The sequence below is a fragment of the Canis aureus genome, chromosome 32 (assembly GCF_053574225.1).
Source record: "Canis aureus isolate CA01 chromosome 32, VMU_Caureus_v.1.0, whole genome shotgun sequence".
Lineage (NCBI taxonomy): Eukaryota > Metazoa > Chordata > Mammalia > Carnivora > Canidae > Canis > Canis aureus.
The window spans coordinates 42,170,718-42,309,468 of record NC_135642.1 but is presented as its reverse complement, the minus strand read 5'-3'; the positions used below and the strand labels follow the sequence as shown (position 1 = coordinate 42,309,468).

The 138,751-nt window shown below is 56.6% G+C and overlaps 2 protein-coding genes and 2 long non-coding RNA genes across 9 annotated transcripts in view; 3 read left to right on the top strand and 1 right to left on the bottom strand.

Moving 5' to 3' along the window:
- LOC144303562 (uncharacterized) overlaps positions 1-2,806 on the top strand; it is a 3,354-nt gene extending 548 nt beyond the window's left edge. The window contains exons 2-3 of the long non-coding RNA XR_013370589.1: positions 1,911-2,024; positions 2,197-2,806. This is a non-coding gene — a long non-coding RNA (uncharacterized LOC144303562). The remainder of the gene's footprint in view (positions 1-1,910; positions 2,025-2,196) is intronic.
- A 17,872-nt stretch (positions 2,807-20,678) lies between these two features.
- Positions 20,679-32,455, top strand: CYP11A1 (cytochrome P450 family 11 subfamily A member 1). Its single transcript, XM_077881909.1, has 9 exons — positions 20,679-21,025; positions 24,607-24,762; positions 26,123-26,322; positions 27,106-27,309; positions 27,938-28,095; positions 30,590-30,756; positions 30,956-31,034; positions 31,443-31,640; positions 32,072-32,455. Exons 1-9 carry the CDS (start codon positions 20,757-20,759, stop codon positions 32,201-32,203), a joined length of 1,563 nt encoding a protein of 520 aa, XP_077738035.1. The 5' UTR covers positions 20,679-20,756; the 3' UTR covers positions 32,204-32,455.
- Positions 32,456-34,023: 1,568 nt separating this feature from the next.
- On the bottom strand, positions 34,024-122,350 carry CCDC33 (coiled-coil domain containing 33). 6 transcript variants are annotated; one of them, XM_077881866.1, is made up of 20 exons: positions 121,911-122,350; positions 116,889-117,052; positions 103,147-103,280; positions 98,573-98,682; positions 96,422-96,538; positions 93,188-93,279; positions 92,041-92,161; positions 86,092-86,221; positions 85,380-85,513; positions 84,383-84,454; positions 72,518-72,712; positions 38,586-38,754; positions 38,248-38,336; positions 37,934-38,065; positions 37,748-37,838; positions 36,681-36,847; positions 36,216-36,317; positions 35,561-35,647; positions 35,109-35,222; positions 34,024-34,233 (listed from the first exon to the last, which is right to left on the bottom strand). In XM_077881866.1, exons 1-20 carry the CDS (start codon positions 121,929-121,931, stop codon positions 34,126-34,128), a joined length of 2,349 nt encoding a protein of 782 aa, XP_077737992.1. In that variant the 5' UTR covers positions 121,932-122,350; the 3' UTR covers positions 34,024-34,125. The 6 variants fall into 6 exon arrangements, 5 of the variants coding, with proteins under 5 accessions (XP_077737992.1, XP_077737994.1, XP_077737993.1 ...); XM_077881868.1 differs by having other exon boundaries at positions 121,985-122,350; XM_077881867.1 differs by lacking the exon at positions 37,748-37,838 and having other exon boundaries at positions 37,885-38,065.
- LOC144303565 (uncharacterized) lies at positions 48,266-60,091 on the top strand. The gene is made up of 2 exons (XR_013370594.1): positions 48,266-49,110; positions 49,795-60,091. It is a non-coding gene; the product is annotated as an uncharacterized LOC144303565 (long non-coding RNA).
- Positions 122,351-138,751: the final 16,401 nt, after the last annotated feature.

Here is a 138,751-nt window from a genome sequence, read left to right as displayed (position 1 = left end):
CTTCAAAGAGGGCACCTGAAGTGCTCCTCCCTTAGAACTTTGGGTAAGAATGGGCCTTTTCAGGTTCTTTCTTAAAAGGGGCATCCCCGCCCCTCTGTGGGCAGTTGACCCTTTAGAATTCCAGAAGGTCAGGGATGAGAAAGATGACAGGGCTGAGCACTTCCTGCCAATCGCCTCATTTCACCCTACACAGGGCAGCCCCACCTCCCCCTCATCGTACAGGAGGGGGCACCGATGAACTTGTCGGTTTAGCCCAGGGCTTTCCTGCAGCTCTTCTACAATGTTCCTCTTTTCTTTTCTTTGGATGGAGAGAGAGAGAATCTTAAGCAGGCTCCTCACCCAGTGCGTAGCCCCACTCAATCTCATGACCCTGAGATCATGACCTTAGCCAAAATCAAGGGTCGGAGGCCTAACCAACCCAGCCAGCCAGGCGCCCCTCTTCTACAGTGTTTCTGAACCCCCAGGGCACATTTGGCAATGTTTGGAGACATTACTTTTCTCTTACAACAGGGAGGGGGCGCTACTGGCATCTAGTGGGTAGAGGCCACGGATGTTGTTAAACATCCTACAATGCCCAGGACAGGCCCCCACAAGAAAGAATGATCCAGGCTAAAACATCAACACTGCCAAGTCTGAGAAGGCCTGATCTAGACAGATGTACTCAGACAAACCCACGCAATGTCGGTCCCCAGCTAAAAACTCCTGGTCTCCAACCTCTCAGTTTATGGAAGAGGAAAGAACAGAAGGCAGGGTGGATAAATGGCTTGTTTCGGGGCACCCAGCAAGATGCCCTTGCAACCTGTGCCGTGAGTGCTGGGCCCGCACACAGCAGGAGCTCTGCAGAGAAGAAAACCAAGAGAGGACTGGGTTCCGGTCTTCAACTCCCCTCAAGGTTGTCCTGGGGGATCCCTGGGTGGCGCAGCGGTTTGGCGCCTGCCTTTGGCCCAGGGCGTGATCCTGGAGACCCGGGATCGAATCCCACATCGGGCTCCCGGTGCATGGAGCCTGCTTCTCCCTCTGCCTGTGTCTCTGCCCCTCTCTCTCTCTCTCTCTGTGACTATCATAAATAAATAAAAATTAAAAAAAAAAAAAAAAAAAAGGTTGTCCTGGACAGGATCCTCATCAATGTCCTCTTGATCTTTGTTGGACCCCAGCCTCTCCGATAGCCCCTTCTTGACTGCAGTGAGGAGGCCTGAGCCAGGCCATGATGGGGGTAGGCGGGGTGGGGGCTGCCTATGGGACAGGGGAACGGAGGGTTGGAGCCAGCTTCACACGTCTAAGCGTGAGAGGCCACGGCGGTTGGAAGGGTGCACCATGGTGGGGGCACCGGAGGGCTGGGTCCGGCTGCAGGTGGTGATGGGGTTCACTGGTGCCGTATATCCCTGGTGAAGCATGTGGGGCATCTGGGCGGGGGGGGAAGCTCAGATTTTCTGACCTTACTTGACAGAGGAGTCGAGGTTCTCGATTAGCTAAGAGCCCTTGTCTGGTGCCTGCTTGTGGCACTGGCCTTGGAGAGCCCGTGGGGGTTATGCCGGCAGCGACCTCGGCGGCCTCCTCTGTTCTCCATCCTGCCCCTCTTCACAGGGACAGAACTGCACGGCGTGATGCGTGCGGGCCCTACAGCTCCGCTTCAGGGTTCGCGTCCGGCATGGACTTACTGGCCGTGCGTCCTTTGGCGAGTTACTCAGCCCGTTTCCTCACCTGCGGAACGGAGTGAGCACAACGGCATCCCCGGCATCCCCGGCATCCCCGGCATAGGTTGCTGGGAGCACCAAATGAAGTAGTTTCTTATAAAGCCCTTAGAAGGATGCCTGGCTTGGAGGAACCGGGGCACTGCTGCTGGCATTGTCCTCACAGGCTGCTCAGGCCCTCTGGAGGGGGGTGAACTCACCCAGGGCTCTTCTCTCCAGCATCTGCAGCTCTCTGCTGTCCTCTAGCGGACGCTGACTGCGCCATCCTGAGGGGACCCCTGGCGTGCCCAGAGAGGCCATGTCATCCTTCAGATTCCAAAGGCCATTTGCCACGTAAGGAAACCTCATGGTTGATTCCTGGATAGAGCCAGACACCTAATTTCTTCCCCTTCCTCCCAAACAGAAGTCACTTTTGGGTTGGTGTGTGCATATTGCTTTGTGTGAAGCTAGAAGGCGGCAATTCTTCTTGGTATTGACATTCATTGATCATTTTCCGTTTTTACAGGTGTGATTACCTTGAACCCCAATACATTTCTGCAAACGTCCTTATTCCACGGTCGAAGCCAAACTTTATCACCCGCACCCCCAGCGTGGGGACAAGCTGGCCGTTTCCTCGAACCTGTGTCCTCCTCTCCGGGCCACAGTCTGGTGTGCAAACCGAGGAACAGCAGAGGCCGCGTCTGCTTGGCTCACAGCTCTGTCTCGGGGCCCATTAGGGGCCGGGCGCAGCGCTGAGGCCCAGTGTCTGTGCGGAACGGGGTGCGCACCCCAGGCAACCGTGTGGCCTCGCTGCTCCCTGCGCCTCCTTCCTCCTATTGAGAGCCCCCTGCAGAGGGTCGGGGCATCCACTGGGGCATCACGGGGAGGGGGGGGCGCGGGATCTGCGCTGATGAGCGCCAACGGACTCTGGGAAGAGGCATATTTAAAGGGAAGGATGGGGGATCCCTGGGTGGCGCAGCAGTTTAGCGCCTGCCTTTGGCCCAGGGCGCGATCCTGGAGACCCGGGATCGAGTCCCACGTCGGGCTCCCGGTGCATGGAGCCTGCTTCTCCCTCTGCCTGTGTCTCTGCCTCTCTCTCTCTCTCTCTCTTTCTCTGTGTGACTACCATAAATAAATAAAAATTAAAAAAATAAATAAAGGCAAGGATGAAGATAAAGGGAGGGCAGAGCTGCTGGTGGGAGGGGCGGGGGGTTGGAACAGGTCTGGACACCTACCCGATGTGGCTGGAGGGAGGTCGCTAGACCCCGGGGAGAGGCAGCAGGAGTCCTGGATTCAGGACTTGGTCCCCGCCGCACACCTGTGCCTGGGGACGATGCGGCCCAGGCTCCCCGCCGACGCCGAACAGGCTCCCGGCCCCCCGGCTCCGGCTCCCCGCCCCGCCCGCAAAGACGCGCGCCACCTGCGCCAGGTCCGCGCACCTTCCCCACCGAGTCTCCATCCAGGTTCTGACGGCTCCCGGCCCCGCCCCCGGCCCCGCCCCCGCCCCGCCCCGGCCCCGCCCAGGCCCCGCCCGGCCCCGCCGCCGGCCCCGCCCCCTCCGCCGCCGGCCAATCCGAGAGCCCCAGCAACCCCCACGTCCAATGCGAGTCCCCGGCCGGGCCCCGCCCCCGCCGCCACCTGCCGGCTCCTGCGCTCGGCCTCGGGTGCGGCCTCGGGGGCAGGCGGGTGCCGGCCGGTGCCCGCGCCCCGGGTCGCCCTGTCTGGAGGCGGCACCTTCTTCGCGTGCGCCCTGCCCTCCGTGCGCCCCGAGAGCGGCTGGCTTCACGGCCCGCGGGCTTGGGGGCCCAGTGAATCCACTCGGAGCTGGGCCGGCTGCCCCGTCGCCCTAGGGCCCGACTAAGCCCCTCTCCCCTGAAGTCCTCTGCCTCCCGACCCCACCGTCCTCTTAACCCCGAGCGGCCCGGCCCGGCCCAGTCCAGCCCAGCCCAGCCCAGTCCAACCCAGTCCAGCCCAGTTCAGCCCAGTCCAACTCAGTCCAGCCCCATCCAGCCCAGTACAACCCCATCCAGCCCAGTCCAGCCCAGTTAAGCCCAGCCCAGTCCAGTCCAACCCAGTCCAGTCCAGTCCAGCCCAGCCCAGTCCAGTCTAGTCCAGCCCTGTCCAGCCCCTGTCCAACCCCTGTCCAACCCAGTCCAGCCCAATCCAGCACAGTCCATCCCAGCGCAGTCCACCCCAGCCCAGTCCAACCCAGTCCAACCCAGTCCATCCCAGCCCAGTCCAACCCAGTCCAACCCAGTCTAGCCCAGTCCAGCACAGTCCAACTCAGTCCAGCCCCAGCCAACCCCGGCCAGCCCAGCCCCGGCCAGCCCAGTCCAACTCAGTCCAGCCCAGTCCAGCCCAGTCCAGCCCAGTCCAGTCTAGTCCCGTCCAGCCCAGCCCAGTCTAACACCGTCCAGCCCCGTCCAGCCCAGCCCAGTCCAGCCCAGTCCAGCCCAGTCCAGCCCAGTCCAGCGCCGTTGCCGTGGGCTTTGGCTCCACCTAGTGGCACAGTGTTCAACTTCAGAGGCGCTGACAGGCTGGGGGAAGGCCGGGGCAGGTAAGTGGTGGGGACACCTGGATACACCTGGTGACATTGGAGCGAGCACAGAGTGGCCTTTTTCTGCCTCGGCCCAGCCCCTCCCTCTGATTCCAGGGGAGGCTGAGGCACTGGGAGCTTCTTACCAAGCACACAGCCCCCTTCAGACCCCTCTGCCTCCAGAAGGTTTGGTGACCTAACAGGCAAGGACTCTCGGAGAAGTTGGCGCCCTCGCTCCCACCCCTGGGCTGGCCTTGACACCCAGCGGCTGCTGACCCAGAGCTCCCGCGACCCCGGGAGATGCTTCCCTTCCCTGGAGCGCTGGCACCCTTCCCGCTTCGGTCCCTGCCCGCAGCCAGGCCTCTCCCTTCCTCCTCCCCTCTCTGCCCCGTCTCCCCACCCTCGGTGCGTCTGCCTGGAGGGCTGCCTGTGTCGCTGTGTCAGCCTTTGCCCCCATCCTGGTGCCACGGAGAAGTCTCTCCCGGTCCCGAGCCCCCCGCCCCGCGTCCACCTGTCCACTGAAGTCCGCACACGGGGTGGGAAGCGCTCTGTGGCTGGCTGCGGAAATCAGGGTGAGTGGGCCCTTCTCCCGTGCCAGTGCTCACCGTCCTCAGGAGGGAAGACGTGTCTGTGCCCACCCCTGAGGCCGGCTTGTCTCAGACTCTGTGCCCTCAGCAGCTGCAGCCACTGATTTCTCACCTGACATGGAGACATCGCTTCGGTCCGTGCTCTTACTTGGCTCCGTTGTCTTCTCCATCGGGAGCTGGACTCCAGCTCCGCAGTCCAGCCAAGGTGACGTTTCTCCCTACAGTGTGTGTGTGAAGGTGCACATGCTTTGGGTGGAAGATAGGGAACACCTGCTGGTCCGGGTTACTTCTGTGTTACCCATGAGAGGAACCCATGGCCCGAGCCCCCCAAAGGGGACAGTGTGAGTATTGGACAGCCGAAACAGAATTATTGCTTCTTTTTTTTTTTTATAGAATTATTGCTTCTAAAATCATTACGCTGCAAAATTGAAATCAATAAATTCTTTTTTTTTGAAATCAATAAATTCTTAATCAAATGTCCAACCGTAACATTATATCAACCTCATTAATTGTTAAATTTAGTATTCATAAAATTTTCATTACATTTGAAGGAGTGTGTGGGCTAGGTTTTACAAGAATTCCCAATTGTGATTTAAATCAGTTACTCCCAGCCAAATGGTTTCAAGAGCAAAATTATAAATATCCTTTCAAAAATATTTACAGCAGATTTTTAATATTTTAATATGTTTGCACTGATATGGGGTGAAGCTGTCAAAAATAAAGATGCCAGGGCTTGCAGAGGTCCTAAAAACAGCTCTTTATCTGAGGGCGAGGGAGGAATCAGTGAGGATGAGGGGGTGGGGGGTGGTGATGGGGCACAGGAAAGCCTCAGGGGACAGGGTGGGGACAGTGATGGTGATGGGAAGGAGGAGGGATAGTGTTCTCTTTTACTTCTTCAAGGAGTGCTATTCGACGCCTTGAGTTGGGGTGCAGGAGCTCCTCTGTACGCACAGGGGTTATGGGGTCTTATAGGAGCCGGGAGGCGCCACAGGGTCACTGAGTGAAGATGAGGGTCAGGCTTGCTCTCACCCTCAGGACATTCAAGTGGAGCAAGTACTTATAGGAGGGTTGTGATGGGAGGCATCTGGGGCCAGCCCTCAGACGTGCCTTTTGCAGGGAACCCCAAAGTGGTAACACTCCTTTGCTAAGGGCTCTGGGCCCTTGGCCACCAGGTTCCAGGTCCCATCTTCTCCACTGCCCTATCCTACTTTACCTCCACCCCAAAAGCTCTGTCAACTCAGTCCCATATTTTCCCTCACTTCACTCTCTCTGGCTAGAAGGAATAGCCCAGGGTCCATTAGAAGGTTCCCAGCTGGGATCCCCTTCCTTCCAGGGCACGAACACTCAGTCTATTAACCCTGGTTATATGATGGCCAGCCTGGGTAGGGAGACAGATGTTGTCATTTCTTCCTGGGAAGATGTCACCACTGGCAAATGGCCACATGACCCCTCCCAAGGCAAAGAGAGAGAGAAGAAACAGTGAATAGCAAAAGGAATTTAGTGTTAATTTAATAATAATAAAGAAAAATTATTTATTTATTTATTCATGAAAGACACACAGAGAGAGGCAGAGGGAGAAGCAGGCTCCCTGCGGGGAGCCCGACGTGGGACTCGACCCCTGGACCCTGGTATCACAACCTGAGCTGAAGGGAGGCGCTCAATCACTGAGCCACCCAGGTGCCCAATAATAATAAAATTTTGAGTCAGATTTTGCTACTTCAAATTAGAAGTGCCACAAGCTTGAGGCCTGTCACCAGGGCTGTTTCTCTTTAAACTGCCCTAGGTCCTGCTTACCCTACCCCAGACTCTTGAACTGTTAGACTGTGGGTTGTGTCATGAGAGCATAGAAGAAACTCACCCTGAGAGTGGGGGGCTGGGGGGTGCGGCCTGACTTCATGACAGTCTGACCCAGCCTGTTGGGAAAAGAAAGAGAAAGAAGCAATTTCCTGAGTGGTGTTTGTATCCTAACCTAAGCCACCAGGGGGTGGTAGGACGGCATTAGCTGCGGTGGGGTTGGCAGGCTCACCCACACATTCTCTGAGGGCTTCATTATCTTAATCCTTGCAACAATCCTGAAAAGCTGGTTGTGATTCCCCATTTTAAAGATGAAAAAGTTGGGATCCCTGGATGGCTCAGCGGTTTAGCGCCTGCCTTCAGCCCAGGGCGTGACCCTGGAGACCTGGTATCGAGTCCCACATCGGGGTCCCTGCATGGAGCCTGCTTCTCCCTCTGCCTGTGTCTCTGCCTCTCTCTCTCTGTATCTCTCATGAATAAATAAATAAAATCTTAAAAAAAAAAAAAAAAAAAGATGAAAAAGTTAAGGTTCAAGTAGCTTGCTCAGGGCCACCCAAGCACTCAGTGACTGGCCTAGGACTTGACCCACATCCATCCGATGTAAAACTGTATGAGTTCCTCAGTGAGATCTGTGGGTGTTGGCAGGAGGGGAGGCCCCTCTACCCCTGAGAGGAGGGGCTGCAGGGGCCCTGGAATCTGGGGGCCCAGCTCCTTCTTTGCCCCGTGCAGATGGCTGTGGGAGCGTGCAGCCAATGAGCAAGAAAGGAGAATCAAGAGGCGGGGGAGTTAGAGAGCATGCGAGCCCAGGAACACCATTGGATTGCCTGCTTTTACTGTGACTTTTCAAACCTATGCCAATGCATTTTTATTTACTTATGTATTTGTTTGTGTTTAAGCTGATTGAGCTGGGTTTTTGCCCTTGCTACCACAAGAGTTCTGACTGATACTTTTCTACAACACGAAGCTCTTCTCTCCTGGAAAAGAAGAGGTGATTGGGGGGTAGTCCCAGTTCTTGATGGCAAGTGACAGAAACCCAGCTGGAGTTAGGGGATGCAGTTTAGGGGTTTACCAGAAGGAGGCAGGTGCAGCTGGGCCTCTAGGGGCTCTGGGAACAGGAAGCCTGGACTCTGGGTTTGCTGTTGATCCATCCAAACCTGATCCCAATCAATCTAATCACCATCTTGGTCACAGGCAACATTCTAGGTGGATCTAAGTGTATACTAGCCCTACTCTGAGAACTATGGGGTAGTTACAGGATGCAGAGGCAAGAGGAGGAGGGGGGGGTGTGGGCTTTGTATGCACTGGCCCACCCTCCTAGAGAGCCAGGAAGGACTCAGGCATGCCCGCTCACTAGTCCACCCTCATCTACCAGAGAAATCACTTTCCCATCGTGAAGAGCTTGGTGAGGGTGGACCCAACTGCTATCACTTTTGAGAGGGTGGAAGCTTGAGTGAGCACTAGCAGGAACAGAGAGGGAGGGAGGAAAAAATTATATATATGTTTAAAGATCTATTTACTTATTTTAGAGAGAGAGACAGAGAGCACAAGCAGGAGGGCAGAGGGAGAGAAAATCCTGAGTAGACTCCACGCTGAGTGTGGAACCCGATGTGGGGCTCAATCTCATGACCCTGAGATCGCAACCCCAGCCAAAGCCAAGCATCAGATGCTCAACTGCACCATCCAGGTGCCCCATGTATGCTTATATTATGTAGATAGATGAAGAAACAGCATGTGATTCCATTATTTCCTGCAATAGTCTGGTGAGGCGCGTACTAATTTTTCCATGAGCAGACGATGACCCTCAGCATTTTCCAAGGGCCCCACAGCTGGTAGGGGCCAGATATAAAGCTTGACCACATACATATTTGTCAGATTCTTAAAATTGTTGGCACTTTTCCCACTACATATGGGTGTTTGTCTGAGTTGGAGGTGGAAGGCACAGGAAGGCATATCCAGAACAACCTTTGGTAGTATGGAGGGTGTAGGACCCACTGAAGCCTGAGTGCATGAACCTGGTCTCATTTCTGGGACCCAACTAAGGCATCTCCTGGACTTTGGTTTTATCTCAAAGCATTCGAGCATTCTCTCTGGGAAACAAAATGAGAAAAGGCCAGATGTGTGACTGTCCCAGAATTTCTTCTGAAGTGAGTCTCCACATCAGATTGAGGGCTCTCCTAGGCCCGCTCGCCCCTCTGCTCAGGACAGCCTAGTGAGTGGGTGGGCAGTGTCCTGGATCCCCCCAGGCAGAAGGTACGCTTGCCCTTATAATATACCATGGGTGATTAGATCATGTGACTGTATCATCTTCTTTTCCTTTCTTTTTTTTTTTTTAAGGTTTTATTTATTAATTAGAGAGAGAGAGAGAGTGGGCATGAGAAAGAGAGAGCATAAGCAGAGGGGAGGGGTAGTGGGAGAGGGAGAAACAGACTCCCCGCTGAGCAGGGAGCCCAATGTAGGACTCGATCCCGGGACCCTGAGGTCATGACCTGAGCTGAAGGCAGACACTTAACCAACTGAGCCACCCAAGTGCCCCGTCTTCTTCATTTCTAAGGGGATCAAGAGATATTTGATTCCAAGCAGCAGAAATCCCAACTCAAACTGGCTGAAACTATAAAGAGGATTTATCAGCCTGTGTATTGGAAAGTCTCAAAGTAGGTCTGGTTTCGGGTTCTCTAATCCAGTATCTCTACAGTAGCATCAAGGGCTTGGTTTCTTCACATTTTTCTAAAAACTGGCTCCCTCTCGTAATTGCAAGATGGCTGCCAAAACCCCTTGGGGCTGCAAGCTTCCTCTGTGCAGATTAAAATATGTCCACACACACACAAAAAAATATATAAAAAAAATAAAATATGTCCACAAATTCCTTGACACTTCCTTTAAAAGTCGGAGCCAAATCCCCGACTCCTTGAGTGCTCTTCCAACCCGCAGGAAAAAGCAGAAGTGCTGGCATAGCTTCAGAGACTGGGGCATGAAAGGGAAGGCAGCTGTCTGCTTGCTCTTGCTCAGATCACTTGCTCTGGGGAAAACCAGCCACCATGTTGAGAGGATGGTCAAGCAGCGAGCGCCCTGGAAGAGGCCCCTGCGGTGAAAACCTGAGGCCTCCAACCAACAGCCCTGGGGAATGAGTCCCCTGCAGGTAGCCACTGAAAAGCCTTGAAGTGGGGCCACTTTAATGCCATGAGCTTGGGAGTTGGCCATCAAGCGGGGCCAGGCCTCCCCCGAAGGCAGCCCCTCATGAGAAATTGCCAGCTAGAGCCACTCAGCAAAGCTGCTCCTGGATTCCGGCCCACGGAAACTGAGGTAAGAAACATTTGTGTTTTAAGCCGCTATTTTGGAATAATTCGTTCAGCAGCAATAGACAAGTAGCATATTCAGCATGTTCAGGGAAAATGATGTGTTTCTAGAAGCTCTTCCAGAAAATGAAGAAGCCTCGGTTCCAGGAGCTTCCATCAAACACTTCCTTAGGTCTCATTGGCCCTGGACTAATCACAGGCCTATCCTTCAACCAATGGCTGACCGGGGTGGGATGAGGCTAATAACTATCCCCTCCATAGGCCACTCCCCAGGGGGTCCCAGAGGCCCAGGGGCAGGTGTGGAGGGAGGCCCGACTAGATCTGGGGTGCTTCCCAGAGGAGGACCACAGGTCTACCTTGCCAGGCCAATCAGCTCCTCCCAGGGAGGAAAAAAGTGGGGGTCACTTGAGACAAAGCGCTTGGCTTGCAGTCAGGAATTTATGCATTTTACCTTGGTTCTGTGATTCTGCGCTTTTCTCTGTGGAAGCTCACTGCCCCAGTGCTGCCTGTGAGACGTGGCCTTCCCCGGCTGATGTCATTCCAGGTTCGAGGTCAGCAGTGAGGCAAAACAGCTCCCTCCAAGCTCTTTATCAGAAAGCCTGTGTCTGGAAGGGGCAGCGGTCACACTTCCAGGCAGAGCAATAACCATTCTTGAGAAGTGCAAATATATATATATAGATATATATATTTTTTCTTTCCCCCCTCAACTTAAAAACTGCTGCTTTAAATTGGTTGGAAATGAGGACACCTGGGGGGCTCAGAGAGTTAAGTGTCTGGCTTCAGCCCAGGTCATGATCCCCGGGTCCTGAGATCAAGCCCTGTCCTGGGCTCCCTGCTCAGCGGGGAGTCTGCTGCTCCCTCTCCTCCTTGTTCATGTCCTCTCTTGCTCTCTCTCTCTCTCAAATAAATAAATAAAATCTTTAAAAAATAAAAATAATAATAAATAAATAAATTTGTTGGGAATGGTCCAACACTGTTCTTCAAATATTGGGTTGCGTGGCTGTATAGGGATTGATAGACACAGCAGAAGGGGGCGGGAGGACATCATCTTATGTGTGTGTGTAGGGGTGGGGTGGGGGAGTGGTAACAGTTTTATTGAGATATAATTCACATGCCACACAATTCACCCATTTGAATTGTACAATTCAATATTTTTTGTATATTCACAGACAACAGTCACTATAATCAATTCTAGAATATTTTCACGTTGTCACCCAAAAACAAACTCCATACCTTTTGTTTTTATTTTTATAATTTAAAAAAGATTTATTTATTTTATTTTTTAATTTTTATTTATTTATGATAGTCACACAGAGAGAGAGAGGCAGAGACATAGGCAGAGGGAGAAGCAGGCTCCATGCACCGGGAGCCCGACGTGGGATTCGATCCCGGGTCTCCAGGATCACGCCCTGGGCCAAAGGCAGGTGCTAAACCGCTGCGCCACCCAGGGATCCCAGATTTATTTATTTTAGAAAGAGAGAGCACACAAGAGGGGGAAAGGGCAGAGGAGAGAGAGAGAGAATCTCAAGCAGACTACCCACTGAGCACAGGGCTTGATCCCATGACCCTGAGATCATGACCTGAGCCAAAATCAAGAGTCGGATGCCCAACCGGTTGAGCCAACGAGGTGCCCTAAAACTCCATACCTTTTAGATATCATCCCCTCGGCCCTGAGCATCTGCCACTCCTGTCTCTTATAAGTGTGTTTTAAATATATCATTTGTTTGGGGCACTTGGGTGGCTCAGTGGTTGAGCGTCCGCCTTTGGCTCAGGGTGTGACCCCGGGGTCCTGGGATCAAGTCCCACATCAGATTTCCCGCAGGGAGCCTGCTTCTCCCTCTGCCTGTGTCTGTGCCTCTCTCTCTGTGTCTCTCATGAATAAATAAATAAAATCTTAAAATGTATATATATCCTTCATTTGCCAGCAGATAAAAGTCTGAAAAAAATGGAGAGAAGTCATATTGTCCAATGTGAAGCATATGGTATAGTGTGGATTATTGTCTTGAAATAAATGTTCTCCATGATATGCGTGTGCTTTCTGACATACACACTTTTATCAAGTGGGCTGTGATTTTGTTGAAAGTCTATCATGATCGATCTTTGTTGTCTGGGAAGGTGTTGAGTGTAGGAAGGGGGTGCTGTGGGGGGCTGCTGACCTTGGCTGGGATGGGTCTGGGGACATGGTATAGTGGTGCAGGTTGTGGAGACAGAACAGAGAGCTTGCGTGTGGACGGGGAGAAGTTGACATCCCGGGTTGGGTGGTGACCTGATTTGCCAAGATCTTGGAGTGAATCCAGAGTGGCCTGACCACAGACCTCACTCAAGGGACCCAGGGCTCCTTCTGAGTCAGCCATGTTGAATCTTGGCTCCAGATCAGGGCCAGCTGAGGAGGGATGACGAGAATTGGGGTTCAAGGTGAGATTCCTTTGTTTTAAGTTTCTTCAAGGCCTGGGAGATGAAGGCCTTCTCATTCCTCCCCTTCCTCCTCTGGACTTCCTGTTTATTATCAGCCAGGTGCCTACTCTTCTGGAAGTCTGTATTGATTGCTGGGTTGGCCTCACCCAGGACAGGCTGCGGGGAGGAACCAGCCATGCCTCTCCATGTGGCCACTATAGATTTGGGCCCTGCTGCTCTTTTTTTTTTTTTTTTTTTTAATATATTGATTTTATTTTTATTTTTATTTATTTATGATAGTTACAGAGAGAGAGAGAGAGGCGGAGACACAGGCAGAGGGAGAAGCAGGCTCCATGCACTGGGAGCCCGATGTGGGATTCGATCCCGGGTCTCCAGGATCGCGCCCTGGGCCAAAGGCAGGCGCCAAACCGCTGCGCCACCCAGGGATCCCCCTGCTGCTCTTTGATGGGGGCTCAGGGCCTGGCTTCAGGCCTGCCTCTGTTCCTGCTTTGCTCTAGTGACTCGGGGCAGGAGGCTGCCCCTTTCTGGGTCTCAGTTTTCTCATCTGTTTAATGAGAGACCAAGGAAATAATACCTGTATATCACTTCCCTGTCTCTCAGGCTGCGAGGCCTAGCTCAGTTTAGGGGATTTGGTCATTGGTTTGCAGTCTGCAGAGTGCTCATTACCTGCCCTCCTCTGGTGCCCTGAGGCCTTCTCAGCAGCATGGCAAGGGGACTGAGAGCCCAGCCCTGGGAGAGGGACCCACCTGGGACTTTTTTTTCCTTTCAAGTAGGCTCCATACCCGATGTGGGGCTGGAATTCACAACCTCGAGGTTAAGAGCCCCATGTTCCACCAACTGAGCAGGCCAGGAACCCCAAGGGACCGCCTAGGTTTTATTTATTTATTTTTATTTTTTATTTTTTTAAAGATTTATTTATTTATTTTATGATAGACATAGAGAGAGAGAGAGAGAGAGAGAGAGAGAGAGAGAGAGGCAGAGACACAGGAGGAGGGAGAAGCAGGCTCCATGCCGGGAGTCCGACTCAGGACTCGATCCCGGGACCCCAGGATCACGCCCTGGGCTAAAGGCAGGCGCTAAACCGCTGAGCCACCCAGGGATCCCCCGACCACCTGGGTTTTAATCCCAGCTCTGTCGCTGGTTAGTTTTGTGACTTCAGGTAAATGCCCATCCTGTCTACATCTTGATTTCCTCGTCTCTAAAACAGGGAAACATTAGGACTTATGACAGGGTGACGATTAAGTGCAATAATGCATGTAAAGTGCCCTGCACATAGGAAATGTCCAGTATGTTCTAGGATGTGGATGTGGAAAGTCATGGGGCTTGCCCAGGGGCAGAAGTGGAAAACCAGGATCTTCTCAATGTTCCCAAATCCAGAGGCCTGGGAGGCAGGCGGTTTGGGAGCACACCTCTCCTCTACTATTGGGTGCCGGTCTGGTTTATCCCCTATTGGCAGTGTGTTGGAGGGGGCGGAGGGAGATTCTGGGGCTGCGGGAGGGGAGGATGGCCTGAGAGAGGGATGCGGATGGCCTGTGGACTGAGCCTCAGGCGTTGGACAAGGCTGTATCCGCTCACCAGGAGCCAAGTTTTTCACTCCTGTAGGGGCGTAGTGTGCTGAGGGCAGAGCTCATTTTCCTTCTGTTTTTCTCCTCCTTCATCCGGAGCCCTGCTCATCATGGCCAGGTATACTATGACCCAGAAAGAACTTTCAGTGAGGCTGATTTCCCTCCTGCCCCTACTCCTTCAATCCCTTCCCCCCAGGCTCTTGGCCCGGCCTCCTCTCTGGCCTCTCCTTCTCTCTCCGCTCCTCTCCACCTGCACAGGATCCCCCATGATTTAGCTCGGGAGAAGAGAAATCAAAGCACCCTGATTCGACCTGTCTGCCCCATCCGGGTACTTCCCCCGATCCCTGCACTCCACTGGGGGAGGTCCACACCGATGGTTCATGGAGGGCAAGGTCTGTGCATAGGGTTCGGGGGACAGTGCCCTGTTGGGTGACCCTCCAGGCAGAGGTGGACTCGCAGAGAAGATGCATCAGTGTCTCAGGACCTCCAGCCAGTAGGAGGCCGGGTTCCTTCCAGGCTCCTCCTGTCCCGTGTCTCAATGCTTCTCTGGAACTGCTCCTTCAGCAGCTGCCTTAGAGAGGAGGGCCTGGGCAAGAGACCGGAGGCTGCGGGCAGTGCCCTCGACTAGCCTTGGGGGGCAGTTCACTGCGCAGGTCACAGATGGCATGAATGCTCTCGGGACTGAGAAAGCCCACGCTGGCTCCCCCGCCTCTCCCTCCGTGGGGTTTGAGAAGCTCATCTGCTCTCCTCTTGGGACGTGGCCCTCTCCTGGTCCCCGGCAGCCTTCTGTAAGTGCTCCTTGGTCCTCGGAGGATTCTTGTCTTCTCCCACTCGCACCATGGGGGCCACTGAGCCTCACCCACAAACCCCACTTCATCCTTCTCTGCATGAGGCCAGAAACCTCCTAGCATCCTCAATTTTGTGCTACTTCCCTGGATGGGGCCCTTCCCGAGGCCAGGGCTGCTGTGTCCCTCCCTTCTATGCCATCACCCAGCCCAGTGCCCGGAATAGAGATGTGGAATGCTGCAGGTGTGGGAATAAATTGATCCACCATCCCCCCCACCCCTTGGTTGTTACCCCTCATGGTCTGGCCCTTCCTAACCACCCAAGGTGACCTCTGAACCTTCAAGCTTTTTTTTTTTAATAAAGATTTTATTTATTTATTCATGAGAGACACAGAGAGAGGCAGAGACACAGGCAGAGGGAGAAGCAGGCTCCATGCAGGGAGCCCGATGCGGGACTCGATCCCAGGACCCGAGGTCACGACCTGAGCCCAAGGTAGATGCTCAACCGCTGAGCCACCCAGGTGTCCTTGAACCTTTGAATTTTGAACATAAAAGAATAAGACGGAGATAAGCACAATCACAGAATGTGATGTGGCTTTTCTTTTTTTTTTTTTTTTTTGTGATGTGGCTTTTCCAAGAGATAGTTCAGGAGTATTTAATTAAGAAATGAAAAATGCTTATGACAATTTGGGTGAAAAGACAGTAGTGCACAAAATTCTGTGAACCTGAAGACCATGGCTGTGTGCACAGCCCACCTGAAGGGCTTCTGGGTCAACGCAGTGAGGTTTGCTCTCCGGATTCACTGAACCAGGAAGGCTCTGGCCCTGGGGGACATCAGCCATAGCGAGGCAAGGGAGGGGGTCCCATACTGAAGACGTAGCAGATTGTTCCTCAGGGAGAATGAGCAGCCTAAGTGAAGAGCCTGAGGCCGCTGGCCTTGCAAATCTGTCAGAGTCCTCCCTGCCAATCCTGCTCTGCAGCCACAGCTGGGCAAGTCCCGCCCACATGCTCTACGCTCACCAGCCTCTTGGGTTGTGACTCTCAAATTTGGCAGGATGTCTAGTGCACTGTCCCAAGTCTGCAGACATTGAAGGAAACTTCTAACATGAAAGACAGGTACAAAACCAGACAGAAAAAGAAACTCAGAGGAACAGAGACAACACAGAGAGCAAAGGAAAACAGAAACACCCAAAGAATCCCAACGACTAAACAACTGTATGATTTCGTATCTTTAGAGAGTTTTGAGGAGCCGTTGTGTCTGTATGGTGTCCATATCCAGATACAGGAAGGGACCCCAGGAAATTAAAAAAAAAAAACAAACAGCCAGATAGTGGAAATAAAAACCACAATAGGGATTAGAGGGATTGAAGCAGGGTTTCTGTCTTTAGGTGGGATGAGAAGACAATGAAATACAGGAGAAGATCAGTACCAGATAGATCCAGAAGGATCCCAGATGAAGAACAGGAGTTCCGGATCGAGTCCTGCATTGGGCTCCCCGTGGGGAGCCTGCTTCTCCCTCTGCCTGTGTCTCTGCCTCTCTCTCTCTCTGTGTCTCTCATGAATAAATAGATAAAAACTTAAAAAAAAAAAAAGAAAGAGTGAAAAGAGGAAGTGGAGGGAAATTATGAAATAAACTCTACAAGAAAGTGTCCAGAAATTTGAGGACATGAGTTTCCAGATAAGAAGGGCTTACCAAATACCCAGCCCAAGAACTGATGTGGCAAGCGGCGTTGTGAAATTTGAAGCAGCCCAAAGGCCGAGCAGGTCAAAAGCAAGGAGGCGTTCAGGAATCACAAAGGCTTTGGATTTCCCAATAGCAGTTCTGGAAAGTGGAAGACTATGGAGCTATGTTTTCAAACACTGTTTGTTTTAAAAAATAAAAAATTATTCCCAACCTACGGGCCCCTGAGTAGCTCCATCAGTTAAGCATCCAACTCTTGGTTTCAGCTCAGGTCATGATCTCGGGGTTGTGAGATGGAGCCCTGAGTCGGGCTCTGCGCTCAGTGGGGAGTCTGCTTGAGAGTCTCTCCCCTCCGCCCCTCTGCCGCTCGGTCTCTCTCAAATTAATAAAGTTCTTAAAAAAAATTATTCTCAACCGAGAATTCTATCTCCGGCTGAACTCTCAATCTAGTGTGAGGGCATAATAAAGATACGAGTAGGTAAGTGAGGTCTTAACATTTTACCTTGCATGCACTCTCTTCCTTTTTTTTAGAGGGAGAGCATCCATGGGAGGGGGGCGTGGACGGGCAGAGGGAGAGGTCCCTGGATGGCAGCTGTCGCGGCTCAGAGACAGGCAGCATGGGTGGGGGAAGTGAGTGCAGAGCAGGCCCCAGGAGGGCCGCTTCCAAGAAGAAGCAGAGATGGATGAGACCCGGATGACCTTGATTATTGAGAAGAGAGTTCCCTTCCCCTCTGGGAAGTGGCTTCAAGAGTCGGGAGGCTGGGGCAGAGGATTGCTACTGTTCCTGACACGCTCAGGAGTGATACGATGGTCAGTTGGAGATGTTAGCTTGGCGGGGCTCCGGTCCTCAGTTATTCAGGCACGGAGCTGGGTGTTGCTGTGCAGGCAGTTTGCAGATGTGATTTGAATCCATAACCGGTTGACTTTAAATAAAGAAGATTATCCTCCACCCTCTGGGTGGGTCTGATTCACCCCCTCGAAGGGCTTTAAGAGCAGATCTGAGATTCCCCTGAAGCAGAAGGCCTAGCACCTGTGGGCGCAGCTTCTGCTTGTGCCCGAGCGTCCAGCCTGCCCTTCCGACGGCCGGCCCAGGCCTGTGCCCTTCAGGCTCGCCCAGCCAGCCCCACTTGCATGAGCCTCCGACTCCACTCACGCACCTCCGACTAGTTTTGGATTGGACCCAGCCTCATACGTGTGCTAACTGAATTTTTAAACCACTCTACGGATTATTTGGATAAAACTAGACAGTGAAGTAAAAAATAAATACAATTTCAAGCCCTCGGAAAAAGAAAGAGGAAAGCAGAGAAGAATTGATTCAAAAAGGACTGGAAGGAAATACATGAATGGATTTTGTGTTTATCTCAGGGTGGTGGAGTCACGCGCATTCCAGCTGGTGGTCCCCATAACAAACCTCCCCCCACCCCCGCCGTCCCCCTACTTCCATGGCACACGACTTTGTCATGGGACTTTTTCTCTTTGGTTCCCAGAATGTCCCCTTCACGAGTTCAAGCCTGTGTGGGGCATAAATTAAAAGTTGGATGCAAAAAATAAAAAATTAAAATTAAAGTTGGATGGTTCAAATGGATCCTACTTGGCCCTATTAATTTAGGTGCAGATGATGTTTGACACGTAGAAGTGTGACAGATTTTTAGCAACCCGATTGCTTACTCCTGTATCAGAGTTCCTAGTCATCAAGAACAGAGTCCAGCCAGTATTTCCCAGAGGAGGGTTTATCAAGAGATGCTACGTAGTCCACAAAATCTCCGGGAGGGTGTGGGGAGCCAGCTGCAGAGCCTGAGAGCTGAGTCTTGTCCTCGGCACGCTGGGGACACGGGAGGTCCTGAGTGGGCACCCTCACTCGTGACCACACTATTCTCCAGCTGCAGCTCCTCCGTGCCCTCTTCCTTGAGGCAATAGCCTGTTCTTTGACCTTTTGTAGTAAACATGTTTTTTCTGCTTCCTAAAGTCAATCATTCCTACAGCCAACCTGTTAACTCTCTTAATAAAACCTGGAGGAGACAAAGCCTCGGGTCCTAGTCCGAGCGTGGTTTGAGTCCTAGTCCAAGTCTCGGTCCCCCCGCCCCCCAGGTTAAAATTCAGTGAGACCCCGAGTCTTTCTTCATATCGTCACCTCCGACTATCCTGGATCTGTGGCAGGAGGGTGGATAGTCAGGCTCGGATGCCAAGGTGTCGGGAATGTCGTTTGAATCACATCCCAGGGCTGCCTCGCTGGCCACCCACGGACCCGCACGAGGCACCCACGCTGCAGCCGGCCTGGGCCCGACGGCTCTGCCACCACATGTGCCACAGTGGGTTTCGCGTGGTCTCACCTCTTCATGCCACCACCTTCCCAACCAAAATTTCCTCCAAAATTAGGGGAGCCTAATCCATCTGCCTGCATCCTAGTCACAAGGGACGCTGGAAAAGGGAGTTTGTAGCTGCTGTCTCCTTAGTTGGGGAATTGCTAAAAAACCCAATCTGTGAGCATCTGTGTCTGGGCAGCCCCTCCCTGGATGCCCAGCAGATTTTGATAAAAGCAGGAGCACATCTGTCGGCCCATATACGGTGACAGTCCACTGACTGCCGCCTGGGCCAGCTGGACAGATGTTCAGGTGTGGCAATGCCATCATCCTTACTGAGACCCACGGAGCAAACTGCTGGCCTTCCCTGCCAGGTGGCAGTGACCTGCCCAGCTTCTCGGGCCAAGGCTCCCAGTCCCCTCCCCATTCTCTGTGGGGGCGTCTGGGTGGGCCCTGCTTGGCGCCTAGTGACTATTTGCTCTCCCGTGACTCAGGGGACTTCCCTCTCCTACTTACCTTAGGAGAGGGAGCGGCGCCAAAGCTTGAGCTGGGTTTAACTCCTACTTGGGAAGGCTGCGTCCTCTTTGTCAAAGACTGTTGTTTTTCTTAGGAAAAGGAGTTTCTTAGGAAAAAGACAGATTTTTTTTTTTTTTACATTTTATTTTGGTACCTTATATTCCATAAAATGCAAATATCACTAGTGTACAGTTTGGGTGAATTTTTATAGATATAAACACACAGATCAAGACAGAGAACATTTCTAGCACCCCAGGAAGTTCTCTGATGCCCTCCCCTGGTCATTACCCCACAGGAGAAGCATTTCTTTCTTTCCTTCTTTTTAAAGACATAGAGGAAATTTTGTTTGTTTGTTTGTTTTTTGAGGAAATTTTTTAAAAAAGATTTTATTTATTTGAAAGAGAGAGAGAGAGAGAGCGCGTGAACAGGAGTAGGGGCAGAGGGACAAAAATCCCAAACAGATTCCGCACTGGGCTTAACACGAGGCTCCATCTCAGGACCCTGACTGAGATCATGACCTGAGCTGAAATCAAGAGTCGGACACCTAACCCACTGAGCCACCCAGCGGCCCAAGGGGAGCGCTCCTGTCGCCGCACGTTCACTTCGCTGATTCTTACACGTCACCAGAGCAGGGTCCAAAGCTGCTCCAAACCCCAGGTGTGGGGTTCTTTCACTCATCATGAAAGTCTCAGGAGATTTTGATTTTTCTTTTTGGTCCTTTTTCTTAGTGTTCTACAGTGAGCAACCTTGGCTGTTATTTTTTATAGATAATAGTGTTTTTAAAAATAATGAGGGGATCCCTGGGTGGCCCAGCGGTTTAGCACCTGCCTTCAGCCCAGGACATGATCCTGGAGTCCCGGGATCGAGTCCCACATTGGGCTCCCTGCACGGAGCCTGCTGCTCCCTCTCCCTCCCTCTCTCTCTCTCTCTGTCTCTCGTGAATAAATAAATAAAATCTTAAAAAAAATGATAACAATACTTGTCAATTATGACATTTTCAGAAAATACAAAGTTTTTTATTCCAAGCAGAAAAAGTAGAACTTTAAAAATTGGAGAACTATACAAAAACAGGTTTTAATCATCTCTGTCTCTACTTTGTATCTGTGTATCTATGTATGTACCTGGCTATGAATCTATGTATCAGTCTATCATCTCTCTATTTATCTATCATAAATAAGTGCTGCCCAAAAGCTGCAGGGTGGCTCTCACTTCCAACCTGGGCCCCAGGTTGTCCACACATCCTGAGGGATGTCTGCCAGGGCCTGGGTCCCACTGCAGGGAGGAGCAGGAGGCCCTGGCAGAGGAACGGCACAAAGTTGTGCCATTGCAGGGGCCTGCTGGGGCTGATAGTGAGGGCAGAGACAGGGGAGCCTCCTTGTGCTTCGGGAAGCCTCTCTGTCTGCAGAAATCTCACACTGAGCCTCGGTACCCCAAGTCTGGGAAGGGCTGTGTGTGGGCTGGAGCCAATAGGAGAAGGAGGGAGGTTGTCTGCTTTGTCAGCTCGCTTAGCCTTGAGCTGGTGCTTATAAGCTGGACTGCAGGGGCTCAGGGCCGGAGTCACCCTGGCAGGCCTGCTGCAGTGCGAGTAGGGAAGGTAGCGATCGTGGGGACGGCATGCTGGCCAAGGGGCTTCCTCTTCGCTCAGTCCTGGTCAAAGGCTGCCAGCCCTTCTTGAGCACCGTGTGGGAGGGTCCGGGGCATCCCAGGGTGCCCACCGGGGATGGAGCCAGTATCTCCACTCAGATTCCTCGCCCCTTCAGTGAGATCCCCACCCCAGGAAACAATGGCTGGCTAAACCTGTACAATTTCTGGAGGGAAATGGGCTCACAGAAAATCCACTATCACCAAGTCCAGAATTTCCAGAAGTATGGCCCCATTTACAGGTAAGCCTGGCAGTGTGGGGCTGGTGGGATAGCGGGGTAGAGGGGCCTGAGAAGCCCTTCTGGACTCCCTTTCCCCAAAAGTTCTGTCCTCCATTCTAGGCTCTTGTCTATTTTTTAAATTATTTTTTAAACATGTATAATATTTAAATTATTCTTAAATCATATTTTCTTTTTTTTAAGATTTTATTTATTTATTCATGAGACACACACAGAGAGAATGAGAGAGAGGCAGAGACACAGGCAGAGGGAGAAGCAAGCTCCATGCAGGGAGCCCGATGCAGGACTCGATCCCGGGACTCCAGGATCACTCTTTGGGCTGAAGGCAGGCGCTAAACCTCTGAGCCACCCAGGGATCCCCTATTTTTTTTTTTTTTAGAGGGGAGGAGGGGTAGAGGGAGAGAGAGAGAGAGAATCTTAAGCAGGCTCCACGCCCAGCTTGGAGCCCAATGCGGGGCTCGATCTTGCCACCCTGAGATCATGACCTGAGCTGAAATCAAGAGTGAGACACTTAACCGACTGAGCCCCCCAGGCACCCCTGCTCTTACCTTTTCTGACTTTATTTCTTCCATGCCTGAGGACAGTGGCAGAAGGGACAAGGCTTCCCAGACAGTGGGTTCAGTCCCCAGCCTGAGGCCTCTAGGCTGCTCAGGTCCTACACCCTGTGAAACTTTACGGGGGTGATGGCGGTAAGAGAACAAGCCCTGTTAACTGCCTCCCTCCATCCAATATCCTCCAGATGCCTTGGCAGGTAAGGCTATCATCCCCCCTGTGGGAGGAACCCGAGCTCTGAGGGATGAGCGTCCTTGCCTGGTCACCCAGCTATATCCCTGTCCTGCTGGGATGCTGGCCTCAGCCCTCAGCCTTGGCTAGCTCGGGAGCAGCCCACTTTGTGCCCTCCACTTGGCCTGGCTAGAGCCCCTCTCCAAGCCTCTGCCTTGGTTTCTGCCAGGAGGACAGGCCTTTGGTCTTTCAGCCTCTGAATGTGCTCCTCCTCCCCCCAACCCTGGAGGTGGGTTTGAGGGCTGCCCTTGACCGGAGGCCTCGCTCGCTCTGGCTCGGCAGTTTCTCTGGTGCGTAGCCTTCAAGCCACACCTGGGTTCTGTTCTGACGGGGTTCTGATACTCAAGGGAGATGGGAGGTGGTGGAGGTGCCAGTTGGGGGTGGGGAGGGGACCCCAGGGGCGACAGTGCTTTTTACTTTAAGTGAAAGGGTCAAGGTGGGGAAAGGGCATTGATAGGATATGTTGGCTGGCTCGCTGGTGGGGCTGGGGCCGGAGGGCAGGGGGTTTGGGTAGGGTCCAGCTGCTCATTCGTCAGGGCTCCTGCCTCCCTCTCCCACGAGCCTTTCTGAAGTCCAAAGGGCCTTCTGCGCAGCTGCTTGGAGGCAGGGAGCCCCGCAGGCTGGGTGCCAGCTTTGGGAGAAGGTTACTCCTCTCTTCAGGGAGATTGTTTGTTATTCCTGCTTCCTCCCTTCCTCCTCTTTCCCTGCTTCCTCTCCCTCGGGTAGGAACTCCTTTTATCAAGCCCCTTTCTGTTTTCTGAGCCTCTTGACGCATCCTTAAGCGCGATGTTACTACTCACATTTTACAGTTGGAGAAACTGAGGCCGGGGAGGTGAAGGGTCTTGCCCAGGTCTCACAGCTCATCAGGACAAAGCCAGGGAACCCCAATCGTCCGATTCCTAGTTTGGTATCGTCGTTCCATTCTAACGTATGGCCCAGAAGTGATAAACTTCTGAATACATGTGAATAAACAACTCAGAAAATGCCGACAAGCTCAAATGGAAATTGCGAGCAGATACATCTCAGTGTTGATAATATTTATGTAGCATTATGAATGTGAACATATTACGTATGCTGTTTGGTGGGGTCCCGCAACAACACCTGGATGGCTTCCCTTTTCTCTCTTTAATATGACTGTTTTTTCTTTAATATGATTTTAAAAGGCAGCATGGTAGCCTGTAGTATGGATAAGCCACATTATTGAAGCCAGTTCTTTAGAGTGGACATCCAGCTCTCTCTGGGATTTTTCACTATTAGATGCGATGCCTAGAGGCATCATTGTCCCGCATCAGATCACTGCCTTGGGCTAGATTCCCAGAGTTGGAATTGATAATAATAATAGCAGTTCAAGGATTTTGCTGAGCTGGGGTGGGGGGATGGAGCTAGTGGTGTGAGGACACTTGGTAGCTGGAAAAACACTGAGGGGATTTTCTGGGAGGCCATGGACGAAGCCCAAGGAGACTTGGGAAGGTAGGCTGGGGCTTAATGGGTTCGTGGTTAAAGAGCACTCTCTCCCTCTCCCCTCATCCTCTCCCTTCCTCCCTCCTTCCTCACTTTGAGGAAGGGGAAAGAGAGAGAACTTGGCTTATACCTATATATTTTTGTATTTTGCCCTATAGTGTGTCTTGAATTAACTTTCTTTTTTTTTAAAGATTTTATTTATTTATTCATGAGAGACGCACAGAGAGAGGGAGAGAGAGGCAGAGACAGGCAGAGAGAGAAGCAGGCTCCATGCAGGGAGCCCGATGTGGGACTGATCCTGGGACCCCAGGAACAGGCCCTGGGCTGAAGGCGGCGGCCCTTGAATTAACTTTCTTATGCAAAAGGCAGATGTATATAAGATTTGGACTTTTCTACTACTTCCTGACTGTCATATTTTAATATGAGACCACCCACAAAGTGCTTTGTGACATATATCTATGCTTGAGGCCTGATGTTTAACCGTGGTTTTGTTTGAATATAGACAAAGTGCTTTGTTGACATCCAAGGAGAGGCAGGGTGGTCACTCCCAGAGTTTCTTTTTCTTTTTTTCTCTTTTTTTTTTTAATTTTTATTTATTTATGATAGTCACAGAGAGAGAGAGAGAGAGAGAGAGAGAGGCAGAGACACAGGCAGAGGGAGAAGCAGGCTCCATGCACCGGGAGCCCAATGTGGGATTCAATCCCGGGTCTCCAGGATCGCGCCCTGGGCCAAAGGCAGGCGCCAAACCACTGCGCCACCCAGGGATCCCTACTCCCAGAGTTTCAACCCTAGAGTCTAGAAGAGACTGGCTGGCCAGGTGTATGGACTGCCTACCTAGCAAGCCACACCGAGTCACTCCAATGGTGACATGACCGTGCTGTTCCTGGGCTCTGCAGGGGGTGCGATGGGGGGAGGGTGCTGAGGATGTGGACATGCAGGAGGAAGAGCGTGGGAGCACGGATTCGATGGCCAAGGTAGACCCTGGGTAAGGTGGAGCTAGCCTGGGGGCATGCCATGGTACAGCAGCAGCTACTGTGACATGAGCATAAAGCTGTCACTGTAGAATGCCTTAGCAGGAGTCACATCCATAGGCGTTAGCATCTTGCCCTTCAGCAACCCTGTGAGACAGGGACTGTATTTCCATTTAGTAAAAAAAGGAAACTGGGACTCAGAGTGAGTGAACGCCTTTCCTCAGGCCACACAGCGAGGGGGTTGCGGAAGGGGGATCTGCTCCCAGGACTGTTTGATCTGTGCTCTAGGCTATGAGCCCCATCCTGATTGCCCAGGGTCACCTTGGCTTCCCTGGAATCCACCGTAGCTCCTCTCCTCTGTTCCTCCAGGGAGAAGCTGGGCAGCGTGGAGTCGGTTTATATCATCGACCCGGAAGATGTGGCCCTTCTGTTTAAGTTTGAGGGTCCCACTCCAGAACGATTTTGCATCCCGCCCTGGGTGGCCTATCACCAGTATCACCAGAGACCTGTTGGCGTCCTGTTGAAGTGAGTCCTGGGCCACCTCCCGGGGGCTGGAGGGAGATGAGGGCCGTGCCTGCCCTGCTCTTTCTGGCTGGGGCTGCTGGGCAAATCCCTGGGGTCTTCCTGTCTCCATAAAACAGCTGACCGTGAATTACTCTGTCAGCCTCAGGGAAGCGCTCAGGGCAAAGATCCTACTGAGTAAATAAAGACCTAGGAAAGTTCTCATTGATTGGTTCATGCATTAAGTCCCATCTTATTGAGGACCTACTATGTGCCAGGCTCTGGGGTATAGTGACCAGTAGGGCAGGGCCCTGCCACCGTGCGTCTACAGGAACAGTGAGAAGCACAGACAAGTTCCTGCATTTAAGTGTAACGGATACCATTTTCTACCAAATTGGTCATCACAAGTTTAAAATGGGCAGGTCAAGTGTTGCTGAGGATACAGAGAGATGAGAGCTCTCGTAGCTTGCTAGGGGAGTGAAAGCTGGTGCCACCACTTCAGAAAATGGATGGTCATTCCTTCCTGCAGTTGGACGTTCACATACGTACGAGACAGCAGTTCTGTGTCCAGGGATAGACTCCAAAGAATGGAGTCCCGGGGGGACACGAGCTGGAAGGTTTGCAGCAGGGCTGCTCATGACGGCAAAGCCCGGGAAACCAGCTAAATGCCCGACGGGAGTGAGGCTGAGTGAGCGGTGGCACACACCAGTCACGGTGAACGGACTCAGTGAGCCACAACGATCCAGATGATACTTAGAAATATAAAATCGAGTGGAAAAAGCAAACCATGGCAGCCTTTTTAAGGAGTTGAAAACAAAGATACGGTTTTTATAAGTATGTCTTGGAATAGATACAGATCGGATAAAACTAGATATAAAAGCAAGCCAGGGAGTCCCCTTGGCCAGGGAGGCAGTGGTGGGAGGACTGGGTGGGCACATGGAAGTTACTGTCGAGCTCCCAGTTTCCATGCTGCCTGGTGAGTTTGTGATAACATCCTTACAAACAAGCAAACCCTAAAACCACAAAGAGAGCTTTGCATGGATCTACTTTGGAGTATGGGCCATAAGCGGAGACTTACCACTGACCCAGCTCAGGGCACCTGAGATCCCCCACCAACGTCAGCAGTGGGACATGTTGGGGGTGCGGAGGAGGGGAGACTGGGGGTGTGGAGGAGGGGTGGGGGTTTTGTTCCCTCTCTCACCTTCTTTCTTCCTGTCTCCTCCCCCAGGCCAGGCAGAGGCTGGGAGATGGGAGGCCCAGGGTGCTGGGGGTGGGAGTGAGTACCCGGCTCTGAGCTGTGGCGCAGCCGAGTCAGCCCCTCTCGGTGTTTGCCAGGCATGCAAGGCTTGTGACCATCAGGGCCTGAGGGCTTGTGTTTTCTCAGGAAGTCAGGAGCGTGGAAGAAAGACCGGCTGGCTTTGAACCAGGAGGTGATGGCTCCAGAGGCCATAAAGAACTTCATTCCCCTGCTGGACCCAGTGTCTCAGGACTTTGTCAAAGTCCTGCACAGGCGCATCAAGCAGCAGGGCTCCGGAAAGTTCTCAGGAGACATCAGTGATGATCTGTTTCGCTTCGCCTTTGAGTGTAAGGGGCTTTATCTACCTGGCAGTGGTCCTGTGGGGGGGAGAACCAGCCTCCTGCCTGGAGACTCAGCCCAGACCCTGAAGAAGCATCGGGATGAGCTGCCAGACACATCCTCTACCTCTTTCTGTCCCGGGGCATTGACCTTCGAGGTCTGGGAGGGAAAAGGAGGGTTGGGTGGTTCATCTAAATGGGGTATTTGAGGATATGTAGGAGTTTTACAGATGGGGGAGGAGGCCAGGCAGCGTGGGCCTCGTGGAAAGATGGGGGTTTCCTGATCGCTGCTGGAGATCTGGGATGCAAATTCCAGGAAACAGTTGGGGTGGTTGTAGTCACAACCACAGGTCCAGCCACAGTGGGTCTTAGATGGCCAGTTTCCGGGGATTTGTGTGCCCTAGTCGCCATCTGACCTGTTTCAGGAAATCGTTAGCCAATTCGGTCAATTATAGATGAGCAATCTACCTCTCTGCCCAAGATGAAAGCGCAGAGGCTGCTCCGGATGCTGAGAGAGCGGTGGGGGGTGAAGCAGTTTCACGCCTCCTGGTCTGGTTCCCAGCTTTGCCCGAGACTCTGCTCCCACCACCCTCTGCAGGGTCTTCCGCTCTCCTGTCTGAAGGACCTGAGTGTTGCCAGGGGACAGGTTGCTCAGCCCTGCAATCGCAGCCCTTGGGGACTCAGGTTGGGTGCAGGAGATCCTCTGTGTTAGCCGGGGTGGCGGTGAGGTTCCTGGGGGCTGAGGCCCTCCGATGGCCAGGTTGGAAGCGCCTCTTCTGCGTCCCTCTGCAGCCATCACCAATGTCATGTTCGGGGAGCGCCTGGGGATGCTGGAGGAGAGAGTGGACCCGGAGGCCCAGCGGTTCATCGATGCTGTCTACCAGATGTTTCACACCAGTGTCCCCATGCTCACCTTCCCCCCAGACCTGTTCCGTCTGTTCAAGACCAAGACCTGGAGGGACCATGTGGCTGCATGGGATGTGATTTTCAACAAAGGTGACAGCTACATCCTGGGTAGCCAAGTCTGGGGGCCAGGAGAGCCCTGTCCACCTCAGAGGGTGGGAAACCCAGGCCTGGGGCTGGGGGGAGAGAGAGAAGGCTCTGCGCTCTGGTGGGCAGGGAGGGGAGGCGGGGAGGCCCTGGAACCACTGGCCGCGGTGGGCTAGAGGCTGACTGTTGGAGGTGGTTAGATTTTTCCGGAGAAAGAGGATCAGAGGCATTCAGCCTGTTCTCCCAAAGTAGACCAGGATCCCCGGAGGGTCAAGGACCATGCATCAGACTCGGCTGGGTGTGCTGACGGATTAGGATTTTGGTGGGAGAGATGGTAAGGCAGGGTGGAGAAAGAGGATTGGGGTGTGGTGCTGATGCCAGACCGGGAGTCAGGTCCACTCTGCCCCTGATGCCGCCATGACCTTAGGCAAGTCACTACCCTCTAGGACTTCTGGTTCCTTATCTGTGAGATGGGAATGACGTCACTTACCCCCTAGAGCTGGGGTCAGGAATTAGGTGGCTTCGAAGGGCTTAGCAGAGAGTGTGTGCTCAGTAAAGCGGCCCAGCTTTCTAGGCGCCGCCTCGCACCTTCCCTCCCGCCTGCAGAGAGCTCACTCCCTTCCCCCCTGCACAGCCGAGATCTACACCCAGAACTTCTACTGGGAACTGAGGCAGAAGCGAGACGTCGACAATTACCCGGGCATCCTGCACCGCCTCCTAAAAAGTAACAAGCTGCTTTTCGAGGACGTCAAGGCCAATATCACAGAGATGCTGGCGGGGGGTGTGGACACGGTAAGATGGCCCTCGGCGCGTCCTGTCGCCTCCTGCGCCCTGTGCCCCTTACTCACCAGGCCACCTTGTAGCGTGAAGCCCTATCTACGTGGGGGTGGGTCTCCCTTTCCTGGCTGCATTTCTTAAATACGGATCTTCTAGAAGGACAGATCACATTCGTCATCCATGGAGCTTGCCTTGAGGCTGACCCACCCTTTCTTCTTTGCCGTTGAAAACGGAGTGACTAGGTGTGTAGATGGCCGGCTTGTGCCTGGTGTCTACAAGGGAGAAGGCCTCCAGTCACAGGCGGAGGACACAGCGCACTCGCTCAGGAAGGCGGGCTGGCCCTCAGAAGAGCGAGGAGCCAGTGGAACTTGCCCTGGGGTCTCGTTGCTGCCTCCAGTGCTCCCCCTTCCAGACCTCAGTCCCCCTCGACACCCGCCTCGACACCTGAAGACATGCTCTGTGATGTCTCCCTCAGGTCCTCTTCACAGGCAGTGCAGTACCCCAGAAACTTCTAGAATGTCAAAATGTCTCTGGCCTGTGCTCCTCCCTTTTCCCAATATCTTGAACTTTCTCATGCTGCTGTGATAGTGAGAGTTAATTATTTAGTGTTTATTATTAGTTGGAATTCAGGCACTGAGACTATAAAGATGAGTATGATGGACCTCAAATGCCCCAGATGGCTCAGAGAGGAAGGGCATATTAGTGTGCTGGGTTGGTTGCGGCCTCTCCGTGGCTTGCGGATGGCTGTCTTTTCCCTGTGTCTTCGCCGCAAGGTCTCTGTGCACGTCTGTGTCCTACTCTTGTCTTACAAGCATGCCAGTCCTATTAGATTAGGGCCTGCCCTAAACGCGAGGACCTCATTTTACCTTTCTTGGCTTGGTAAGGGCCCTATCTCCCGATACAGTTGCTGTGTGAGCTACTAGGGTTCAGGACTGCAACTTGTGAGCTTGGTGGGGCTGTGATGAGGATGATGATGATGATCATCCCATGATGAGGAGGAGCACGTGCACAGAGGACCACCACACCGTGTTGTAGGGCGGACGACCAGGCATGTGCTGGGGGACTGGCGGCGCTGAGAAGCGGGGAGAGAGAACGTGGCCTAGGATAGGGAGAGTGCGCCATACGGGACCTATTGTTCAACCTGTGTCTTGAGGGCTGTTGCCAGGAGGAGGGAGGAGCAGGTGCCCAAGCTCCCATGTTAATGACTTTCTTTCCTAGGTACCGTCTTTCTATTGTGCTCTAACAGAGGGGTGTTGGTCTATGGGACAGGCTGCAGATGCGCCTCTGAGCATATTTTAAACATTGTCAGTTATGTAGAAGGCACCTCCAAAATCGCTTTCCTGCACCAAAGCAGCTGTCCTTATTGTTAATGTATTAACCCTGTCCTATATGGCAGGCAGGGGCCTGAGCTTCTCGTATGTATTAGCTCATTTAGTACCCACAAACGACGCTGGGAGGTATGTTACTATGATCCCTCATTTTTAGTTGAGGCACCTGGGGCACAGAGAGGGTAAGTAACTTAGTCGAGGTCACACCGCTAGTAACTTATTTGACGACCTTATAAAACAAGTATCTCCTGACCCTCCCACTCTGTGTCAGGCCTTGGGGGTAATAAGACAAATACACGTTTTCTCCGAGCCTTAAAGAAAGAAAACATCGTTGCTTCCTGGGTTCGGGGAGGAGAGTTCTAGAAAGAGGAAACGGCATGAGGAAGATCTCTGGGCTTCACAAGCTGCGTCTGGAGCCACATAAGGGTTTTAAGCAGAAAAGTGACTACATGGCATTTTTTTCCTGAGTGCTCCTGCGGGGAGGTAGGAGAGTGTCCAAACCTCTTGGACAGAAATATAATCCTTGGTAAGATAACATGTCCCAGCCCTAGGAGGGAGGCTGGCTCCAGCCTGGGGGTCCCACCACCAAAGAATCTGGGGCTGTGGGGTTTGATGAGGGTCACTCCTACCTCCATGTAGGGCTAATGGTCACCACCTCCGGCTAATACAGAGATGAGTTGGTTCATCTTAGGATCTACCACAGGCTAATTGCGACGCTGAGGGAAAACAGGTCTGGTTGTTCTGGTTTTAGGATCTTTGGGTCTCACTTTATTTTATGCTCCCCCAGGCAGATGCTGAGGTTGGGGGAAGGTCTATTATGCGAGGGGTAGAATGGCAGTCATTTGGGAGTACGATCGTCACAGTAGGATCTAGCTCCAAAGCTCTCCGGGAGTCCTCTGGAAGAAGGGTGACTGAGTGACTACTGGTTGGGGAAACAGGTGGGCTCTGGTGACATCAAGGACGAGGACTGGGACAAGTGTTGCCCTAGACTGTCCTGCGGTGGGTGGGGAAGGCTTCTGGGGCCTTCGCCTTTAGAACTGTATTTTGCTTTTGCGGATGGTGGTCTCTGGATACAGGGATGAAGATGGGCAGAGATTCTTGGAAATGAGAATTTAGCGTGGGTTTGGATGTCTCAGGAGTGACAGTCCCCCTTGCCTTCTGCACCCCCACACTCCTGCCAGACGTCCATGACACTGCAGTGGCACCTCTACGAGATGGCACGCAGCCTGGAGGTGCAGGAGGTGCTGCGGGAGGAGGTCCTGGCCGCGCGGCGCCAGGCCCAGGGAAACGTGAGCACGATGCTGCAGCTGGTCCCGCTCCTCAAAGCCAGCATCAAGGAGACACTGAGGCAAGCCCACCGGCCACGCCTGCCCGCCTCACCTCCCAGGCCCCGGGCAGGGCAGAGGCGAGAAGTCTGCGGAGGCCGCTGGGCGCGGGGAGGGGGGAACTAAGGGGGCGGTCCTGTCTCCAGGTTGTGGGGTGGGTGCAGTAGCTGGGGCCCCGTGCCGGCCTCAGGCCATCAGCTCCCTAATGCCTTCCTTTGGCAGACTCCACCCCATCTCCGTGACCCTGCAGAGATACCTTGAAAATGACTTGGTTCTTCGAAATTACATGATTCCCGCCAAGGTAGGTGCAGCCGGGGTGCTTCTGGCTCTGCCAGTCGTATGGGGGAGGCCAGGTGGGGGCAGATGGGCCGGTGGGGTTCCGTCCCCTCCTAGTCCCTGGTGGCAGCAGTGCACGTGTGGACAAAGGGTTGGGGACCGGGCATAAGGGGGGACGGGGTCTGCAGTGGTGCCGGAGCCCTGCGTTAGGAGGGCAGCCCCTCTGGGACAGTCCCCAGGGCATCCTGGCCTTGAGTCTTTGGTCCTGCCCACTTGCTGGGCAAGGCTCAGGGATGCCTGGGGCCTTTGTCAAGGTCAGGCAGTCGGGGAGCAGGACAGCCTGGCTAGGGGTGGGAGCGGGGAGCCGGGGTATGTACGCCCCAGCTGCGAGAAGGTGACGCCTGTACTCAGGCCTCTGCCACCCTGTGCTCAGACGTTGGTGCAGGTGTCCACCTATGCCATGGGCCAGGACCCCACCTTCTTCCTCAACCCGAGCAAGTTTGACCCAACCCGCTGGCTGGGGAAGGACAAGGAGCTCATCCACTTCCGGAACCTGGGCTTTGGCTGGGGCGTGCGGCAGTGCGTGGGCCGGCGCATCGCTGAGCTCGAGATGACCCTCTTCCTCATCCACGTGAGTCCTGCCCTGGACGTCGGGCACCCGGCCTGGCCGTGGCCCTAAAGGAGGCCCTGAGCCTCCTGTTCCCGTTTCTGCCCGGAGCCCAGGGAGTGCAGGGCTGGGGACACCTGCCTCCTGTGACCTGCCCTCCACCTCCCCCCACAATTTTGGGCTAATCTGCTTACTGCCCACGGGTGTTCTCTGGCCATCTGCCTCCTGGAAGTGGTGACAGGATGGGTGTGGGGTGGGCTAGGGTTTTGTAGGAGCTAAGGTGGACCAAGGAAACAAAGCACTAGTGGTGCGTTTTCAGGCACTACACCTGGTAAACAGGAGTGGGCAGGTGACCCCTTAGAGCTCCCTGAGTCACCCCACATGGGCGACACCCACAGGTGAATGGGCCTGGCCCTGTGGGGACAGCCCCTCCCCATCTCTCCCCTCTTTCTCAGATTCTGGAGAACTTCAGAGTTGAAATGCAGCAACTCAGGGATGTGGGCACCACGTTCAACCTCATCCTGATGCCCGACAAGCCCATCTTCCTCACCTTCAGGCCGTTTAACCAGGACCCACCCCAGGTGTGATGAGAGGGTGGACACTGCCTCTCCCCCCTTCAGGCCAGCAGGGCTGCCGGAGGAAGTCCTGAGGGGGTGGAGCTGGGGGGTGTCTGCTCCCTGGTCCTCGGTGCCCCTCCGCTGCTCCCTTTGGACCAGCTCTCAGGAGACAGAGCTGGTGTTCAGGGGGCAGCGGCTGCAGCTCAGCGGGGACAGCCCCCTTTCGCGCCACCTTTTCCCTCCCCGCCCCCAGGAAGGCAATAAATGGCTGAACTACGAGAAGTGTTTTCATTTCTATTGGACCCCAAGGTATCCGCCCTCCTGTGGAGATGCTCCCTGACAGGTCAACAGTGGGATCTGAGCAGGAACGGCTGAGCCTCGGGGCCCTTTCTGTTGGGACCCCCCCACCTACAGCAGCTGGGAGCCCGCAGGATCAACCTCCCTGCTGCCTGGGGTGGGGGCGAGGCGCGGCAGGTGGTGGGCTACTGCCACCGTGCCGGGAGCTACTAGAGCAGTAGGCAGAGGTACCAAGGCTCTGGCTGCTGAGGAGGGAACAGGGTGGCCTGAGAGGGGTGGGCTCATGCTGGCTTCGGGGCAGGGCCACCTAGCAGGACTGAGGCTCTTGCTGGGCTCTGATCGGCGGAACCTTGGGTGGGAGCTCCCCGCGGGCTCATGAGGACTTCCTGCCAAGGTCCAGCTAGAGTTTTGGGGTGTGGCCAGGGCCACAGCCTGTGGGTGAGGGGCTGGTGTGAGGTGGCTGACCTGGAGGAGAAGCATGCTTTCCTCACCTCACCTGACCTTTTCGGGGCTTCCCCAGGCCCCGGCTTCCTGTTCTAGGGAGATGTGCCCACTTGTCCACACTGTGGGCAGTAGGCAAGAAGACTTGGCCAAGTCTTGGGTGTATTATTTGGACTGTCTGACACTGGCCCTAACATCGGTCCTCTTAACCCCTCCCAAGCCGCACCACTCCTGGCCTGATCAGGTGCCTGAACCCGCCTGGCCCTCTGTTAGCCACGTCTAAGTCCTGCAGGCAGGCAGGGGCGCTAATCCCACTCAGTAGAGCGGCCCTGCTGCCTGGGTCTCTTCTACCAGCATCTGCGGTCTCGGAGTCCACTCTTGGAGCCTTTCTGTTTTCCCTGCCATGCGATCCTCTTTCTCATTGGCTTTCTCTCTCCTTCCTGCTTCCTCTCTCTTCTCTGGGCCCTAGTTGTCTATGATGCAGAAATGTTAGGGCTGGAAAGGCCCTTACCATCAAAGAAGGCAAGCTCTGCACGGGATAGATGGGGAAATGGAAGCCCAGAGAGGTTGCTTGAGTCACTCAAGGCCACACGGCATGCTTGTAGCATCCAGGGCTCCTGACTCTCAGGGGAGGGCTCCTTCCCCTGGCCCCATCTGCTTTCCTGCCCCGGCTGTATTTGGATTCAACATTGCCAGCTCAGCCTAGCCCAGGTTAATGAGGGTATTTCACACTAACCCGTAATTGATTGCCACAGGCAGGCTTTAAGTCTTCCCCTTCCCAGGAAACAGATAAATCAAACTTGAAAGAAGGGATTTCAGATATGAGATGTTTGGGGGCAAGTGGAAAGTCGTAGCCTCCCTCACATTTCCCAGTGGAGCTGGCCTCTGGTGGTCTCATTTCCTCTGGAGGTCTGGAAGGGCTCCTACTTTGGGAGGCCTCTTCTCTTCCCACCCTCCTCGATCCTCCAGGGCCTTTGGCTCTCCCAAGATAGTAGCTTCTGGGATAGGCAAGCGGCTATAGGGCCGTAGCAGAGGGTCCGGGCTCAGAGTGGGACCTGGACGGAGGAAGCCGGGCTCCCTAGGCTGCCCTACTCCAGGAAAGAGGCGAAGGCTCACTGGCCTACACCATTTAATACTGTCATTTGGGGGGTGGAACGAGACTCTCCAGTGCACAGGGAGGGAGGCCTGCTCCAGCTACTCAGATCAGCCAAGACTCAGGTGTTCTGGGAGTTTGAAGGCTTGTTGAGCTTAGCGTCTGAGCTGGGCATCAAGGGGTCCAGCTTCAAGGGTCGTCTGTGGTCCTTGGTGTGGGCCAGGGAGTTCTGTGGTATGTAAAGCAAAGCAAAGTGAGTGCACCTCTGCCCCTCCCCCCGGGGGAGGGGTACCCATCAGAGAGCATCTTGCCTGGCAGGCCAGGCCTCAGAGGATCCAAACCAGTGGGCCATGCCTTCACAAAGGGTTCCAAACCTGTCTAACCATGGCGGGCCCACCCAGTTCTCTATGAGCCCCCAGGTCTTAGCAAGCGAGTTTGCAAAGGTAGCTAGCCCTGCTTTCCCTGTTGGTCCCCACCCTCATCCCCCCATCCTCTTCAGCCCTTCTCGGAAGTCTGGGAATGAGCAGAACCCTGATGATCAAGAGCAGGAGCTAGCAGGGGTGTTGCTCTGGGAGGCTTGGGGACTTGGAGCTGAGCTTGAGGGGGTCGTGAAGAGCTCTATTTGCGTGTAGGGGGCCAGCAGCATTCCTCTCTGGCAACGTGTTCCCATCCCCGGCAGGTGTGCAGCATTGCAGGTGCCAAGTCGCAGTGCTCACGGGAGAACACTGGGGCTCTGGGGTTGGGTGGGGGCCACAGCTACTCTGCTCATGAGCAAATCCAGTGCTAAAGTACAGCCAGGGCCAGAGCATTCCAGAAATGCCTGTGTGGACAACCCTTCATCCACGGCCATGTCCCCTTGATTCTCACCACCACCCGTGGGAAGGGGGTAGCGTCAGGGGGGCTTTCTCTTCCCCTCAGGCAAGTGGGGCGTGCAGACCAGGCCAGGGCTTCTGACGGTAACGGAGCAGAAACTGGGCGCAGGTGTTCTGACTGCAGGTTCCCCTGACAGTGCTTCTCGAGGCCTAGTAGTGACTCAGGGTCGGGGTGGCAGCTGCCAGCCCCACTGCATGCACCCCACGGAGCTTGCCCAGAGGGATCACTCACGGGCAGGTCAGTGATGATGGAGTTTGAGGGGTGCCCCAAGCCGTACTCCTGCTCCTGCAGCCGTGTGGCCAAGTCCTGCTTCTCTCGTCCCCAGCGTCGAGCCGAGTCCTCTAACTGCAGACACGGAGAGGGACAAATGGGGAACCGCTGGGCAGCAGGGCCCATCCCTCGAGCCAGGACAACCAGAGCCTGAGCCTCCTCTCCAGGTAGAAAGCAAAGCCCTGGCCACCGGGGGCCTGCTGCCTTCCAGAGACATCAGGTGTGGCAGGGGTGGGTGGGGAGGGGCAGCCTGATCCAGACACGGACAGACCTTCTCTGAGTTCCAACAATACACTGAGCCCTGACCCTGGTCACACACGGAGTCACAACCCTGGCCGTACTTGGGAGCCTAAAGGTCAAGGGCTGAGTGGCGAGTGTGCCCAGCCTGACTGGCCCCTGCCTGGCTCACCTACCTGGCTCTCCAGGGACAGGATCCGGCTCTGAGCTCGTTCTAGCTTGGCCAGAAGGCTGAACTTGTCCGAAGTGCTGGCAAGGAGATCCTGCGGGCGGAGCGGAGACTCACCCACCCGGCTCCCGCGGGGTCCGCAGCCGTGGGGGCTCGGGGGGCCGCGAGCCACTGAGGGAGACGCCAGCCAGGTCTGAGTTCCCAGCTCCCCAGTGCAGAGCCTCAGGCCCAGCGCCGAACCCTCTTCCCGAAGCTGACCTGAGATGGCAGGTGCTTTTGTCACCCCTGTCCTCCCCCAGGGACTTCGCTTATGCGGAGTTTCTGCAAGTCACTTTCTAAAACATAAACGGCACTAAGCAGCCCCCGAGAGCGCCCAGCAAGGAATCTTGGAGGAGGGTGTCTTTTTTGTAAAGTGAAGACTATGGAAGCAAGGGCTCCCCTGTCCCCGCACTTTACCTGGATGTCCATGCATCAGGTGTGCTTTCTAACAGAACTCACCTCCTGCAAGTCCCGGGATGAACAGAAGAGCTCTCCTGGGCTCCCTGCCCACCCCTCTTCTGTAATTCCAGTGTCTTGTCTTTGGGTTTGCATAAAGCAGGGGTGCCGGCAGCAGCCTTGGAGATGGAGCGGGGCTCGGGCACTTCTGGGGCTGGGACACCCACCTGTGCGGGCAAGGTCTCTGTGCCCTTGGAGTGGCCTGGGCCATCTGTCTCTTGCAGTCTCTCTGCCAGGTCTCCTCCTGTTCCCAACTCCCCGGGGTCCTCCTGGGATGGGGAAAAGGCTCTCCAAGGCTGTACCATCCCAGGAAATGCTCCAGGACAGAGCTCAGAGAGGCTGGCGCCGAGTCCAAGTGCATGCCAGCCAGGTGGCAATAGGGATCAAAGGTCAGGGGCCACGAGGGACCTGCTTTCTCCCAGGCTGCTAGCCAAGGGCAAATGTGGAGGCTGCAGGCCCACGTGTGCTCCCCCCGGGAGAAAAGAGCAGGCCCGAGGGCTGGGGGTGCGCTGGAGACCCCGGAAGCCCAGCGCCTGCTCGTGGTCTTCTACTCGGATTGTGCTGGGTGCGACCGCTAAGCACCCACCATCTGTTGGGGCGGCCCGGGCCGAGTGGGTGCTGGTGGCTCTTACCGGCAGGGCCTGCTGCTGCAGGATGATGGGGGCCGGCTGGTGGCGGTTCTTCTCCAGCTCTGCCCGCAGCCGGGAGTTCTCTGCCAGCAAGGCTGAGTACAGGTCGGCAGGCAGGGGCTCTCCTGCGGTCCCCAGCGGAAGGCCGGAGGCTGGGAGCACGGGGAAGGCTGCGGACGGGCCACAGGCTCTGAGATGGGCTTTCCCGTCCGCACGCCCCCGGGCTGCTCCGCCCCGGTTGTGCTCCATTCTGCTCCTCCTCTGCTCCCAAGTCTTCCGTGGCTCCCTGCCGCCCACGGAACCGGGGCCACAGGCCTCAGGCATCATTCTAGGCTCCTTAGAACCCGCCCCCAGTGCTCCCCGTTGGCCCTGGGTCTATTGTAGCTCTTTGCCGCTCTCTTTCCTTCCTTCCCGCCCCTGGCCTGCCCACGCTCTGAGCCCTCGGCCCCCCTCGGCCCCCCTCGGCCCCGCTCTGGGATGACGCTGGGGTGCCTGGAAGGCAGCCCCGGCTTGCGCTGCTTCCCGAAGGCCTCCCGAAGCGCCCCCCGCCAACACCCCATGCACTGAAGGCTGACGCGGGCTGGGCACACAGGGCTTCCCGGTGAGGCTGCACGGGAGGCTCGGGGGCTCCCTGCCTGGGCCCCCCCGCTTCTCCCCAGCTCGTCTGAGCCACCCAGTTGGCCAGTTCTAGGTGGCTTTGCTTAACATCAAGGCCAGTACTGTTTGTTCTGTAGAAGCAGACTCCCTGAGAACTTGGGGAGACGAGGAGGTACCGGGAAGGGTTAGGCCGCCCCTCCTCTCGGGCAGCCCCTGACTGCTTGCTCCAGAACAGGGGGCGTCTCCTCTGGGGTCTGAGCAGGACCCGCTCTCTTTCCAGCCTGGCTCACACACGGTCCCGATGCATCCTGAGGGGCTCCTTGGCAGAAGGGAGCCCAGGGGACCCTTGAGAGCCCCTCCCTGCCTGCATCCATAGGGAGGTAGCATCCTTTGCCCCAGTTCTGCCCTCGGAGACGTTGCTGCGGGTAGCCGGGGCCCCCAGGGGTGGGACAAAGGCCGGGGAGCAGACGCACCCATGGGAGGCTTTCCCTGAGGCCTGTTTAGCAGGGGCTCCCTCCAATCCCGCAGCTTGTCCTCCAGCACCCGCTCCATCCTCTCGATCACCTGGAGGGCAGAGCACAGAGGCTGGGCTGGCCGGGGGTCTCCCCACCTTGCGCTCCGAGGCTGGCGCCCGGCGGGCTGTCCCCTGTGACCCCTGCCTTCTCCTGGTGCCGCACGGTCTCCTCCAGCGCCTTCATCTTCTGCAGCTTGTCCTGGTACCGTTTCAGCAGCGTGGCCTGTGGCTGCTGAGCCTGGTGCAGGAGGAGCAGCTCCTTCTCTCGATCATTCTTCTGATGGTGGGGGAAGGAGGGGGATGGGGAAAGAAGGGGTGCCTCGGGTCACCCTGGGGCCCTCCGCTGAGCCTTCCACTACGGTGAGCCCATCCCTCCATGCCTCTCTCCCATCTGCTCCCAGACTCTTGGCTGAATACCCCCCAGCTCCCCTCCCCTCAGCTCCCCCAGCCCCGGCTCACTCGAATCAGCTCATTCTGCAAATACTGCACTTTGTCCCTCAATTTCTTCATGTCCAGCTCACTCAGCACCAATTTCTGCTTCATGGACACTGGTGGGGGAGGGGAGCTGGCTCAGGGAAGAGGCATCTCCAGCTCAGCACAGCTGGGTGGGGGCAGGGGTCTCTCAGTCCCGGGGCTTGAGACAGAGGACTGGAGTCTCCGTTCCCGTTCCTGAGAGGGTGTGGGCCCCTGCTGGTGTCCAGGGGCAGGCACGCCTGGGAAAGGCTCCCCCCACCCTGGCCCGCCATCCAGAGCCTGGGCTCAGGCCGGCCCCCGGATGCCCTCCGTGGCCCGTGTACCCTCATCCAGCTTCTGGGCGTTGCTGTTGTCCTGCTCCTCTTCCCCCTCCTCTTGGGTCAGCTGGCTCCTCAGCATGCGGTTCTCGGCCTCCAGCATGCTGGTCTGTTTCCGCAGGGACAGGATGTCCTCTGCCATCTTCTGCATGGCCCGCCGGTAGTTGTTCAACTCCTGTGGGTCCCAGAGCTCAGAAGCGGGTCCCCAGCCCCCCTGGGATCCCCACCCCACATCCACACTTGCAAGTCAGCGGGCCAACGAACAGACTGAACTCCAAGCTGTGCCCTTGAGTCTTAGCAACTCCTTAGGTGGGTGGTTATGACATGGTCTCCCCCCTCCTGGCCACGGGAGAGGAGTCACCCTGGTGGTCTCTCCCAGGGGCTGTGGCTCTTCCCGTGATGCCAACAAGGAGGGGACCTGGGGCTCGCACACCTGGTGAAGGAACTCAAACAAGTGACAAATCTTGAAAGGCCCTGAGGCTGGGTTCCAGAGTCTGGCTAACTCCAAACCATTTCTCTGCCTTCTCCTTCTCCCCTTTTCTAATCCCTGTCCTCCTTACTCATGTCACTGAGAACCCACTGAGTGCTACTTGTGGCTGAGCCCTGGCCCCAGCCCCCGGCCATCCCAGGGGGCAGGAAGAGACATTGGGTAGGCCCAGGAGACTCCGATAAAGACTTGAGGTCAAGGCTGGGATCCATCTATGAGATCTTGTGTATAAAGTCAGGCCAGGCTGACAGGCTCTGTCTTTGGTTAGGAATAACGATAGTCCTAGTATCTGGTGCTCACCAGACACCCAGTGTATTCTGGGGGAGGCCCTCCCTCACTTAGTTCCCCACACTGAGCCTCAAATCTAGCCTGTCATCATCCTCATTGTACTGACGGGGAAACCAAGGCCTGGAGAGGCGTGTAACTCGCTCAGTCGCAAAACTAATGAGTGGCAGAGAGAGGGTCTGAAACCCAGGCCTGCTGGCCCTTGAGTCTGTGCTCTTAAGCACTGTGCCATCCTGCCACATGCCCCCATCCAGGGAAACTGCACAGTATGTTGAGAAGTGGTAGAAGCAGGGGCACCCGGGTGGCTCAGTGATTGAGCATCTGCCTTCGGCTCAGGACGTGATCCCAGGGTCCTGGAATCGAGTCCCACGTCGGGTTCCCTGCATCGAGCCTGCTTCCCCCTCTGCCTGTGTCTCTGCCTCTCTCTGTGTTTCTCTCATGAAGAAATAACAATCTTTAAGAAAAAAATAAGTGGTAGAAGCAGCTTCCTAAAAAGGATGATCAGGATAATCTTGGCGAGGGGAAAAAATGAACGTCTACCTTCATGTATGTGTAGGAGATGAGTGGATTACATTAATGACTTTTGTTTTGTAATACAAAAATTCCCTACTGTTATTTAGAAAAAAAATTTAAAAGGGAGTTTCTTAAATATAAATATGAAAGAGGGACTCAAAATATGAGACCAGGAAGGTTGATAGAGGGAGAGGAGGTGGGTGGAGGGAAGTGAGGCTGGCAGTTTGCTAAGCCCTGGTGGCCTGTGGCATTCCTGAGGCTTCGGAGGCCTGGCATGTGGGAGTGGGGGCTCCTAGGTCCCGCCAGGCGCACAAGTTTCCAGGAAGCGGAGCTCTGCTCCCAACTCCTACCTGGGCCCCCTGCTGACCGGGGATGTAGACGGGCTCCCAGCTACTGCCTCCAACCTGCTGCCCGTGGGCCACTGGCTCCTTAGAGAAGGGTTCCCAGACAGCAGGGACTCCTCAGACACCACTTGTCACCTGCCACTGTCTAGCCTTCTGGCCAGATACCCTCTAACTGGTGCCAGTGTGGGGCCCATCTCCCCAGCACCTGCCCCAGTTGAGTTCCAGGCCTTGGCACCTCTAGATCGGCCCATCTGGGTCCAGTATTGTTCACTAAGAGGCTCAGCTTAGAGACACAGGGGCTTTGTGGTCAGGTTTTGGTCAGAAGCCCAGTGTGGACACTGACTCACTGAGCCCAGACAGGTCCCTTCATCTTCCTGAACTTCAGATTTCTCTTACAGGCTAATCACAGGGTTATCTCAAAGCTCAGAGTCAGTCTGTGTGGCAACCGGCATAGGACCCTGCCCAGGACAAGTATGACTTGGCTTCTCATCCTATTCTCTTCTCGCCCCACTTCTGTTCAGTGGCTGCTTTAATCACCAGGTCAGGCCCCTTCCTCCTCATCCCTGCTGCCCTCACGCTGGGCTCCCTCGCCCACTCCTCTGCCGTGCTCTACATCTTCCATTTCTGGCAGTCCCGTGACTGACAGCCCAGGACTGTCAAGAAGAAGCAATGTTATTTTGGAAAGGGAAATTCATCCCTCTTCTCGTTCCTCAGCCTACCTCAGACTTTTATTATGTATGCTCCGAATAATTACAGCAGTATCCAAATGGGTTTCTTTGCTTATAGGATTAAATCTCCTAAAGGAACACACAGACATGCAAGAAAACATGTTCCAAGATGCTCAGTGAGTTCAGTCTGTAGATTTCTACTCAGGCACACTCAGTCTCTAGCTACAGGCAGTACTTACAAAGAGTGACCTAGATAAATTGTTCTGACACAGAGAGATGTCTACACAATATTGTTAAATAAAAAAGCAAAAAAGCACGTGGCAAATTACTATGATCCCATCCAAAACTGGTGTGTGTGTGTGTGTGTATGTGTGTGCACATAGATATATAAGAACAGTGGCTACTGTTGTGTTTAGGAAGGGAAAGGAATACTTGTTTCAAAAAAAAAAAAAAGAAAGAAAAAAAGGAATACTTGTTTCATTTCTAGTTGTATATTATATATATATATATTTTTTTTCTTTGAGAAAGAGAGAGAGAGAAAGCATGTGAGTCATAGGGGAGTGGGATGGAGGGACAGAGAAAGAGGGAGAGAGAGAGAATCTTAAGCAGGCTCTATGCCCCCAGCACAGAGCACGATGCAGTGTTTGATCTCATGACCCTGAGATCATGACCTGAGGTGAAATCAAGAGTCTGGCACTTAGCTGACTGAGCAACCCAGGCACTCCACTCTAATTTTATATTTATTATTTTTTAAAGATTTTATTTATTTATTCATGAGAGACACAGAGAGAGGGAGAGAGGTAGAGACACAGGCAGAGGGAGAAGCAGGCTCCACGCAGGGAGCCTGACGTGGGACTCCATCCCCGGTCTCTAGGATCAGGCCCTGGGCTGAAGGTGGCGCTAAACCACTGAGCTACCCTAATTTTATATTTCTAATAAGAACATATCCATGGGCAGCCCCAGTGGCCCAGCAGTTTAGCACCACCTTCATCCCGGGGCGTGATCCTGGAGACCTGGGATCGAGTCCCACGTCGGGCTCCCTGCATGGAGCCTGCTTCTCCCTCTGCCGGGGTCTCTGCCTCTCTTTCTGTGTGTCTCTCATGAATAAATAAATAAAATAAAATAAAATAAAATAAAATAAAGTAAAATAAAATAAAATAAAATAAAATAAAATAAAATGAATATATCCATATATTATTCATCTAATTAAAAAGAATTTAAATCTAAATATACTGAGGGTCATACCATTTTCATGGGTTAAAAGATGGAGTATTTAAATAATTAGTTCTTCCCAAAATTGATTTATGGATTCAATGCACTCCCAATAAAAAATAATAACTGTTTGTGTGTGTGTATGTGTGTGTGTGTGTGTGTGTAGGAATAGACAAGCTGATTTTATAATGTGTGAGAAATAAAAGGGAAAGTATAGCTAAAATATTGTTGAAAAGGAACAGTTGGGAAGACTTGCTTTATTGGCTATCAAGACTTATGATAAAGCTAGAGTAATTAAGACAGAGTTATACCAGTGCAAAGATTGATAAGTAGGCCAAAGAGGCAGGATAGAGAGACTTGAAACAGACCCACATGTATATGGACCCTTAATTCATGACAAGGGTGGCATTTGGGGGCTGCGGGAAAGGACTGCGATGGTAGTAAATGGTGCTGCGTCCATCTGATATCTATAAGGGAAAGGGAAACTTGGCTGCTCTCACATATCATAAACAACATTAAGTTCCAGATAGGTGGAGATCGAAGGGTAAGAGGTAAAACAGTAAGGCCTCTAAAAGACAAGTCCAAGAATATCATTAAGAACTAATGGGAGGGAAAGGTTTTGAGCAACAGGACACAAAAAAAAGCACAAACCAGAGTGGAAAGGATTAATAAGTTTAGGCTATTTAAGTTAAGAGCCTCTATTCATGAAAAGATATTATTTTCTTTTAATATCTTTAAAATATTAAAATATTTAATGCGAGCAGCCCAGAGGGCTCACTGGTTTAGTGCCACCTTCAGCCTAGGGCGTGATCCTGGAGACCCGGGATCGAGTCCCACGTCAGGTTCCCTGCATGGAGCCTGCTTCTCCCTCTGCCCGTGTCTCTGCCTCTGTCTCTGTGTCTATCATGAATAAATAAAACCTTTTAAAAATATATTTAATGGTGAATGGGCAAGACCAGGGATCCCTGGGTGGCGCAGCGGTTTGGCGCCTGCCTTTGGCCCAGGGCGCGAATCCGGATACCCGGGATCGAATCCCACATCGGGCTCCCGGTGCATGGAGCCTGCTTCTCCCTCTGCCTGTGTCTCTGCCTCCTCTCTCTCTCTCTGTGACTATCATAAATAAATAAAAATTTGAAAAAGAAAATAAACTAAAACTTGAACCCAAAATTTAAAAAAAAAAAAAAAAAGAATGGGCAAGACCAGTAGGAGATATTTGCAATACCCACGACGATGATAGGCTCATATTCAGATGGAAAAATAACTTTTGCAAATTAATAAGAAAAAATAGACCACCCAAGAGAATAATGGACAAGAGATTTGAACTGGCACTTGATAGAATAAGTCAATAAACATGTGAATTGGTGCCCACCCTCATTAGTCACTTAAAACCACAAGAAGATACTACGATACACCAATTAGAATGACAAGAACGGAACAAAATGATCCCAATGGTGTCAAATGTGGTTGAGGGTGTGAAACAGGTGGAATACTTATTCACTGCTGGGGGGACCTGAAGGGCCACCATTGCTTTGGGGAAACACCTGCCTACTGGATACTATTCGGGTTGAATGTAGGCGATCCTCACCTACTTCTGTGTGTGTACCCAACACAAACGAGTGCATCCATGCATCAAGAAGCAGATGTGAGAACATTCCTTGAAGCATCACTTGTATGAATCCCAAATGGAAATCACACAAACGCCCATCACACTAGAACAGAGACACACTCTACTCATACAATGGAATATAGACAGCAGTAAAAATAAATGAGCGTCAACTACATGGAACCAAAGGGGGGAATCTCTCACACATAATCTGGAACCAAAGGGGCAGCCAGGGTGGCTCAGCGGTTTGGCGCCTCCTTCAGTCCAGGGCCTGGTCCTGGAGACCCGGGATTGAGTCCCACGTCAGGTCCATGCGTGGAGCCGGCTTCTCCTTCTGCCTGTGTCTCTGCCTCTCTCTCTCTCTGTGTCTCTCATGAATAAGTAAGTAAAATCTTAAAAAAAAAATCTTAGGCAAAAGCAGCTGGGCATGAAGTACCTACCCTATGATTCCGTATAGATTTGGCTCAAAACCAGGCAAACTTGGGGCATCTGAGTGGCTCAGTTGGTTAAGTGTCTGCCTTCAGCTCAAGTCATGATCCCAGGGGCCTGGGACGGAGCAGCACCCCCCAACCCTTGACTCCCTGCTCAGCGGGGAGTCTGCTTCTCCCTCTCCCTTTGCCTGCCCCCCCTGCTTCTGCACACATTCTCTCTCTTTCTCAAATAAATGAATAAAATATTTAAAAAACAAAACAAAACAAAAACCAGGCAATCTGAAGCACTAGAGTTAGAAGTCAGGGTGTGAGATCTATGTGGGGCAGTCAGGGCAGTGACTGGGGGTGTGAGGAAGTTTTTAGGGTGTTGGCGGTGCTACACTTCTTGACCTGTGGGACACGTGGGGCTTACACACACATGTTCACTTTATGATATAACATTGCAGCGAACATGCTTATGTTCTGTGCATTTGTTTGAATGTGTGTACTTCACATAAAAAAGCTAAAAACATCTAACGAATTAAAAAATAAATGAATCCTGGCTCAAGTCTGTTTATGTACATGAAGCCTCCATACCGTGGTTCTCCTCCAGGGACCCTCCCAGCTCTCAGCAGTAATGGGTTCTTCTCAGCCCTGAGTTTGGATGCTCCCAGGCCCTCATGGCCCCTCCTCCTGCTGTGAGGCCCTGTCCAGACTTCTGTGGAGCAGGGAGGGTTCTGCTCCGCCTCCTGGCAGGGCCCTCTGAGGAGGAGAAGCATGACTACTGATCCTTGTTAGGGGCCTACACAATGCCTCAGAGGATCCTGTGAGACTCTGTGAGACTCTGATGGCTTCAGGGACATGTCCAAGGTCAACTGGCTTGCAAATGTGGCTCTAGCCCTGGAATCCACCTCTACTCAAAAAGCTACGCTCCTTGGGATCCCTGGGTGGCGCAGTGGTTTGGTGCCCCCCTTTGGCCCAGGGTGCGATCCTGGAGACCCGGGATCGAATCCCATGTCGGGCTCCCGGTGCATGGAGCCTGCTTCTCCCTCTGCCTATGTCTCTGCCTCTCTTTCTTTCTCTGTGACTATCATAAATAAATTAAAAAAAAAAAAAAAAAAAAAAAGCTACGCTCCTTGTACCTCCTTGATAGAGGAGGGGTGGAGGCCTCACCCAGAGAGAAGAAAGACTGAGTCCTGGCTTGACTTGAGCTCAACTGGTCTACAGAAGTTGAGTGGCAGTGATGGGGGAGTGGCCAGTGTCCATCTGATGTCCCCAAGCCCCATTCTGTCCTTTGTCTCTGAGGTCAAGACTGCCTCGGGGTGGAGGTGGAAGGAGTTCTCCCATCTGCTCCACAGGGAGCCATGGGCCTCCCTGATCGAGGACGGGGCCCCCAGGGTAGTGGTAGGGGGACAGCGGCCCCGAGCAGGGAACAGCTCTGCCAGATGCTGGAGCCCCCGGCCCGGCAGTCGGGGTGTGGGCGGGTGGCGGGCTGAGATCCTCCTGGCTGGCCTTGGTCCCAGCCATCTCCTCAGGTGTGGACCAGTCCCCTTCCAGCGCTGTGGCAACTCAGATGCCAAGTCCGAGGGCTCGCATGGAGGCCTCTCTCAGGCACGGGAGCCACGCTTCCCCTCCTGCACACACTCTCGTGCCCTCCTTCATGCCCGCGCTCATGCTGAACATGAGAACCCCCGTTCCCACAACTGCCCCTGGGCTTCTTATCGTCCACATGGGGGTGTGCGTGTGCACGTATGCACGTGTGCATGCAGGGAGTTGGGGGGGCCGCCCCTCCTCTCATCCAGGCCCCACTCTTTCTAAGGTCCTACTGTTCTCGAGTTCCACGGTCTTGGGGGTGAGCAAGCCTCTCTTTCTAACATCCTCCCCTCCTGACAAATGAAGAGAGCTGAGACTCAGAGCAAGGGAAAAGGAGGCGGGGGAGAGCATGACTCCCGAAGGGGTGTCCTCGCCTCAGCCAGATGGCCCCTGCTAGGGGGAGGGCAGCGGGTCCTTTGGGACTCTGCGCCTTGGAACTCAGCCCTAGAGACCTCCCACAGGCCGCTCCGGCACCCTGGCCTGCTGCCGTCTGTGGTGCCGCCTCCCTGGGAGGGTGGAGAGGACCCTGGCCTGCCTCCCTGAGCCTCTGGCCCAGCCAGCGCCCTCTGCCCATGGGGCCCAGAGGAGTGGCCGCCCAGCGCTGCGCCTCCCTTCTCAGCTTCACCCACCTCCGCAGCTGAGCAGCGACCTCGGCAGCAAGGCCCTGACCTGTCCCCGCAGCCCGGCTAGGCTCTCGGCCCAGGGCCACGCTCTGCGTCACAGCCCGGCCTTGAGATCACGACACCGCGTCCCAGATTCCCGCTGTGGTTCTGCCTCTCTGCCCTCTCCTTCCCCCAGTTCCCGGGCTGCTCTGGAGCTGGTGGGTAGGGTGCCCGCTCTCCCCGCCTCCCCTCTGGGCTAGCACATTCTCTGGGGACACCGACTCTTCCCGTGTCTGACCCCGAGCGCCCTCTGTGCCGCTCTCACCCAGGGGTCCCTCACAGGACTCTGGGCTCTCAGGCTCTGTTGAGGTGAGAAGCATCAGGTAGCCCCAGATTCAGATAACCCCTCTGCCACTCCGTGAGGGGGGCAGCTGAGCTCTGAGCCTCCGGGTCCTCATATGTGGAGCAGGAAAATAGCCCTAACTGGGGGCGGCTGCAGGGTGAGTGGGTGTGCGGAGGGTCAGCTCAGGCCCTAGCCCAGAGGACAACGTTGGCTCCGGTCCCTGTACCACCTGCCAAGTATTTTATTTTATTTTATTTTATTTTATTTTATTTTATTTTTATTTATTTTTTTATTTTATTATTTTTTGAAAAAAGATTTTATTTATTTATTCATGAGAGACACACAGGCCGAGGGAGAAGTAGGCTCCATGCAGGAGCCTGACATGGGACTCGATCCTGGGACTCCAGGATCACGCCCTGGGTGGAAGGCAGGCAGTCAACTGCTGAGCCACCCGGGTGTCCCCTTACAAGTGCTTTAAAAGAATTAGTCTTATACTAGCCCTGGGTACCAGGCATAGAAGGTATGATTATCACCCATGTTACAGACCCCGGGGCCTGCCCACTCCTCACCCTCCTCGTCATTAACTAAAAAGAAAGGGTCGTGGTTATCTTTCACCAGAGCCTGAGAGGACAATACTTACTCCCCCCTCCCCCTTCAGACGTTCTCATGGTGGGATCTGAGGGGTGTCATCCAAGTGGGGGCGTTTAAACATACCTGTAGCCACTACGGCCAGGTTGACCAGAAATGCCTTGAGGCCCAAAGTCACAGAGACTCAGTTATAAAGCCCAGGCTGGAAGCAGCTCCTACTCATGCAGCCAACCAACACTTGCTGAGCGCCACTCTGTGCCAGGTCTGTTCCATGCTGGGGGGCCAGGGAGCACAGAGGAGCCCGACTGTCCCTCCCGGCCTGTGGGGTGTCCTATCTGCACAGAGGAGATGGCAGGAAGTGCCTGTGACAGGGGGGAGCTCAAAGGAGGCTCTTAACCTAGGCTGGGAGGCTTCCTGAAAGAATTGATAATCTGAGTTGACTCTTGAGGATGAGAAGCTGTTACGCAGGGGTGTAGGTGTGGGTGTGGGTGTGGGTTCTCTGGGCAGAAGAGACACAGTGGCAAAGGCAGGGAGGTGTGTATGTGATGAGGAACAAAGCAGGGCAATTTCTGGAAAGCAGGGTGCAGGGAGGAAAGTGCAGGGATGTGGCTAGAGAGGGGCAGGGCAAACAGAAGAGGACTTTGAGGGCTAGTGTCAGGGGCTTGGACTTGTCCTGTAGGGTCACTGAAGGGTCAAAGACACAGGGCAGGTGTGTGTGTGCATGTGCGTGTGCGTGATAAGACCCTTCCTACCTGCCCAGCCCAGAGGGAACCAGGCCAGGCGCAGTGGGCCAGCGACAAGAGATGGGACCTGAGCAAGCAGAGGCAGCAGGCATGGAGATGAGGGCAGGGGCTGGAGGAGGAGGAGGAGGAGGAGGAGGAGGGGTCTGTGGTCTTGGGGGACAGGGAAGAGGTGCATGCACCCAGTGGGGAGGAGGAGGTGCCGCCTAGGGAGGCATGAGGCGTGTGGGGTGTGGGGTGGTCACAGGCAGTTGAGGGTGGTCAAGTTTGGGGAACATTATGGCTGGAGGTGGGGTGAGGAGGGCAGCCTGTGGAGGTTCAAGGGAAGCCTCGGAAGATTTTCCAGAGTCTAGGGAAGTATAGAATGGTGGGGGGCACTCCGGGATAAAGGAAAGCGGCAACAGGAGAGGAGCCCTCAAGTTCAGGGCAAGAGCCAGAAAGTGGCTGGCAAAGCCAAGGCCGCAGAGCTCAGAAAGGAGGAGGGTCTTTGGGTAACGGTATGTTGGGTAAAAGAGACGCTCCGCCTGCCGCCTGCAGATGACCTTAAAACCTGGATACAAAGAGGAAACCCCGTCCTCAAAGCATTCAAGAGCTGGCGAGACGCCGAGGACCTCCTCTGGGACAGGGCGCAGGGACGCAGCAGCACCACGCAGCCGTGCAAAGGACCTGAGCCCCGGGCAGCCTCACTGACGGATCTCACACGTGAAGTGGAACAAGAGAGCCACACGCAAGATGACCCGCGGGGTGTGATGCCCTTTAGAGAAAGGCCAAGCCGTGGGCTGTTAGGACGCAGGCCTGGGGAGGCACACTTGGGCGGTGACAGGATAGAGGCCCGAAGCCAGGCAAGGGGCCTGTGCCCAGGTCCTGTCTAGGGGAGGGGGCACGAGGGGCTTCTGGGTGCTGGCGATGCTCTATTTAGTGACCTGGCCGGTGGTTACGGGAGCATCTGCTTTCTAAGAATTTGGTTGTGGTTGTGTGTGTGTGTGTGTGTGTGTGTGTGTGTGTGTGTTCGACGCAACCCATGTGGGTCACATTTCACAATTTAGGTTTTTGAAAAAAAATAAGAAGGTGAAAAGACTCAATAGCTTCTCTTCTGATCTGCAGAGGGAGCCTCTGGGCACAGCCTGGAGGGGGTGACCAGGGGTGAGCAGGGGTCACCCTGGCCAGGGCTCTGAATGCCACAACGTGGGGGATGGGGTGAGGGGGGCAGTGAGGTTGAGAAGGGACAGAGGGAGCTGGGGACACCGGGTAGGGGAGAGGTGTGGGGGTACACAGAGAGAGGACTTCTGGGAGAGTGAGGAGATGGAGGAGCATATGGAGGGCTGGGGCTGGAGCGGGGGTAGGAGCAGGGGGGGCCTTTACTCTCCAAGGGGAAGGAAGAAGCCTGAGGCTGGGGCAGGTGTAGACAGGTGTCCGAGCCCAGGCAGTGAGGGGGGCAGGGCTCTGCAGTGGAGGAAGTGGGTGCGGAGCAGGGGGGGCGGGGGGGGTAATGAGCCTGAACCCGGCGGTGGGTTTGCTGGGCCCAGCACTCGCCTTCCCTCCTTTGCCCTTCCCTGAGCAGCCCTCTAAGCTCTGGGTTTCGGGGCGCCCCCAGGCCCCGCCGGCAGCCCCGGCTCCGGCCTTGCTGTCTGTCTCTGCCGCCCGCAGAGGGCAGCCGCCTCCCACAGATGCTCTGCCTTCAGCCAAGCGGGAATGGGCGGAGCGGCCTCAGCTCCGCCGGTGGGGGTGGCGCCGGGGGTGGCAGAGAGGCCGGGGCTGTCCTGCTGTCCTGCTGTCCAGCCCCACACCTGTCCTTCCTCTGAAAGGCCCTTGTCCATCTTCCCGCAGCTGCCTGTGAACTCCATCTCGGACTCCTGCTGGGTGTCCTCTGCCAAAAATCGCCCATATGGAGCCAGAGAGGACAGTGACTTGCCCACGGTGATACAGCAAGTGCCAAACCCCGCGAGACCTGGGTGTCGTCTACAAAGTGTACTAAACACACACGCGCACGCACACACACACCCTAAGTCTTTGCAAATCAGACCAGATCCTTCTATCCACCTCGGAAGTCACACTATGAACACTGGGCCCAGGCGGGGCCCGCGAGGGCCACGGGGCCTGATAACCCGAGCCCCCTCCTGCCCCGCACCCCCCTCCCCACCCCGCCTTGGTGAACGCCTGCACTGGCCAGGCCCTTTCCCTACTTTTTCTCTGGTTCAAACAAGGAGCCTGCAGGGGAGGCATTTTCATCCCGACTTCCCAGGGAGGAAGCTGAGGCCCACAGGGAACGGTTGCCAGAGCTGCGGTGACGTGGGGCTCACTGGACGTGGCTGAAGGACTGTCCTATAGGCCCAGGGAGCCAACCTGCGGTGGGAGAACCGGGGCTACGGTCTTTAAGGGGGCCGGGTAAGGTGCCACTCTGCCCTCGACCTTGCCCCTTCCCCTGGGCCTGGGGCTGTTTGTCCTGGGCCCCGTGTCTCCCGGGGGAGGGCAGGTCTACACATCACCCAGGCCCGTGTGATCCCCTTCAAGCCATGACGCGCTCTTAGGGTCCATCCGGGCTGCTTTTCTGAGTCAGAGATAGAGAGATTGCCAACCTCCCACTGCGCACCCCCACTTCCCTGCCCCAGGTCTGACCAGGCTTGTTTCCTGGCATCGCTGTACCCCTACACCAGCCTGAGAGGGGCCTGAACCCAGCCAATAATAGAGTGTTTCCACTCCCATCCCGGGATTTCCTCTGCTTGGAGGGGCATCTCCTGGTGGCATTCCCCCTCCGACTGCTGCTGACCAGCTGGTCTGATCTCTGTAGCCTCCTCCTACAGGCAGGCCTCCTGGTTCTCTGCTTCTTTGGGCTTTCTCTGTGCTCAAAGCACAGGCACCCTGTCTGGTAGGTGAAAGGTGGCTAACAACGCTGTGCGGCTCCTCTCAGGGAGAGCTGGCGTCAAAGTGCCCTCCCCTTGGACCCGGGCCAGTCTCAGAGAATTGCAAGGGCACCGCGCACTGTGCACGGTGAGGTTCCGGGACTTCTCGCGGCTGCCGCCTCCCTCCTGGAACACTTGCTGTCCTCCAGGGAAGAAACCCTGCCACCCCGAGACCCCGGGGCTGCGAGGAACCCCAACTAATGGTGGGGGAGGAGCCACACCCCCAGCCCGGGCTGTTCCGGCCCCCTGCCCTCCGGGTCCGGGTCCGGGTGGGTAGAGACCAGCCCGCCCCACTACGTCCCTGATGCAAAGAACAGAGATAGAGAAAACGGAAAAAGCGGTCACTTCGAGTCACGATGTCCGGGGCGGTTTGCTGGTTTGCTACGCGGCAGTAGATTAACGGAACATTGTCCCTGCGCTCTGCAGCCCTTCATGGCTCCCACGTGCCCTTGTGATGAACTTCCAGTTCTGAACTTCAAGGCCATCTGTTCTGGCAAAGTTAGACCCCTTCAGAAATTGGCCATGACCGCTCCGACCATGGGCCGGCCACCCTGGGCCTGGGCCCCTCTCTATCTCTGAAGCCTTGTTACCTCTGTCAGGAAGCCATCCCCGATCCCCTTGCCCCCAGCCCGGAGCTCCCCTTCCCACCAGGGACCACGGATACGCTCTCCCTCCAGCTCCCAGGAGACCCCGACAGCATGCAAGGGCCTCCCCTCCTCTCTGTAGACTCTAGTGGCCGTCCCAGGGTGGGGAAGAGGGCCAGGCGGGCACCCCTTGGACTGGCGACACTGCTCCGGCCAGATTTGCCATCACCTGATGGACGGAGTTCCTGCAGGTCCCCTCAGGATGCCTGAGAGCCCACTCTCGGCCAATCTAAGGTTTCCAATACCTTCAATGGGACTTAGCCTCATCTCTTTAAAATGAAATGGATACGCGCAGCCTGTGCAATTGGTACTGCCTTCCCCCAGGTCCTGAGATCGAGCTCTGAGCAAGGGCCCAGTTCTAGGGCGCTGCCTCAAGGGGGCAGGGCGTGACGGGTCCGGGGAGGGGGATTGTGCTAAACATCTGCTGAAAGGCGGGGCCTTTCCCAGGGCTCAGGGCCCATGCTGGCCAAGGATCCCCTCACTCATAGATACGCCCAGGGTCACACACTAAATCCATGACCTCTCTACCCTCGGCCACTGCCGACCCAGTGGGGCTCCCCTTCTGTCCCATGGAACAGTGTGACAGCAGAAATCTGTGGCCGTGAGACTAGACTCTTCATTTCCTCGTTCTTTTTTGAACCTCATCACCACTGGCAGGAGGACCAGGGAGGCCAGAGAGCCCCATCGGCTGGAGGGGACGTGAGCGGGGCTGGCCCACTTAGGCGATGCACGGCCAAGGGCGAGGGGCTGGGCTCCAGGCTGCACTTGGCAGGCTTGGCAGAGGGCAGGGTGCCCTGGGCGCCTGAGGGTGCTGTGGCTGGAGGATCACACACCCACCACACTCTTGAGGCAGCCCGGGGCTCTGCTTCAGGATCCAGGGCAGTCCAGAGCTACAGAAGGTCCTAGAGCCAGGGCCCTGCTCGCCCCAGATCCCTGCTCCCGGTTCCCCTTGAATGTCAGCTGAGTCTCCAAATCACAAGCGACTCTGTGCAAATTGCTGTTTAAAACAGGTTCCCGGAGGGGGAGGCAGTCGCTTCTTTGTTCAGCCCAAGGTTATGGCAAAGAAACAAAAGGAGTGCATTTTCTCTTCCTACTGTTCTTTATTTTCCTTTCTGCTGCCTCAGAGATGGTGCCTTTTGTGCTTCTGCACAGTGAGGCTCAGAGGGGTGGGGAGGCCTTGTCCTGCGCTTACCCCGGCCCCAGCCTAATTGGCCGGGCTGGAGCCAGGGGGGCTAATTGGAAGGGGTCCAGACAATGAGGCTGGGGGTGGGGCTGGCTTGGACGTGGGCTTCCTGGAGGACCGTCTGTCGTTCCATTCCCATTTCCCCTCCCAAGCCTCCCAGAATCCTATCCCACCTGCAAGGCTCTACCCTGGGCCCTCCTCTCCAAGAAGACCCCCCAGACCCCGAGCCCAACCATCAGTCACTCCTCCTCAGGTCTGTGGCTCAGAGCCCTGCCTCTCCTGGACTCAGCTTGGGGCCCGAGGAAGTACAGGGCCGGGCCGAGCGCTCCGGGGGCTGGTGAGGGGCTCGGCCCCAGCTCTGGCCTCGCGGGCCCTGCTTATTCTTCCATAGAGAACCCCTGACCCCACCGGTCGCCTCCTGCCATAATCCTCTCTGGTTAGAGCTTTGCTGCCTCTGACTATCCCACGTGGCCAGGGGTGGGGGGGTGGGTAGGCAGAGAGCCCTGCCTAGAGTCTAGAACCCTGGGTTCTAATCCAGCCTCTGCCCACATCTGTTGAATGACCTTAAGCAAGGCCTTTGCCTGCTCAGACACTTCATGGGCAAGCTGGGGTGACGATCCGGGTCGGGGGTGTGCAATGGTGTTCTTGCCACAGAGGAAGAGCAAATGCTTTGGGAACTGGGGTCCCAGGGAGCAGGTGTCACCGAGGCGGGCAGCGCAGGGCCCCGGCCAGGGCTGACCCACTTCCTCTCCCATGCCCCCGTCTACCTCACGCCCCCAGAGCCCCCGTGAGCTGGGCCCACACTGCAAGCCCTCTCTGCCTGCCCGCCCGCCTGCCCGCCCCCGCTGGCCCAGGCCCAGGTGCTTTCTAGGATGCAGGGCTCTGGACCTCCAAGAGGAGGAGACAATGGTCACTTTAAGGCATTTTCCCAGAAGCCCTTTGTCTTCCCTTTCGGGGTTCCCAGGTGTGGGCTCAGGTGGCTGGGGCTGGGGCTGGTGGCCCAGTGGAAGGTTCCTGGGACCAGGGGCCTGGGGGGGCCAACGCCCGCAGGCCTGATCTTCTGGTCCTCCCTGTGCTCACTCTGGGAACACTTCTGGTTGCCAGGCGGGACACCCCAACTCACCTGCCCTCTAGGTAAACCCCTCCTCCTCCCAGAACCAGCGGGTGTGGAGGACTTACAGAGCCGCTGTCCGGGAGGCCTGGGGCAGCTTTGGGGGCCGGAGGGGCTGGGGACTCTGGCTCCCCCATCTTTCTTGCTGGCTGTCCTGTTCCCCGGGATGCGTCCCCAGGGACCGTTGCCACAACAAGTGTCTGCTTGGTGACTGAGCCCAGCCCCAGGCTGGAGCAGGCTGGCTCCAGGGGCCACTTCCCTTTTGTTCCAGGGTGGGGAGCATCTGGGTGGGGTAGCCGGCGTCAGGCTAGGCTCATTCTTTGGCCAGGGAACAGCAAGGAGATGGTGGGGCCAGGAGCCTAGGAAGGGGCCAGGCCCGGAGGGCTCTGGCTTTCTGTCTCCCCCCAGCTCTGGTCTTAGCAACCCTCTGCCCCCAGCCTGCCCTGTAGCCGTGCCTCAGTGCCCCCCCTTCTCCGCTTCCACCTCCCTGCGCTCTGCTCCCCCATCCCCACCCCCTCAGTGATCTCCCCACCACAGCTGGGCTGGGCTCCTCTCGCAGCTGGACAGCATGGTCTCAGGCCCCATGCCGGCCCCCCGGGCTTTCCCATCTCTGCTTTCCTGATGGTCTGGACAAATTCCTTTCCCTTTAGTTCAGCCGAGACATGGGTGGATGTTTTTGAAAGGAACTCACTGGGAAGCAAGGGAAAACAAACCCAAACAGAGCAGCCCACCACCTAGAAACGGTCTTGGTCACTAAGGCAGCCATCTGTTTGTACCACCCTTGGCCTGGGTTGCAGAGACCCCCTCCAAGGGCATGGAGGGGGTCTGTCTGGCTTTTTCCCCTGACTGTGTTGGGTCCAGACTGTCTGTCTCAGGCAAGCCTGGCCCCAAAGCCTTTCCCGAGAGGCACCCCATCTACACCCAGCTAAGTGCCTGCACGGGGCTGGGACTCCATTAATATTCCTTCACCTACTTAACAGATGAGTGAATGCCAGGGGTCTGGGGCCTCAGTGGTGGCACAGTACTAATCCCCGACTGGACAGCCCAAGGCAGGCAGCTTGACCTGTTTCAAAGGCTCCACCCTGGTCTAAGGAGCCCCCTACCCCTGGCTGCTGGGTGCTAGCTCAGACTCCGCATGCGTGGGGGACCTCTGGCCTCTGTTGCTGGTGCAGAGGTGGGGAGGGCTTACTCATTTGCAGGCCTCAGTTTTCATGTAATTCACTTGGAGATCCTTGGAGAGATCCTTTTTCTTAGTGGGGTTACTTCCTTTGTATAATAGCAGGACAGTTGGACAGGACAAGCCCCACAGTGCTTTGTGGCTCTACTCAAGGAGCAGTAGAAAGCCCGTGGGCCCTACGTTTGCTCAGGGCTCGGTTCTCGTCCCTGCTCGACTGCTCATTATCTGTGTGATGTTGGTCAGGGCAGTCCTGAACCTCTCGGAGCCAGTTTCATCCTCTGTAAGGTGGAGAGCATGACCTCCCCACTCTCCCGGAGCGGTGGGAAATTTAATGAGCTTGTGAGCGTAAAGCTCCAAGCAGGGTCCCTGGCGCAGATGTGCTACTGGGAATGTTACTCCCAACTCTGTGCCACTCACGGGGGCTCCAGAGGGTCAAATACTTCTCTAAAGTGAAAATGAGCTCGTGATGGAGACGGCCACCCTCTCTGGGCGGCACCAGCCACCCAGATGGCATCCCAGAGGTGCGCCTACGCCCCCCGACTCTGCCGGGGGTGGGGGGGGAACGGGCTGCTGTATTCTGCTGTGTGTGCGCCTCCCATCCTAAGACCTGGGGCCAGAAGTCGCGGATCAAGGCAATGCCACACGGGTGCCCCCTCCCCACCCGGGCTTCAGCCACCCCCTCACTGAGAGGGGCCCAGAGGTCCTGCGCCCGCCGCGCTGCCCATCGATTGAATCCGCTCCCATCCTCAGGCATGCCATGAATTTTTCATCAAAGGCCTGTAGACTTTGGGAAACGTACAATTAGAGGCCCCATCAATAATGTACCACGTGGGGGCATCGGCGGCGCTCAGCCAGGCCCAGACACGGCTGTCTTCCAGCCCTGCCCTGGCGGGAGGCAGGGGAGCACCAAGATCCCTTAGGGGTCTAGCACTGGATGCACAGCCAGCGCGGGATGCTGAGGGGGGGATGCCGCTCCCAAAGTGTTGAGCCTCCCCCTTGAAGTCCCGGGGGGACCCATCCGATCTCAGAGACTCTAGCGTGGGTGAGGGGCGCCTGCGGGGCTCAGTCGGCTAAGCCTCTGCCTTCAGCTCAGGTCAGGATCTCGGGGTCCTGAGACTGAGCCCCTCATCGGGCTCCCTGCTCAGGGGGGAGCCTGCTTCTCCCCCCCTCTGTCTCCTCCCTCTGCTTGTGCTTTCTCCCCCTCCCTCTCAAATAGATCAACAAATCTTTTCTAAAAAATCAAATGGGTGCTAAGGAGCCCCCGCCTCTGAAAGCGTGGGGAGACACAGCAGACAGGTGCCACGTCAGGATTAGGGTTCTCCATGGGGTGGGGAGCCTCATCCCACCCCACCGGAAGCACCGGGCAGCAGGCTGGGGGGGGAGCAGGAAGAGGGGCGCATAGAGACTCCTGGTGACCCCGGAGGGGGCTCGATTCACCCAGCATGGCCTCGAGGTCAGCCCATCACAGCTGTGGGGGGTGGATGTTGGGGGGAGAGTGGAAGTAGTTCCTCCACCCACAGAACGAGGCCCCCTCACCTCGCCCCTGCAGGTCTGTCCTTCAGGGCAGCTGCCTCTGTGCCCATCCTGCAGGGGAGGGCTGTGAGGCGGGAGCGCTGGGCACCCGCGGAGCCTGGGGCTGGCTCCTGTCCCCAGCTGGCCTTCCTTCCGGCGCCCACAAAGGCAGGGCTGTGCTCTCCACTTCGTCACCAAGGCTGGACCCCCAGCTCAGGGAAGCTCGGGGCAGGGCACGTATGGGTCCCCAGTGGCCGCTGCGCTCCCGCCCGCCATCCCCCAGGTCCTAGGCCTGGCTCCTACACTTTGAGGCTGTTCTGAAACAGCACGTCCCGGCGACAGGTCTGGCACACGGGAGCGGTGAAGAGGCCGGGACTGAGGAGGTCCACAGTGCTGCTCTGGCATGCCGCCCGGTGTCTCTGCGCCCTGCCCAGCTGTGGGCCTGGGCTCCAGCCTAGGCCGAGGCTTATGGGCCCCCAGGATCTGCGACTCCTGCACGTGGGCTGTGCGGAGCCTGAGACACCAGGGCCTGCAGGCCCAGCCTGTGCCGCTGAGCATGAGTCTGCATTCCTAAGACCCTCTCCTGGCAGATATGCCACCAGTGGGCCTGAAACACTTTGGTAGGCCTGAACCCCCCTCGCCTCTCACCACCCTGCTGAATCCCAGCCCCCACCCCCTGCACCTGGGCAGGATATTTGGAATCGTCCATGGCAGAGGACTCCCGGGTCCCTGGGATGGGCCCAGGGCAGGGCCTGACAGGAGGAGGGTGGGCAGGGAGCTGGGCAAAGCCCCTTCCGTGTGTGCCTCCCCAGTGCCGCATTTGCCCTAACGAGCCTGCTGCCCACCTGAGGCTTCCATGACCCTACTGGTGGGCAGCCAGAGGAACAAGGGGGAGTCACCTTCTATTTATGGGGGGCCGTGAGTACTGCCCTTCGTCCAGCCCGGGCCAAGGATGCTGGGCACGGTCCAGTTCAACACATACTCTCTAGTAGCCCCTTTTGGGCACCAGGGATACAGATGTGACCAAGGCTCGGAGCTTGTATCGTCCTCGAGGAGCTTGTGTTGTAGTGAATGTGGCAGCAGGCACAGTGTGACACGATACATCAGCGCAGTAAGGGCAGTAGTTGGAGAGCCCCTCAGCCAGGCCCCTTCATGCCCTGGGGTGCAGGCAGAGGTGTGAAGGAGGCCATCCCAGAAGGAGTTTGGTAATGGGTTTTGAAGGATGAGTAAGAGTTTGCCAGGTGCTAAAGGAGAGAGGAAGAGGTGCATTCCTGGCTGAGGGAACAGCAGGGGCAATGGTGTGAAGGTTAGAAGCCGCCTGGCACCCGGGGGAAGTGTAGAGAGACAGTGAGGACAGGAGGTGGGAGACGAAGCTGGCGTGGCTGCAGGGTCTAGTCATGGGGCGTTGAATGCCAGGCCAAGGCCCAACTGTGGAGCCTGTTAAGTCAGGTGAGGTGGGCTGGGCTGCAGCTACATACTGACTATGAATTTCCAAACATAACTCCCAGGATGAGGCCTGGTTTCCTTGTAAATCTGCCAGCGTGCTTCCCAGGTCCCCGGAGCCCGAGAGGGAGGGCAAGAGGTTGGCCAGTCTCTCCCAGCAGAGCCAGCCTGCATTCACCCCCGCCCCCCCCGGGCTCAGGAAAGCCTGGCCATCTGGGGAAACTGGAGGCACAGTCCAGCAGAGCTGGCAGCTGCTGAGAGACCCTTCTGGAGGCGAGAGCAGCCCCGCGAGGAGTAGGGCTAGGATGCCAGCCACCAAGAGCCTTGGGATGGGGAGACAGCCAAGGGCAGGCATTACTGGGATGTTGCCTTTCCTCACTGGTCTGGCTGGGCCATCTGCCTGCCATCCTGGGGCCACCAGACCATGCCCGCCCTGCTCTGGGGGCTGCCCAAGTCCAGGCCCCTGGAGCCCCCTTGACCCGTGTACTCAAGAGAAAGAGAGACTTGGCAGGGCCTTCTCACCCCTCCACCCCTGTGACTCAGTGATGTCACTGTTCTTGGAGCAGACGCCTTCCAAAGCTCAGGCCGTGGGAGGCCACGCTGGGCCCGGAGCCGGGCCCTCTTAGCCCCCAGGGGCAGCCAGCCTTCCAGGGGATGGCTCGACTGGGGCCCGGGGCTTCCTCTGGAGGGCCAGGCCCTGCCCGAAGGGGCCAGGCTCGGGGGGACCTGCCAGGGGCCAGACAGCACAGCTCCCCAGGGCGAGCGCTAGGCGAGGGAGGGAGGTGCAGGGGGAGGAGGTCTTGGGCAAGCCTTGGGGAGCACGGCCTGGGGGAAGGGAGCTGCCCCACCCCAGGGGCCCCAGCCTGCGGGGAGCCAGTCCCCGCTCTGGAGCCCATCTGAGGAGGAGGCAGGACCCATACACGCCTGATAAGCACACAGGAAAAGAACAGATGGTGCCAACAAGTGCAAATTAATTGAGCGAAGCCTGTGTACACAGGCGCTGCGCAGGCGGCCTGGGGCCGGGAGGTTGGGGGGCAGGGCGGGCGTGGGGCGAGGCTGTAACGAGCACTTAGCGTCTCCCCGGACGCAGCCCGAGCCGTATCGACAGAGCCTGTCTATAAATCTCCCGGCCGCGTCTCCAGGAACCTTAATTACGGGGCCTCATTACCCCTCACACCTCTGGGCCCAGGGGACCGGCCGTGACAGCCGGGCTGAACCCCTGCAGCAGGAGGGGCCCCACCGGGATGCCTGGGGGACGCGCTGTAGGGTCTCGGGCCTGTGAAGCCGACGGAGCTCAGCCTGATTCAGGCCAAGGGCGCCGGGGCCGAGGGGTGTTTCCAGCTGGCGTTGACTCTGGCGAGCACTCTGCCCCTTTGAGCCTCAGTTTCCCCATCTGTACAATGGGGAGAGGGCTATGGTGAAGCCGAGCAGGCAGAGTCGGTCCGGGGCTGAGCACAGTGCCTGGCACCAGTGTGTGTGTAACGCACGCCCCTGCCCCCTGTCCCCGGTCACTGTGCCAGAGGCCCCGAGAGAGCCAAGCAGCCCCGGCACCCGGCACTGGCCTGGCCTGCACGGCTACACCTGGGCCTGCTGCCGGACATCACTTCACAGCATCATCTGAGGCCTCTTTTTATTTAAAAAAAAAAAAAATTTAAATGTAGGTAGATTCCACGCCCTCCAGGGAGCCCAGCGTGGGGCCTGAACTCACGACCCCAGGATCAAGACCTGAGCTGAGATCAAGAGTTGGACGCCCAACTGACTGAGCCCCCCGCCGCCCTTCATACAAAGCCACGTTCTGACCGTGCTGGGGTAAGACAAAACCAAGGCCACTCGGAACCACGGGTGAACACGGATAAAACACGAACATTGTTCAAACCACAGAAATGACCCCACAGCAGCCTTCCTGGCCAAACTGAGCGCCCGCTGCTTCTTTATCGAGGACAGCTTTAGCCCGTGATGTGCTCCTGCTGCCTCCCGGGTGAGAACCACCCCGCGTCCCGAGAGCATCCAACCAGAGCGAAACCCCGCGTCCTCGAACGCCCCCACGTCGCCTAACTCGAGCTGCAGCCTTTCTGTCCTTTCCAACCCACCCTTCCCGACGCCCCCCACCCCTTGGCCACAGTGAATCAATAAACCCAACCCCGTTGGGTCACAGGTGTGTCCTGGCTGGCTTTGGCCGCCGCGGACTGCGATTCGGGCACAGAGCTCCATCTCCAGGTTCTTGTGTTCTCCAGCTGTGAATTCTAAGCTCGCTATTTCCCACCTGCGCCCTTTTATCGTTTCTATTGAAGGTGTGTGTGCCCCCAATTCCCATTCTGTGTCCCCTCCTGGAGCCCCAGAGCTGGGCTGCGGGTTGGGGGAGAAGTCCTGGGGGCCACCGGCCAGGTCTCTGCTGTGGGGGAAGGAGCCCCAGGCAGGACATCTGGGGGTGTCTGGAGGGACCCAAGGAGGCCGAGACAATCTTGAGCTGGGTTGGGGGGTAGAGAAGGGACTGGGGACAGGGGAGCTGGAGCTCCCTCTTTCTCCGCGCTCACCCTAGCCCCCTGGACAGCCCGCAATGGGGGAGTCCTTGGGGAGGGGAGGGTCTTCTACTCCAAATGCCCAGGCCTGGTGAGCTGGAAGGAGCAGACTCCAGGGGCTTTCTGGAGGGGAGGCTGGCATGGCTGGGCAATCCCTTAATAGGTGCTGGGGTTTGGACATGTGTAGGTCCCCGTCCTGGGAGCTCACCTACTTTGTCTCTGCCTCCCCAACCCCAGCTAGATTCCTTCTTAGGGGCTATTATGTCCTCTCCTCACCCCTCATCCTCAGTGGCTAGACCTTTTGCGGCTGGTTTGCCTTCCTGCCTCCAGCCCAGGCTGGCACATTCTCCCCAGCCCTGAGTTACTAGACACTGTACTCCATTTCTGCCAGGCTTCACTAGGTGCGTCTGCTTTCGGACTCCTGGGCAATGCTTCTGGAAATCCAGGTGTCACACTTTGCCTTTGGAGATTTGAGTCTCATGGCTATTGGCCCCTTTAGAGACCCCCCCCTTTTTTTTAGATAAAGCCTATTTTATTTCATTTTTTAAGATTTTATTTATTCATGAGACACACACACACACACACACACACACAGGCAGAGGGAGAAGCAGGCTCCATGCAGGGAGCTGGATGTGGGACTCGATCTCGGGTCTCCAGGATCATGCCTTGAGCCAGACACTAAACTGCTGAGCCACCCGAGGGTCCCTAGAGACCCTTCTCACCGGCTTGCTGCCCGGCCTCTCCTGGCTGCTTGCCCCCCTCATGACTCATCCTTTCCCATGAATCCATCCTGCTGGGCCCAGACATTCACAATACAGGCAGCAGTGAGGGGAGGGAGCTTCACGAGGGCATCTCCCATTGCTTGGGGTCACCCCCCTCCCGCCCCCCTGCCCTGCCACCCACTCTTTCTCCTGGGATACCTGTCTCCTGCCCACCTCAGGCCCCGGCTTCAGTCTCACAATCCAAATCTCGATTAGCCAGACCTTCTGCACTAAGCCCCTCTTCACTCCTGCGTCAGGACCCGCCTCCCGGAGTGTTTAAGCTCCCCTCCCACGGGAGCCCCGGGTCCAGGCCCCAGGCCCCTCCTGCTGAGATGGCAGTAAAATCCTCAGCTGGGCAGAGACCCATCCAGAGTGGGGATGGATTCCCCAAGGGAGGTTGCCTGATAGGAGAGCCTTGGAGGGGCTGAGAGAGATGGCATGTGGCCTCTAACCGCCCTCTCCCCACACTGTCCTCTTCACCTTACTGTGACTGATAAGCCACCAGAGGCCCTTCACAAGTCCTCGAGCCCTCTCCAGGCAGGGAGCTTTGGCAGCCAGCCTGCAGGGAAAGGGTTATCATCACCCCATTTCACAGCTGGAAAGACTGAGCTTCTAGTAGGCGCCGGCCGGGGGCTCAGCAGAAGGCACTCTTCCTATCTCTGATCCAGACCTGTCGTCTCCCCGGGTTACGTGGCTGCCCAGGAACCGGCACTGTATGCATTTCCTGGACACGTTTACCGAGCGCCTACTGTATGCCAGGTACCTGGAGTGGGGCTGCAGGCGGGGGCATAAGGCAGGCGGAGCAGAGCAGCCAAGGCTCGGAACTGAGTGACTACCATTCAGATTAGGCATGGGTGGAATCTTCTGGGTTGGGACACAGGCTTCAGAGGTCACGGGGCCACCAGGTGAGGGAGCCACAGACAGGTGTATGGCAGGGGCAACAACTAGATTTGTGCTTTGGCTAGTTTAGCTGGTGGCTAAGTCCTAGAAGGGAGGGGCCAAGCGCACAGGAGGGCGCCATCTGGGCTGTCAGCTCCTGGTCTCCGGGCCAGCTTGCTGAGGGAGCCCCCACACCCATAAAGGAGAGGGAGGGGCCGTCCTCTTGGCCTCCATCAGGCTCCCTCCCCTGTGAAGCAGGGCTCCTCCCGCAGCCAGAGGAGGGAGGGTGAGATGCCTCCAGTCTCCAAAACTGTCCTTCGAGGGGGCCCAGCCACCAGGCCGCCCCCCCCCCCCCCCCCCCCGCCCCTGCCGACCACCCCCTCCCCACGACATCCCGAGGGGCCACCAGGCCGCCTTCCATTTGCATATCTGAGAGTGAAAAAACTGCTTAGCGCCACTGCCACGGGGCTGCTAGCCCCCCTTTTGTCTGTTTGAGTAAGAGCTGGCGAAAGGCTGAAGGATAATTAGTCCCCGGTGGGCAGTGCTGGCCCCCCTCCTCGAAGATTTAAAGGCACAGCCCACCTACTTAGCCCATGTCTCCCCCCCAGGGCCCCCCTCCAGCCCCCCTCCCGCACCCCCACCCTGCTGGGCCCTGGCGGCTGAGGAGGAGGAGACGTCAGCTGCTGGCAGGAGCCGATGAATGAGCATTTTATCTGATTAAACTGGGAGTGAACTGGCCCTTCTCTGTTATCTTTGGACCTGATTGGGTATTTAACACCAAATGCATTGTGTGTGCATGTGTGTGTGTGCGTGTGCGTGTGCGCGTGGACAGACGGGGCTTTTCTAGTGCCCGTCAGGAGGAAATTGGATTGTACTGAAAAGCATTTAATCAGAGCTCAGGGGTGCGGCCTAACGGAGTCCCTGAGCTGGGGGCGGGCTGTCCTGCCCTTAGCCTTGGCCGGGCAGCCCCCACCTCGGGCCCACGGGTTACAGGGTCCTGCTCTGGCCACCGCCCTGGGCTGAGGAGTTGGTGGGGCCAAGGAGCTGAGCCCACCCCGAGCCTGAGCACCCTTCCAGACCACAACCCCCCCCCCCCCCCCCCCCCCCCCCCCCCCCCCCGTACCCGGGAGCCCAGACCTCCCTCCGACTTCCAGGGCTTGTCCTCCCGAGGGCACCGAGAGAAGTCTCACGTGGTCATTGTGCCATCGGCCTATGGGACTGAAAAGGGGGCGCCTCCTGGGATATGGAGAACCAGGGGCAGGGCCTGGGAGCGGCACCCACCGTGTTGTCAGGGTCCAAAGTGGGAAGCTGGGGATTCTCTGAGCTGGTGAATAAAGTGTATTTGTGAAGGAAGACTAGAACAGAACACATTTAACAGCTTAATTATTAGTTATTAGTAATTCGGAGTTCAGACGTGCGGTGTGCAGACCTCCACCCGTCCTCCCACAGGCTTGGGGTGGGCCGGGGATGGGAGCCGAGGCCCCGGAGCTCTGTTTCGGTGTTTACCAGCAAACTGAGGCAGGCCTCCCACCCGGACAGATGGGCTGGGAAGGCGAGGAGTCCAGCTCACCAGGCTCTTGACTCCTGAGTCCCGAGGCCTGGCCAAGGCAGCCGCAGGAGCAGGGACAGGGGCTGGAGACCCCGGACCTGGGTTGGACCAATGACTGCTCCCCCTCTGTCTTGCCCTAGGGTCCTGGGAGGGCTACTGAGCTTCCAGCAGTTTCCCCAGCTGTAGAGTGGGGATGATAACTGCCCGTCCTTCATCAGGTTGGTGCACGGAGGAAACGAGATTATGATTAAAGTCCTGGGATCAGAGTAGGGGCTCAGTAGAGATGGGTGGGCATAGTCAGCATTATTGCGAGGAGGGCTAAGCTGGCAGTTGGCAGAAGGAATGGGCCGCATTTCCCAGGTATCACCCCTGGTTCTGTAGTCTCTCCTACGCGCACCAATCGATTCGAGCCCTCAGCAATTTATGGCCTCAGACCTCGGCTTTGTTTCCCGACCCCAGAGAGCCCGCTTCTGGCCCACCCACCAGTGTTTAATCAGGAGCGGAGACGGGCACCGATGCCGCGCGGTGCCAGCCGTCTCCACGGAGCAGAGCCGGAGGTCGTCCTGCCTCCGTCTGCCTTGTTGGCCAGATGAAAGGGGCAATCAGCAAGACCAGGCCACTCTCTCCACAGAGGGGGCGCTGGGGCCCAGAGAGGAGGGGGTGCAGCCAGGGCGACTGCTTAGGTCAGCGGCAGTCAGAACCAGACCCAGGTCTCTAGGCACCCGTCCCGTCCCAAGCTCCCTCAGCTGTTACTTTTCTCACTCCTCTGAGGGGCTTCTGCCCCAGTGGGCCCCTCATCCACATCCCCTGTTGGGGCAGGCCCCGACTTGGCCAACCCACAGTCCCCGCTCTTCCCTCAGTTCTCGCCTCCACGCCCTAAGGCCTCCTCACCTCTCACTGCAGGGATGCATCCTCCCCATTTGACAGAGAGAGAAACTGAGGTCCTAGCTTCAGGACTAGATCGGAAGGAGGGCCCCCCAGTGCTTCTCGGGGAGAACCCTGGCCACGGTCCCAACTTGGAGAGAGATACAGAGACAGACACACACACACACAGATAATCTCGACTCAACAGGCCCCTCACAGGAACAAGTTCACCGACCCGTACTTCTACCAGCAAATCAAAGATCTGTCATGGCTTTCGTACTGACAACCACTAATGACTGACATGGGGTGGGACGGGGTGGGGCTTAGTGTTAGGTACACGGCCCTCTGTGTCCCCACCATCCCCCAGCCACCCTCCTACACTCGTCCCTGACGTAGTGACGTAGCGATCTAGTGATGTACTTTCCTACACACGCCATCCCCTCTCTCGGTCCTCTCCAGGACCTCAGCAGTCGGGATGGGGAGAGTTATGCCCTCAACAGATGAGACAGGCCCAGAGAGGGGGAGTGGTCGAGCCAAGGTCACACAGTTCTTGAGTGCTGGAGACCGAACTGGAGCCTGCTTCAGCTGCACAGGTGGGAGGGCTGTGCAGGGCAAGGCCACGGGGCGGGCACATAGCTCGGGCACAGAAAGCTGACCTAATCAACGAATGAACGGATGCGTGCATGCGTGTGTGCGCCAGGCCACAGTCACCAGGGAAGGAGAGAGGCAGCTCGGGGCCACGCGGGTGGGGAGCCCCTGACGTTTGTTCTCTGTGCCCCCTTCTTATTCCTCAAGCACTCCCACACCGGGGCAGCCCCTGGGGCCGGTGCCGCCGCCCTCCCAGCTTCCCCATGCTGTCCCACTCCCCAGCTCTCTCACTGGAAGTGTGCCTCCCCATCCAGATCCGATCCCTACTGTCTGTGGGGCCTGTGAAAGGGGCATAAGAGGAGGCTCTTGGCATGGGCCACCCTCTGTCCCCAAAGGGCCATCCCCTGGGCCTGGCCCTTTCTCCCTGAAAGTACTCGACTCTGGGGAGGACGGGTTGGGAAGAGGTCTGCATGGTTCTCAAGAGCAGACTCGGGTCCATCTGAGCAGGGAATTCTGGGGTCTTGGATACCCAGAAAGTGACCAACAGTTGTGGTACTTTGCCCAGCCCCATGGACCCTTCGCCCATGGGGAGACACGAGTATGGTGGGAGCCCCAGAAGGACCCTCTGGATCATCTAAGGACGGTACCCCCATCTTTTTTTTTTTTAATATTTATTTATTTATTTATTTATTTATTTATTTATTTATTTATTCAGAGAGAGCGAGAGACAGAGACACAGGCAGAGGGAGAAGCAGGCTCCATGCAGGGAGCCCGACGGGGACTCGATCCCGGATCTCCAGGATCATGCCCCGGGCTTCAGGCGGCGCCAAACCGCTGCGCCACCAGGGCTGCCCCTGGTACCCCCATCTTGTCTAATAACCCTGTTCCAGGGGCCTGGGGACCCTTTCCTGGGGCCAAGGTCACTCGCCCCTGCAGTCAAGTTGATCAGAAAGACAAGTCCACTCCAGCAGCCAGTGGCTTTCCCTTTGCTGGGTGGCACCAGGCTTCCCCACCTGCTCCAGGGACCAGGCAGGGGGTGGTGCGCCCACCAGCGTGTGAGGCGTGGAGTCAGGGAGGGCGGCCGGCCTGCAGGGGGCCTTGCTCGGTGCTCACACAGACCAAGAGACAATAAATCGACAAACACTTAATCTCTCTGCAAATTGAAACGGAGCCGTAAATATCTGCTGCATCCCAGCAGCTGAGTTATGAGTCTTGTTTATTAATCTCTTTAGTCCCAGGTGATGGATGGGGGAGGAGGATGGCCCTCCAGAGACTCATAGGGCGGGGGTGAGGGGGGAGAGGAGTGGGCCAGGGGTCTGGGAACGGCCCTTCTGGAGAAAGGGTCAGAGGGAGGAGGGCGGCAGTGCCTGCCCCACCCCCCCACAGCTTCCCTCTCCTTCTCGAAGGGCCCATGAACACATGAACACAGCGAGCAGTCCTAAGCCTCCGGCACGGTGGCCAACCCGTGACTGCCATCTGCTCTCCTTAATCCTCCTTACAGCCTCAAGAGGGGGACAGGAGGGACTATTCCCTCCACTTAACAATGGCAGACAGGCCCAGGGAGGTGGTGTGACTCATCCAAGGTCACATAGCTCTGGCGTGGTGGGGACAGAAGCCTGCTGGGGCTGCCTGGAGAGGAGGGGAGGGGCTGCGGGGGGAGACAACAGGACACCTGCAGGATGGTCTTCCTACTTTTTCCCACCTTTCTCCCTTACCTCCCTTCCTCAAATGCTTGTGAGCTGGCTCTCCCTCTCCCTCTCCCTCTCCCTCTCCCTCTCCCTCTCCCTCTCCCTCTCCCTCTCCCTCTCCCTGTATGTGGAAGAAGAGAAGGACAGAGTCCGGAGAGGAAGAGTCAGGAGCTGGTGAGGGCCTCAGGTGGGTCCGAGAGCTGTGACAGCCGCCCACTCCAAGATCTAAGTTTAGGAATGTGCCCCCTGCCCAGTGCCAACACGGGAGCTCGCAGTTTAGCAGCCGCGGGGTGCAGGGGAGGAGCTGGGGAGGGCTGGAACCCCCAGAGGACGTCCTGCCTGTGGGAACTGGGCCTGGAGGGGTGGCGTGGGCCGCGTGTGCACAGTGCTTGTGTGTGATGAACGGCCTGGGCCTCAGGACACGGGTGCTTGCAGAGGCAACGGGACAGAAGAGGCCCGGGCACGCTGGGGCCCGGGCACCGGGCAGGGGAGCTGGGGACTACAGACTGAGAGGAGCTGGAGCTAGAGGGACAAGGTGACAGTGATGCTCCATTTTGAGACTGCATCTGGCGGCTTGTGTGGAGTGGCCGGGAGGGGAACCCAGTCAGGCTCACCTCCTGGAGGCTGCTGAGCCACGAGCGGGCGGACGGCCACATGCTCTCTCTCTCTGTCCCACTTGGATTCTCTTGTGTTTTCTCTGCCTCTTGTGGCCCAAAGTATCGAGGTCCCCCTGGTAGGGCTCAGACACAGGACCGGGGTGATCTGCCTCCCAGGTCGGGCTCCGTGCCACTCAGGCTCATGGGGCGCAAGACTCCTGGCCTTTGCCATACCTTCTCCCAAGATGGACATTCCTGCCACCAGCGTAGGCTGGGTCATACTCAGGTAACCACTGCCAGGACCTGCCACCTGCCGCCAGGTGGTGCCTTGGGAGCAGGGCCTGGCCTGAGCTCCTTGACCCCAGCCCCACTAGCCTACAGATCTCGTCCTGGGGGTGGAGGTCGGGGAGGGGCCAGGGCAGGACCAAGGCTTTGGTCACAGCAGCACAGGAGCCCCAGGGGACTCTGGAACATGGGCTCCAACCTCCTCTGCTGACACAGGAAGGAACCCAGAGAGGGAAGGGAGTTCAAGGTCACCTCCAGGAGCCGGTGAGAGCTCTGTGAGAGCAGGGAGCAGCGTGCAGGGGGCCAGGCGGGCAGAGGGGGGGGTCCTGTCGCTGTGGGCTGCGGAGAGGGTGAGGCTGTGGCAGCCACGACCCGAGCACCTGAGCGGGGCTGGGGCGGGGGAAGGCCCATGCCATACAGGTGACCCTCTTCCTGGTTCAGCTGAGTCCGTCTCTGGCTTAGACTGCAAGTCCTATGGCTCGGGGACCCCTGGGCACACAGGGATGGCTGGGCACGCTCAGTCCATGCAGGCAGGCACGCAGCACGGTATCTCTGCTACACGTCCAGTCCCCCGCTTTGTAAAGGGCCCTCATCTGTCCCATCTGGTCCTCAGTCAGGGGCCGTTTGAGCAGGGTGAGCAGCTCTCCTGTGCTATAGATGGAGAGACCGAAGCTCAAGGACAGAGTGTTCAGCACTACCCTGGGCAGGCGGGACAGAGCCAGCACCTCTCCCCTGCAGAGGGGCCCGGGGTGGGGGGTGGGCGCTGGGCTCCAAGAGGCCTGCCCCCCAGTGCCCCGAACCCCACCTCTGCTGCTGTGCCATCTGGGACAGTCACAGTTCCTGGGGCCTGCCCTCCTCTCCTGGTCCATGAAATGGGGCGCTCTTTCTTGGGGACATGCTATCCGGGGGAGCTGAAGTCAACCTACCACCCTTCGGAGAGGTTAAAGGGGGTGATGCCGCGGGGCAAGTGACGTTAAGGAAATGGGGGCCAAACAGGATCATTCTGGGGTCCAGCAGGCTTCAGAAAAGGAGAGACCCAAGAGCTGCACTCAGAGGGGGGCAGGCACGTGGGCACCGGCAAGGGGAGATGGAGGCAGGGGGAGAGGCTTTCAAAGAGAGAATGAGAGAAATGAGTTATTCCAGTGTGGTGAGGAGGGAAAACTCCACTGAATCTTTAAACAACCCTTGTCAATTATTCATCTGCTGGTTGAGGGCCCTCTGGTCTGCTGAGCCCGGAGGGAGGGAGGGGGGAGTCAGAGAGAGAGAGAGAGAGAGAGAGAGAATCAGAAAGAAAGAGAAAACCAAAGACAGGCAGAAGCAGGGAGATGCCGAGGTGGGGGGGGATGGGGGGAGAGAAGGGGGTGTGTGGGCGGGGAGTGGGGTGAGGGAGCAGAGAGAGGAGGGTAAAGACCCTCCGCTGGAATTTCAACACACACTTCCTGAATGGCAAGGCCTGGGGAAGTACTGAGTACTTCTGCTTCCTCCAGGAAGCCTTCCTGGCTTCTCTCTTCCTGAGGGCTCACTGGGCGTGCCCGGCAATGCTGGGTGACTGTGGCACTTAAGAAGAGAAATGGTGCCAGCCGCGCCCCTTTGCCATTCATCCCTCACCCGCTTCCCGTGAGCCTAGTCTGTGTCGCTCTGCTGTTTGTGGAGTGGGGCTCTCTCCCGCCTGCGGAGAACTTGCAGAGCCCGGGCCCTGGGCCTCTCTGTCCACCACCCTCCCCTTGCACCTCTGCACACAGCACTGGGCACCTGGCAGGGGTTGGGGGTTCGGGTTTTCTGGCAGGTCGGAGGAACTGCTGCTGTAGCTGTGAGTGGCGGTGGGCAGTGGGCAGTGGGGGGCAGGGGCTTTAGAAGGCCTCTGTGAACCCAACCGGAGCCCCTCCTGTTACCCGCTCAGCGGGAGGTGCGCGGGGGAGGGCGGGAGGGGTGAAGGGGGATGCTAGCAAGTTGTTTCATGTTTGGGGGTTGAAGATGACTCCTGACGTTGCATTCCTCACACCCAAAAGCCCACCTCTCCCTGGAAAGACTTTCTGGGCTGCCCAGAAACCCTTCCTCCAGCTCCGCCAAACCCGACACTTGACCGGAGCCCACACCCGTGGGCCCCTGGTCCCAGTGGGTCCACTCGGGACAGGAGCTTTGCACCACGTGCACACAGTGGCACCTGAGAAGCTTGTGTGAAGACCAGCCTGCGATGGGAGACTGGGCAGGACTGCATCTGGGAATGAAGGCGGACCCGAGGGTGCACTCGGGGAAGGGTGCCTGGTGGGGGAGGGTGCCCGGGGGGGCTAGAGCGGAGGCTGGCAGGCCCTGGGGCAGCGGGGAGCACCCGTGGCCTCTTCGCGGAGAGGGGACCGACCCGGCATCCCCTCCACCTCCTCCTCTCTTCCCAAGGTGCTCCTTTCTCCAGAAAATGTTAGATTTCCTATTAAGCCAGAGTAGGCTCTGGAGGGACTCAGGCAAAATTGTTTCTTGGGCTCTGGAGACCCCACTACAAGACGAGACACACAAATGCACCAGGAATCCGGTGCCAATGAGAGGCTCACGGTCTGAACAGAGGTGGAGAGAGGAGGGGAGGCAGCTTGTCGTCTGCTGGCCACTCTACCACTGCCATGTCACTGGGTCCCACTGCCACTAACCCCCGGCCCCAGGCTCTGCTGCTGGCCACACATCCAGGAGTCACACCCTGTGAGGGGGCCACTGCCACCCGGATGTGTTCAAGTGTTATTCGAGTATCTTCTATTGCTCTGGGCCTCTGCCTGCAGCTTACGTGCTGTGTTCTGTGCTCACTACCACGGCAGTCTGCGGTCGCGTGTCCTGTAATATGTGCCGCGGAGGGTCACTGCAGGGCTGGGGTCTATTGCTATGCAACGATACTGCACCGCTCCCTGACTGCGTTCTATTGCTTGTCACTTTGTCTCTTGTTTGCATGAGCTCGTCTATCGCTATGTAATTTTGTTTGGTTGCTATGGAACAGTGACCCATTGCTGCATGGCTACCTGCGATTTCACGGAGCTGCACGTTGCTCCTCACCCACGCTCTATTGCTTGGGATGGGGCTTTGCCGGCCATGTGAATGTCTGGGTCCCGCCCCGGTCCAGGCGGGCTCTGGGGAGTGGGTAGGAGCTGGAACTGGGGGCTGGGTCTTCCGGACCCAACAAGGGCAAAGAACCAGAGGTAGGAATAGCCAGATGGTAAATCTGAGCTGAGAGAGAGAGGTGGGAAGGGACAGATGATGCAGGGTTGGGAGGGAAAGGGGGCCTGACACGGTGTGATGGGCAAGGGAGAAGGGCAGGCCCAGTGTACTGAATATTCTATGAGCGTCTGAGGGACCCAGTGGTGTCAGGTTGGCTGAACAGCACAGGCCTGGGGAAGGCAGCATGGGACAGTGGGGTTTGGAAGCCTTCGGCAGGGTCACCCCACCTCGGGGCCTCCTCATTGCCACCCTTTATCAAATTAGGAGATACCACCATCTAGCCGGGTGCCCAGCAAGGGGGAAGGTAGAGGGACGAGCCCGCCAACAGGGCTACTGCGTGATTCCCAGAGAGGGCAACACATCTCTGGATGATGCAGCTAACTCACAGCCACTCGGCCTGTGGGTACAGGGGAGCCCTAATCCCCCTTGTAGGCGCTCAGAACCTTCCAGAATCTTGTCGTCATGCCCTTGGGCTACTTATTTCTCCTCCTCCCCTCCACCATTCACAATGGTTACTCGGCCTCTTGCTTAAGAACAGTTCCTGCTCTTGGCTAACCTTGACTTCTCAAGCTGCAGTCTAGAACCATCTCATACAGCGGAATCCTTAAGAGACGATGAAGAGTGACCACGGGCACTATTCATGCTGCCAAAGTCTCCAAAGACAAGGTCTGAATGTTTATTTTCAACCGAGTTGAGAGCCGGGCTGGCAGGTCAGTCCCTAGAGCTGTTTCCCAAGGGGCAGAGGTGAGACAAGGGGGTGTAGAAGGTGGCCCGTGAGTGCTCTTGGACCTGCTCCGGGGTGGCCAGGGGCAGTCCACGTGGGAGCACCCTGGGCACACCCAGCAGTCTGCAAACCTTCCTACTCATCTGACGGGACATGTTTCAGAAAGGTGCAGAAGTGCCAGGGGAAGATGCGGAGGCTGTCGGTGGAGAGGGTCAGGTCCTGAGAGGAAGAGGCCCTGGGCTTCCCTAGGGGCCAGTGGCCTTGGCTGGGGCCTTTCCTCAGGATCTTTCTGATCCATGTTCCCCATGGGATCAGCTGTGGAAGAACGGGGGGAGCCACGCATGAAGGGACCCGTGGTACCCCTGCAGGAGACTTTGACTGGACTGTCTTACAGGTAGCCTGTTCTTCACCTCTTTGCATGAAGGGGCCAGGACTCAGCACTGACCCTTCACCAAATTAAGATGCCACCTTCGCCACTTCATCAACCCTTTCCCAGCATCTGGTCTCCTGCCAGGAGGGGGCATGACCAAGGACACAGACTCTAACCAGAGATGACGTCCTCTTTTCTTTGAGCCCCAAACTCTTCTTTGAGAAATCAAAACTAATGACTCAGAGGGGCTTTCCTTTACCCAGTGGACGTGTACCTGAGAAAGTTCTGGGTTGCTCACTACCTGAGTCAATGGATGGTGTCTTACAAGTGTTGGGTTTGCCCGAGGGAAATTGTGTTGGGAGTTCCATTCAAAAGATGAAGAAACTCTGTAAAATGAAGAATCCACACCTTCCACCAGTTTAGCTTTGGGGTAAGTCACATACGGAGTGTGCTTGAAGGGAGGCCTCGTTGCCACCTGAAGAGTGACCAGGTGACGGCCAAACCCCTTCCCTGTGACCCCATCACCACTCTGGCCCTCCCAGTGCTGAGTGGAAACACTCACCATCTCATGGGGCATCTTGGGTGACTGAGGCTCTTCCTCTGCTTCCTGAGTGGTAGATGTGCTGGATTCCATTGTAGAGCTCACCGTGGCCTTGGACCAGGATTCACGGATGGTACCCAGCTTTTCATCTAAGATCTTGGGGTCTAGGATGGGAAGAACTTGGCTGTTGTTTGGCGTCAAGAAGTTTTCTGGATTCTGGGAAGAGAAGGTGCAAAGAAATTTGTGTCTTTCTACCACAAGTGTACTTTCTAGATCCTTCAAGCTTCTCCTCTTCATGGCTCAGGAGGCCCTGCATGCGGGCCCCTGTCTACCTCCTACCATCCACCCCCTTGCTCACTGGCCTCACCACACTGTCCTTCACTATCCTTGGCATTCCTCCAACGAGCCAAGCTCTTTCCTGCCTCAGGGCCTTTCCATCTGCTGTGCTCTCTGCCCAGAAAGCCTCATGGGTCTTTACAGGGCTGTCCTCTTCTCGTCATTCAGGTCTCAGCCCAGATGTGATCTTCCCGGATGGGCCCTGGCCTTCAAGATAGAGGCCCGTTCTCTCTAAAGTCACCCCTCCTCTACTGTACTCTATTCACATTATCCATTTTACTCTTCACAGTACTCAACTCTGCCAGAAAATTAAACTTGCAAAAACTCTTTTTGCTTGTTTAGTGTCTGCCTCCCTCCTCTCCTCCCCACACTAGGACACAAGTGACATGTAGGCAGAGACTTTGTTCATCCCCAGTGGCTGCCTCATTGTAAGTGCACAACACATATTTGTTCCAGGAATAAACGAACCATGCCATCCAGGACTCTCACGTCTGGTACGGTAGCAACAGCCTTGCGCCTTTGACACCCTTTGCTGGGTAGATTTCTTTTCCATTCCATGCCTGCCTTATCCTCTACCTTATTACCTGTTAAACAGTCTCCTCTCTCTACTCTGCTGGGCCTCCTCTTTGTCTTTCCAGGTTCTTTTTCCTCTTTCCTTCTTCCCTTGGCAGGACCACAGCTCTCATCCCTGCTTGTCTAGAACCCAGCCCCACTCAGATCCCAGCCTCTCCAGGAAATCTTGATGGCCTCCACCCACACTCACTTTAGGCTTTTCTGGAATGTTCCAGACCAGCAGCTGGCTCTCTCTGCTCTCACACTGTTCTCTAACTCCAGGCTCATTTGCCATTTTTGTTTTTCTGCCCGAACTTTAAGTTCCCTGGGCTTAGAGACATGTGTTATGTTCCCTTTAGGAGAGATTGCTTTAAAGCTCTGGTGGAGATCCATGGTTAGCCCTAACGTGCATGTTGCTCAAAGGCTGTAGGGAGCTCAAAGGCAACCAGCTTCTACCCCACATCAGTTGTTGGAGTTCTGTCTTAGCCACATAGCAGATAAATATGCCACCATCTGTGCTAGAAGCAAATAGAACAAGGGGCATAGTGCCAACCAGGACAGGATGTGCTCAACGTTAGAGGTGCTTGAATGTCTGTCCCTGAACAAACAGAGGGAGAACAAGTGCAGGTAAGCCTCTCTTTAAGTGGACACTATATGAAAACCCACACATATGAACCAGATGAATCAGGATAAGGACCGTTCATTTTACCACTTGGATCCTTTAACTAATGATTCCTTTATGCCCTTTTAAAATAAAATTTGATATGCAGAAGTTCATGGGATGCCTGCCTAGGTGGTTCAGTCAGCTAAGCGTCTGACTCTTGGTTTCAGCTCAGGTCATGTTCTCAGGGTCATGAGATTGAGCCCCGAGTCAGGCTCCCAACTAGGTGCAGAGTCTGGTTCTTGAGATTCTCTCCCTCTCCCTCTGCCCTTCCTCCCTTTGCATGCATTACTCTTTCTCTTAAATAAAGAAATTAATTAATTAATTAATTAAATCTTAAAAATATAAAATTTAGCATACAGAAATTAACAGGAAGTCCTTTCAGGCCTCTGTCAGTAGAGTAAGGGATGGTCATACAAGAACAGAGGTATCCAGTCCAGTCTGGGCCTCATCTCTGACCCACCCTGTCAGATGGGTACAAGGACAGACACTTCCAAAGAGAAAGCAGTTACATGAAGATTCTTGAAATGAGAAGAGTGAAGCATTGAGTGACCTTGAGTCTGATTTTGGCACCTATTGTACCCAAACTTCCAGGCCTGTTTTGCCCCTGGGCTTCAGACCTGGCCACCTCTCTCATCTGCCTCTCCCAGTAGCTATGGTTTAGGGAGGGCGAGATTCGTTTAGAGCCTCCCCACTGAACACACCAGTGCCTTTGGATAACATCTAAGTCAGGTGGTTTGGGGTTGTCTTGTTGTCTCTGAGTTTTTTCTTTTCTTTAAAGATTTATTTATTTGAGAGAGGGAGACAGAACAGGAGCAAGGAAAGGGGCAGAGGGAGAGAGAGAAGCAGACTCCCTGCTGAGCATGGAACCCAACAATGTGGGGCTCTATTCCAGGACCCTGAGATCATGACCCAAGCCAAAGGCAGATGCTTAACCAACTAAGCCACCCAAGTGCCCCATCTTCGTGTTTTAGATAGAAAAAAGCACCACATGTGTCTCCTGCTCAGAATAGCTGAACACCAGACTGGCTGTAGCAGGAGAACTACAGAATGATTACTGGAGATGCGTGGGTAGATGGATACAGGAGAGAGTGAAGGAAAGAACAACTAGCCAGGGCAAAGACGGACTCCCCATTGACCAGGTGGCCCCTGGGACTGGGGCGAGATGCTGATTCAGGACCTGTAATGACATCTCTCCTCATTTCCAGGCAGAAAGCCAATCTTGCTGCCCTGGATTTCATAGACTGCCATCTAATCCAGTTAGGGGAGGAAGTGGAAGTAATGAAATCAAGAGAGAGGTCTCCAGAGGTGCCCCATCAGCTCTGAAAGCAGGGACACATTGCAGAGGGAGTCCCTTCCCCCATAGCCTGTCTCTCTGACATCTACCCTGTGTAGGCCCAGTACCAGCTGGGTAAACTCAGTGACCCAGAGCTGACGTTTACTGGGTTCCTCATCAAAGCAGGGCACTTACCAGGTACTTAAAAAAAAATTTTTTTTAAAAGGCAGATTGTCATAAGTAGGGACTCATTTAGACGTGTCTGGAGTCTTGGAAGCTTGACTACCCTGTGTTCTCCAACAAATGGACCTTGAGAGCTTTAGAGGTTCTAGCAGGGGAGCGCAGCTACTCGTATACCCTTGACTGAGGAACTGGCCTTCAATATCTAGACAGCACAGCTTCGGGAGGGATGCATGTGGAGCAGTGAGGGAGGAAGGGGACATCTGCCTAGCCAACCAGATCAGCTGAATCAATCTGGTGATCAATGGGGTGAGAGATGTTGCAGCCAGATCACCCTCACATCCACTCACCAGGTACTTTTACGTAGGATTCTGAAATTTATGATGTATATAATTCATTTAATTTTCCATCACAGAGATAAAATTAAAATGACACTGGCCCCTCAGTCCAGACCAGTGACTTCACCTTGTCAGTCTCTGAGGCAGATTATGGGGGGAAGATGTTCTGAGGAGGAGGGAAGGAAAGGCAGAGTAGTGATGAATGTCAACTCTTCTGTACCTTTGGACCCACAGCTGCTCTACCTGTAGCCCTTACCAGACTCAGTGGATCTACTCTGCTCTGAACTCTCCATAGCGGGCTCTGGACTGTACCCGTTCCCACAGCTGCTTCATGCTAGTACCTCCCCACCTCCCACACCTGTCCTTGCAGGACTCCTGCCCACAATTCTACTCTCCCGCTCTAATCAACGTTGTCAGGATCCATCCTGCCCTGGGAGTTGGGGGCAAGCAAGTGGGTGACTTTTATAGAAAAATCTTTAGACTCCCACACAGTAGAGGCCCCAAAGGGAGGTCCAGAAGCTGTTGCTCTTGTCATGTGAGGTAAGGGGCACCAGGAGGCCCACAATGCCCCACACAGTACCTAAATTCTTCTTAATATCGCCTATTCAGACTGCTCAGCTTCAGTCTACCCACATTGTGGGGAGGCAAGTGTGCCCTTCTTCCTTGCTTCTCATGGGAAGAGAGCTTGTCTGGGGCTATAAGAAGGGGCCAGGCTGCTCCGAATGTGGGTGGTCAGGGTGGAGCATGGAGGAGGGAGACAGTGCTAAAATGAGGATGAGGAGAGAGGATAGGGCCTTGGGGACTACTCCTCCCTATTTAAGCCCAGCCTTACCTAGCTCTCCCCCTTTCTTCCAGGTGGGGGTGGAGGCTGCTAGCCCACCCCAGAGGCTGGCTTGTTTGCTTTGCTATTCGGCAGGCCTTGCCCCTGCTTGTGAAGGCAGCTTGGGGCTGACAAGTGGCCCCCTCACTCTGTGGTTCCGTGGCTGCACCGCGTCCTGCTTCATTAGGGCTGTAATTGGGAGACCTACTTTGAAAGCTCAAAGCAATGCACAGCCATGCACCGGCTCAGGCTCGCTGCACAGCCCGCCGCTGCTCGTGTTGCCGCAGCTGCCCCACACCACGTGAGTGTCATGGTGGAGAGAAGACTCCCTTCCTCATGCCTCTCAGGCCTCGCCGTTGCCTGCAGAGGAGGGTCTGTTGGGACAGACCAGGCCAATAGCATCACAGACTCGAGGCTTCTTGGGTCACCTGTTTCCTCCTCCTCCCCTAACATCTTCTGCCTCCCTCCTACCCACTCGGTCCCCTAGATCCCTAATCATGCAAAATGCAACAGTTCCAGCCTGCCCTGGCAATTACCCCACTAGCCAGGGTGCAGCTGCTGTCCTTGGTGCTGAGCGCGCCCGCCCTCAGGCCTGCCCGCCGCTCGCCCCGCCCTGAGCTTCTCGCTGGAGCTCACAGGCTCTTAATTCAATTAGCTGGCCCTGAACCCTCCCCGGGGAACCTGCAGCGGAAACTGACAAATTCTGTTTAACAAAGACATTTGTCCCCCGCCCCGCCGGCCTTGGGCTCTGCCCGCCTGTATCCCACTCATTAGGTATCTAACAAAGTGCGTCCCAAGAAATCTGCTTCCAATCGCTAGTAATTCAGGAGGCCTGATGCAATTTTCTCCCTGATAAGGGTGTCTCGCCCGCTGGCAAGCATCATAATGAGCCCCGTGTAGCAGCTCCCTGATCAGTCACTGCTTTGTCATTTCCTGTGGCCCCAGTTGTAGGTTCTTATCTCTTCAGCTGAAGGCGAGGCTCAGAAAACGGGGCCCTCCAAGAGTGCTTGCTGCCTTCCATGCATAACACAAGCCTCATTAAGGCATCCTGCATGGTCTTGCACCTGCGCTGGGGCTGGAAGCTCTGAGTCTGTCTGCTAGCAGAAGAGGGTCTGAGTGTTAATCCTCACTGGGACCATAATTCATTCTCCAGAAAATGGTTTCAGAGGGTTAATCTAAAAGCAAGTTGTGGGGTCAGGGGAGGGGAGCCAGTGATTGGGATATTTTAAAATTCTGGGAAGGATTTTAGTATTAAATAGAGCCTTGCCTATAGCTCATTGGACAGTCTGTGGGCTCACTCTCGTTAGCTTGGAACCTGGGTTTTCTGCATTTAATCTTTCCCATTGGGTTCCTCCATTGTCATCTAGAGATACCAAAATAGAGTTGGAAATGGATCAGATCACATCTTACTGCTGCCAAAACCGCTTTGAACCACCACCACCAAAGTCTAAACCTGCATCCTGGCATCCAGGCCCTCCACAGAGTAGGCTCCATCTAACTCTCCAGTCTCATTGCCCACAACAGCCACCATTCGTCCCCTGTGCTTCTGATACTGTCATGGCTCCATGGCTTTGTGTCTGTGACTCCTTCTGCCTTGCCAATTTTCAAGCCATTCCTTGAGGCATAGCTCAAACCATTCTTTCCTGTGACTCTTCCCCTGACCTTTGTATGCTCAGTGTACTTCACCCAGAAACCTTAGCAAGATGGGTGGTAATGACCTGCCAGGGTGCTTTACTGCTTGGCACAGGTTGGAGATCTAAAAACTGGCTAACAATTCATGCCTGAATGGCCTCGGGTGGAGTGGGGGTACATATGGTTTGGCTGAAGAAAGGTCTAAGCTATGATAGTGTGGCTTTGAGAAAAGTTCTGCCCCCACTCTCTGAATAGTTTGGTCTGGAAGCTTTGCCCTCTCTCACCGCCCCCCTTCCTCAACCCAACGGTTGTACATGAGAGAGAGCAGAGCAGGCCAGGGGAGGGCCCAAATGTCCAGCTTCGATAGCCATCACTGTATCCTGACTCAATACTTTCCATCTCTGGCTGCGAGCCATGGGCTCACTTTCTCAAGGCAACAGAATCCTGTGGTTGGTGAGCCATTGGGGTGAGCATGCAGTATGGCTCTTGGTCCAGCCCTGCCCACTCACAGGCCAGAAAGCAGGTCTCCTCTTTCTCCATCTCCTCCACAGCTCCCAGCTCAAGGCAGGGTACACTGGGGACTTCAGCATCTCTGGCCTCTAGAGAGATGATTGTCTGTCTCTTCTCCATTTCTTCATTCCCTGAAAAATTGCTGTGAGACCAAATGTGGGGCTGGTGATGTTTATCTTCAGCACTTGACAAGGCCTCCTGATGTCCTTATGGATGTGAATCTGGTGGAGCGGCTGTCATGAGGGGCGGGCGCCGAGTGACAGATTAGCAAGGCTTCATTGTTCCCCTCCCCCAGGAGCCCTGTCCTCATCTCTGATGAGTTCAGCATGTTTGTCAGCAGCTACACTGGGCTGGGCACTTACACATGCTCCTTCATTCAATTTTCACTACATTCCTGGCTGGTAGGGATCACACCTCCCCTCTGTGGATGAGGAAGGTGGGACTCAGGGTGGCTAAGATAGTGAAAGATCCAGGATTCAAACCCAGACTTAAGGATGCACCCTGTTTGTGTAGGGGGTATGGGGTGGAAAGGAAGACAGGCAGGATGTTGTGCGGTTGTGGGAGGGGAAAGGGTCCTTTTTCTCGGGATCCATCATTGTCCTTGTGGTAGCATTTTCAGAGCTGGAGTCTTGGGGGTGGGGACAGAACCCTTCAGAGGACAAAACCAGCGGAGGATGCTATCGTGCCATCCTGAACACTGGGCCTTCTAGGCAGCTGTGCTTCATGAGGAAATGGAGGCAGGTTTATGTTGGGGCTTCTCTGAGGACCAACCCAGAGCTTTCATAGAAACTTATAAAAATTCGTCAAAAACCAGCATGGTTCTGCCTATTACCTGCCCTCACCTCCACATTTGTTAAACAGCCACCTGTCCCCACTTTGGTTTGGTCTCCAGAGAGCTTTGTGGCTGATTTGAGTGAAAACACCAGGCAGCCCTTTGCATGGCATTGAAGACCTGCCTTGCCTCTCCCTGCAAGAACAGGGAAGGGGGAGGGTCCGAAGGGATTGTGGGAACCACCACTTCCCTCAGTGGGTGGCAGCAGGGGCCATCTCCTTCTCTCCTCAAGGGCACCTACCCTGTGCCAAAGTCCAAGGAAATGCATGGGTTTCAAGTCCTTCCAGCACCTCTCAGGCTTGTGGGCTAAGAAGGAGGCAGCCACCCAGTGTGAGGGGCCCCATCTCTGCCTGCATAAGACTCTGGATTCCAAATCCCAGCTGGAGAGGGCACACTGTTGTCAGACACCCAGATGACTGCATAGACTTGTCCCACCTTGCAGGAGGCACATTTCCATGCAAGGAGGCAGCACTGACACAGTGAGCATCTATCACGTGCATGCTGGGCTCCAGTCCACATGGGTCAGCCTAGGAAACCTGGTCAGTATGGGCCTCGCTTCAAAGAGGTTTCCTGTAAGCTGGAGGGCACCTAGGATGCTGTGGGATCTTGAAACCAGGTCATTAAAAGAGGCAGACTACTTAGCCTGGAGAAGCACAGACTCCTGGGGGACCAGATCACACTCTTCAAAGGGAAGAGGCCAACATCAGAAGGAAAGTGGAAGAGAGCAAAAGGTTATTCATATATGTATATGTGGAGTAGCCATAGGCTTATGGATTCCTAGAGCCGAATGGACCTCCAAGGCCAACCCCCACAGCATGTGTGATAAAGGGAAGTTTGTGGCATATATGCAAGAGTCTGTTTTTCTGGTTTTGGTGAATCTATGTAGTTACTCACATATTCATCTACACACACAACTCCAGCTGAAAGCAGATCACTCTCAGCAGCAGGTGCCTGTAGACAAGTCCCATCAGAGGGAAAAAGCTTAACCCATGGCCAACAGACCTAGCTTTGAGCACAGTCCATCTTGCCATTCACAGAACCTGCAGGCTTTGCTGGCTGGTGTGCCAGGCAGCATGCTGGATGGCTGACCGTGTGCCAGTATCCCCAGCACTGGGGGCTTGCCAGGGCTGCACGGAGGAGCCTGGGGGCACAGAGAGGGTGGACTCAGTGGGAGGTGATCATTTCTATCTGTTGTGGCCACTGAGCCATGGGACAAGGCACTTCTGGTGGTAGTAAGCATCCTGTCATGGCAGAGTAAGGTTAAGTCCACCTGCAGTGGATGTTGTCAGGGAGAATCCTGTCCAGGGTGGGCTCCTGAGAGACAGCTCTGTGGTCTCTGCCTGTTTGGAAATTCTGCAATGCTCTTGTTCCCAGGGCTCTGACAATGGGTGATGTGGAAGCAGTGGGTGTGGGGGGTTGGTGTTCACCAAAACCTCAATTAATCAGGATAACATGTCTCTGTCCCATGGAGGCTCAGGAGAAAGAGGATGTGTCCTCAGGAGGGCGGTACCCAAATAGGCCATGTGTATTTATTTCTCCTGAAGCATCACCTTTCAGTAGCACGTCTGACTACTTGCAGGGAATTGCCCTTGAGATGGAACCATTAGCCACACGGACGAGGGGCCCCAGGAGGCCCGTTATCCCAAGCCCCCCTGCAGCCAGAGTGTCCTTGGGACTCTAAGATCCCAGGCTTCAGGCGGTGGAGCTTTGAGCAGTGTTTGATTTAAAAGATGGAAGAAGCAATGGTCGTGGTCCCTCAGGCAAGAATGCAGACATGAAGGCCAGGTACCTTCCACCATGAATTTGCAGACAACATCATAGGTGCAACAGGAAGAGGCAAGGAATTCAGAGCCTGTCAAGTGTTTGCTCTCACTGGGTTTCGTCAGGCCTCTTACCAGGAGCTGATGCTACTCATGAACTCACTTGCTGGTTGTCTGGTCCACATTCCCTGGATTCCTCGAAGAATGCAAGCTTTATGAGGACTGTAAGATCTCTCAAACCAGGACAGTATCTGCTACACAGTAGGTGCCCAATAAATGTTGGCAGTGGCATAGAGAACACCAGTGTTGTGATCGTGAGGGCGATGGTGAGTGAGGGAGCTGGGGCTGGGCCCTCTGGGCTCAGCTACGACACCATCCACCTGTTCATCAGCTCTCAACACTCTCCCACCACCCCTAGCGAGAAGGATGCCAAAAGGGCTCAGATGCTAGCAGAGAGCCAGGTCCAAGCCCGAAGAGGGTGAAAAAAGGCAGATGGGCTCCATGGCTGCCAGTCCCTCCCTCTCCTCATTGTATCCACAAGGACAGCCAATGAATGGCTTGGGTGCCCTGGCTGCAAGAACCTATATGGAACCCACCACATTTGCCCCAAAATTGGAGTTCAAGATTCTAGAATCAAAGTGAGTCAGTTATGGGCCAATTCACATATAGTGTCACCAAGGAACAGTTTAGCCACAAAGATATGCAGCTTCTGTGCACGCCAACAGGGGTGTGAAAATGTCTGTGTGGCAGCCTGCATTGTGTGCGAACATGGGTATACGCATTAAGCGTGTGCACCCTTGCAAAGGGGGGTGGGGGTGCACACGTGTGCATATCTGTGCATATGGGACCGTCTCATGCGATGGTGTGAGGAGTGTGCGAGTGTGGAGCTGTGTTTGTGTGTGAATGCTTGGCTGCAGAATCTGAATTTCCTCTGGTACTATTTTCCTGGTTCACACCCAATCTTGATCCCTTTCTTTTCCTTTCTTCTCGGAAATCCATTACTGAAAGGTTTTTTACCCGCCTCCAGGGGGAGGGGGCTGGGGGAAGGGGAAGCTAAAATCACAAGGCCCAGATCAAAACACTCAGCCGCTAAATGAATTCGGCAGCGTTTTCCCGCATGACTTGGAGGGATAATTTAGTGAGGCCGCCAGCTGGAAGGAAAGGGATTAATTCTGCACTTAGCACAGCTCTGGTGAATAATTCATCAATGAGACCTTTGTGCCTAGCCCTTGGGCGACTGGGGAAGGGTCCGGTCCACCTGCCTGTTGCCTGCCTGGGTCCCCCAATGGCCTGACCAGGGGCACTTGATGCTCCTTTCGGTCCTCAGGACACATGTACCCCAGTGAAGGGTTGGGAGGCAGGGGCAGGTGAGGAAGGGATGGGCAGTGGCCACCGGCAGACTCAAGACCCCAAGACCCCGGCAAGAGGTGGTGGGGGGTTGAGCTCCAATCTGGGAAATCTGTGACATTTTCTCTAAGGACCCTCATTCTTTCTTAGGGTCTTTTGCTGCTTCTATGTCCTCCCCTCCCAATACCTTCTTGGTCCTACACCCGATGTGGGGATGGAGGTGGGGGTGGGAGCAGGGGTGTGTGCCAGGCTGTATCTAACAAACTCTCTTTCACCAGGAATTAGAGGAATCAGGAATTAGAAGACAATGCCGAACATTCCAGAGGGGGAAGTGCTAATGGGAAGTCCCAGGTACCTACCAGAGGCCTTGTAGGGACACATTTTTCGAGTGGCTACGTTCCCAGATATGTGCCTCTTACCCTATACCAGGCAATTCCCTGTGTGCTCCATGGGTGAGGTCACAGGGAAGTATTACCCCAGCGCTAGTGGCTATTTTTCCTGGTGTGGGAAGCTGACAGGAGGGGACTGACCCAGAAGTTGGCCCCTGGTCACTAGTTTCCGGGCTCATGGTCCTGACCTGCCCACATCCCCGCTTTGTGTCTGTCTTAGCATCCCAGACTACAAAGTGGCAGAAGGTGCCTGCCAGGAGCCAAATGACCAGGGTCCAGCCGGGACTCAGAGTCCAGGGAGCACTGGCTGGAGGAAGGGATCCCATCCATCAGGCGGGGCTCGGCCGGTAGTAGCTTTCCACTTGGATCAACCCAGCTGTGGTAGGCAGGATTCCAAAAGCGGGCCCCCAAGATTTCACACCCTAATCCCCAGCACCCATGCCTATGGGGAGCTATGACCCTGGGGCTCACGTCACGTGGCACAGTTGACCTTGAGATGGGTACATTATCAGAGTGGGCCTCCCCCACCACATCAGCTCCTCTAAAAGCAGAGGGTTTTCTCTGGCTGCTGACAAAGGAGAAAGCCAGGGAGTTTTGAGGTATGTAGGGGGGGGATTTGACATCCCTGCTGGCTGAAAGGTGGAGGGGGGCCCTGGGAGAAGGAATGTAGGTAGGCTGCAGCAGCCGAGAGGCCCCCCGGCTGACAGCCAGCGAGGAAACAGAGATGTTGGGAGCCTCGGAAGCACACTCTTTCCCAGAGCCTCCAGAAAGGAATGCGACCTTGCCAACATCTTGACTTGAGTCGGGCCCTGTCGGATTGCCCACCTATACAAGTGTGAGCCCATAAATGGGTGCTGTTTTAAGCCGCTAGGTTTGTAGCAGTTTGTTACACAGCCATGGAAGCTGACATCCTAGTTGTAGGTTTGTAGGACTTGAACAAATCCCCATTGTAGGACTTGTAGAACTTTGATCCCAGTGAGGCAGGCTTGCCTTGGGCTGAGTTAGAGTCCGACTCCCAGGCCTGGGGGGCCTCTTCTCTCAGCTCTCCTCTTCCTAATCTCAGTTTACTGTCTCGCTTTCTGGAGCCTTAAATCACCCTCAGACATTTCTAGCCAAAGCCTCCTCCTCCCCTCCTCCCCAGAGCCTCTGGCCCCAGCCCCTGGACAAGGCCAGCAATTGTGCAGGGGGTTGGAACCCACCACGGGGCTACAGGAGCTGGCGCTCGGCTGCCCTCCACATCCCCGCAGCCTTACCTCAGAGGAAAGCAGCTGGAAGGAGATATCCACTGTGGGGGCCTCACCATTTATGGTTTTCAGCTTGGTGTCCTGGGGAGGAGAGCGGAGCAGTCAGTCCATGCTGGCCAGGGCAGCTTCTGCCTCTGATCTGCCCGTTGCTACGGATTCCTCAAGAGGGGGCCTGCTGGGGGCTCTGCCTGGGGAGTGAGAGGGAGGCAGGAGCTGGTCTCCTGCCTCTGCTCACCCTCACTGCCTCGAACCTCCCTTCCCGGCTCCACTGAAGACCTGACTGGCACTTCCAGACCTGCGTCCTGGCACAGGGGCGAAAGTCCCATTTACTGAGGTCTATTATGTCAGGAAGGCCAGAAGTATTCTAGGGGAAAAAGTGGCATAGAAATAAACCATGATGATTAATTCTTATTGAGAACTTATTCTAAGCACTTTACACATATTTCCTCAAAAAAAAAAAAAAAAAAAAACAAAACCTCACTGCAACCTTATGAGAAAAATTCTATTACTATGAATCCATTTTACAGACAAGGAACTTGAGCCACCAGGACTTTAATTTTTCCCGCAGTCATATAATCTAATGAGAGGTGGAACCAGAATTTGGACCCAGACAGTCAGGCTCTAGAGCCTGGGCTCTTGGCTCTCTTATCCTACAGAGAGATCCTATAAAGGCATGTTGATCCCGTTTTAGAAGTGGGCACTCTGAGGTTCAGAAAGTCTAAGAAACTTGCCCCAGGTTGCACAGTGAGACCTAAGGCAAGTCAGGATTTAAACCCAGGCCTGTACTCTTGCCACCGTCCGGTGGGGCCTCCCTGTGCTTCTCTTCCTGTCGCTGGGGCAGGAGCTTGGGGAACTCCTTACACTCGAAAGTGGTCGGCTTCCGTGGTAGGGGCCCCGGGGGAAGCTGCCGGAGAAGCTAGATTCACTGGTGTTAGTGGGGCAAGGTGGAACAGGGTGGGGTGGGGCGGGAGCAGGCACCGGCATGGGCTCTGCTGGGGGCACTCACAGTGATGGGGAGCCTCTCCACACGAAGCCCATTCAGACCTTTCCCTGCCAGCATCTTGCGGTACAAACGGCTCTTCAGTGGCAACACGGAGACGCCCAGGGGCTTGCTGAGGGTCCAGGGCTCACCGCCTTTCACTGCGGGGAGGACCAGCTGGGACTCCGGCCAGAACCCCAGCCCAGGCCCCCGGGCCCCGTGTTGGAGGCTCCAGCAGGCGCTCGATCCTCTGGTTCCTAACATCCCGTTCTCCCGCGCCTCACTTCCCTGCCTCCTGGCCTTGCCCTGCCCAAGTAGCCTCCTCCTCTGCTCTTAGGGCTCCCTGAATTCGAGGCCAGCTCTCCACATATTTGGTGTTTCTAGGTTGTACGTGGATCTCCCCCGTCTCTGCCCTTGGGGGCCTTACTCTCTCCGTGGTGGAGCGCCTGCCTGGCTCCCTTGTCCTTTGGCATGGGCAGGACACACGGGTCCTATTCCCATGTTAGATCCGTGCATTTTTATCACACGACTACCCCCTCCCCATGTGCCCGTCAGTGAGGACGGAGGGATAGATCCCTCAGGGCTCACAGCTTGGAGGGGAAACTGGCGCCCGGCAGGCGCTCCTCCACCTGTCTGCATGCAGTGGGGCGTCCCTGCAGGGGGCGGAGGCAGGTGGTCTGAGCACCCCCTGGTCCTCAGGTCCTGATGCACGGCTACCCCGGCACCAAGGGGCACTCACTGGAAGTCGAGGAGTAGTATTCCAGCACCAGGGCTGTGTCTTCTGAGAAGTTGGTGGCTCCATCTCGACCTTGGAAGAGGAAGGACTGATTCCACGAGGGCAGCTCAGGGGGTCCCCCAGGCTTGGACAGCTGAAAGAAGATAGTGGGAGTCAGTGGCGGGGCCATGGGTTCTCCCAAATGGAGGGATGTCCAGATATAGCCATACGTGTGTGTCTACACACATCACAAACGTTCGTCCCAATTATAAAGGCAACAGACGTGTAATGAATGAATTTTGGAAAATATGGAGAAGTAGAAGGATTAAAAAGAAAAACCCCAGGGGTGCCTGGGTGGCTGAGCCAGTAAATCGTCTGGTTGTTGATCTCAATTCAGGTCTTGGTCTCAGAGTCACAAGTTCAAGCCCTAAGTTGGGCTCTGCACTGAGTGTGGAGCCTACTTAAAACAAAAACAAACAACCCTCCCCCCAAACACCGTAGATTCCTACACTAAAGACAACTGTCCTAAGGCTGTATGTTTCTTTTTTTTTTTAAGATTTTTATTTATTTATTCATGAGACACACAGAGAGAGAGGCAGAGACGTAGGCAGAGGGAGAAGCAGGCTCTCCGCAAGAGCCCGATGTGGGACTCCATCCCAGGACCCCGGGGTCATGCCCCGAGTCAAAAGCAGACGCTCAACCACTGAGCCACCCAGGTGCCCCAGGCTGTGTGTTTCTTTCTAGTTTTTTCCTAAGCCTATTCTGTACTTAATTGTCATCCTAACATCCTATGCTTTTCATTTACTGTGAAAATCTAAGCATATCCAGAGTCACAAATAATACTTGGTATCCATGATCTCAGTAGCCAGAGGATATTTTGTCACGTCCAGGTGCCCTGGTTTCCCCCTTCCCACGTGGCCCTACAGTAACACTGCATTGCATATTCTTTGACATGTATTTCTGTGTCTCAAATCATTTCCTGCGTACCCAAAATGGGAATGCTGAGTTCAAGGATGTGCCTTTTAAGGCACTTGACTACTCGTGGGTAAACTGTTTTCCTAAAGAGTTGCGCCCACTCACACCCATGGCTGGTGGTGTCATAGAGGCCAAAGGAGACATGAACTCCACCCTTGGGCCCAGCCCCCCTCTGCCCCACATGGGTTGCAGAGGCTCTTCAGATGCCTGAGCCTTGGTGCATTGGCAACGCAGGCCTTGGGGATTTGGGGGATTTGATAGCACACCAGGCCCCAGCTGGGGCACGGGCGTGAGTCATATTTACACAGTGAAACAAGACGGCATTGACTAGAGCCCCGAATAAGGGGGCTGCATGGGACATTCCCGACGGTGGTCACAGAAGCTGTCTTGCAGGAAGCAGGACCAGAGGACGGCTCTGAAGCAAGACGTGGGAGGGCAAAGGGGAGGAGGGAGGTCTTCTGGCTGGGAAAACAGAGGTGGTGGTGGTTCCAAGCATGGCAGGGCTGGAGGATGCCTGGAATAAGGCGGGACTCCAGGGGGAGGAGGCCTCTGCAAAGGCTGGAAGGTGGGACAAGGGGGATGGAGCACAGCAGGCTGCCCTGCATGGTCCCCACACAGGGAGGGGCTGGGGTCGTTGGTGCAGACTCCCCCGGAGGCTGCCTCGCCTAGTCCCCAGCCAGGGGCTGTCAGTGACAGTGGAGGCCGCTGCCACCTCCCGCTCCCCTGCGGGAACCCGTCATTGCTCAGAAAGGTCAGCACAAATGCACTGGCTTGGAGAGTTATTGATGCAGGATCTTGAAATATCAGTGTGGGTCCACCCGCCCCCGCCCCCGCCGCGGTGGCAGGCCCTCCTGCCTGTCACACTAATGTGTCCGCTCTGGTTCTCTGAGGCCCAGCCCAAGGCTCAGCTGTGTCTGCCTAGGCCCCTGCCCCTGGGGACATGGGCTGCAGTCACTTTGGGGCTAGGGGTCCTGAACACAGGGACTGTGACTGGGGTGACCGGACTGTTCCTGAGAATGGGCTCTGGAGGGAGCTCAGGGACAACCACGGGGCCACCAGGCCAGGCTAAAGAAGCTGCTTCCAGGTTCTGTGGGGCTTGGGAATGGTCTTTCAGGACTGATCCCCAAACCATGCCCATCCCAGAGCTGCCCCATTCTCTTGGGAGCCTCAGGGGCCTCCCTGTAGCCTGGACCATCTGCCAGGCCCTGGGGCACTCAGTCCTCTTCTGCCCCCATCCCTTGCTCCCACCCTGGAAGGGGGACATTTAATGGCTGCTGGCTGTCCTCTCTGGGGCCTGTTAATGTGTCCAAATGGAGTCGACTAAGCAAGAAATAGTGTCTGACTGCTCAGTAAGGACAGGTCTTTCCCTGAATGGGTTCCCAGGAGTCCTCCTCCAAGAGAGATCCCTTGGGACCTCCACCTGGGGAGAGAGGGGCGGCTTCTCTTGCGTGTGCAGGGAGGGAGGGAGGGGGAGCGGCAAGGACTCCAGGTTAAGCCTCCTTTGCAGTCTGATGCCAGGGCCCCGGGGAAGGTGTTGGTGGCATGTGTGTGTGGCGGGGTGGGGGCAGGGTGTGTGGCGGGGAAGCCACTGACCACAGACGCTAATGGGCAAGGCCATGGCGGGCTGTAGAATTAAGGAATGTGATTAACCCTCCGCTGTGATCTTCAGCAAAGCCATTAACCCCTGGCCACTGAGGCAGACCCGCCTTCCCTGGGGCAGAGCCTTCATTACGTGAAGGCTACGGCCCTACAGGCCTCCTCGCATTTCCCCTGGGCCCCCGCATCCACACCCACACCTACCACAGCCGGCTCTGCGCATCCTGGGGAGAGGCTGAGGCTGGGGGACCTCGAGGGAGCTAGGACACCCTGGCTCTGGACACCTGCTTGGCCACCAAGGTGAAAGTTCAGCTGAACTCAGCCGAGACGCCTGGGGGCGTCTCCATGCTCTACACCTTAGGAGTGCTGCGGGGCATCTCGGGGAGCTAGAGTCAGACCCTGTCCCCTCTGGAGCTCACCATCTTCCTAGGTGATGGGACACGGACACACACACACACACACACACACACACACACACACTCTCCTATGATCCATGCAGAGGTCTAAGCAAGTATGGGTGGTGGGAGCTGGGATGTTGGAGGAGAAAGCAAGGACTCCTGGCTGGGGCGGGGGGGATCCGAGGGAGGGGCCATTCTAGGCTGGGTGCAGCGAGACCGGAGAGGACAGCATGTATGTGGACACCTGGGCACCCAGTGCACCTGCCGGAAGCCTGTGGGGCTGGGCCGGTAGGCCTGGGAGCCGTGACTGCCCGCCAGGGCTGCGTCCTGTCAGCCAGGGGTCCAGGGGAAGGGCCTGAGCGGAGGCCACTCCTGTGGTCCATGCGAGAGACGAGGCCCGCGACAGGGGCCCCATGAGAGCCTGGGTGCCCACGGGCGTGGGAGCTGAGTTAGGGGAGGACGGTGGGCAACTTCTTTCTCCTCTGCTTCCTCCCCATCGGCCAGGAACTCTGCCTCAGCTCTGCAGGGAGGGCAGGCCAACGGGGGCAGCCTGTCGGGCAATGGTCCCCCCAAAGGTGCAGGGTGCAAGGGGGGAGGAATTGCTGAGTCCCGCCCCATTTTGGGCCCTGCGGCCCAACCGTCCCTTCACTGACTGTGGTGCCTTCATCACCAGGCCTCCAGGGGCGTGAAGCTGACCCTAAGGGCCACTCTCCTCCGTCCCAGGTGACCTGCTTCGGCCGGTGGCCCACCCCTTCCCCACACCTGTCACTCAGAGACCCCACGGTGATGCCACGCCCCCCGTAATTGGCTGAGAGGAGCATACATGACCCAATTCTGGCCCATGAGACAAGAGGGGAGCGTCCCGGGCCTTCAGGAAAGCCGCAGGTGCAGGTGCAGGTGCGGAAGGGAGGGGCTCCCTCGCGGGTCCTGGCCCTGCCTGGATGGGGTGCCCTGACATTTTGCTTCCAAGAGCTGTTAGCCAGCTGCAGGTGGCAATTCAGGGGTGTCGGGAGCAGGTCCTGGGGACACCGCTGACATGGTACATCCACCAATTCCGGCAGCTGCCTGCCTAGGGCCCCGTGCCCAGCGTGACGGCAAACCTCGTGGGGCCTCGTCCCTGAGGTGTCTGTTACTTGTGGTCTCAGGGGGCATCTAACACTGGGGGAGGAGCAGCTCCGACAGGGGAGGAGCCCCTAAGCCCCCACCCCCACCCCCCACGCTGTGTGCACCTGAGCCCTTTAGAGTGCAGCTGACAGCCCAGTAAGGGTAGGACTCCGGGACTGGAGGGACCAAAGGCCACGCAGCTCACAAGTCAAGAGCAAGAGGCAAACCCAGGTGCACCAGGCCCTCAAATCGCCGCTGCAGGGCTCGGGCATGTGGGCAGGGTGGGGAGGAGGTCACAACAGCTCAAGGTGTCAGGGGGCAGGTGGCCCCGGACACTACCTGGCCCAGCCACCGCCCCTGAAGTCAGGTGAGGCGATGGAGGCGCAGGAAGGGAAAGTGGAAGGGCAGCGTGAAAGCTGCTGGCTGGCACCCACCCCCACCTGCCCCCCACCAGCAAGCCTGCCCGGTCCTCGCCGCCCGCACCTCTGTGAGTTCTCAACCTGCCCGAATGCCATGTGGCCTCATGAACTTCGACAAGTGTCCTGGTGTCCCAGGGCCCCTGGCCTCCATCCCCCACATGCGGGAGGCCCTGGAGGCAGGTCTTGGGACCTAGGGGCCCCTCCGCTACACAGACTGGTGGGGCAGCAAAGGCAGCCGGAGAGGGCCCGGGGCGGGGAGGGGGCTCCCTCATTACAGCAGCCAGGCCTCCTGCCCCTCGGGATCGCCTGCTGATTGGTTCATAATTTTCTGGGCAAATGCAGGGCCATGTGTGAGAGGACTCTGGGGAAATCAGGCCGAGGATTGGTTTGGGTTTGAAGCCTCTATCCCCGGGGTCCCCCTTCGTCCTACCCCTCCCTGCCACCATCATTCTTGTCCATATTTGAGCCTTCAAATGTCCTTGCCTTTAAATGAAGGGGGCTCCAAAGGGGTGCCTCATTCTGTATTTGCCATGCCAGACATGAAGAGTGGTGGGCAGACAACAGGAAGGACTTCCCAGGCACCCCTGTCATCTTTAAGGCTTCTAGGAATGTGGGGACCATCATGTGGGGCAAACTCCAGCTGAAGTAGAGACTATGGGAAGAGACGGACCCGGCCACTCCCTGGTACCCAGCCGCAGTCTGCACACCCCTCCGCCACGTATTCAGACACACCACTCACTCTCCCCTCCGGCCCTGAACGTGCATCTGTCTTGTCCTGTGCACCCCAGCTCCACTCCCGTGCTCTTGTTCCCTATCGCCCTGCACAATCCCTCCCCTATTAAACACTCAAGAGTCTTGTGTCTGGATACCCGCTCCAATCAGCCAGGCTTCACGTCCCTCTTGCCTCGAATTAAAATTTATTTTTTGTTGTGGCAAAATGCAGACAACATAAACTGTCCCGTTTTAGCCGTCTTTAGGTGCACAATTCAGTGGCATTAAGTAAATTCACAATATTGTCTAACCATCACCACTATCAATTTCTAGAACGTTCTCACCAGCCCAAACAGGAAACTCTGTACCTATGAAACAATAACAGCCCCCCCCCCCCCAGTCCCTGGCGAGCACCCTTCTACCTCCTGTCTCTGCGAATGTGCGTACTCTAGGGACCTCCTATCAGCGGCTTCAGACATCATTTGTCCTTCTCTCCTCTGCCTTTTACAGGCCTGACAGTCCCTCCTGGTTTGTTACTAGGTCACCCACTACCTGTGTGGGCGTGTGACCCTTTCATGTGCGTGAGGCCTTCTTCTTCCCTGGACCAAGGGCGCCCTGAGGGCAGCTCCTCCACAGCACAGGAGGCTTGGCTCTGGGGACACAGTAAACCCCTTAGGGGTCAGGGGAATAGCCCAGCGAGGGAGCCAATGAATAGACACGTGGGTGGGACACTGGAGGTGCACGGGGAGGGGGGGAAGGGGGGACCATACCTGAGGGCACCCGTTCTGGCTGCCCCGAGGAACGTCGAAGCGCATCATGGATGGGTTAGGGAAGGAGAGGCGGGTGATGGGCAGCCCCACGGAAGCTTCGTCCTGCTTTATCTGGTTGACCCTGGGGAGGCAAGGAGACGGTCAGCCCACAAGTGCCGCGGGTGGCTCAGGCCTGCAGGAGGGTGCAGGGCTCTGGACACCAGGACAGGTGATGGACCCTGGTCCTCTGATCACCGGCCCAAGGCGTGACTCGCTGTGGCCTGGCCACATCTGACTGCCCCAGAGGCCCCATCTTTAAAAAGCCCTGCCATTGGAAGTCCTTGCCGAAATGACCCACCCTGGTGGTGGCAGTTCTAGTTTAGGTCAAGGGGGACGTGGAGGCTGCAGGGGCAGGGTCCAGGGTGTGTGTGTGAGCAAGTAAGTGAGCGAGCGAGCAAGCGTGTGGCCATGTGCCTAGCTCTTAAGAGGGCTGGGAGGGAGTGTATCAGCTTCATTCCTTCAATAAGCAAGGAGTGTTCACAGGTCAACAGATGGTGTGGCGCAGTCCTGTTGGGCCAGAAGAGTCAGAGGAAGTGACAGAGGCAGACAGCTGATCCCCAGGAAATGGAGCTGTCACACAGGGCCCATGTGCACTGGGGGACTCCCCACGCTGTGTGACCCTCAGGGGCCACGCTAGCCCAAATACCCTTCCTGAGGACGGCAAATCCACCAAACCCCCAAAGGTGGTCTGGGGAGGAGGGGCACGAGTTTGGCTGGGGCCAGGAGACCTCAGGAGGGTGAGGGAGAGGACTCACAGGCGGGGCTAAAGGTCATGAAGTTCTGAGCGGACCCACAGGCTGCCTTCTTTGGGAAAAACCATTGGCTGGAGCCTTGGTCCTGTGGGACGGGGAGCAGGTGTGGAGGGCTGAGGACCTCCTCCACGGGCTCGCTCCCCTGCAGGGAGTTCTGAGCCGCCCCTTCCCAGGCAGGGACTGTGGGCAACTTCCTGAACCTCAGACCCCAGTGGGAGGTTTGAAAGGCCTTGGGGAGGGGAGGGTTCTAGGGCTCCTGGAATCAGGGCCTGTGGTGGCAGCGACAGCCCTTCCCCTCCTCTGTCCTCTGCCCTGCCCGCCCTCTCCTTGCCCACACCCGCCTGGGCCCCACTCACTTAAAATCATTGTAGTTGGGAACCACCCTGGCAATGACCACCATGGGGTCACGGTTGTTGACCAGGGGCTCATTGACTCCCCGGAGAAAGACCTGGGGAAGAGAGGAGGCAGGTGAGCCTTGGGTGGCTTTGAGCCCTCTCGGGGACAAGGCCAACCCGCCTGCCACCTTTCTCCCCAGTAATGAGCTCGTCCCTGCCTCCATCTGCCTCACTTACTTCCTTCTCTGCTCAAAGCTGCCCTCCTTCAGGCCCTGACTAGGCCTTGGGAAGGCAGGGGTAGGACACGGATTCTGTCCCCCATATGCCTCCACTGCCCTCCCGAGCGACTCCTGATCTGGCTCCTGGCCCTCACCCCTTATCCACCAAATGGGCTCCCACTCACCCCTCAGCGCTCACCCCAACCCCTCAACTGTGAGTCCTGTGGCTCCTCTTACTTCTGACCCCATCACTGGCCTCTGCTTCTATTTTGCCCCCCAACCCATCCCCTTTCCCCAGCAATTTAATACATGATGGCAAAAACTGCTTTCGTGAAAAATGAATTAGACCGTGTCATCCCCCAGCTTGAGACCAGCAGTGACTCCTCCCACTGCCCTTGGAATGAATTCCACAATTGTTACCGTCAGGGCCAAGGCCTGCATGTGTTGGCCTGTCTGCCCTCGGCCCCCAAGTCCTCCCTTGCTCCAGCCTCACACGTCTCACCCCTCCAACCTGCTCACTTGCTTCTGCCTCAGGGTCTTTGCACATGATGATCCCACTGCCTAGACTCCCCACCCCCACCCCCGCCCCAGCAACTCAGTGGCTGGCTCTCTCTTCCCTTAGGGTTAACCGTCACCACCTCTGGGAAGCCTTCTGTGACCACTCCTGCCAAACTAGCCCACCCCCTTCTCTTAGCCCCCGACCACCTCTTCCTCGGCACTCCTCATAGCCTGTGTTCACTCTAACTTCTCTCTTTTCGTGTTCTGTCCATCTGGCTGGAACCAAGTCTCCAGAGGGGCAGAGACCATGTCTACCTCAGTCACTGCTATGTCCCCAGCTGTTAGCAGACACACCTGGCACAGAGTCAGAGCTCCGTGTGTGTTTCCGGGATAAATGAGCTCCATTTATGAAGGAGAAAAGTAGGGGACCGGGCAGGGAGAGGCTGTGTTTGAGTGTGAGAGAGACAGAAGCGCTGACAGCTGGGAGGGGAGGAGGAGAAGCCAGGCCTCAGGGAGGGGCTGGGCTTGAGCTGCTCTTGGGGGATGGGTGAGGGTCCTGATTACGGGGTGCTCTTGGGAAGGCAAGCAGCGAAGGAAGGGGCTGCGAACACAGCTGAGGGGCCACTCAGGAAAAGCTGGGCCACTATGTTACCGAGGCTGGTCCCCGCTCCACTCTGGGCCTGAGGATCCCAGCTCAGACCCTGAGGGGTGGGACGTTACTGTGCTGGTCCTCCTCGCTCTGACCTTCATGGGGAAGAGGGCACCTGGGACTAGGGGCTTGCTCTGGCTCCTCTCTCCTCCTCCCTGCGCACTCCCTTCTAGGCCCCTCTGCCAGGACCATCTTAGCTGGTAGCTCACAACTCCCCACACGTGTGAACTGATCAGGCCTTAAAAGAGTGCTTAGGAAAAGGCACCTGGGTGGCTCAGTGGTTGAGCGTCTTCCTTCGGCTCAGGGCGTGATCCCGGGGTCCTGGAATCGAATCCCACATCGGGCTTCCCCACAGGGAGCCTGCTTCTCCCTCTGCCTGTGTCTCTGCCTCTCTCTGTGTGTCTCTTATGAATAAATAAAATCTTTTTTTTTTAAGTGCTTAGGGCCTTTCAGGGTTCACTGGGGTCCCTGGAGACTGAATCCCTGACCCAGATTCAAAGGACTGGATCTGATGTGGGTGTTTCAAACTTTGAGTGGGGCCAGGAGTCTGGGCTGAGGGAGTCCACTGCAGGGCTGTCAGGCCCTAGAGCTCACAGGGACTCCAACAGGTGTAGGGGCTGAGAGTAGGTCTCTGAGAGGTGGGTGGTCGTGGCTAATTTACACCTGTTCAGCGCTGAATGGTCAGGTGTGAATGAGATAGCTGCCCAAGCCCACTTGCTCATGACAGCCAATAAGTAACAGAAGCAATTTCTCTTCCCACTGTGCTCTCCAGTCTGCCATCAGAACCAGAAGGGGGGACAGCTGTGCTGGGGCCAAGGGGTAGGTGGAACGTTAGAGACTCTATACCGGTAATTCTGGGGGCTGGGGTGGGAGTGGGGTGGATCCTCCGTGGAGACTCCTGCAGGCCAGGGTTCTGCTGGGTCTTAAGCAAATGGCCTTTTCACTGTGGGGTGTGGCCTGGGAACAGCAAGGTCGAGCTGTGGCCACTCTTCCTTGTTTCGTGTGTGTGTGTGTGTGTGTGTGTGTGTGTGTGTGTGTGTGAGAGAGAGAGAGAGAGAGAGAGAGAGAGAGGGTTGCTGTCAGGTCTCAGGAAAGGACATAATGTAAAAGGGAGGGAGACTGGAACAGAGGGAACCTGCAGGGCTGACCTACACTAGCATACAAGGTGGCTATAGGGTGGTAAGCCCTAGATCAAGAGAGAAAACAAGAAGAGAATATGGGCCAAAGTGGAGGCTTCCCCCCCCACATGAGATTCAGGCAGACAGAAGCCTTTGGGAGCTCCCCCTTCTCCATCCTCCCTTCTCCATCTCCCTTCACAGTGTGTGTGAAGCAGAACAAGAGATGGCAACGTTAGGGCAGGACTGTGTCCGGAAATGCTGGGAAAGGTTAGGCTTCATTTTCATCTCTATCCCTATCCCTGTCATCCCAGGGCTTGTTCTTCACAAAATATTTTGGTTATTCCTTTTATAAAGATCTTATTTACTTATTCATGAGAGACACAGAGACACAGGAGAGGGAGAAGCAGGCTCCATGCAGGGAGCCCGATGCGGGACTCGATCCTGGGACTCGATCCTGGGACTCGATCCTGGGACTCGATCCTGGGACTCGATCCTGGGACTCGATCCTGGGACTCGATCCTGGGACTCCAGGGTCACACCCTGGGCCGAAGGCAGGTGCTCAACCGCTGAGCCACCCGGGCGTCCCTATTTTGGCTATTCTTGTAAAGCCCTATTGCTTTTTCCCTTCTTGGTTTCTTTCCCAGACACCCCTCTCTGCGTCACAAAGTCAGGCCAATCAGGGGTGGCGAAGGGGAGGGCTTGGAGGCTGCTCAAAGCTTGCCCCTTCCCCCCTCCACTTCTCCCCCCCCCCCCGGGACCCCAGTCTTGGAACCTCCAGAGCTGTGTGGTTGCTGCCGATGTAGCGGGGGAAGAAGCTGCCCTTCCGAACGACGGTCGCATACAGGTGGGTCTTGGCAGTGGCTTCCTCAGCTTTTCCGGACTGGGCGGCCTGGGGACAGGGTGAGGGAAGAAGACACACAAGAAGGAGAGTGACTAAGGGGCAGGCCCTGCCATAAATCCAGCCCTCTGCAGACAATCACTTGGCATTGCTCCACCGGGGCTCCAAGCTGATAATTAAAGCTCATGGTCCCCGCGAGCCCTTCCAAGATCAATATAATAAATCTTTCCTTTTCTATTTGAATATTTCATCACCCTCACAAGGACCACTGCCTGACTGCTCTCTTCGTGAAGGTGTGATAACAAGGCCTGTGTTTTGAAGTGGCCAGAGAGCCTGGGTGATGATCGCAGAATCACAGCTAAAGTGCTGAGTCTTCCAAGTGAGTCACTCACTGATCTCTCTGGGCCTTCCTGTCCCTGCCTGTCCCAGGTACCTCATCCAGGCTTAGGGAAGGGGCTTATGGAAGGTAAAGACCCCGAGGCCATGGTTGAGGAGGTGCTTGGAAAGAAGACTGGTGCAGGGCCTGATGGGAAGTGGGGAGGGAAGAAAGGAACAGAACTAACCCAAAGTGAGCACCCACTATGTGTCAGGTACTTTGCTAGGGGCTTGACGCCCATTGTTGCATTTGACTGACCAAATGCATGCTCAATGTCTCTCTAGTTTGCCAACGAGAAGCACAGACCTAGGGGGTTAAGCAGCTTCCTATGGATATATACTTAGCAAGAGGCAGACCCCCGATAGGAGCCCAGGCAATCCTACACCACATTGTTCTTTACTCCAAACCACAGTAGGGGTCTGGAGTGCACGTTGAAGGGAAAGTAGTGCTTCTGTTCATCTCTGGTCCAGTGCCTAGCACACAGTAGGTACTTACTAAGTACTTGAGCACTGAAAGAGTGAGTTCTCCCTTCCACCAATCAGCACTGGGGAGAGGGAGTCGGTGGGGGAGCTGCCCTGGGGAGCTCAGGCCGCGGACTAAGGCACCTGCAGCTCCTCACTCAGGCTCATGCCCAGCTGCCTACTAGAGGGGTGCACTCCAGGGAACACTTTCCCTCCCACATGTCCCAAATTTCCAGGGCCTTCCTCCTGCCAAGGCAGTGTGTGGAGACAGCACAGAAAGAACTGACCTGGGAGACAGTGTGACCCGGGCTCACCCTCCACTCTGCTACTCATTTGCTCTGTCACCCATGTTGAGAGGATTCCTCTCTCTGGGTCTCCAGCCCTATGTATCCAAAATGTACTTCACCTTGAGGATTAGAGATGGTGTCTAGCTCAGGACCTGGGACATACTAGGTACTCTGTAAATACTGTATTTCTTTGATTTTTAGATATATTCCCACTTTTAACATATGAAATCAGAAAATATCTTTTTTTAAAAAAATTTTATTTATTTATTAGAGAGAGAGAGAGAGTACATGAGTGAGAGCAGGGATGGAGGGAGAAGCAGATGCCCTGCTGAGAAGGGAGCCCAACATGGGGCTCAATCCTAGGATCCTGGGATCATGACCTGAGCCTAAGGCAGATACTTAACCAAATGAGCCACCTAGGCGCCCCTAGAAAAATATGTTTAACTGGTGTATTCATTTAATGTAGAAGATATTCCATGCTATTGGGCTATTTTACAGAGATGAATTTGGAGAATTCCCAATTCTCATGGAAATCATTCACATCAAAAAATAAAAAATAAAAAAAAGGAGGGATCCCTGGGTGGCGCAGCGGTTTGGCGCCTGCCTTTGGCCCAGGGCGTGATCCTGGAGACCCGGGATCGAATCCCACGTCGGGCTCCCGGTGCATGGAGCCTGCTTCTCCCTCTGCCTATGTCTCTGCCTCTCTCTCTCTCACTGTGTGCCTATCATAAATAAATAAAAAAATTAAAAAAATTAAAACAAAACAAAAAAAGGAAATCATTCACATCTACCTGTCAGGAGCTGGGTTTCTTGAGCCTCATATGGCCCAAGACTTGTCATACTGCAGGATGAGCATGGGAAGCTCTGAAGGAATAGCTGGGGGCATCAAGGTGGTTCCCACCTGTTCTCCCCCTACCTGTCTCAGGCCCACATGGGCCCAGAGTCCAGGGCCCTGACTCACCTTCACCAGCTCAAAGTGGTAGGGGTGGAAGACACGTAGGTACTTGATGGGGATTTGGTAGGACAACAGTTCCTCTTTCTTTTTATTGTCTACCACCTTGAGGATCACATCTTAAAAGAGAAAAAAAGAGCACAAGTTCAAAACAGGGCTTAGCTGACCAGCATTGCACTCCCAGTAAAGTGAGCCAGTGGGAGGTGAGCATGTAGCTGAGAGCAGGAAGCAGGGGCCATATTAAGGAACCAACATGCAAGTATACACATGTGGGACACACACACACACACACACACACACCTTCACAAGCACTGTGTGAGCCCCAGCCCAGAGCAAGTCTCCATGCTCGGTGCGGCTAGGATCCAAAGATGCAACAAAGATGTTCCTGTGGTGCAGAAATACCCAGCCTAAAGATGGGCACACACAGCACGGAGCCCCCGTGGCAACAGACACACATGTGCTAGCACAGAGACACACACAAGCAGGCGTAGCACCCCTTCCTCTTACCAGCTCCTCAGGCAGGGAGCGGAGGGCTTATCTCCCACATGTTGTAAATGTCTCAGTCTCAGTAAGGAAATGTGATCTGCCCAAGAAATCTTTCAATACAAGTATCAACAAAAGTCTACTCCAAGGAAATGAAAACTAGTCTAACACGAAGAACTATGCACCACTTAGAAAACAGCCTCCAAGGAGACTACATTTTGTCATAAAATGCATGAACTTCAGGATGAACTGTGAGGAGAATGCCAATGACCTGGAAATAATCATGGCGATTCTGCTTGGTGAGCACCTGCTGCATGCCAGATATGGGAATGGGTGCTCCTGAGCCATTATTCCAACAAATCCCCACTGCAACCCCTCAAGTATCAATCATACTTGAAAAAATCATACTTTATGATAGTATGATTTTTAAGTTTTTTAAGTATGATACTTAAATCATACTTTAAAAATCTCTGTTTTTAAAATGTTAGTGGGGGGATGCCTGGGTGGCTCAGCAGTTGAGCCTCTGCCTTGGGCTCAGGGTATGACCCCAGGGTCCTGGGATCGAGTCCCACGTCGGGCTCCCTGCATGGAGCCTGCTTCTCCCTCTGCCTGTGTCTCTGCCTCTCTCTCTCTGTGTCTCTCGTGAATAAATAAATAAATAAAATCTTAAAAAAAATGTTAGTGGGGCTGAGAGAGGTTAAATAACTTACCACCAACACAGATCTAGTAAATGGCTGATGGGAGAGGTTGGGCTTGTAACCCTGGAGGCATCTTTCCACTCTAGAAGTCCATGGTTTGAGGAAGAAGAGAAAGTGGGGAAGGAGGAAAACGACAGAAGGAGGGAGGAGGAGAGAATAAGGGAGATGGAGGAGGGAAGCATCTAAAAGTTCTGGAGAGGGATCCCTGGGTGGCGCAGCGGTTTGGCGCCTGCCTTTGGCCCAGGGCGCAATCCTGGAGACCCGGGATCGAATCCCACGTCAGGCTCCCGGTGCATGGAGCCTGCTTCTCACTCTGCCTGTGTCTCTGCCTCTCTCTCTCTCTGTGTGACTATCATAGATTAAAATAAATAAAGTTTAAAAAAAATAAATAAAAGTTCTGGAGAAGGATGGGAAGGTCAGGTGTATCTGAGGGAGACGGGAGCAGCCTCTTGCCTCCTGCCTCCTTCTCGAGACAAGGCTGTGTCAGCACCACGGACAGCTGCCGGCCACGCGGGGTCAGCGGGCTGGGAGCCCTGTGTGGCTGGGTCACTTGGAACTGGGTGGGTCATTTGGATGAGCATGTGGTGGCGGAGGAGATGGAAGAGGAGGAGCGTTTGCTAATTACTCTTCCTCCCCCCCCCCCCCCCCCATACCCTGGATACATAGAGAGGGAAAGACACTTGCCAAAGTCCTTTAAGAAGAGCTGGCCATATGGGATCTGTGCCAAAAGGAAAGAAAGGGAAATGGGTACCCAAAAGACTTAAGGTTGCCTTGCAGGACGTAGAGTAAGACAAGGGATTTGAAGAGAGGAGACCTGGGTTCCAGTACGAACACACTGACTTGCTCTGTGGTCTTTAGTCAGTCACTTAACCTCTCTGAGCTCCATGTTCCTGTTCTGCAAAATGTTAATATTTTATAAAGGAAAAACCTTATCCCTCTCCTAATATTGTCGTAGGAAGGGAAATGTGTTTTTCAAGCTATGAAATTCTAAGCAAATGCTCCGTGTAGCTGTCACTATTTTCCTTCTCATTAACCATCTGTAGTGCTCTGTGTACTCACCCAGCCCTGAGCAGAACTGAAAAAACTCAGCTGGAGGATTCCAGTGCTCCCAGCCAAAGCTTCGGCAGTAGCTGTGGAAACTGTAGCCCCTCGTGGCCACTACCCATGGGCCCCAAGTCCCCAAATCTGGTCGGAATTTGCTGAGGCTGAAGAAGGGGTATTTGCATTTCCCCCCTACCCCAAGCTCTGTGTAGGCAGCCAGCAGATGAGCTGCAATTGGGGGTAACGGACAGCCACCCCTCCCTGTTCCTGTCTCCATGCTACAAACATGCTTCATCAGCTTCTTCTCTGGGCATTGTGCCCTTCCAGCCTCCCCCTGTTCCCTTTGTGTGGCCAACAAGCCATTTCTGTCACCCCCCTGCTTTGGCCCTGACACGGGTCTGCAACTCCCCTTTGCTTTTCATTAACACCTCCTTGAGCTACCTCCTCCCCTCCCCGCCACCTCTTGGCTTGGCCCGTCTCCCCCACCCCCACCACAGACATCACCACAGCAACCGGTTCCAACCAGGTTCCAATGAGCATCCAGCTACTTCAATCTGCAAAGAGGCGCCTGCCAATAGTCCCTGCCTATCCAGGAGGGCTTCCCTACCCTCTTATTCTTTCTGCAGTGCGTGCTGTCCCCCTGTCTGCTGCACAGATGGGCCCCAGGGCCACTGACTCATCATGTCCTTTCCTATAGTCACCCCAAATGTGCAGAGCTCAAGGTGGGATCCCAACCCAGGGATCACTCACCACAACCCCTAACTTCCTGTCAGCCACATAGATGCATGCATACGCGCACACATATACACACAGTACACACACGCGTATTGCCAGGCACACAACACATTGTGACTGCACGTACGTATATGTGACACACAGACACACAAGCCTATGGGCACAGTCACAAGCGTGCACTCCACACACCACATTCACACACACACGAGCCAATAGGCAGGCATTCACAAAGACGTTCACACACAGGCACACACATTCATGTGCATGAAGTCCTAGATAATTTTTCCTCCTCTTCCACATATTATTTTTTTTTTTTTAAGATTTTGTTTGACCAAGAGAGAGCGAGAGCGCATGCAAGGGATGCAGCAGAGGGAGAGGGAGAAGCAGGCTCCTCCCTGAGCAGGGAGCCTGACTCAGGGCTCCATCCCAGGACCCTGGGCTCATGACCTGAGCCAAAGGCAGACACCTAACCGACTGAGCCACCCAGGCGCTCCCCTCCTCTTCCACGTATTCTTAATTCACCTCCACAGCCCCACTTATCCCTTTATAGGCAGAAAAATATCCTCTGGCTTGACCCAGAGCTAGCTCCTTCCCCTTTTACTGGTGTGCCTCCTGTGCTTTGTTCCTCTCCTGCTCCCTGGTCTGTAGCAGCTGCTCTCTGTTCTTTGTGAGCAGACAGGAGCTCTAAGTCCTAGTGAGATTTCAAGAGCAGAAGGAAAGCTGGTCCTCTGAGGGGAGCCTGTAGGGAGAAGCACCACCTCAGAGCTTCTTGCTGACGAAGCCTGATGCCAGTGCCCACAGCTTCCTGGCATCTGCCAGTCTCTACTCCTGTGTGCCCAGCCTGAGCTCTCGCCCAACAGCGGAAACCATGAGTGCACACACACGCAACAGGCACCTGGAGATTTTGGTATGAGCCCCACCTTGAAAAACTTAAATTACCTACAGTGTTAGAATTTGCTAAAAGGCAGGACTGGAAATGCTTCTGGGGGTGGGGTGGGGGAGCAAGAACTATCAGGCAGTTTCTAGAAGAGTGCACCTTGCCCTCAGGAAGCACGGGAACACTGCTCTCTGTGACAGTGGGCAGTGCCGGGGAGACAGGGCAGGACGAGGAGCCATTCTAGGGAAGCAGCTCGAACACTGGAACTGCAGTAAGAGCACATGTGCTGATCCCAGGCTTCCCATTTACTGGCTGCCTGAGCTTGAGCCAATAATTGATGTTCCCTGAACCTCAGCGTTCCCACCTAAGCAATGGGAGCAGCATCACTTCTCCCAGGAGGTGTGACTCCAGCGAGCCACGTGTGGGGATGTGCCAGGAAGCTGTAATGTGCTGGTTCAGTGGGAGACGGTAGTAATAACAACCATGAAGATGATAACAGTGGCCATAAAAAGATAAGCTTTCATTGTCTGGAAAATTCATTTATGTGGAACAACTCATTTTTCGAGCAGACTGAGGAGATGAGGCATGACAGTATTATGTGTTTTTTTTTTTTTCCTTTAAAGTGCTTTTAACTGAGCCCAAAGAGGTGTTCAGGTGGCTTCCAGCTGAGTTTAGAGGGAGGCTGCCTCGGCCCCGCACCCCTCCCACGCACACCAGCTGTGTGGGCCCCCACCCCCGCCCCGCCTCACCTTCTCGCCCCGCATCCTCAGCTTGCAGCTCCACTTTGACCGTGTCCCCCCAGATGGGGGCTGTGGTGGGCTCTGAGGTCACAGATGTGACTGCCTTAGCATTCTGGTTCTTCGTGTCCTCCGATGTGGTTTTCCTGGGGAGGGGAGGAGGAGGCTGAGTCAGAGGAAGGATGTCCTGCCAGCCACTCGCCCCTCCTGGACTCACTGTCCATAAATCTGAGCAAAGCGTGGACAAAGAATGAAGAGCTCCCTCCGAGGCAGACACACTCCAGTCATCCCAGGCCCAGGGGACACTGGGACTCCCTCTTCAGCTCCCCTGACTGCCCAGGTGACCACACTGTCTTGCTGACCACCGCTGAGGCCTTCCTGTGGACTTGGGCAGCAGAGGCCAAGGGTGGGGATGGGAGAGGGGATAGATGCCTTGCCTGTCTGACTTCCTGCCCCCTGCCCGGCCCGGCTCCCCAGCAGGCGCCTGTGTGCATAGACTCCCCGTCCTGCCTCTCTCCTTTAGATCCTGTTCAGCGGGAGGAAGTCCCTGGGTAGGGCGGCTGGCTGTGTGGTGCCCGCCTGGCTGGCTTCTCCTTTGACCTTCGCGTCTCTAACCTGCTGGCCCAGGTTCCCCAGGCTCGGCCCAGCTTCCCAGGCTCTGAGCATCTTTAATGGAGCGCACACATGCTCCTGCCTTCTGCAGCCCTCCCTGCGCCCGGGGCCCTGGGCTGGACACTGGCATGGGACAGGCCGTGCAAGGTGAGGCGGGAGCTTGGGCCCTCTGCAACCCAGTGCACGCCACAGGGTATCTGAATTAAGTGTCCCTGGGCTCCTGGGCCATCAAACAGTTCAGCGAGTTAATACTTCTTCTGTTGAGGAGGTTATTACGTGGGGCTGTAAATGGCACTGCTACATTAACTGCAGGGATCATCCCAGAGCCTGGAGCAGGGGAGCCACACCAGGGACCTGGGAGGGGGAGGTGCCGTGCACCAGTGGTTTCCTAGGCGGGGAGGCGGGAAGCACAGACGGTGTCCTCACCAGCCTCCGACCCACCCCTGGAGGCCCCCAAGGGGAGTGTGGGGCGGGCCGTTGGCCCAGGAGCTCAGAGCCAATGTGCCCCACGTGGGAGCTAAACCTGCCTGTGGCCTTCGCAGCCCAGCCTGTCCTCCAGGAAGCCTTCTGGCTCCCCCCACCCCCAGGTCCTCACTGCTTCCTCTGACCTCTGGACCTGAGGGACCTAGCAGCCTGGATCTTTGCTCCCCGCTCGCCTACTGGATGCCTGCGGGCAACCGTTCTCGCCAGTCCTGTCTCCAAACTCCCTCTGCTTCAGCTGAGAGCCAGTGTGGCCTGGTGATGACAACAGGGTCCCTGGAGTTCCAAAATCCCAGCTCTGCCCCTTAGTAGCTGTGTGACTTTGGCAAGGTCTTGCTGTGTTTTGCTTCCCTCATCTGTGAAAATGGGGTTGGTAACACAGGGCCATTGTGGGCAGGGAATGCATTCGTATGTGTAAGTACATGGCCATGTTAATAGTAATGATCATCATCACTTTAATTGCTTTTGGCCTGGTGTCCCCCCATTTTGACCCCCAGTCTGGATCTACCACTGTGGGGGGGTGTCTCTGGCTGCTGTGACCATGGTATGGAGTCCCCGAGAGAGCACCGGCATCAGGGACCCACACAACTGGTCTGAGCCCACAGTTGCCTCTTGACCGGGCCACCTGCCCTCTCTGGGCCTCAGTGTCCTGCTCTGTCAGGGCACCCTCCCTCCCAGGGTGGTTACACGGACCAGGAAGAAAGGCCCCAGTTCATGTTATTCCCTCATTTGTGAAACAAGATGATGTTTCTCAAAGGTCACTGACCCAGAGCGGCCTGGCAGGGGCTGGGAGCCCTGCAGGAGGGCTAAGACGAGGAGCACCAGGAGCTCACATCTCCCAGACACCAGGCCTCCCCACACCTGGCTCGGGGCTGTGTGGGAGCCTGCCAGGCTGGAGAGGAGAAGGCATCAAGGCTGGGAGGCACTGGAGCTCCCTTCCTTCCAACTTGGTGACCTCTGCTCCCTAAGGGGAGCAATCTGAGCCCTCCTCCCACCACCCTGTGCCTTACATTCTGTGTAAGGACGAAATCAACCCTCTGCACTGCAAACATCCAACCTGCTCCTGCATGAGCATCTGGTGTGTGTGTCCCTGGGCGCTTGCCAGTGGCCAGAGCAGACAGACACAGCGGTAAGCAGGGGACTCAAGTCACCAGCAGTGCAGTGACAGCAGGTCAGGTTGGAAGCCAGGACCTGTACTTGCCAGCCTGTCTTCCACCATCCCGAGGTGCTCAGCCTCTTGTTCTCTCCCCTTCTCTCACAAGCTCCTGGGCTTCTGGCAGGAGGGCTTCCAGGTAGCAAGAGATGGGGGTCGGCAACAGACAAGGCCAAGGGAGAGGGCTGGTGCTGACTCTGCTCAGGCCTAGGAGGGGGGAAGCCAGCATCTCTTTCCTCCCTTCCCCCAAGACACACATCAAAGAGGTCTGCAGGGGCAAGGTGAGTGGGGGAAAATAACTTAGGAGGGGTGAGGCCCCAGGGGAAGGAGGGAGGCTTTTAGCAGGTGGAGGGAGGCCGTCAGGGTAATGGCTTCTCCTGGCACAGCTGACTCCTGTAGGCCTTGATGCTATTCTAGAAACTGGAGATCTCGAGGGGTGAAGGGGGCTGGCTCACCCCTTGCTCCTAGTCCCCAATCTGTACCCTGAGCTGGGTATGTGGGAGGCTGGGTTCTAGGACGCCCAGCCTCTGATGGGGCTCAGGTCTCCCAGGGCAGTTTCTGAGCCCAGGGGCCCCTTCAGGACCTGCACCCGCATGGCCCAGCTGCAAGAGCAGGATCCTGCCTCCCGTCCCTAATGCCCTGGCCTGGCTGTAGCACACAGGCCCTGGGGGAGCTGCCTGGTGCTGCCTGCTGTCCTGGGGCTCAGACTTAATCCAGCCATGGGGGGCAGGCAGTCACACCAGGATGGAACTGGAGTTGGGTTCAGCGGCACAGTTGAGCAATCCTGGTCCCTAGGCTGGGGGGGGCGGGGGGAGGACCCTCTCTCTACCAGGCCCATCCCCCAGCACACTCCTCCCAGTCAGGAGGCTCTGGGGCTCCCACCCAAGCAAGAGGATGGGATTGAGGCCCAAGCACATCTGGGAGCTGGAAGGAAGAAGATGGATTTTGCTTTCCTTCTTGGGGCTGTAATTAAGGGAGGTGCATGGTCTGGTCCCCAGGGGCTGCAGCCGTCAGGGAGGTGAGCAGTGGGGAAGCATGGGGCACTGATGGGGAGAGTGCAAGCTCCCCAGCCACTCCCCATACCCATCCTCTGGAAGGCCAGCTGGAGCACACCCTCCAGGGGCGGGACCTGTGTGTGCCATTGTCCTGCCTGCAGGAAGTTTCCCCTGATCAGTACCCCCGCCTCCTCGGGTTCCCCTCCACCAGCACAAGCAGGTGTGTGCGTGTATGGAGACTTGCTTACACAGACACACAGGCTTCCCCCAGGAGGTCTGGGTGCCACACGTGATACCCCTCTCCACACCCACGGTGTGCCAGCCCTCAAGCTGCCTCCTAGGTCTCTAAGCCCCCCCACCCCTGCACTTGCCCTCCCTGTCTGCTTGGTCTCCCACACTCCCCAAGGTATGGAGCAAGAACAGCTGTCAAGGTCTGGCCGCCTGCAGGGCAAGGCTTTGGAAGCCCAGGATGCAGACCCCCTGGCTTGTCCTGAGGGTTGATCCCAGGGCAGCCCCTAGGAGAGCAAGGGGAAGGGGAGGACTCCAACGGGGGTCTGTTCTGGCTGCTGGGGTCCTAGCTAGGCAGGACTCTGAATCCTGAAAGACCAGAGGGATGTTCCCAGGAGCCTCGAGGAAGGAGGTAGGCAGGCAGAACCAGGAGGGACAGAGGTTAGAAGCTTTAGGTGGATGGATGGTAGAAGAAGATGTCTTGCCGTCTTTTGACCTGATCCTTCACAGTCCTACTGCTTGCTCACCTGGGAAACTTAGAGAAGGTGAGGAAACTGGTTCAGATTGAGAGTCCTCCAGGCCAGGTGCAGGTATGTCATGATTGGGCCCCATTCTGTCCTGAGACGTCAGGGCAATTCCCCTCTACCTGTACCCTCTCCGCTGGCCTCTGTGCCGGCAAGGCCAGCCTCCCCATCCCCCGGAAGCCTAAGAGGCAGCCAGACTCCCAGGCACAGACCTACTTCCATCCCTGGAAGGCACAGAAAAACCCAATGACCTGTCTCCTGCCCGGGAGCCCAGCCTCACGCAACAGGGGTAGGAAGGGAGACTCGGCCCCTGCGGAGACGGTCACCTGAACGGGGTGGTCAAAGGCTGGATTCTTGGGTTTGTGACCCTGCCGGGGCTGGACTAGGGAGGCAAGGCTTCTTGGAGGATGCAGGGCTTGCAGAGATGGAGAGGAGGACCTTTCCAATTGGAGGATGGGGCCTGAGGCTGAGGGAGGCCTGAGCAGTCTGAGGGGCAGGTGCGGGGAGGGCACGGCTGGCTCATCCAGGGTCCGTGTGCTGGGAGCATGGGCTGGGGGAGTCAGAGGAGTGAGGCTTGTGGGCTCCTTCTCCAGCCCTCTTCTCTCCATATTCATGTGCATTGTCCTCTGAGGCCAGCAGGAAGGAGGGCAAAACCCTGCCCTCCTCTGGCCTTGGCCCAGCTCCCCTGGGATTGCCGGGCCAGAAGATGCGGCCAGGGCTCCACAAAGAGGAGCGAGGATTCCAGGCAGGGATGTCCGCCTCGCACTTGTCCTGTGAACCACAGCCCGACGTCATCATTGGCGCCCACCCGGTGGGTGCCCCTCCCCCAGCCCCCAGGGCAGCTGGTTCTTGTGGGCTCTGAGCTCTTGGGAGGCTGCCACTTTAGGCAAGAGCAGGGCTGGTCTCCTTAGCAAAGCAATGGCTCTCATCCTGGGTTTCATTTATTAATTGGACTCTAATGAACCATCACTAATTGCTGATGGTGCTACACCACTACAGGTGGGCCCCGATTGAGGGAAGAGCTGACTCTGGAGCCCTGGAGGCCAGCCAGCTCCCCTTCCACGTGGGCGTGGCTGCTCCCCTCTGCCCGTCCTGCAGCCAGTGGGGTCTGCTCTGGAGACCAGAAACGAGGCGTTCCCAGGCACTCTGGGATGAGCACCCCGGCAGAGGGGACAGGTTTTCTACAAAACAAGAATGCTGCTCCCCACCTTCCTACCCATACATAGGTCATCTGAAACAATCCCACTGTTCTCAAGGAAGACCCGCACGGTCCACCGTGTACCCCTCTCCGTGCTCAGGGAGGCAGCAGGGCAGGGGTATTCTCTCCACACAACCCAGGGGAAACCTCAGCCCACGGAATTCTGTGATGGGTGCAAAGCCAGACTCCAGGCCCAGCCTGTCGGGCATTGTCTGCCGAGGCGGGGGTGGGGGTGGGGGGCCAAGAGCTATCTGCTAGCCTTGGGAGTGTCCAGCTGTGGTCCACTCTGTGGCCTAGCTTGGTAAGGGGGCTCGAGAACCATCTTCTTGGGCAAACGGAAGAGGGTCCAGCTGTTAGGCCGCACCATGGCCCTACAGGGCAGAATGACAGTCCCTTGGTGAGGTATAGGCCTGGGTGAAACAGCCCTGCTTGGGAGGCCTCGCTCTCATTCATGATGGATTACTCTGAACACCCCCTCTCTTGTGGATGCTGTCTTTGGGAGGAGGAATGTGAGCAGACATAGAGGTGAACTTCCCAACCTCAGGGGAGTGACCTGAATCATTCTGATTCTTGTTTCTGGCTTAACTTGCATGGCATTCAGTCCAAGGTCTGGGTCTGGCATCTCAGACACAGAGCCTGTCTCCTGCCCCCTTCCAGAAGAGACCAGCCTTCCCCAAGGGGTCCCGATGCCCAGGGGTCTGGAGCCTGCTCAGCTGCCTTCTGCCTTGGGAGACTGTGGGCAAAGGATGAGTGAGTGTGATCTGTTTAGAGCACGGCCCCTCCCACCCTGGACTGTGACAGTGAGCTCCTCACATGCAGGGACTTTCCACTGCGGGAACTGTTTCCAGTTCCCACCTGGGCACAGTGGGACCCAGCAAATGCTTGTTGAACGAGCGAAGGGGTGGCAGACATTTGGGTCCTCACACGGGGACAGAGGCAGCCCTTCCTGTCCAGCTCTGCTAGGCCAGCCCCTGGCCCAGGCTGTTGAGACCCTAGTCTATTTTTTTTAAAAAGATTTTATTTATTTACTCATGAGAGACACACAGAGAGAGAGGCAGAGACACAGGCAGAGGGAGAAGCAGGCTCCATGCAGGGAGCCCAACGTGGGACTTGATCCCAGGACCCCGGGGTCACAACCTGAACGCAAGGCAGACGCTCACCCACTGAGCCACCCGGGTGTCCTGTGTTGGAACCTGTTCTAAATCAGGGCAGCTTCTCAGTACGGCCTCAGGAGCAGCTCTTGGGCTGGGAGGGGGCCTCAGGTCTCAAGTTCTAGCCCAAGAGCATGTCCTCAAAAGGAGGGAAGCAGAGCTCAGCTGTGGAGACTGAGCCCCCCAAGGCCCTGGGGCCCCGGGGCCCAATCCTGGGTCTGGTTCTCCTGGCTACACTGACCATCCCAAGGGCCCCCGCTCGCAGTCACAGGCTGGCCCCAGGCCCTGCTACTCCAGCCCCCAGAGCACCCTGGCATGTGCCCGGCACTTCCCGCAGGCCCCAGAGCTGCCCGAAAGTCAGACAATGAGTGATGAGGGAGGGAGATGCAGGACAACCAGCCTTTCTGCTCACGTAGGGCCAGCAGCGGATCTGTCCCCACCTTTGTTTGGGAGCAGCCACAGCCTGCCCTCCCCAGGGATAAAACCCCATAGGCTCCTGAGCACCTCCGGGCCCGTCACGCTGAAGGCCAGATGGATTGACGCTCGGGCTCACAGGCTGTGCTTTCAGCCCCGGCCCCGCTGCCTACCAGCTTTGTGGTTCATCCTTTAAACATCTCTGAGCTCAGCTCCTCCACGTAATTGTGTTCCACACCTCACAGGTTTCTGGAGGGTCGGTGAACCCCAGCTGTTGGCGGGGCGGGGGGCGGGAGGTGACAAGGCCAGTCTGGGGAAGGCTGAGTGTGAGTCTGAGGTGGAGTGTACACTGGCAGGTGAGTCCGTGGGGCTGGAGCCCAGGAGAGAGGCCTGGGCTGGATCTAGACATTCCTGGGCTTTGGGGATGGGGCCTGGGGCTCGCCTGGGAGGAGGAAGATCTCCTCTCCTCCCAGGGGAGCAGAGGTCCAGGGAGAAGCCAAGGACTGGGCAGGGAGCACCAACATGTCCAGGGTATAGGGAGGGAGGATGCCACACAGGAGTGGCCCAAGGGAGAAGAGGGCATCAGGAGAGGCTTGTCCTAGAAACGAAGAAAGAGGGGGCTTCAGGAAGGGGGGGGTGTCTGGGAGTCCTGTAGAGAGAACGGGCATCCGTGGGGAGACCAGCGGCCCCAGGCAGAAGAGGATGCTGGGGAAGCGGGATGCTGAGGTTGAGTCGGGCGGGCCCGGGGTTCGGGGGGGCAGACGTGAGGGGAGGCCCGAGGAGTCAGCTGAGCCCAGATGTCTGGGCTTCATGTAAAAACTAGCTGATTGCACTCCACAATCTGGATTTCTGGCTTCTCATGAGAAGTGGAAAGGGCGGGCAACCGAAGCCTGCATTCCTCCAGGCGCAACCTGCGTGCGGACCAGGCGCTCCTCTGAAGACGCCCCGTGCTTGGGCCCGCACAGCCAGTCGCTGCTTTGAGCATCTGCGGAGCTGGCTCCTTCTGCCTGAAGGCACTGACTCGTCACCCCCGGGGCCCTCCTCTGATGGAAGCTCAGTGTGTGCAGAGGCTGGGAGGAGACATAAAGAGGGACAGCACTAGGGCAGGAGGAGCCCAACTGGAAGCAAGCCCCGGCTCCCCGCCCAGTGGCTTGCCTCCCTCTTTGACAGATGCCAGACCGTGCAGCACCTGACCTGGAAGCCCGCGGTGGGAGGCCAGCGGGACAGCAGCCAGACAAAGCCCAGAGGGAGGACCCAGCCTCTGGCCACTTGCGATGTCCCGGGAGAAGGAGGGGCCCTGTCAGCAGCTGTGCCCATGCTCAGAAATAAGCAGATGAGACAGCCTGTGCATAATGCAGTGAGGACACCAGGAGGGTCCCCCGGGGCCTGCCTCATGGCCTGAAATCTTCCCATTAGAACTTGCTTCTCTTGGTCAGCACTGCCCTGCTGGGCTGCTCGCCAGGATTCGGGTGTCTCTGGGGAAGGGCTCTTGCTTTTTGGGTCTGAATAAGGGTCTCAAGTGTGAGAAGACCTCAGGGCCCTGCACGTTGGTGATAGGGGAACATCTGGAAAGTCCTTGTGGCTTCAGTCTGGCTGGTGGGGTTCTCAGGCAGCCCCCCCCCCCCCTTTTAATCTCTGGTACCAGCTGTGTTTACAGCTCTGGGATACGGGGATGTTCTCACTGAACAAAAATTCTGAGGCTCTGAGCCTCGAGGGATTGACATCATTTGGAGCAGGTGCAGATAGGTCAGGCCACGCCATAGGCTGGGGGCCCTGCAGGGGAGATAAGACCTGAGACTCTCAGGCCTCCCTGGGCCTTCTCCCCAACACTGTGCCTTTTTCTACAAGCATCCTACTGGGAGGGAAGCAACTCTACCAGAGTGAGCTGCTAGTGGCCAAATGGGAGACACTTATCTTCATCTGCTCCACTTTCACTGGCCGGCCATGTGACCTCAGACAAGGCCCTTCATGTCCCTGGGTCTTGACCTCTTTGGCCATCACATGGGGCTTATGCAACCTGTCTGCCGGGGCGGCTGTATAAAAGCCAGAGTGCAAGGAGAACTGAGCTCTCTGAGAGCTCAGCATGGGCCACCGTCAGCAAATGGGGGCTGCTTTATTCCTGGTGCTGTCCCATGATCACTGTCACTGCGTATTATTATTTTTGCTGAGCCCGACCCTCTGGCTGCTGAGGCAAGCTCCCGGGTCACCTGTGAGTCATGCCAGGCCTCCACCCACCCCTGCTGGAATCCCTGTCCTCTGGGGCTTTTGGCCAAGGCCCACAGCTGGATGGGTGAAGGTGTGGGAAATCCAGATCCCAGGACGGGTCTTCAGACTGGTCACTAGATCTTCTCTGAAGTCTGGGTTAGGACCCTGATGCCAACACTCCCCTTCTTTTTTTTTTTTTTTTTTAAGATTTTATTTATTTATTCATGAGACACACACAGAGAGAGAGAGAGAGGCAGAGACACAAGCAGAGGGAGAAGCAGGCTCCATGCAGGGAGCCCCACACGGGACTTGACCCCGGGTCTCCAGGATCAGGCCCTGGGCTGAAGGCGGTGCTAAACCGCTGAGCCACCCGGGCTGCCCCAACACTCCCCTTCTGAGAGGGGTGACCAACTGCATGAAGATCAAGTCAGGGAGTGAGCTTGAAAAAGCTTTTAGGTTCTGGAGTCCCAGATCCTGGCTTGGGTACTCACTAGTTCAGTGATATTGGACAAGTCATGGAAACACACTGAGCCCTTAGTAATCTCATCTGTAAAATGGAGACAATATTTTACCTAGCTCAAAGGCCTAAATGATGATTAAATTATGAAAAACACCACACACACAAACACATATACACATACGCGTGTGCGCATGCACTCCTAGCATATTTGCCAGGTACGTGGTAGGCACTCCGTAAATGTACCCTCTCTTACCAGGACCTTATGCAATTGTCCTACTTTCAATACTTTCTTCAATTAGTCATCAGGGTCAGAGCTGGGTGTGTGGCCAGGGTAGGGGCTCCATGTGTGATTAGGACTCAGTCTGTGACCAGAGTCAGGTTTCAGTGTATGACCAAGGTCAGTCTCCATTAGGGGCCAGGGTCAGGGCTCTCTGATCCAAGAAAACCAAAGATCCTTGGAGTATGACTAACTGGCCCTGACCTGTGCTCTGCCCCTGCCACTGTGGCAGCATGGGCCAAGCCTTCCCCCAGGCTCACAGAGGAAGCAGCACTTCCCTGTTCCTTAGCTGTGGGCAGCAGGCAGTCAGAGACGCAGCTGCCAAACCGGCCACCAGTCCTTTGGCCAAGGGTCAGAACCCTACAGGATGTCTCCTGACTGGCCCTTTCCCCGCAGCAGCCTGCTGGCCACCCCCCCCCCCCCCATCAGCCACTGCCTTCCGGGTCCCCGCTGTGCTCTGATTGGCAGGTCTCTCTGTGCCAGGCTGGGAGGCAGGTGCTGGGCACCGCTGGGGCCCAGATCAGTCAGAGGAGACCCGGGACCTGGGCAGCAGTCCAGCAGACCCGGGTGTGGAGTCCGTCCTGCGTGTGCAGCTGGGGCACTCGTGGTCTTTAAAGAACAGAGGCCAGAGCACAAAGCAGCTCGGCAAGCCTGGGGCAGCACGGAGACATGCGGACCCCGGGAAGGGAGGCTCAGAGGGGGCCATGGCCTGGCCTCAGGTCACACTGGGGGTCAGGTGCGTGGGCCAGATTCTGGCTTTTCCTGGCCCCATTCTAGCTTCTCTCCACTGCCCCATGGCTTGCTTCTGGTAGATCTCACGTGCCCGGTGTGGCACTAAGGATCTCCCTCACTCCGGGGCAGGCTTAGGACTGTCAGCGTCTCCCTGGGCCTCCACCATCTCTACAGCCCTCCCATGCAGGTTCCCAGGTGAGGTGCTGGGGCATTGAGGGGAGAAGTAACTTCCCCGAAGTCCCAGAGCGAGCTAGAAACGGGGCCAGAGTCATTCAACAATGATCTACTGACAGTGTCCTAGCTCCAGGTACTTTGTTAAACAGTGGGGGGTAGACTGGAGAGCAAAACAGACCTGGTGGTCGCTGGTGGAACTAGAGGGGCTCCCTAGGGGTGGGCACTGAGGAGGAATATGCCCGTCATCCCATCAAAGCACATCAACCATGTGGAGCTGCAGCTGTGACCTGCAGAGGTGTGTGGTCCCAGGGAAGCAGGGGGTGCGGTAGCCTTTGGCCCGGTCTAGGAGGTCAGGGAGGGCTTCCTTGAGGAGGCGACTAAGCTGGGATCCAAGGAGGGGAGGGGAAGGGAGGGTGTTCTGGAAGAGGGAGCGTGAAAGACCTAGGATGGGAGGGAACAGGGTCTGCTAGGGAACAGACGCACCCTGTATGGCTGGAGCCAAGAAAGGGAGGTGGGGGGGTCTTGTTCCTGGGGAGCTTGGGGGGTTGGGTGCGGCAAGGATCCAACCACGCGGGAAGCCCGGAATCCTCTTTACTCTGGGAGCAGTGAAAACCCTTGGGGTTTGACAAGGGACAAGATCAGATGTGCTAAGAAGAAAACAGCGGTAGCCTAAGATCAGGGAGCCTGGCGTGGAGAAGCAGCCAGATTCAGAGGTAGGAGCCACAGTGACAAGAAGGGGACGGGGCGGCGTTGGGGGTGGAAGAATGTGATCCTCCACACCAGGATGAGGATGAGATCTCCTCGCACACAGTACAGAGGAAGAGGGGTGACTAGGGAGGAGGCCAGCATCACTAGGGGGGCACAGGGTGGGGGCACACAGCGTCAGGCCCAGCCCTGGCTTCCGAGAAGCTACTTCAGGGGAGTAGTGGGGTCGGATGGGAAGCTCAGATGGAAAGAGGCGGGACCACAAGATGAGCCTCGTGGGCTTCTTGGTCTGGACAGTCCCAACCAGAGGGGCGCCCTATCATTAGCCGGGGGGAGGCTGCACAGGAGTGAGCTGACCCAGCCTCCCCGCAGCGCCCCCAGCTAGGGGGTCCCCACTCTTGGGCTGAATGAGCTCATGGCTCCGGGGTACTCTCAGGCCTAGCTTTTAGCTCCTGCTCCTCTGCAGCCCCCAGAGGTCGCGGGGGGTGGGGGGTGTGCGGGGTGGGATGCAGCAGACCCCGGCGGGGACCTCAGCCAGGACACCAAGCTGAGGGAACCAATCACACTGGCGACGGAAAAAATGAGAAAATGTGTTTCGAAAGAACATGAAAGATTATTCATGGGCACTGAGGAGACACCGGGTACACTGGAAGCCCCACCTCGCATCAGGAGGGGCAGGGACACTGCGGCACTGATGCTCCCGCCTGCGCGCGGCTTTGTCACTCTGCGCTCCGGGCCCTGGGGCTTCTGGGGGTCTGGGTCCTCGCTCTGGGGTGCCCCCCGCCCCGGGGCTGGCTGAGAAAGCCCCTTCCAGGTCCCTGACAGCTGGGCCTCCCGTCTCAGAAGCCCTCCCTTCTGCTGTCATTTGCATCTCATTAGCACCCGGGCTGGTGGCGCGCGCCTGGGGCCTCGAACCCGAGGCTGCCCCTGCCCCTGCCCCTGCCCCTGCCCCTGCTCCTACCCCTGCCCCTGCCAGGCCGAGCTGGGCGCCGCCGAGCGCGCCCCGCCCCGCCCCCGCCCCGCCCCCGCCCCTGCCGCGCGTTGCCATGGTAACCGGTGCCGGCGCCGGGTCGCGGCCGCGGAGGAGCCGCTGGCGCCCGCTCCCGCCCGCTCCCCGCTCCCCGCTCCCCGCTCCCCGCGCCGGGGCGGCTTGGTGATAGGCAGGGCCTGCATCTCCCGGGATGATCGGCGATAATTGGTTTATGGAAATAGCTGAGGGGAGAAGGCAGCTCCCTGCCAAGCCCGCGCTCTGCCACCTGTCCCTCCTCGCCCAGGAGGGGGGTGGGGAGGGGAGCGCCCAGGCGCTGGGGGATGGGGCCTTTGAGCCGAGCAAGTGTTCCACCTGTTGGTCCCCAGCGCACCCTCCATCCCCCTTCCCACTGTGTGGGGGTGCAGGGCTTGTCTCAGTGGCTCCTCTGCCCCAGGTGGGTGCTCAGGCCGGTGCTGGGCGCATGGGGAGGGGGGAACGTCGGAGCGAGGATCTGTGCTCTGGAACCCCAGTCTGGGGGACACAAGAGCAGCACCTGTTTATGTAAAGTGCGTCTGCTCAGAGGTGTCACTGCTGTGCTGGACCCCAGAGCGGGGAGAGCTCAACTCTGGTGACTGCCTGGAAGAGGAGGCGTCAGGGGTAAGGCTTTGAAGGTGGGATTTCAGCAGGTGTTGGGAGAGGGCTGCGGCAGGCACTGAATGAGGCCGGGTGTCCTAGAGGAGGTTTTGGGGAGGCCCTGGTGGCTCCCACTGTTTACACAGGGGCTCAGGGGCGACAAGCTTGTGGGAGGGTTACTGCACAGCACCTTGTAATCAAGACCGAACGCACGTCCAACGTCCATGCCGAAGGTTGGCTGGATGGACACTCTTGCTCCTCGATGCCTTTCTGGGAGGAGTGAGGCCTCACTCAGGCACTAGGCTGTGAGAAGTGTGCCCTGACTGCAGCTGGCTGGCGGGGGTGTGGGGTGCGTTAAAGAAACTAGGGAATCCCCCGTGATAGCAATGACCCGAGAAGTAGTGGGGGCTGAGGAGCAGGATGGTCGCGAGCACCTACCCTGGAATGGGGCATCGTCGGATCGGGCACCCCGAGGCCCAGAGAGGCAGGCTCAGGTCTTCTTCCTTTGACCACCACCCTGCTCTGAGCCCAGCCCAGGCCTCCCTGCAGGGGAGGGGCCGACCTCCCTGAGGTCAAACTGTGGCCAAGCCAGCCCAGCTGGCTCTGGGATCAAGGAGTGGCTCTTCCTTCCTTCCTCAGCCCTGTGCACTTCCTACCCAGCAGGGAAGATGTCAGGCCTCACATGGACAGAGCCTGCAGCCCCTGTGTGATTCACACTTGGCTTCCCCCCTGGGTATCACAGTGCCGCCCCCGACCTTTGGCTGCTCACGGGCAAATGTCCGTACACTGGTTTCTGCTCCCAGCCCAATGCCAGCCCAGACCTCTGCTCCCAGCACTACTTACACGACCACGTAGGGCCACGGCTCAGAGCCATCCTTGCAGGTGGGTAGGTGGGTGGCCCCGTGGAGAGTAACCATGATGGTCTCCTTATTAGAGGGGGACAGGTGGCTGGTGATGGGTTCCATGCTCTGGACGGTGTTCAGGGGCTCCTCTGGGCTCTCGGCGACCTGCGGAGAGAGCCAGGCCTGAGTGCCCTCCTCTGGGTGGTTGCCTGTCCTTCCAGCCTCCCTATTAACTCCAGCCCTTTACGGCTCCCCTCCAAGCGCCTTTCCCTGAGTCGTCCCTCCACCCAGTTTGGAACTACAGGGCATTTGCCTTTGGCCCCATTTTCTCCCCACCTCTGGCCCACATCCCACGCACGTCCGCCCCAGCCCTGCGTCACTTCCTGCAGAGAGAGACGGGCCTCATCCCTCAAGTCGTCTCACCACTGGGCCTCTGCTTTTGCAGGTGCTTGCATCTGATTCCTAAGTCCTGCCTGCTTTTGAGGTGCTAGCAGCAGGCCTTCCTCAGTCCACCTGTAACCTTAGGCCCTTCCCATGCACGGCCCTTTACAAAGTTTATCCACATCCATGGAGTCACCTGATGCATTAGCAAAAAGAGATGAATGTGTCCCCTCTATCTTCCACCCAGAGAACCCTGCAGACCGGGAAGGCGGAGAGGTGCCTGCCGGCGCACGGGGCCTCTGGGCTGGTGGCCCCAAGCAGACTCACGTGAGAAGGAGTTCAAGAGCCCAACAGTCCACAGCTTGGGGATTCAGGGCCCCAAGCACCCTGAATCCCCAAGCTGTGGACTGTTGGAGAGGAGACAGGAGCAGCCGCCGGTGCAGTCAGAGAAGGCAGCTGGGAAGAGGAGGCCTTACAGGGCTGGGAGGACACATATGGCTGGGAGGACTGGAGAGCTGGAGCAGGGTGCAGGGCGGGGAGGGAGCTCCCACAGCTCAGGGCAGGCTCGCGTTGATTCCGGAGGCACGAGGACTCGCGGAGGGCAGCAGAACCAGCAGTTTGGGAGTAAACACTGTGGGCTGGGGACAGCTGTGGACCTGCACTGCTGTGGCTCGGGCCGCTCTTCCTCTGCACTGGCTGCTGGACTCTCACTCCCAGTGCCAGGGCTGGACGTGGGTGACCCACATCCACCCGTGCTAGGCCTCACCTGGCAGAGGCTGCCCCCGTCCTCATCCCTCTGCTGATCGATCAGCACTAGCTGATGCCCCAGGAGAGAAGCCAGGGACCTCCTCAGCTTGGAGATGGGCCCCTGAAGGGGGTGTGAGGGTTGCCCTTTTATCTAGAAAGTTCGGCCTGTCAGAACCTGCATTCCAAGGCAGGCCCTGGTAGGGGGAGTCCTCAAAGTAGGACGCATCCATGGAGATCAAGAACAATGTCCTGGGTATGCCCGCGTGGCTCAGCGGTTGAGCGTCTGCCTTTGGCTCAGGTCCCGACCCCGGGGTCCCAGGATTGAGTCCCGACATCAGGACACACCGGGACTGTGTCTCTGCCTCTCTCTGTGTGTCTCTCATGAATAAATAAAATCTTTAAAAACCAAACAAAACAATGTCCTGTGACATAGAGGGGAGATGGAGGCCAGGAGAAGAGTAAGGACCCAGTTCTGGGGGTGGGGTGGGCGTCGGTGGATCCCCTGGCCCAGTCCTGATGCGCCCTGGGCGGAGGGAGAGCTCTGGGCCAGTCACGCTCCGGGAGGCCGCTTCCCCAGCGGGATGCTCCTCCAGCCCTGCTTCAAACCGGGTCTGGGGGTCTGGACTCGGAGCCCTTCTCACCGTTACCACCAAGCACTCAGGTGCGGGACACTGGATTTCCGCGCTCCTGACTGCTTTCTCACTTCCTCTCCGACCCTGCCTCCGCCCGGCCCGTCTCCCGGAGCAGCCCCGTGATCCTTCACAGTCGGACCACATCTCTCCTCTGCTGCAAGCACCAGCTCCGGTCCATCCAGAGCTTCGCAGTGGCCTGTGAGGACCTGTAAGTCCCGCGAAGGCCTGTAAGGACCTCTGGCCCAGGAAGCCGCCCTCACCTCATCCCTGGGCCCCCTGCCCCTGGCTCCAGGGGTTTCTTGCACACCCCAAGCTGGCTCCTGCCTCAAAGCCTTTTCCAGGCCGTTCCCTCCTCCCCTGCGCGTCCATTCCTGTGGCTTACTCCCTCATTTCCTACAGGTCTCACCTTATCAGAAAGGCCATCTTGGTACAAGCTGTGGTCCTTGCCTAACAAGATGACTAATTAGGAGGTGAGAAGCCCACCTCCCAGGCCCAGAAGTGCCACCCTACAGAGGCCCCTTCCCTCTGACTGAGGAGTGCCCCTTGACTAGGGCCCAGGGGGGCCTGTCACCATCTGCAGAGGTGTTGAGAGTTACTCCTCCCCGCTCCCTGTTCCCTGAGCCAGGCCAGGGTGGGAGGAACAGAGGGAGGTCAGTGCTCAGAGAAAAACCCTACGGGGTGGGGGGTGGGGGTAAGCAGGCACAGGGCCACCCCTTCCCACTCATAGATCAGAGACGCTCCCTTCCTATATTCCCCCCCTCACTGTGTGCTCCCCCATAACCCACTCCCCTCTCCAGCACGCTTAGTCTTCCGGTTCAGCTGTGTGGGAGCAAGACCAGCGGCCCAGGGTGTTGAGAGAGGTAGGTTTCAGGCCAGCTCTGCCCTGACTTCCTGTGAGGTCCTCACTTTCCCTCCTGGTCAGTGGGGATGTCTGGGATGGTTGTAATTCAGTCTTCCCTGTAACCGGCCTATGGTTCCTGCGGTGAGGCCAGGAGAGATGACTAATGTCTCTCCGATGGCCGGATTCCCAGGAGCAGCCTAAGAGGGTGGCCCCATCCCCCTTGTTGCTGTGTGGTACGGGGCCTGTCCCCAGCTCCCTGGGGCCCCAGAAGTGAGGGCCCAGCAGCACGGCAGCTGCCCAAGGGCTCTCACTGACTCTGGTAGCCCCGGAGCCCAATCAGTGATTTTGCAGACCGGGCCCATGAATTGCGGCCCCCTCTCTGTCCCCTACTTGCTCTGGGACAGCCTTCTGGGAAATCAAGCTTCCGGGGCGGGTGGGGGGGGAATTGATGGAAACTGCTGGGGCTTCACTTCTGGGCAGGCGGCCAGCTGCCAGGCTGGCACCTCCTGGTGAGGCCTGCAGGCATGTGCCCGATGGGCTGGCTGGGCCCAGAGCCAGGGAGGCCAGGACCTAAGTGTGAGCCGTGAGTGGGGGCCGTGAGCCAACCTCCCTGCCTCCCCTTCCTCCGTCTGGATGAGGATCTGCAGGCTTCCCTCCGAGAGGCGCCTGCATCAGGACAAATGCTCCCTCCCACCCCTGCTTCAGTTTTGCAGCTGTGTCATAAGGTTTTGGGTTAAAAAATGATCCTGCGTGTTCCTTCTAGTTTCAGCATCTAAACTTCCTTGGGGATTGTGATGGCCACAACCTAGGTGGGGAAACGGGCTCAGGGAGGCAAAAGCACTTGCATCTGGGCGCTCGGCTCAGCTCGCAGACGTCCCTGCTCTGCTCTCTGGATGTGCTGAGCTTTCTATGGGCCACAACGTACATGCCCTTGGGCTCCTGACCCGGGGAGCCCCGTGCTTGTTAGTGGGAGCAGTAGGAGTTGTGCTATTCAGGGAGAAGAGGCTTTTCCGAAGATGACACAAAAGTCACAACTCATAAAGGGAAGGACTGACGCTTTGATTCCACTAAATATCCATGCCAACTTCTGTGATAACCACCAATTCACCACGATACGAAGGAAAGACAAACAGGAGAAAATATTTGCAATATGTATAAAAGAATGAATTTCCTTACTACACAGAGAGCACTGACGTCTAAGATCTATGGAAGATTCACGCAAGAAGAAATGTGACTGTGCGCTACCGTGTACGTGATATGCACGTCCTTGCAGGGCATTGTACTCAGTCATTGAAAATGTTCCACTAAGTTATGGATTAAATGAAACAAATCTGTGTCCTTCTCAGGGCTCCCATGCATGCTCCTCAGATCCCCAAATCCAGCTCAGGTGGGCAGGTGGGAATGAGCGTCAGGACCAGCTGGCCACTTAGCGCCCCTGACATTTAGAAAGGAGCTGAAAGGGGGAGGGTGGAGTCAAGGGGAGGAGGCAGCTGTAGGGAGAGAACGCCAGGAACCACAGACACCAAAGTCAAGGGTAATAAAGTAGAAACCACAGTGGGGCACGTAGATTATTTGGTTTGAGTCTAACTGCAAAGAGGCTATTCCAAGTTAGCAAGTACCTGGTGCCTTTGGTCTCAGCTCACTCTGCCCTCCCTGTTGGTACTTGGCACAGTCAAGGGCCTTGGCTCTGCCTTGACAGTCAGCAGAGGGTAAGGAGAAGCCTCATACTAAACTGTTTGCATTTTTAAAAAAGATTTATTCATTTTTTAAAACTGTTTGCATTTCACGGCACTGGGATCTTCGTTCCCTCCTGGCAGGGTCTCGCTGCTCTGTTCCTGCTATTTATTAAGCACCTACTATGTGTCAGGTGCTGTGCTGAGTGTTGGGGATGCAGCAGTGATCAAAACTGACCAGAATCCCTTCTTTCTAGGAGTTGAGCATCTGTGGCCTGGGGCAAGGGTCTGAGCCAGGGCTGGAGGGGCATAAGATAGTGGAGCTTTGGGCAGCAGCCTGGGAATCTCCTCGATCTTGGAGGGTGATGGGGAGCCATCTCAGTGGGGTCTCGGAGCCTCCGTGACAATGGGGCAAAAACTCCTTTCCAGGCTGTTGGTAGGGGAAGGTACCAGTTCAAGCTACATTTTTCCCTGGGTCATGGGGATACCAGGCAGAGACAACGAGGTAAGGGTGGCGGGGGCTGACAACACCTGCAAGCATGCCGAATTTCAGATCCCATGTGGCCCAGGAGTCTAGCATGCCTAACTTGGAAGCATCGCAGAGACCTCCTTGCTCTCCATTTCGCAGCTGAGAACACTGAGACCCAGAGAAGGGAAGCTTTGGTCGTGATTTAGAAGCAAATACAACAAGGGACTTTGAAGGAGAAATGAACTCATGCAAGCGCAGGACCCATGCCCTCAGGCCTCACCTTTTTCTTTTTCCGTCCCATCTCTTCAGGGGCAGGAGTGTTTGACCTTGTTTACAGATCTTGGGGACCAGTACCTGATATCCGTGGGCAATCAGGCATCAGTCCTGTCCAGGCAGCTGGCCTGAGCACCTTGGAGCCTTTGGGCTTGGTGTACCGTAAGGAGCGTCAGTGTTGTCTCAGGGGTGCCATACACGGGCTCTGGGACCTGGACAGGGTAACAGGCAGGGGGACCCACGGGGCCGGGGAGGAGGGCAGCCTGGAGCTTTCTCAGTAGCGAGACATTCTTTAAGTGCAGTTGGCTTCAGGCCTCTGGGCCATGACCAGCTCTATAGGGTCAGCGGCTGAACCAATTGGCTCTCGGTACCCCCAGGAAGGTAAAGACAGGGGTTTGCCTCTCTCCAGGCCTGGAAAAGCTATGAGCTCTTCCCCCCGGCAGGATCACCTGGGCAACGCTGTGTGACATCACAGGGCAGAGCACAAGTCCCCCAGGTAGAGTCCAGGTGGAGTGGGGTGGGGGCTCAGAAGCCCTTCTCCGTGTTTTGGGAGCTGGGTTTTGCCTGCATTGTGGCCCTCACTCCTCACCCTCCCTGCTCTTTGTACCCTGAACTGCACGTCCACCAGGATTCACCAGTGGCCCAGCCCGGTGGTGGAGGCTGAGACCCTGCTCGCAGGAAGTTACAACTTGGCTAACAGCTATTTCGGTTAAGGAATCTGCAGCCGTCCTGCCTCTTTGGGTGCCCGTAGTCTCTCATTTGTTGAATAATCATAAACACAACGTTGGAGAAAATGGTTTCATTTGGAGGCTGAGTGGGAAGGTGGCAGAGAGAACGGGGATCAAGGAGGTATGTTATCGTAACGCCGCTTACATCGGCCAGTTAATGGGTGTTCATCATATCATCAAAAATAAATTATAAATAACTAAAGAGAGCCAACAATGTTCTGGGGGATGGACCCAGTATTATGACTAGTCCAATTCTGAGCTCCGTAAGGAATTATTACAAAGATAACCGTTCTTTTTACGTAGCACTTACTATGTGCCAGGCACGGTTCCAAGTGCTTTTCTGTGCAGGGAGAGGCCAGAATGAGGGGTGGCTGGCCCCTGGCCTGGGGTGAGGTCGGCTCCACGGAGATGCTAGGCAGCATGGCCAGGAATCCTGGGCTAGGAAACGTGAGATCTGGGGTACTAGGTGGGGTTGACAGGCATCTGGAAGACTCCTGTGGCCTGCCTCGTTCTCTGGCCAGCGGTTTTAGACTCCATACTGTTGTTGTTGTTTTTTTTTTTTTTAAGATTTTATTTATTTATTCATGAGAGATCCAGAGAGAGAGGCAGAGACACAGGCAGGGAGAGAAGCAGGCTCCATGCAGGGAGCCCGATGTGGGACTCGATCTGCCATGATCCCAGGTCTCCAGGATCATGCCCTGGGCTGAAGGCAGAGGCTCAACCACTGAGCTCCCCCAGGCGTCCCCATACTAAGTGTTCTTTGCATTGTCCTGGGCCTGGGGACCAAAAGCAGGCCCACTCTGGCAGCAAGAGGTAGGAGCTATGGCTTTGTGGAGGACTGCTCCTTCCCCCGGCAGCCCTAGTCTAGAGAAAGGCAAGGAGGATGTGGCCCTCCCCAGTTTCAAGACAGAAAAACTAGGCCTCACCTCCCATTGGAACTGGAAAGACCAGCCAAGCTCATCCAGATGGCGGAGGCTGAAAGCAGGGAGTCGCACTCCCAGTTTTCTCCCTCCCAGGCCTGCCTCCTGGGCTGATAATGTCACCACCAGACGGGCGCACGCGTGGACAGGGTCTCGGTGATGGCTCCCCAGCCACCCTAGGGTGCCAGCTCCTTCCTGTTAGTTCCCAAGGCTGCAGCAGGGCTGGGGGAGGCCCGCAGGGTACTTCGGAAGCAAAGCTGAAAGAGGCGCTGTCTCGGGGCTGTGAGGGTGCTCCGACCACCACTGTCTGCAAATCCTGCACCCTAGCCCCGTCCCTGCCTCACTGTGGCCCCTAGACCTGCCCTGCCTGGACTCGGGGTGCTCACCCAGAGAGAATTTTGTGCCCGGGGAGCCCCAGCCTGCTGGCCTTCCTGCCTGGGAAGAAGATAATGCAATTGGACTCTGGTTCCAGGCCGTCTGGCTCCAGCGTGCTCGCGAGCCTGTGCACTCAGCAGCCACCAGAAGGGCCTTCCTACCACCCCCCTGGAGGGCTGCCCGTGCCCTGGGCCAAGGACCCCTGGGACACTCGCTCCTGTGCCACACGAACCCTCCCCTGGAACTGCTCCTCCCTGGCGGTGAGAAGGCCATCAGCCCAGGCCCCGGACTGCCTGTGGCTTCCCTACTTAACGCAGCCACGAGCCCCACCTCTCTCCCTGCCTCCCCAGCTTGTCCTCTGGCCTCATGGCCCTTCCCCGCAGCGGAGCTCTGGTTCCCCCAGCCAAGGGAAATGAGCCGCACCCCAATGCCCGGGGGCTGGCGCCAGGCTCTGAGGACTCGGAGAGATTCCAGCTTGAGGGGAAGCAGGTAATGAGTGATCTCACAGCTGATAGGTAGCCCTCCCCGCCGCCCCCCCTACTTGGAGCGGCCTGGTGGCCCCCGCCAAGTAGCCCCACACAGGGGTTAAAGGGCCATTTAGGGAGCCCACAGCTACGGAGGGCGAGCCGCTGGGCTGCATCTGAGGCTGGCCCTTGGGGAGGGAGGGGTCCTGCCCTCCCGCCTCGGCTCTGCTCTAGGCTTGCTGGGCAGCAGGAAGAGTGTAGACAAGTGGTTCACAGCTGTCTACAGTCCCTCCTGCCGCGTCCCAGATGTCCCTTGGGCCTGAATATCCCTGCAGCAAGTCCAGGGAAGTCTGTCCCCCAGAGCCGTCAAACCTGGCCTTCCGTTCCCCGTGGGCCTGTCCCGTACCCCTGGACACACACACAACCCCGCTCCTCCTCCCCTCCTCTGTGGCCCCCCCCCCCATCACTCTCTCTTTATTTCCTTTGGGCTGATGCATTGGGCTTAGGTAAAGGATGACGGGGAAACTGAGTGTGATTCCGTAGCAAATGGCAGCTTAGAGCCCTGTGATCTTGGTTCAAAATACTAACCCTCTCTGAGCTTTGGCCTCCCTCCTCAGAGTGGGGAAATCGGTGCTTCTGTGAAGACCGAAAGAGGCAATGCAGGTACCACACTTAGCACTGACGCTCAGCGGAGTACTCCAAAAATGCTCCTCGTTCCCTTGCTCAACAGACTGAGGCCTGGATCTCCCCAGTGGACACGGGCCGGAGAAGCAAAAAAAAAAAAAAAAATGCCTGCAGGGTGAAGTGCGCGCCCCTCTGCCAGCGTGCGAGTGTGCGAGCCTTCTCGCCCTGCGCCCCCGGCTTCCAGCCCCAGCCGCCCCTCTTCTGCAGACCCACCCCTGGCTGGCTTCCAGGCCCTTCCTTCCACAGCCTTTCTCCAGGCCGACATGTCAGCAAGGCCGCCTGCTTTCCTACCTCCATTCCATTTGTCCTCAGGGTCTGGCTCAAGACACTTCCTCCGGGAAGCCTTCCTGACTCCCTTCTTCCCCTGCCTGCCTGTGTCTATGCTGCAGAGTCCCTGTCCCTCCCCTGGCATTTGACAGTTGTCAGCTGAGGCAGTTCTCTTGGAGGGTCTGCATCTCCAAATGCCGAGGTGTGGCCCCCGGCCCGAGTGGTATATGCGGGGGGGGGGGGGCTTGGGCTGAAAGAGGGCAGACGTCAGGAGGGCCCCTCCTGCAATGCTGAGCCCGCAGCCCCCCTTGCCTTACCCTGGGCTCCGCTCGGCCCCGCAGTGAGCATCTGGGCAAGCCTCTGGACCCAGCAGGGCTGCCATTCCTCACCTGCAAAGCAGCCAGGATGTCCCACCTGCTGGGGCCTGGTAAGGGGCAGGTGCTCTGAACCCAGCTCCCCCCCCCCCCCAGCCCCTGTGGCCCCAACCTCGCAGCAGGGGACTTGTAACCGGGCATGCCGCTCCCCTTACGCTCCCCTTACTGGCTCAGCAGGCACGGTTATTGACCGCCCTGTTGAAGGAGGCTTCCCGGCGCTGGAGAGCCAGAGTTTTCATCGGGGCAGCTCCGGGCCCATCCTCACGTCATGAATCACTTTGCTAAAGATGCAACGTGGCTTTGGGGCATTTTTCTTTTGAAAAATCAATAACTCGTTAACAAAGAACTAAATAAGGGGGTGAGCAAAGAAGGCCACCTGCCATTCCCTTTAGTTGGTGCGGAGTGCAGAAGCCAGCCCCGCTAAGATGCAGGGGGGGCCACCCAGGCCCTCCCCTCACACCGACTCTTCCACCCACAAATCTGACCGAGCCCCTCCTCTGCCTCAGTAAACATGTCAGGAGGGCTCCACTGCTCTCAGGAGAGACTCGCCTTCTCCCACAGGCCCCCCGAAAGTCTCACGTCTGCCCAGCCCGGCCTCTCCAGCGTCAGGGCGGCCGATCCCCACCTCACACCCATGCTCCAGCCACATGGTGCCTGCAGTGCCCTGAATGGGCTCCCTGACCCTCACATATGCTGTTCCATCTGCCTGGACTGTCTTCCTCCCTCTGCCAGCCTGAATAATTCATGATGCCTGTTCGAGACACAAATGGAACAATCTCTAGCAAATCATTCCTGAAACCTGCCCCCACGGCCCCCATCCCCACCCAGGAGCATTGGATTCACAGCCCCTAGGCCTCTCTGTGCCCAGGCTTATGACCCACTGTTCTTTTCTGGGAGAGGGTCTGTCTCTTCTGAGGACAAGAACTCCACCTGGGGGTCCCCCCTCAGTGCCCAGGCTGTTGCCTGGCACAAGCTCGGTGCCAGGTGGGTGCTCATTGAATGAGTGAAGGATGACATCAGATGCCTTCCTCCCCATAGTTCTCCAGGAGCCCCCATTTCAGCCGAGGGTAATGGTGTCTGCCCCCCAGATAATCCTCCTTCCTCCAGAGTCCAAGTTCTCTGTGGCCTTCTTGCCCTCCTAGGGCACAAATTGTTGGTGTGTGAACCTTGTATTAAAAGCTGAAAATTAAGGGACACCTGGGTGGCTCAGTGGCTGAGCATCTGCCTCCGGCTCAGGTCGTGATCCCGGGGTCCTGGGATCGAGTCCCGCATCGGGCTCCCTGCAGGGAGCCTGCTTCTCCCTCTGCCTGTGTCTCTGCCTCTTTCTGTGTCTCTCATGAATAATAATAAAAAAAAATCTTTAAACATTGACAAGCACTTGCTATGTGGCAGGCCCTATTCTACACATTTTACATATGTTACTCAGTCGTTGTAACTAGTCTTGAGGTAAGTACTACTCTAGTCCCCATTTTACAGATGAGAAAACAGAGGCAGAGCCTGGAGCAGAAGAGCCAACCTTCAGACCCAGGCCATCTGGCTTCTGGCTGCACAGTGTGCTTGTAACCACAGGCCTCCCCCTTACTGAGGTGCTTGTGGGGAGTCTGGCCCCCGCCCCACCTGCCCTTTGGCTGGGATGACCCAGCAGGCCCGAGGAGCTCAGGTTACAGGAAACTGCTTATTCAGGCCTAGTGGGCCTGGGATCCCTGATTCCCTCCCTCTCTGGCTCCCGGTCCCTCACCCACATGGCCGGCCCGTCTCCACCAGAGAGCACAGCCTCTGGCCCTAATCTCATTTGAGGCCATGAAATCGCATTTGCAGCGTATTAATGCAGCTCAGCGCTGGCCCGCCCCGCCCGGGTCCCGGAGGACCGGAGCCTGCACAGCACTCTCGGGAGGCGGCTCCCGGAACACCCGCCGACAAAAAGCAATTATGCTTTAAGAGGAAGATTAAAATAATATCTCCCCACCCCCACCCCCTCCCAGCAGTCAGTCAAGGGCAGGCTCCCTGCTCAGCGAGGGGTGGGGGCAGACTCCTGCTCCTCACCTGACCCCCCCCCCCACCCTGTATGGCCCCCAAGTTCCCAAAGGAAGCCAAGCTCCGGGCCTTTGCCGAAACGTTCCCTCCCAGCCCTGTCTACCTGGCAGGCCGCCATCCTCCAGCACAAGGATCACAGCTAGTGTTCCTGGAGCACTTCGTGTCCTCTTTAAATTTGCTGCAAATTCAAGTCCACAATGTCAGGGGAGTCGTGCCTCCGCCATCTGACAGGAGGGAAGGAAGCAGAGCAGGGGTTGAAGGAGAAAGTCTTCACCCTTTCCCCCAGGGTAGGCTCGGGGCTTCCCCTCTGACCTCCAATGACCGCAGAGGCCTTGCTGGGGTCCCTTGTCTCCTGGGGAGCCCCGAGAGGCCAGGCCTGGCCCAGAATCGGGGCCTCACACAGAAGAACCTGCACCTCCGGGCGGCAGCAGAAGGCAGAAGGCAGAAGGCATGCGGACGTGTGTCCTGCCGCCCCTGCCTCAAGGCTGGACCCGCGGTGCCTTCCAGTCTGTGTCTGTTCTGGAAGTCTTTGGAATCTCATCTCCTCCAGGAAGGGCTGCCGAGTTACAGTCAGGCTGGCAGATGATTTAATCCTCACAATCACGCCGCGGAGTCAGCATCGTTACCCCCATTTTACAGAGGAGAAAACAAAGGGTCAGAGAAGCGACTTGATCAGAAGCACCGGGTATGGGGCAGAGACTGGGATCTGAGGCCAAAGCCCATGTTTCTCCCCTGCACCTTCTCGGCTGTAGCCCTCCCGCACCCCTCAGCGAAAGGGCACGGTTCTGTCCTGGCACTATTGACGCAACACCTTTCTCTCCCTGGCAGGTGCCAACTCCGGTGGGCTAGGAGGGTTGCCTGGGGACCCTGAGCCATTGACAGCCCCAGCCCCATCCCCAGTCCTGCTCTCCATCCACCCAGCACCAGGGGCACAATGGCTCAACTTCAGGCTCCGTAATCCGTCTTGACTGGACTTGGTGCCATATGGGGCCACCAGGAAGAAATCTGTTCCCCCAGACCGCTTCCCCTTGATCCTGTCACATGCTTTAGAAAGCCCGTCAGAGTAGGAGTCTCCCTGGGAAGGCATGTCCCCCGTCATTCCCTCCTCTGTGCTGAGTACTGCCCCTGAGAAACCCAAAACACGTGGGGGCCCCTGGATTCCAGCCTGGCTTTGCTATGGACCCAATGAGGAGCCGCAGGCAAGCTGCCACCTCCTCTAAGGACTCAGTTTCCTGCTCCAGAAAATGGACGGGATGAGAGCTACCTGTCCTACCCCACCCCCAAGACCTTTATGACGCCTCAGTGGGCTTCGCAGTCTCCTCCTTTGCCAGCCTGGCTCAAAGCAGGTGCTAGCAGAGGGCTAGAGGGCTCGGGGTCCTCGGAGCCAGCACACCTGCCCTCTGTTCCCTTGACATCCCTGCAACTCCCCGCCCCACAGAGATGCTGTCCCCACTTCTTCCTTCCTCTCTGCTTGCTGTTCCCTCACACACCTCCACGTTCTTGCTTCCACACCCTTGCTCACACTGTCCTCTCCACTTGGAAACCACTCTTCTCACTCTCTCTTGGAATCCCACCCATTCTTTAAGAAGGGATCAGATGTCCCCCTGACATTTGCGAGGTGGGTTTTAACGAACCAAGCAATTTCCCGCCCCCCTTCCTCACCTGACTTCACAACCTCACTGTCAGTAGGCACTGCTCTGCCCATTGCACAGATGAAGAAATTGAGGCACCGTTAGGTCAAGTGGTTTGCTCCAAGTTACACTGCAACGGAGACATAGGTCTAGACCAAGGTCTTCTGACTCCTGACCGGAGCTGGTTTTCCTACAGCAGACCCAGTCCTTGATCACCCAGTCATGCCCATCGCTTCCTCCCCAGGTCCTCACTGTCAGCTTGGAGAGTCACTGTCCTCTTATTGCCTCTCCCTGCTCAGCTTGGAGGCTCGCTGAGGGTTCGGGGACACAGCTACCTTGTTTACTGCTGGGGGAATGGATGAATAGACAGACGGATGGATGGATGGATGGATGAACACCCTGGGCCCGGGGAGGTTGCACCGCTGGGCTCCAGGGCAGGCTATCAGATCCAGAGGGAAGAGGGAAAGCCCCACTTATTCTCCATCTGTCTGGGGAAGGGGCTGGGCCCTGCTGGCTTCAGCTGCTCCTGAGCTCAGGACCTCTGCAGAACCAGGCCAAGAGCAGGCTGGGGGCTCATTTGACTCCCCACAGGCCAACCCCTAAGCAGGCCCAGGTCAGGCTGGTGCGGGTGCTGTCCATGTTCCTTCTCTGCAGCCCTTCGTCATCCACTGTTTTCTTAAAGATTGGTTTCACATGCAGTTTTAATTTCACCTCGTACAGCACACCTGCCGTGTCCCCAGGTCCCTTTCTTCCCTAGTAGAGGCTGCACGTGAGGGGTTCTGTACAGGGATGAAGCCAGCAAGGCCCCAAGGAGGTGCAGATCTGTGTGTGGGAGGGCGTGTGTCCCATGTGTCCACCAGTTAGCTGGTGTGAATCTCTCTTTGTGATGGGGTGCGGGGATCTCTGTATGTCCAGGATGCGATGTGCTGGGTGTGTGTATACCAGCACATGCACGAGGGTGGCTGTGTTCAGGAGTGCGTGCCAGGGGCACATCCCCCTCCCAGGGGTGTCAGGGAAGGAGAAAAGGGGAAGATGACCATAAAAGGCCAGAGAACTGGAGCCTCCCGCCCCTCCTCCCTCCTATTTCACTGGGAAGGTAATTTCTGGAGAGGAGAAGCCCACCACAGTTCCTCCCCTGGGCGGGCTAGAGAGAAGGACATCAGAGGCAAGCATCCCCTTCCGCTCCATCTCCCCCTTGACACACACACACACACACACACACACACACACACACAGGCCTCCAGCCTCCAGGAGGTGTGAGTCAGCAGTAGCCCCTGGCTGGAGTGGGGGGAGGTGAGGAGGGGGAGGGCAGGGGGGCCATCTGGCATGCTCAGTTACAAAATCTGCTAATGGAGCTTCTTCCTAGGCTAGCATCAGGCTGGGCCAGGCTTCTCTACTCCGAAACCCGGTACCCAGGTCCCAGAGAGTGGGGCTCCCAGGTTCCCATCACCCCTCCCCTGGAGGCCGGCTAGGCAAGAAGGAGCAAGGCTATTTTCTAGATAAAGAAACTGAGGCCCAGACACATCATCTCGACTCATTACCGGAACAGCAAGCACTTACTCAACACTCCCCCAGGGCAGGAGGTGTAAGCCAGGGCTGTAAACTAGCTCATTTATCTTCCCAGCGATGGAAGACACAGGCACCGCTCGCCCCCATTTCACAGATGTGGAAACCGAGGCTGGGGGAAGTTACGCAATCTGCACAAGGCTGCACAGCTACCAAACCGGAGCCAGAGACTGATCTGAGCCCAGGCTCACCGGGCCCCAGGGCAGCTGCCTGACCCCGAGCTGCGTCTATACTCCACCCCACTGAGCTCTGGGCACCGGCTAGGCTCCTGGCTAGGACTCTGCGAGGATAGGGAGGGGACAGAGAGGGGACTCGGGGGTCAGGAAGGAGGGGCTGAGGGGCAGGCCTGGCGAGGACGTGAATACGGGTCGCCCCAGTTTAGGCATTTTCAAGTCTGTATCTGCTCTGTCTGGGGAGCTCTGAGGTCTCCCTCGGGGCCCCTAAATGCAGAAAGTCCTTGGGAGTCGCAGAGGAGAAAGAGGGGGCGGGAGGCTGGCCCCCATCGTGGTACATTTAGCCGAGGGCCCTTCCCTTCCTGAGGGGGCAGTTTGGTCCCTGTCGCTGGGCCAGCACCAGCCAGCCCTGCCTCTCCTGCCTCTCCTGCCAGCCTCAGCCCTCCCCAGTGGGTGACAGGCTCCCTGGGAATGCCCTGACAGTGCCTTTGTTTCCCTGAAATAAAAGAAAATCGAGCTACAAAGGGAAACCTCAGGTAGCTTAGGTAGCTTTTAACAGGGGCTCCGCTGCCTGAGGCAGAGTGTGTTCAAGCTGGAGGCAGTTGTCACCGGCAGAAGGGGGAGCTGCCTGCAGGCCCCCCACCCCCCCACTACCGTGATCGAGTTTACTCCAAGAAAAGCCTCTTCCAAAGAACAGCAAAGGAGGAAATCAATGAAAATTGATAGAGAAACGTAAAGCAGCTGTCCGCCGGGTGCCCGTGTGTGCGTGTGTGTGCGTGTGCATGCGTGTGCGTGTGTGCATGTGTGTGCGTGTGTGCATGTGTGTGCGTGCTCACGCGCGTGCAGCAAAAGCCTGCTGCCCGGACCCAGGCTGAGCGCCGAGGGCCAGAGGCCAGGGGCTGGGAGTCGCTGCAGCTGAGCCGCGGAGGGTGCGGGTGCTGGGGGAGGGGCCGCAGCCCGGGCTCCCTCGGTTAAGGGAGAGATTAATATATTCAATGCGCTCGGGGTAATTGAGGGAACAATCGAAGTGTTTTTCTAAAGCCCATAAAACGGCCTCATTTGCAAGGAGGAGCTGCCCGCCCCCAATCCCGGTATTTGATGGAGCTGGGGAGGGAGGGGGGAGCAGGGGCGACCCCAGGGGCTGGGGACCGAGACGGGAGGGGCTGGCAGGGCCGGTCTACCCAGTTCCCAGGTGCCCACTTCCCACCTCCCATCTCTGTCCAGCCCGGCCTCTGCCTCCCGGAGCCTGGGTCCCCACCTGTGCAACGGGCCACGGGCGGCCTCCCGGCAGGAAAGTGGGAAGGAGGCTGCTCTGGGTGGGGGAAGCCTACCTGCCGGGGACACCTAAGGCCGCCCGGAGGCGACGCCGAGCAAGGGGGGCCCATCTCCCCGCCCCCACCGAGCCGATCTGCAGTAAAGTTAATGAGACCCACATGGCGCGCCCTGCTCCCCGCGAACCCTTCCAGTCTCCAGGCGATAGAGGCCGCGTGTGCAACAGCGAGCAATAAAAGGCACAATGAATTTAAAAGAGTAAAGAGGGAGGAAAGGGAGGACTTGGAGCCGCAGGCCGGCCAGAAGGGTGCAGGCTCAGGCCCAGAATGGGGGGCCTGCGGGGGCAGGGGGGGCGGAGGGCGAGGAGAGGGGGGAGGGACTGGGAGGGAGGGAACAAAGGGAGGGAGAGGGAGCCAGAGGTCTAAGGACCGAGGGCAGAGGGGACGCCGGGCCAGCCACTGCCACCTCCGTTCCCCTCCACTTCTCCTTAATGAAAGCCCCCAGCCGGTTGGTGCCAAAGCCACCATCAGAAGCCACAGGCTTCAAGCCAGGTGCTCCGCATTTGGTGATTGCTTTATTAGCTTTTTCTTCTCTTTTTTCCCCCTCCAGGGCAAAAGGGGAAAAAAAAGTGTCTTAAATGGAAAGAATACAAAAAAAAAAAAAAAAAAGACCCTTGAAAGCGTCATTTAAAAGGCTCCTAGGGAACTGAATCATTTCCATGAAACAAAACTGCAATTGTTTGGAGGAGGTAAATGCAGGGCAGAGTGGGGGAGGGAACCCCCATCCCCCCAACCCCCCCCTCCCGCCTTCCCCTCCCCTCTCCTCCCCAGCTCCAGCTTCAGTGGGAGGATGCTCGCCTGCTCTGAGAGTGAAGGAGCCCCCAGGATGGCTCCCAGAGCCACAAGCAAGGCATTTTTAAGTTCATGTTTCCAGAAATTTCCATCACTGGGAATTTCCAGCCCAAGGTTTCTCTCTTAAACTGCTCCGCCTGTGGGAGTTTGTCCTTAAACTTTCAGCATCTCTTAGAGAGGTTGAGTGAGGTACCAGGAGGGATGTGGCCCTTGAGGGCTTTGTGGCTTGAGGCCCAAGGCTGTGGTGTCCTTTGCCTCCAACCCCCCCAGGAGGCAACGTTCCCCCTTAAAAGAATTGACTCCAGCAGCCTGACTGTGGCCTCCACCTTGGGCTTCCTCACCTTCCGGGACCCTCCATGCCCGGCACTGGACAGGCCACCCTCATTCTGGTCAGATAAACTCCCTCTTGCTCTGGGGGAAGGAGGGAAGGCCGTGGGGGTGCCGGGGTGGCACGGCCATGTGGTCTTAAAGCTGCCAAGAGGGGGATCCCTGGGTGGTGCAGCGGTTTGGCGCCTGCCTTTGGCCCAGGGCGCGATCCTGAAGACCCGGGATCGAATCCCACGTTGGGCTCCCGGTGCATGGAGCCTGCTTCTCCCTCTGCCTGTGTCTCTGCCTCTCTCTCTCTCTCTCTGTCTCTCTCTGTGACTATCCTAAAAAAAAAAAAAAAAAAAAAGCTGCCAAGAGGGTAGGGAGGTAGCTCCAGGGGCCAGAATGAGTCTGGTGGAGCTCTGCCCAGAGAGGAAGCCACCAAACACCCCATACAGCTGGTGGCAGGAAACCTGGAGCTGGCTCCACGCTTGGGAACCCCCCCTCCACCCCGCCAATGGGGCCCCTGCCTATGTGTCAGTGCCCCATCCATGGGTCAGGGGCCTGGGGAGGGATCTGGATGGATCCCGGCACACACGGGTGAATTCAAGAACTGGAGAAGGGAGGGTGTTCGCCAGCCCAGCAGAGTCTCAGGATCCTGGAAATGCAGCGGCAGCACCAGTGCGTCCTTTCTGGCCGCACATCCTGTGGACATGGCTCAGGGGCACAGGGGCTGAGGTTCAAGTCAGTCACTGCCACCCACTTGGAGCCCCGCCTCCTGCTGCCTGCCTACTCTCTGGATCATTGCATTCCTAAGCCCCTGCCCTCTGCCCTGGACTCCGCACTCAGCCCGTGACCATCAGCAGTTCTGCTTTGAAGACTGACACACAAGATGGAGAACAACTTGTGAGCTCACAATGAAGCTGTACGTCGAAGAGATTCGACGGTCGAAGTGCCTGATGCAGACACGACGACGACGACGGAAGGTAGTCCGGAAGGAACGAAATCAATGCAGAGAAGGCTTCCTGGAGGAGGTGACCTTGAGCCTGGAAATCCATTCCTGGCCCCGAACTGGCTGCAGTGCCTGCAGGCTCCTCTCTCCATCCTTCTGCATCACTGCCTCGACTCACCACCTCACCCTACCCTCCTCTCAGCTGTCTTTCTCCTCCTCTTTAGTTGAGAGCCCAAGACAGCTGGGTGAAGTCCTTCCCTCCTGGGCTCCATTTTCCCATCGGCAAAGGGGGGGGAGGAGGGTTTCCGAGGGCTCCTGCGGTTCTAGGCCACAACTTCCCCAGGGCACCGGCCACAGGCCGGAGGGACTGTCCCCGCCCCGTCTCGCTACTGTCCTGCCAGCGGTAGCTTGGAGCCTCCAGCCCCAGCTCCAGAAAGGTGCCCGTCGTCCTCGTTCACCTGAGCGGAAAGAAGGCGGCCCGGCTATCCTCTGAAGGGCCCTGTGGCATTGTGTCCCCCACTGGCTTCCAGGCCCTGCCATCAGGGTTGTGATTGCTGACCTCCCAGGAGGGAAGCGATCTTTCTCTCCCTTGAAAGCCATTTTCTTGTCTTGGTAGAAGCAGACATCTGACACTTTAAGAGGTGGAATGGCAGGGAGATGATGGCATTAAATAACAGAAATTAGAGCAGCCGCCGTGCTCCCGCAGCCCAAGGCCCCCCTTCCCTGCAGCCACCGCCCCGCCACATGCATTCAGGGCAGCAGCCTGCAAGCTGCCTGCACGGCCCTGGCTCGGGCTGGTCCCAGAGAACAGGGGACGGCTTTTCCCTGAGCTCTGAGCCTCTGTGTGTGTGCGTGGAGCCCTGTGACAAACTAGGACAGAGGGGCCAGGGCCGCCGAAGTCAGGGCACGTGCAGTCTGAGTGAGCGGGATGTCAGGTAGGACCCGGGACCCTCCAAGTCCCTCACAAGCAGCCTTCTCTGCCCCCAGCGAGTGGCCGGGTATACAAGAGGTGGTCCAAAGTATTAGTAGATTTTTTAAAAAAGTATTTGTTAATGGACTGACGAGTGAATGAATGAATGAATGAATGGATGGATGGATGGACAGAGGCTAAAGTGGTCCAGTAACAGGCTGAGACCTGGAGGAGAGACTGCCTGGGTCCCTTCCGGTTGTCCCGCACATGCTGCCGGGTTGCTGCCTAACGCGCGGCTCACGATGTTATCTTCTCTCCCCTGTGCCTCCCGAATTGAGCATCCACCTGCCTCTTTTGCCACCTTACCCTGACTCGCTCCCCTTTCTCCGGCCCATCAGCCCCCCTTGAACCCGACCAGCCCACCACACTGGGCTCCCCGTCAGGCCCAGAGAGAGGAGCTGCAGGAAAAGCCAGGTGCCTTGGGCTCCAACCTCGGCGCGGCCCCTGCTGCCAGGGAGACCCTCTCCTTCTCAGCCAGCTTATTCTGGTCCCTTCCTCTGGAACGCCTTCCCCAGAGCCCGGCCCGGCACCCTGGAGTCCTACCCGCCGAGGATAGGCCCATAGGGTCGGACTGTCAGCACCTAACAAATGTCTGATGGTTGAACGAATGGAATGAATGGACTCATCTCAAATGACATCTCTTCGGAGGAGCCTGACTGGCACCCTCCCTCACCAGGGCGCCCCTTGCAGCACGGGCCTTACGGGACTATATCAGGCCCACACTGTGCCCAATGTCGTCAGGCTAGGTGGCACCGTGAGCTCTGGGACTGGCCTGGCTTTGGATCCCCTTCCCCAGTGCACACTAAGTTCCCCCAGGAAATGTCACTGGTATTAAATGGAATCCTGCGACCTTGGGGATGATTCTCGGTTTCACTGCCTGTGAAATGGGCTACTACTGGCTCCACTAGCTTCCACCTGTCCTGGCTTCGAGGCCCACCAGCCACACTGCCTGGCTGCAGAACACAGCCACATTGGGAGACCCTCCTTCAGCCTGGACAAGGACTAGACTCTCTTCCTTGGGTCTGAGGCCACCAGGATCTGGTTCAGGGCTGAACCCCTCCTGGCCGAGGTGGGAGCTGGACAGGGTTGAAGGTGGGCGCACACAGACTTCTGTCCCGTGGTCATTTCGGTCGGGCCTCTCTCAAAACTTGATGACAAGGTGTGAGATGGAATTTGGGGACCAAAGGCTCTCAGGGGAAGCTCACCCATTGGGCAAAAGAAACCCCACCCAGTGCTGTCCCTGCTCTGTATGGGCATTGTTCCGTTTTCCGTCACCCCCTGCAAACTGGGACCCCGGTCTCCGTTCTCCAACTGCAGGCTCTCCAGAACGGAATGAGGCCACCCTCAGAAGTTCTGCTGCTCTGCTCAGTGAGGATCTGGGGACAGTCAGGCCCATCAGTCAGTGACTCTGGGTCTTCCAGCGGGGGTGGGTACGGAGGGCTGATGCCAGAGCCCGAGCCAGGTCCCAGGGGACACCCACCTGCAGCACCCACCCGACAGCTGGGGCTCTGGGCACGGAGACGGGAGTCCTGGAGACCAGTGTGGGGCTGGAGGCTGAGCGCCGGGGCTCTCGGAAGGCCACGCTGTCAGGTGGGCCGTGGGGTCGGTGCTCGGCGGCCCACAGGTCCATGCGGGGCTGGTCGGTCGCGAGAGGACCCCGAAGAGGGCCTCGCCTACCGGCTGGGCCGCCTGTCCTGAGGCCCCGACTAGCCAGTGCCTCCATCACAGCTTGCAGAACCCTGGAGACGGGAGGCATGTGCTCAGGGGCCGGGTCTGGGGGCTCCCGGCCTGCCCCGGGGTGGGGATGACACCTGGGCGGCCTGTCCTTTGAGTGGAAGCCCAGCCTGGCTAAGATTTCCCTGCGGGTGGCACCCTGACCCCTCTCGGACCCCACTCTGACCCCTCCCTTTACCGATGTGGGGATGGGAGGGCTCTTAGCCGGTGACATGGTCCTGAGTGTCCCTACGTGGAGGGAAGAGTCCAACCTGTCCCTCATCTCTGGCCACCTGAAGGCCTGGGACTTGGCTTCCCCATTCCCTCACATCCCACCTCCTCCAGGAAGCCTGCCTGCGTGGCCTCCCGACCTAGGCATAGACCTTCTCCTTCCAGACGACTTAACTATTCTCTGTTTGAAATTCCTGCCCCTCTACCTAACCTGGAAACTTCCTGAAGGCCAGACCCAGGTCTCCCCCTCTCTGTCTACCCCCATCCCCACAGTCCAGTGGTGCTCGGGGCTGGGCACTCAGGACCCTGGCTCTAATGTCACTCAGTGTGACATCCAGTGGGACTGGCCCCAAACCTGCTGGGTGCTCAGCTCTTGTGAATTTACAAAGCCATTCCTCATCTGTCCTTTTATTTCCTCCTCACCTGACCAGTATGACCAGCATCAGTGTCCCCTGTCACACTGAAGGAGACAGGGGCTCACGGAGAACCCTGCATTTGCCCAAGATCACACAGGCGGAGCTTTGGGATCCAGTCCAGAGTTCTGCCCCTGCCCCTCCCAGCTTCCCCGAGGCTCCCTGGGGTCCCTGATGGGGGGCTTGAGGTGGGAGTTACAGGACCCTTCTCTCCCCCCAGCCACCACCCTTATTTCCGCACCTTTGGGTAAAGTAAAGACCAACTTGTTCCTGGTGAGGGCGAGGCTCTGGCCAGGATCCTGCTGCTCAATGACATCGGTGACAGCAGAGCAGATAGGGAGGGGGTCCCCATTATTTACCTGCAACCGTACCCCAGTCCCTGAGCCAGCCCTCAGGGCGTTCTCAGCTGTCAGCTGCAGGGCATATCCGTCCTCCTCCTTAAACTCCACACTCAAGACTTCAAATTCCAGATCCAGTGTCTTCTCCTCGGCCTTCAGCCTCTGGCTCTGCAGGGATGGAGGGACCCAGGGTTCAGGCCCCCGGAAGGCCATGAACTGGCCGGGGACTGACCCCCCAGGCTGAGCACCGCCCCCTCCCTCCCACAGCCTGGGCCCAGTCTGAAAGCCTGTACACTGGGCGCTCAGGGCTATACCCCACCCCTCTTTTTGTTTGTTTGAGGAGAAACCAGGTAACAAGCCAGGGAGCTGGGCCTGTTGTAGAGAACGAAGGCTGCCATTGATCTGTCCCTTTCAGCATTTGTTCATTCAGCAAATATTTATTGAGCATCTAATGTGTGCCACGGATTATTTTAGGCGTTTGGAATATAGCGGTGAACCAAATGAAGGATCCTGTCTGCCTGAAGCTTCTCTTCTAGTGGGGGAGGGAGGCTGGGACAGATAGAAATAGACACAAAATATAGAAAAT

What these genes read in the sequence shown, in the direction of transcription:
- CYP11A1 (XM_077881909.1), top strand. Translation starts at nt 20,757, where the DNA reads ATGCTGGCCAAGGGGCTTCCTCTTCGCTCAGTCCTGGTCAAAGGCTGC. An exon ending in AAGTATGGCCCCATTTACAG is followed by an intron (nt 21,026 to 24,606) that starts GTAAGCCTGGCA and finishes CTGTTCCTCCAG; the next exon opens with GGAGAAGCTGGGCAGCGTGG. An exon ending in TGACCCTCTTCCTCATCCAC is followed by an intron (nt 31,641 to 32,071) that starts GTGAGTCCTGCC and finishes CCTCTTTCTCAG; the next exon opens with ATTCTGGAGAACTTCAGAGT.
- CCDC33 (XM_077881866.1), bottom strand. Translation starts at nt 121,931, where the DNA reads ATGGGACGGAAAAAGAAAAAG. An exon ending in CCGTGGCCCTACGTGGTCGT is followed by an intron (nt 103,281 to 116,888) that starts GTAAGTAGTGCT and finishes TCCCCTCCCCAG; the next exon opens with GAAAACCACATCGGAGGACA. An exon ending in CCGTGCGGCACCAGGAGAAG is followed by an intron (nt 37,839 to 37,933) that starts GCAGGGGTCACA and finishes TCTGCCCTCCAG; the next exon opens with GTGATCGAGAGGATGGAGCG.